Source organism: Podarcis bocagei (genome assembly GCF_964188305.1).
Source record: "Podarcis bocagei genome assembly, chromosome: 3".
NCBI lineage: Eukaryota > Metazoa > Chordata > Lepidosauria > Squamata > Lacertidae > Podarcis > Podarcis bocagei.
This window is the reverse complement of record NC_138127.1, coordinates 77,447,165-77,591,343: the sequence shown is the minus strand read 5'-3', so window position 1 is coordinate 77,591,343 and position 144,179 is coordinate 77,447,165. Positions and strand designations below refer to the sequence as shown.

The 144,179-nt window shown below is 43.6% G+C and overlaps 3 protein-coding genes and 1 long non-coding RNA gene across 7 annotated transcripts; 1 reads left to right on the top strand and 3 right to left on the bottom strand.

The window, feature by feature from the left end:
• Positions 1-45,551: 45,551 nt before the first annotated feature.
• On the top strand, positions 45,552-107,768 carry XDH (xanthine dehydrogenase). Its single transcript, XM_081186358.1, has 37 exons — positions 45,552-45,760; positions 55,891-55,948; positions 57,360-57,456; positions 60,166-60,274; positions 61,024-61,150; positions 61,852-61,913; positions 63,579-63,647; positions 65,619-65,681; positions 66,274-66,360; positions 68,107-68,248; positions 69,411-69,503; positions 70,611-70,762; positions 71,752-71,845; positions 73,114-73,223; positions 75,844-76,028; positions 77,001-77,175; positions 77,799-77,888; positions 78,237-78,406; positions 78,772-78,895; positions 80,120-80,239; positions 81,729-81,825; positions 82,813-82,937; positions 84,181-84,314; positions 90,959-91,046; positions 91,647-91,733; positions 92,490-92,681; positions 93,811-93,956; positions 94,317-94,398; positions 95,177-95,272; positions 95,999-96,127; positions 97,003-97,077; positions 98,317-98,369; positions 101,701-101,815; positions 102,665-102,730; positions 103,782-103,970; positions 104,679-104,846; positions 105,729-107,768. The coding sequence occupies exons 1-37, from the start codon at positions 45,719-45,721 to the stop codon at positions 105,777-105,779; spliced, it is 4,062 nt and encodes a 1,353-aa protein (XP_081042484.1). The 5' UTR covers positions 45,552-45,718; the 3' UTR covers positions 105,780-107,768.
• Positions 98,275-101,724, bottom strand: LOC308582933. The gene is made up of 2 exons (XR_014005946.1): positions 101,629-101,724; positions 98,275-98,641 (listed from the first exon to the last, which is right to left on the bottom strand). It is a non-coding gene; the product is annotated as an uncharacterized lncRNA (long non-coding RNA).
• Positions 107,769-109,718: 1,950 nt separating the features above from the next.
• Positions 109,719-111,830, bottom strand: LOC308582909 (carbohydrate sulfotransferase 8-like). 2 transcript variants are annotated; one of them, XM_081186493.1, is made up of 2 exons: positions 111,675-111,830; positions 109,719-110,646 (listed from the first exon to the last, which is right to left on the bottom strand). In XM_081186493.1, the coding sequence occupies exons 1-2, from the start codon at positions 111,772-111,774 to the stop codon at positions 109,835-109,837; spliced, it is 912 nt and encodes a 303-aa protein (XP_081042619.1). In that variant the 5' UTR covers positions 111,775-111,830; the 3' UTR covers positions 109,719-109,834. The 2 variants fall into 2 exon arrangements, with proteins under 2 accessions (XP_081042619.1, XP_081042620.1); XM_081186494.1 differs by having other exon boundaries at positions 109,719-110,642.
• A 1,108-nt stretch (positions 111,831-112,938) lies between these two features.
• On the bottom strand, positions 112,939-134,544 carry EHD3 (EH domain containing 3). Of its 3 annotated transcripts, XR_014005933.1 has the most exons (8): positions 133,686-134,544; positions 126,352-126,528; positions 122,388-122,485; positions 121,396-121,440; positions 119,125-119,537; positions 117,211-117,375; positions 113,747-116,214; positions 112,939-113,697 (listed from the first exon to the last, which is right to left on the bottom strand). XR_014005933.1 is itself a non-coding variant. In XM_081186438.1 (7 exons), exons 1-7 carry the CDS (start codon positions 133,910-133,912, stop codon positions 115,687-115,689), a joined length of 1,653 nt encoding a protein of 550 aa, XP_081042564.1. In that variant the 5' UTR covers positions 133,913-134,544; the 3' UTR covers positions 112,939-115,686. The 3 variants fall into 3 exon arrangements, 2 of the variants coding, with proteins under 2 accessions (XP_081042564.1, XP_081042565.1); XM_081186438.1 differs by having other exon boundaries at positions 112,939-116,214; XM_081186439.1 differs by lacking the exon at positions 121,396-121,440 and having other exon boundaries at positions 112,939-116,214; positions 133,686-134,543.
• Between the last annotated feature and the right edge of the window lie 9,635 nt (positions 134,545-144,179).

Below are 144,179 nucleotides of genomic sequence, written 5' to 3'. Positions count from 1 at the left end.
TAGCTATGAACTCTGCAGCCAAGAGACTTGTACTGATGAACTGGAAGAACAAAATTATGGTCCTCTTTAATCAATGGATTGAAGACATGACAGCACTCACAACATATGAACAGATTGCTTGTAGATGCAGACTTACTTTGGGTAAATATATTGAAATTTGGAATGTGTTTACACAGAATATAGTAGGTTATTATTAATAATATATGAATAAGCAGTGCTTTTTTCTAAAAATGTTTAGGGGTGCTCTCATTTTCCTACTCATATTGAAATGAGGCCAAACTTAGATTCACAAAATGTTTAGGGGTATGCATACTCCTGCGTCTCTCCAGAAAAAAGCACCTTGTATAAGCATATACAGTCAAACTTTGGTTCTTGAACGGCTCCATTTTTGAACATTTCGGTTCCTGAACACTGAAAACCTGGAAGTAAATGCCCCAGTTTTCGAATGTTGCTCGGAACTCGGAACGTCCAACGCGGCTTCCGCTTGAGTGCAAGAAGCTCTAGCAAACCAATCAGAAGCTGCATCTCAGTTGTTGAACGTTTTGGAAGTTGAACGGTCTTCTGGAACGGATTACGTTCGACAACCGAGGTTTGACTGTATAAGAACCATATATGTATTAACTTATATTGCACTTTTTCTTTGTTTCTTTTTCTTTCCTTTATTTTGTACAACTGAAAAAGAAAAAATAAATAAATAAGAATATATTAATCAACTCTGCATTTTTTTTAAGCACACCAGTATCCTATTGCACTAGTCTTCTTATTCATTTCCTGAACCTTTTAAACCTAACACCAAAATTTAGCAGGATGTAGGCACAAGTGTATGTGCTGAGGAAAACTCAGTGGGACTTTGAGGAAACACGTATAGGATCAGGATGCATGGTAACCAAAACAGCTATTCTGCACATAGAAGACAAGACATGAACGCATCTTGACAACTGGGGTTGGGGATGCAGCCAGGTAGAGGAGCAAGTCAAAGTGCAAGTAGATAAATATGCAGCCAGGTAGAGGAGCAAGTCAAAGTGCAAGTAGATAAATAGGTACAGCTCCGGCGGGAAGGTACACAGCGTTTCCGTGCGCTGCTCTGGTTCGCCAGAAGCGGCTTAGTCATGCTTGCCACATGACCCGGAAGCTGTACACCGGCTCCCTCGGCCAATAAAGCGAGATGAGCGCCGCAACCCCAGAGTCGGCCACGACTGGACCTAATGGTCAGGGGTCCCTTTATCTTTACCTAGAGGAGCAAGTACTGTCTCTAGGGCCACCTCCATTTTCCCTAGTCTAGAATCTAATACCAAGCAGTCATACAGAAAAGTGCCTTTAGAAAGCACCTGCGTGAGAACCCTTAGGGAATAAGGGAGGGGAAGCACAGAGGCAAGAAGAAATGGCTTTCTTGCACTGTTTCCTTTCAGCCATGGCTGTTCAATTCACTGTTTACCAACTGTAAAACTTCATATAGGATAGGCTAGTGGCTCTCAGACATTTCAAGGCCAGAGAATCCTCTCTACATCCACTTGCATGCTGAAGAACCCCTGTGCACTGCAAAGAATTCTAGGGCATTTTCTAGAAAGCACAGACTGCTTATGAAGATGATTTGCCAGGGCTTTTCTGCCTCATCATTGCTTCCTTGCAAACTGGGAGTGTGCCTTAGAACACACCCAGCGCTGCCCCAGAGCGGTGCATTGCACAAGAAGATCAGGAGTGGTGACTGAGCAGGGAGGTTTTTCTGCTTTTACGGATTTTCTCTCTGAGAAACACCTGGTGAATCTTAGAGTTCCCTAGAACAGTTTGGTTACCATTGGGATAGGCCATTGTTTTCCATTCATGTTAGTAGGAGTGTTTAATGTAGATATTATATACTAAATTTAGATACCATCCTTCCTCTTAAAGGAGACCAGGATAGCAAACATCAGGTGATAAAACAATAAAAACTTATTTAAATTTTTAAAAATAAATTCTGTACAGATGCAGACTGGAAAAGATTTCAACTTAAAAGGCTTCAACTTAGGAGGCACTGAAAAGACAGCAAAGGTGATGCCTGTCTAACATGCAAAAATAGGGAATTCCAAAGGGTAGGAGCCAGAGCACTGATTCATCCATTGTATACAATAGACCTCGTGATAAGGTGTTATCTGCAGGAGGTCCTCACCCACAGGTTACCAATTCAGTATATAATGGGTACGCCAATTGTTCAGGTATGCTAGTCCCAGGCTACACCCAAACCAGCACCTTGAACATAGCCTAGCAGCTAATTGGCAGCCAGTAAAATGCTTCCAATAGCAGCTGACCTAAGACACTTTGTTGCTTGACATGAAGGTAAATACAGTGATACCTCGGGTTACATACGCTTCAGGTTACAGACTCCGCTAACCCAGAAATAGTACCTCGGGTTAAGAACTTTGCTTCAGGATGAGAACAGAAATCGTGCTTTGGCAGCATGGCAGCAGCAGGAGGCCTCAATAGCTAAAGTGGTACTTCAGGTTAAGAACAGTTTCAGGTTAAGAACAGACCTCCAGAACGAATTAAGTTCTTAACCTGATGTACCACTGTATGGTGTACTCTCTATTCTACATGCAGAAGCCAGCCAAATGATCCTCACTGTAACACTGGTGATTGGCAGCCTCTTCCGCTGTTCTTGAGGGCAGCAGCCTAGGTCAGGGGTCGCAGGGCAGGCCATGTGGCATACATTGCTCTGTCTTCCACTACCTTGCTGCTGCTCCCCACCCACCAGCACTGGCTGTCTGAGGCAGCCATTTCACTCTGCCTATTGGTAGGGCTGGCCCTGAGCCTAGCTAATCCGGAGGCTTCATACCGCATGTGAGACACAGAGGCTGATGTTGTATACTTCGTATACACGTTTGTGCCTGAAGAGAGCGCTGAGGTTTGAGAACCACTTTGTTCAAGGTAGCTCCCCAGGCTAGGTCCCATCCTCACGCCGCAAGTTTTTTGGTTCAAATACCGAGCACCCTGGCAACATCAGACAGAGAGAGCAGTTTGCTGTTATTATAAATCAATGTATGATTAAATGTCTGCATATTCCAAACCACAGTCTTCCTAACATCCTCATTGTTCCAAGTTTGATGAGGATCCAGATGCCAAGGAAATTTTCCAAAAAACAAAATGAAAAAGGTGGAGCAGGGAGTGAGATTTGGCTCTGCTTATTGAAACCTGCAAGGAATCTAATACAGTTCCTCAACATTTTCTTTGAGGACATTTTCCATCCCTCTGCTTAATGGATCATATTTACTTTTTCCATTTTGTTCATAGCTGCTGCTATGACTATTTTCATAGTCAAGATTAGATGCAGGAGTTCTGTTTTCTCCCTTACCCTCCAACTAATCTCATAATCCTCACCCAAGTTGTCGACAGAAGCCAAGATGTAACATGTAATTTGAATACTAATTCCTGCTCTTTCTTTGCACTTTTCCTTGTGCATTTATTAGATTAGCTAAAAAATCCTGATGGCTGTTTTTAGCAACACTGGGAAATGGGGAGCCGTGAGAGTACCAAGGGCTGGCTTAGACGACGGAAAATGAAACCTTTTATCTCCACGTGTGGGTTTGAGTCTGGTCTAGGTCAGTAATAAGTCAGAAGCTACCACAATCCGACATCTGGGTGGTGATACATGTGGAAAGAGCCTGTCACAAAGAAAACTCCAGCCAAATGACAGACTGCCATTAAGCTGACGTCTTTGCTATAATTCATTTAAATAATCAAAGGCAGCCATTCCTAAGCAGAATGCCAAGAGAGTACTGCTAGTGTGCTTTGAGGAATAAGTTAAGTGAAATGAGGAAAAGTTCCTGGGATTCCAGAGTGCAAGCCCTCAAAAGAGGCTCCCCATTGCCTCTCTCTCAGCTTTGGCCTTGTTTCCTGAAGCTGCAGGTATGTAATTTTGTTGTGAGTTTGGGGCAGGTGTGAAAGGAGCATTCAACCACTTTTTATGTACAGAGGCAGCAGAATTATCCGGCCTCTTAGTGTGAGTCAGTACTAATTAGGACATACACCCTGGACAATGAGTCCACATTCGTGGGGACACTTGGCTCAGATGTCTTCAGTCTCTCTTTCTTTCTTTCTCCCTCTCTCATTCTCAATTGGAGAGCCAGTGTGGTGTAGTGGTAAAGAGTGGTAGACTCGTAATCTGGTGAACCGGGTTCACTTCCCCGCTCCTCCACATGCAGCTGCTGGGTGACCTTGGGCCAGTCATACTTCTCTGAAGTCTCTCAGCCCCACTCACCTCACAGAGTGTTTGCTGTGGGGGAGGAAGGGAAAGGAGAATGTTAGCTGCTTTGAGACTCCTTTGGGTAGTGATAAAGCGGGATATCAAATCCAGACTCTTCTTCAATGGAATCCAGTGACTGAAGCATGCAGCTGTATTGAGGCAGTACCAGGTGTTGACATTTTGTGACCCTAACAATTCTGCGCCTGGGGCAACTGCTCCTGTGTTCCCCACCTCCAATGCTACACCACTGCCTCCAGACAGGTCATCTCTTAAGGGGCCTTTGAAAATTACAAGAACCTCAACTTCCTGCCTTCTGACTGCACTAGACATCTAGCTGGACAGAACTTGGAAAGTGTCTGCAGTATGCAGTATGCAATATGCAAAGAGTTGAGAATGGCTGATGCCTTGCTCCATGCTGTATTGTAAACACAGACTGGCCAGAAGTGACTCAACATGGCAGGTGGCAGTCTAACACACTGCCTCACCTGCAGCAATATTAAGGGGAGGTTCGGTTGGCAGAGGAGATAGAGGGTGATACTGGAAGTTCTTAAAGAAATGCAAACAGGATGTCCTTGACTTGATGAGCACATTCTGTTAGCAATAGGTCCTTGCCTTGCTCAAAGGGCTTGGACTTCACAAGAAAGGCAAAAGCATTCTTTGATTTCATAACAGTAAGTAATGCTTCCTGGCTGATAATAATTTATTCCCAGTGGGAATTGTTTGCTGAATTAAGGGTGCTGTTTACATTAGATGTGGTGTTGGATTCTGGAATTAGTTGGGTGATGTAACTCACATGAGCTGGGTATTATTAAATGACTCTCACACGTTATCACTTCCTCAGTCCACCACTGTGATATTCTTATGAATCAAGCAAAAAAAATAAAAAAAAATATAGTCATGGGGCATGTGCAGAATTCCAGCTGAATGAAGCTACCTGGTTACAGGATATGGCAGAACCCTAAGCAGAAATGGGTTGCTCTCTGTAAAGGTTCCTGTGGAGGGTTCCAATGTTGAGCTTGGTGTCTGAACTCTGACTAAAAGTAGCAAGGACCCTCTGTCACTCCTCTGAAGTAAGAGGTAGTGCTGGAGCCCAATGCACTTTTCAAATCCCCCATCTCAGCTTCCTCATGCAGTCATCACTTTTGCTAGAGAAGCAGCTTTCCTCACCAACCACTGCTTGAGTTAAATCTCATTCACCTTTGTATTGATTCCATATTGGATTTCCATATACCTGAAGGAGCATCTCCACCTCCATTGTTCAGCCCAGACACTGAGGTCCAGCTCCGAGGGCCTTCTGACGGTTTCCTCACTGTGAGAAGTGAGGTTACAGGGAACCAGGCAGAGGGCCTTCTCAGTAGTGGCGTCCACCCTGTGGAATGCCCTCCTACCAGATGTCAAGGAAATAAACAACTATCTGACTTTAGAAGTCATCTGAAGGCAGCCCTGTTTGGGGAATTTTAATATCTAATGTTTTATTGTGCTTTAAATATTCTGTCGGGGTATAAATAAATTATTCTTATTCTTATTCTATGTTATTGTATGTTTTCTTTCACCACCGGACTTTTCCCTACAGAACAAGCCAAGGCTTCATTGGACCGAAAAGAAAGAAAGAAAGAAAGAAAGAAAGAAAGAAAGAAAGAAAGAAAGAAAGAAAGAAAGCACTTACGGTACATCAATAATCAGACTATCCAGAGCTTTGGTATGTAAGATCTGGATGAGGAATCTGTGCTTCCCTGCAATGTTGCTGGACTACAGCTTCTGATCATTGGTCGGGCTGGCTGGGGCTCTTGATAGCTAGAGTTCAACAACATCTGGGTGGGGGGAGCAAAACTCCTCTGTAATGCTATTAAATAGTTTGCCAGCTATATTTATATATATGCTAAAATAAGTTTCAACTAATATGATACGTGACCCCCATAACATTGTATTATTTCTTTTTACCTTTCTCTACAGTGTTCTAAAAGGCTGCAAGAGAAAGAGAAAGGCACACCAGGAGAGGGAGGGATAAGCTTCAAGCTGAATCCTCACATTTTATGCTCGAGTAGGACAGAAGTCCTTTCTTCTTGCCGCAGACCTACTCTGTGGGCATCTAACTGTGACTGTTGGAAAATAAAAGCCAGCGACCTCGTGTCATAGGATTGCCAGCAAATTCGGGGGGGGGACGGGACTGGAAGTTTGGCAACAGATGCTGGGGTCCAACTGAGCTGAACATACCACTTAATTTGGATGGGAACAAGACAGTAGGAACTGTCTTGGCCTAGAATAGTGCTCTGTCATGCCAAGTTGTACTGAGACGCATAAAGGGTCTTATAGCTCAAGAGTACTACAGCTTCCACTGACTCCTGTTACACAATGTATGCGTGGAACCAACCAGATGCCCCTTGTCTTCTGCACATAGCTGCAAATCGCCCCTTATTTGGCGGGAAAGTCCCTTTTCCCAGCACCGTGTCCCGCTGCTGTCCCTTATTGATGATGTCCCTTAAATTTCCCGGGTTTCAAAGGAAGCAGCTCCTCTCCCTCCCTCCCTGCCAGCCAGGGAGGAGGGAGGCTCCAGCTGTGTTGCTTGGCTGCGTTGCTCACCCAATAAGGACTCTAAGAACGACTGGGGGGTGGAGCTTGCATGCCTTGTGCCGATCAAATCGGCCGCGTTGCCTGCGGACTCACCTTTGCTCAGCGCTTCCCAGAGGAAAGGTGATGGTGGTTTTCCTTGCTGCATCCTTTGCCGGGTTGCTGTGCTGTGGGACCCACCACTTGAGGCTTCATTTGGCTGCTGGCTGGGCTTTCTGCCTTTGGCTTGGAGGGGCTCAGAAGCTGAACACACCTGTGCTCTGAAAATCCCTTATTTTGGCTGCTGATCCCTTATTTTCGAGGCCGCTGGTCCCTTATTTTCAAATCTGTAAGTTGACAGCTATGCTTCTGCAACCTAGACAATGCCAACCTGGACCTTTCCTGGTTCCTGAGGTGACTGTACTGTAGGAGCAGCAGGGAGGGTGAACTTTATTCACAAGTTACACCAAGCACAGATTATTCCAGTCCCTGGTCCTGCTCATCAGCCATGCACACCAGAACCTAGAGGATTCTGGGAAGGCACGGCATTTCCTTGCATAAAATAAGAGATACAGCAGGATCCTAGCAGGAGTGCATGAGAGGCAGCTTCCTGGCGCCATTGCATTCACTGAGACTGTAGATGGGGCAGTGTGAGACAGCAGTGAGGTCCGGGGAGCACTGTATTGGTGTCTGCATCTTGCAAGTGTGCACGGAAGTGCAGGCCATCATTGCTGCCAATCTACAGCTCCCTTGACCTCTCCTGTGTCTCACCCTGCCCTGTCCCCATGAAGATAGCTGCTTGCTGCCGAGAGCATGCCCCTGCTGCTCCCTCCTTATGTGCAAACCCCAATAATTACCCAGTCTCGGAGCACCAGATGGGTTCGAAAAGTGCACCTGTTGTGAGAGAGAAGGAACTTCCTTATATTTTGTGATTGCTTGCAGCAGAGGTGGAAGTTTTCTAGAATATGGATGCTGGGCTCTATGACTAAACTGACTCGTCTATCTTCCTCAACACTTGGGCAACCTACAAGAACAAGACTTACTGGATCACTCGGGATTAAACACACAGTAGGTGTTGTCACCCATGTTATGGTCTGAGTGTTTGGGGAAGCTACCACAGCTGGCGTTTCCATAAAAACTGGGGGGAAATGAAATGAATGCTAATCAAAGAAATAGCTTTAATCCAGTCTCCTTTTTGAAATGAAATCTCCACATCATGTTTATGTACCATAAAAGTCAAGGGAGTGCAGTGCCCTATTCAAACAGGGAGGAGTTCCCCGTAGGCATTTAAGCAATCTTAAATGGAACAATTGCTTTCTTTCCTCTTGAGTTTCCTCCAGGCATTTTATAAGTAAGAGCTCTATAGTTTCTGTTGACTACAGCAGGAAACCAGGGAGATGTCTGTCCAGCAAACCGAAGCCAGACTTCAACAGAAAAGCTGATTAACTCTGGGAAAACAGTAATGTAAATCTCTCCCCCTCCTCCCTGATTTAATTCCCCAGCCTTCCTCAACATGTCATTGTATTGCACCACAGCTTCAGCCTGATATTATCAGGCCCTATAGCGCACTAACCATTTTTTCATCATTAATGAAAGATTTCTGAGTTGCCAGACACAGTGCAAAGGTTTATGGGCTGATATTTCTCTGCGTCCAGAAGGCTAGCACGAGGCCTACAAACCTCTTAAACCACTTAAGCCCTTAAGTGGAGTTAAGTAATACAAGGGACATGCTCTGGCCCTCAGCAGAGAGAGGAATTTAGAGCTGGTCAAATAAGGATTCTTGGATTTATTTATTTTCCTTCTTCTTCTTTTAAAAAACCCTATTTTCTTTGTATTAATGTTTTTCAAACACCATGCATGGGTACTTCTAGGGTCACCAGACAACGGCCAAGTTAGCCAGGCTGATTGTTTTGCTTTCCGGCCAGGAAAGCAAGGGACAATGTTGTTGTTTTCCCCTCACCATTTTTTCCATGTTCTATATTTCTGTATTGCATTGTCATGCATTTGGGGGTGGGTTTGGATGATCTCCCAAAGAGTCTCACTCCTACCCCAGCCGCCCTGTGAGTCGATAGCAGCCTTTCTCAATGTGGTACCCTCCAAACGTTTATTGAACTCCAACTCCCATCAGCCGCAATCAGCATGACCAATGGCTTGGAATGCTGGGAGTTGTATTCAAAAAATCTGACAGGTTGTGGAAGGCTGGTTTATGTGTGCCCAGATCTTGCCTGGGCATGTCCCTGTGTTCACTGATGGTTATGTTATGGTTATCGGATAACTATTGTGAATGGGCCAGAAAGGTGGGAAGATGACTCATCCTTTAGTCATCTACCTGGTCAGCAGTTTTGAATTCAGATTGAGTCATTCAGAGCCAAGGGTCAGAGCTGTAGCTTTTCTTGGAAGTTCTGAAGGACCTGAGTGTCCCTACAGAAACCTAATGGGGGATCAGGATCTGTTGGAGTGCCAGTGCTGTGAGCCCTTCCATCTTCTGCTCAGACATGGAGCTTTAAAGTATGGACCTGTGCCTGGAAAGAGACAGGCAGAAGGTAAAGTAAGCCCAAATATGCAATCCTATGCCTAAATCCAACTGCTCAGTGGGGCTTACTCTTTGGAAAGTGTGGATAGGGTTGTAGCATTAGGCTATCATTCTATGCATACTTTGCTTTCAGGAAAATGTGAACATGCATAGGATTGCTCCATTAGCCTGTAATCCTATGAACATTTACTTTGGAATAAGCTCATTTGAATTCAGTAAGCATTATATCAGAGTAACTATACAGTCAAACCTTGGTTTTCAAATGTCTCAGTTGCCAAATGTTTTGGAAGCCAAATGCCAAAACCCCGAAAGTAAATTATTCTGTTTTCGAATGCGTTTCTCAATTTCCCCCATAGAACTTGCTGACAGCCCTTTGATCCTTGGTTTTAGAATGTTTTGGAAGTCAAACGGACTGCCGGAATGGATTACGTTCGAAAACCAAGGTTCCACTGCACATGGATTGCACTATTAGCAAGTTTTCAATTTTGCAATTCTCCATAATCATTAATAAATTTCAGTATGCAGTATAATAAGGATTCACTTTTTGGACACATTTTTAAAATGCCAAAGAATTCCAGGGAGGAAAGAAAAAACCCAGATGTCAAGGGAGCTAATTATTCTTGATCTTTCCCAATTAGAATATCTGTTTTTGTTTTATTGCTTTCTCTTCAAAGTAGACTACTTTATAAATCAATTCTCCATTTTGTCGACTATTTGAAACACCCCTGGTATTGAAATACCCTGGAAGCTATGAAACATCTTCCATGAATAATCTGACACTACTTACATCCTGTACACAGTTGGGAATCACCTAAATCACTCCTCTTTTAATAATGTTTGCTTTTTGTTTGCTTATTCGTTTATTCATTTATTTGATTTATAAGTGATATCTTTCCCCTCCTCACGCTTGTGAACATAGGCAGGTAACAATAGTTTGTAAAGAAAACTATAACAAAAGTTAAAATGTCACAATTTACCCAGGAGGACACCATATAGAACAGCAGGCTGCAACAGTTATCAATACCTTCCCTGACAAAATTATATCAATCAGCACCAAAACTTTCCTCAGCAACATTATAGCAGCTACATCCCATAGAATATATTCGACCAGTCCACTCTAAAAGCCTGGGAGAGTAAACATTGTTTGAATCGGCATTGAATTGCATCGGACTCCATTAATGGTCCATCAGTGCAAGGATTCCTGCTTGCACAACAAAATGTTCCCTGGCCTCGTGTTCCAGTTTTTCTAGGGGTTTCCCTAACCCTCAGGAGCAGATTTGTGGAGGTCATTGGGGCAAGTCCTTGTGCCAGTGGGATGTGTTAGTTGAATACCGCCTGTCAAAAGGTGGACAAAGATGGCAGCAATCGTGCTTCAGAATGGGACGGAGTTCCATATCTGTGGTCCTGTCACAGAAAATCTCCTACCTCAGTTTTTTCTTATTTCACTCAAATGGTAAAAGTCTCTTTTTAACGGGGATGCAACTTCTGTCAAATCAGCAAATCCTGGGAACTCTTGTTATTCTGTTCATGTGCAACCAGATGCTGGGAAAAGGATGATGTCTCATTTCCCTCAACATTCTGGTTATTTGTGCATTTCCTTTTTTCTGTCTGACTTTTTTTTTTTAAGCAAAAAGGATGTGTGAGAAAATTGAGCACTGATGGAACTGAAGCCTTTCATCATGGACTAGTCATGTCTCTGAAAGGTTCAGGTGACTGATAATAAGTGGACAGAGCTGATTTGCTTATTCTGTCTTCCTAGCTGGAATATAGCTTTATGACCAAAGTAAAAAAAACAACAACAACCTTGCTTAATAAGGATGCAATCCTGAAATCACTTATGCATGCATCTTAATTTTGGGGAGTGGTGGCGGTGGTGATTTATGAATGCAGGGTTTTAGCACAGGAAAATCCAGTGCACAGAACAGTTCAGCATGCACTGGATTATTTTCTAAATGTGCAGTGCCCACAGCCACTGGCGAAGGAAGAGGAGTGCGGGGGGAGTGCACCGGCCCTGGCAGCATGATCACGGCAGGGTGCCATCGCGGCTCCCCCCCCACGCTGGGCGCCCCACCCCTGCAAGCGGCGCGCCACACCCCCAGGACGCGTGCCAGTCCTGCCCCCGCCTGCTCTCCGCGCCCCAGTGCAGGAGCATGAAGCTCTGCCACTGCCTACAGCACTGTTTCCCAACTGGTGGTCTGCAGACCCCAGGTGATATGCATAAACTATCGGGAGGGGGGAGGGGGATTGTGGCACCAGTCACATACACCAAAAACTACTACAGTGGTACCTCGGGTTAAGAACTTAATTCGTTCCGGAGGTCCATTCTTAACCTGAAACTGTTCTTAATCTGAGGTACCACTTTACCTCAGAGCCAGTGTGGTGTAGTGGTTAAGAGCGGTAGTCTTGTAATCTGGTGAACCGGGTTCGATTCCCCACTCCTCTGCATGCAGCTGCTGGGTGACCTTGGGCCAGTCACACTTCTCTGAAGTCTCTCAGCCCCACTCACCTCACAGAGTGTTTGTTGTGGGGGAGGAAGGGAAAAGGAGAATGTTAGCCACTTTGAGACTCCTTCGGGTAGTGATAAAGCGGGATATCAAATCCAAACTCTTCTTCTTCTTCTTCTTTAGCTAATGGGGCCTCCTGTTGCTGCTACGCTGCTGTCGCGCGATTTCTGTTCTCATCCTGAAGCAAAGTTCTTAACCCAAGGTACTATTTCTGGGTTAGTGGAGTCTGTAACCTGAAGCGTATGTAACCTGAAGCGTATGTAACCCGAGGTACCACTGTATAACAAAGCAAGTATCTGCTTCACAAAAAAGCTAAAGGACTTTGGGTACTTTTGGTACTTTGTTCTACCTCCACTCTCAGAGGCAGTGGGCATCTGGATATCAGTTGCAGGTAGACAGAGTGCTGTTGTGCTCAAGACCTGCATGTAAGCTTCCTAAGGGTTTCTGGTGGACCACTGTGCGAACAGGATGTTGGACTAGATGGGATAGTGGCCTGATTCAGCAGGCTCCCCTTATGCTCTCCTGTACCTCATTTTGTAATCTGCAGAGAAGGTAAGGCAGCACAATGCCATATATACGAATGCCAAGACTCCCCATGTCAACGTTCTGAAATCTCAACTACCATTTCCATCAACTCAGTGGGAAGATAATTAACCTATCTACTATACCTGCCAACAGATGAAAATGGAAATTAAGTCGGTGAAACTAGGTCAGGTGTATTAATAACTCCCTTCATTTAGACAGCATTTCAACATTACATGCTAAAAAAAATGAAAGCCTTAGTAGCCTGATTCAATGAGCCACAATACTGGAAAATGAGGGCATAATCCAGGAAAACATTTTGACTTTTAAACACGTGCTTAACTTCCAATTGGACTGTCCAAATACTTTGGATGGGACACAACTCTGGCCCCAGTGTGCCATCTTAACATGCGACATGGTGCTGGTGTCATGAATTGATCCAGGATGGATTAATGCTGATACTACACCAGCATCAATCTCTATGGCTGCCTGCATGCACAGAGACTTGGGTAACAGTGGCTAATGAATGGGCATGGGTGAGGCAACGGCAGTGAGGCCAGGGATGCTCTGGGGCTGTGGCCCTGCAGGACCACTGTCACCAAACTAGAGCTCCCCTGTTGCTGTGTCCCCACACCCCTGTTCTGAGGAGTGCAATGCTGCTGGGATGCTGAAAGGACACCCTTGGACTCCCACCCCCAAGGAACCACCACTGGAGCTGGGTGACCATAGAACCATGGAATTGTAGAGTTGGAAGGGACCATGAGGACCATCTGGTCTAACCACCTGTGAGTCGGGAATCTTTTGACCAATGTAGGACTCAAATCCACAATCCTGAGATTAAGAGTCTCATGCTTTTCCGACTGAACTATCTCTGGTGACTGTTTCTTAACCCGTGTGCAATCTGACAAGTAAGAGTTTATTTCTGGTTTAACAACATTTAAAAAAGGACACCCCACACCCATGCTTTATTATTTCCTGCATTCATCCCCAGACCTTTTTACCATGGGAAGTGTTATTTCTGCAGCATTCCAGCGGCTGTTTCCTTGGCTCGACACAGTCACCCCCCTCCTTTACCTCTAAACTTTGCCTACATCTTCTTGGCAAATGTGGTATGACATAGTATTACACTTAATATTCATATTTCAGATGTACTTGTCGCTGTATCCCACAATCTCAGGTTGTACATTTTTTTTTAAAAAAGAAGAATGTACAAATGTAACTAAATATATAATCTCTGTTGACTCAACTCAGAGTTTGCCTGACATAATGTTTTTTGTGGTTTCATCCTCATGGAAAGTGGGAGTAAGAGCAGCTTGTGGTGTCTCATGTTTTCATGAATTCCAGAAGAGTGTTAGGCTGTTATAAGGGAAACGGTCCTTTGGCACCAAGACTGATACATGTATTATGGCTCGAGCTTATGTAGGCTTGAGCTCACATCATCAAAAGCAGCTTGCATCTGATGAAGAAGGCTCTATTCCAGTCTATTAAACCTTATGTTTCAGTCAACATCAGTCTATCACAGGCCTGTAGTAGTTCCCACCCATTGTCACCAATCTTGGGCTAGCTTCATTGGGGGGGGGGGCTTCTAGGAACATAGGAAGCTGCCTTATCATCAGACCATCTGTCCACCTTGCTCTTTATTGTCCACTCCACCTGTCAGTAGCTCTCCAGGGTTTCAGGCAGGAGCTTTTCCCAGCTGTACCTGGAGACAACAGAGATTGAAACTGGGATCTTCTGTGGAAGATTTGCGGTCCAACATAAGTGTGCATGATTTGCTAGTTAGTATATGAAGGGGTTAAGGACCACAGAGTCCTAACTGCTAGAGTAGGCTCAGTGGGGTCATGCCTCCTTATCTCTGTGAGGAAGGAAGTGGTTTTTCCCCCTCTTCCTTTCCTCACTCTCTTCTTCACGATGCAAGCCATGGAGGAGGACGTGCCTCACAATACCTCCCAGCTTCAGGCACAGGTCTGAAGTTATTTTTCTGTATTTATATCCAAGAACCTGTGTTGCTTTTGCTGGTGCAATGAATAACACATGCAGCAGATCTTGGATTATGTAAGTAAATCATTTCAAAACTTACTTTGCAGTGTGTGGTTTTATCATTGCAGAGACAGGTAGAAAAAGGTTTAACAGTGTATTTAAAGTCTTTAAGGGGTGTCTCCCATCGTAGAGTCTGTTTGGCCCCACACTTTGAATACAGGCAGTAAGCTGACTATTTCTTTGCCCCCACAGTTGGGTATCTAGAATTAAATATTACCTACGATTTAGTCCCCATCACCTTCTGTGTGCAAAGCAGATGCTGTACCACTAAGCTATGGTCATTCCCCGAGAGAGATGGCTCCAGGCTTCCACTGAAAAATTGCCACCCTTCACCTGGAAAGTACGAGGTTGTGTGGGTGGGAATCTTTTTTAGGGGTGTGGCTTTGATAAAAACTGGGCCCCTGTAGTTTCTTTACCCTGCAAAGGCCATAGCTTCCTGTCCAGGGGTCCCTTGGGGCCCCCACCTATAAAGAGTGACCACCATGCTCTACCCTCAGGGCACCACTTTACCTCTCCAGACAAGCCTGGCCTCCACTATCTCTTCCTAGCCCTGTCCCTTCTTTTACTAGTATCAGCATCATCACACTGTGGATGTCACTTCTGAGTACCGCCTGCCAGCTTGGATGTTGTACGGGACCTCTGATTTGCAGAATATTTGGAGAAAAGTCAACAAAGTGGTCTTCTGTCTCTAGATGAGCAAAAAAAGTGGGGACAGGAGATTTCCAGCCAAGAAAATGTCTTCTGAGAAACAAGTTGCTCTATGATGAGTAGAAGCAGCTTCTGAGATGGCTACAGTACAAAGGAAAGCATAAATGATTCCCTGGGTTACTGATGAACCGCTGAGTCAACAGGGATCAGCTTGAGTGTGGCAGACTTAAGGCTGGCTGTGTCTGCAGTACCTTCATTGGCCAGCTGCCCCAGTGGTGCTCAAAAGCAGCAGCTAACTAGCTTGATGGACTTGTAGCTTCCCTTTATGGCAAGCCGCCTTTTGTGGCACAGAGAATAAGATGTTGGGAGTCTCCCTGGTTACTCAGCTCACCCGTTCAAGTCTTACAGAGCCTTACTGGGAAAGATCATTTGGATGTAGTTCTGATTTAAGTCTGTGGGTTCCCCCCTGCGCCCTCCATACAGAAAAGTGTGGCTGTACTTTTAGACCTATAATTTATTACCAAGGGAAATATGTGTACAGTGTTACGTAAGAATTTGCTGCTGCCTTTTTTTTTTTTTAACTCAGCCACTTGTCTAGCTCTTGAGGCATTCAGCATTCCATTATAACAAGCACTTGTTTTTCCAAGCAGAGGGTGACAATTGTTTCTGCCTTCACTCATTCACTGGCACTCCTGACTGAAATATCCAGCTCCTGAAAAGGAAAAGCCAGCCCTGAGACTTGGTCTCAACTTTCTTCTTGGAACTGAAAAAACAACCAAGAGTCATGCAACACCTTGGACAAATCTATTGTGGCATAGGCTGCAAACCTCCCAGGGGGCTGACTTGATAAAAATGTAATGAATAAAACAAACAAAACAAATGAGCTTTGGTGCATCTGATATGTGGGCAAATGTGTACGCCACATTATATAATCTGTGGGTCTTTCAAAGCACTGCAAGACTCTTTGTGATTTCTGCTGCCGTAAGAGATTTCGTTCGGAAATGGCATCCTTTGACAATCTGTCTGAATAGAAATAAACATCAGGAGGAAAGAGCAATAAAGAAGAATGGTGTTGCGGCAGCCTGAGTCACAGCAGGTACGGGACAACCATTGCAAGCCATCATGGTTGAAAGAATCTGCCACAAAGCCAAAACCTAGAAAAGGAGCAAGTGAAATATTGCAGTGTGGAGCGCTCCTGTTCAGGGTGCCAGCCAGCCACACCCTTTCTAAGCACACTCCATTCTATTTGCCCTCCCTACTGGATTTCCATCTCTCCCCCTCCAACAGCCAGTCAGCATTCCATGCTCCCTTAGCATTCTCAGTGCTCACTGGCCAGTCCTGAAACCCATTATGGTTCCCACCCAAACCCTCCCATTCTGCCCCTGCCCCCCAAAATACCGAGTTTTCCTCAGACATGCTGATGCTTATCTCTTGTGCATGGATAGTGCCATTTTGGTTACATGCCTATGGCACTCCTTCTAACCATTAGTAGAATATCCAACCTTCCTTAATGTTCTAGGAACATCTGCAGCGCTGGTCAACCCTTTTGTAGGACAGATTCAGACAGCTGGCTTGCAGCCTCTTTGTACAGAGTTAAGGGCATGGAGTTGGACCCTTCTTCAAAGGGCTGATATTTATGGAAGACCCTGGAAATGGAATTTCACACTGTGTGAGGGTAATCAATTTCTGCACAGAACAGGTAGCCTGGAAGCAGCTACCCTTGGAAGCATCATTGATTTATTGATGACTGAATATTCCCTTCCAGTTATAATTAACATATCATGAGCAAAACAGCCAAGAGAGAAATAACCCCACCTCTTAAGAGCTGCATTTTATTATAGGGCAACCATTCACTATAGCTGTAGGTAATATGAACCATCATTACATTTAAAGAAGGGGGGGGGGAGATTCACATTTCACCACAGTGTCATATGTAACCAAGGCAGCAAAACCCAAATCTTCAACACCTGATGGTGATAATGATCTGTCGCTTGCCCTTCCCCATGAGGTGCCAGGGCAAGTTGCAACAATTTAAAAGCAAGATATTAAAAATATTTAAAATAAACTACAGTCAGGGTCAGTCCAAAAAGTATACCTCTCAGCTTTCAAAGGCCACCAGAGATATAGTGTTTAAGTCTCTTGACTGTACAGTGGTACCTTGGGTTAAGAACTTAATTCGTTCTGGAGGTCCATTTTTAACCTGAAACTGTTCTTAACCTGAGGTACCACTTTAGCTAATGGGGCCTCCCGCTGCCACCGCGTGGTTTCTGTTCTCATCCTGAAGCAAAGTTCTTAACCTGAGGTACTATTTCTGGGTTAGCAGAGTTTGTAACCTGAAGTGTCTGTAACCTGAAGCTCTGTAACCCGAGGTACCATTGTATAACCAAAAAGTATTTGGATCTGTAGACTCTGTCATATTTGGTAGACTGAGAAGTGTTGAACATACAGCTGTCCCCCAAGAGAAATATGAAAGGATACTGTCTATTCTTTATGATAAATGATTAAGTTAAAGGGAAATCCTCACAATGTTCTACTGCTCTAAAATTATGGTTACAACTTCCAAACATTCAATCCATAGAAAGGTTGTTAAAGTATGTGTGTCAGGGGGTGATGTAAGAAGGCATCATTTTCCACTCTGCCCTGTAATCATCGCATGCAGCACTGTTTCTCTTCGGCTGCAGCTCACCATATGTCAAACACTACATAATAATAATAACAGTTTTATTATTTATACCCTGCCTATCTGGCTGGGTTGCCCCAGCCACTCTGGGCAGCTTCCAATACACATAAAAACATAATAAAGCACCAAACATTAAAACCTTCCCAATAAAGGGCTGCCTTCAGATGTCTTCTAAAAGTTGTATAGTTATTTATCTCCTTGACATGTGATGGGAGGAAATTCCACTTTGTTCGTCTTGCTATCCACTGCGGATGCAGACATATAATGTCATTACATTATTCCACCCCATTGATTTCAATGCAAAGGAAACACAATGCAGATGAGGGAAAACTGTAATCAACTACATATCATCTGCAGACTGAAAGAAACTTATCAGTAAATACGAATCATATTCGCTGCATTGATTTCCATTCCATAAATGTGACAAATAAGCCCAAACAGGCAATTTCCTCTCCTGTTTTCATTAGAATTCTCTTACATCTCTAGAATTGCCTCCCATATTGCTTTGGGATAAATAGGCAGTTTTTTGTGAGTTCCATGTGATGAACGCTTCAAATGACCCTGCTATCATGTGATAAATTTATCAAGCATGTGAATAATCTGGTACCCTTACTTTCATTTGGATTGGTAAGTATTTGTTCCTCTGCAACTAGCAACTTGAAAAACAGCAATACTGTTTCATTTTTTTGATCTATTTACAAGGTGGGTGGTTGCAATGCCTGTATTAAGGACAAATTCCTTAATTTTTTTTTCTTCATTACTTTTTTGTGTATATAGAGCTTCCGCACTGTGTCTGAAGATGTGCCATGGTTGCAACAATCATGATGTGGTACATTTTGAGCATGTAAAGACAATAATGGGTCTCCAGATAACTAAATAATTTTTGTTCATTAAACATTTGCTTTTACCTATTCATAATAAAGCTGAAATACATCTGTACATTTCCAAAACCTTGATGTAGGTACCTTTAAAATACTGAAAGAAAGTAAAGATGACTTACAATGTAATAAGTACAAGCTACCTCTTGTTGTTTTGACACTTGTTATTTTATCTTTATCCCCGATGGTATAACAGACAAGAACTTAAACTAACCTGGATAAATAAATCACCATTCACTTAACAAACTGTCCATCCTATTAAGATTTGCCCTCACAAAACTTTTCCCACTGCTGATAAATTAACTAAAGCTTTAGTTGATTAATCTACCAATTTAAGTTATTATAGCTTGAAGCCTTTAATTAGGACAAGAAAAACAAAGTTCTAAACCAATTATTAATCTGTTGTTTATTTTTAATTTTTGTTCTGTTGAAATTGATAAAACTTTGCAGTGCTAGAATGTTTTGTGTCCCACACCTTGAACAATTGTTTGCTTTCTGTCTCTTGACGTTTAGTAGTTCTCATGTTAGGCCATTCGCAAATGCAATGATCTGTATGTTTCAATCTGAAAGGCAGATGCTGACGAATAAACACAAGAGCACACAGACAGCTTCTCTGTGGTGGCGATCTTTGAAATTTGTAACTGCTTTTTTACCTCAGCAGGGTATTAACGATCGGGGGATTCCCTTGAAGTTAATAATTTTTTTTATTAAGGCCCGAAAACATACATTCATACTTCTGAACAAAGTTATATGTTCATCAGTGCTTACAGCAAACACTTAAATGTGTGTGGTCTGATTAGCAATTCACATCCTATGTGCAAATGTTATTTTGATGTGGGAAAAGAAAGACAGAACTGAGTCATGAGTTGTAATTTTGAAGTCATTGCTATGCCAATAAAACAGCTGTGATTATCTATGCTTCATGGAAAGAAAGGCTCTGTGAAGCCCACTGTCACCGGTCAATGAGACAATTTGAAGATCTAGGAATATCTGGCTTGTTACTCTGGCTTGTGATCTGAATTTCAAGATCACGGCTGAGGTAAAAATCTTGCCCTTCAGGTGAATCAAACTTGGGTTTTATGCCAGGAACACTGGGTGGTAACTGGGAATGTTTACAGCTGTTGAGATAAAGGTAGCTCAGGAAGAACTTTGTGAGTTTTGTCAGGGAGGAGAAGGAGGCGTATGTAAAAACATAAGATGAGCCTGATAGATTATGCCAGCAGTTCTTCTGTTTCCACATCCTGTTCTCACAGTGGCTGAACAGATACCTGTGAGAAGCCTACAAGCTGGACATGATGAGTGCAACAGCACTCTGCCCACCTGCGATTCTCAGAGACTGGTATTCAGAGGCATGATGCCTCTGTAGTGGAAGTAGAAACCAAGCCTAGAGAGGGTTGAGCCGTAGAGACCTGTGAGATCATTGCAGTTGTTGGAAGATGCCTTGCTGACTGTGTCCCAACATATAATATAGCTGGTGGCAACATGGCGGCCAGCATTCTCCACGGTGCTACCCACTTCCTGGTAAGGGGACAAGCAATACCTAGCCAGAGAAGACTCCTCCTTGCACCAATAGGATAGAGAGGATCAGCTGATACTTTCTGTCCATCATAAAAGGTTCCAGGCCAGGCTTCCTTGCTGATATGAGCAACAAAGTGACCAGCCCTGGGTGTCTGCATGTCACCTCCATCACATTTCCCTTTACCTAACCTTATTCTCCTCTCCCTTTGTATTGCTCTGCCACAAATGCACAGGTACTGGGTCTAGCAAGGAGGTGGAAGGAAAAAAATAGTATACACAGACCTGCCATTCCAGTTTAAAACTGAAGCTCATTCTACACCAGGAAGGCCTTTGTGGTAGAGAAACTTGTCTCCTCTCCAAGATTTGTATGTTACTCACGAACACCTCTCTGTCTCTTTCTAGCATGACTTTTATGAGACTGATGGTACCAGCAGTGAAATCTAAGATTTTTACCATTACAAGAATTTTCACAGAAGGACACATGAAATTTTAGACACCCCCCCTTTCTTTTGGCTTTTTAATCAAAACTTAAAACCAAGGGGAATTATATTGTAATATTCTGTGTATAGTCAGGGCTTCCTTGATAAACCATACTGGGAACCATGCTAGGAAAAAACAAGTGACAATCCTGTGGTACCTTAAAGACCAACAAATTTCATACGGCACAAGTTTTCATTTGCCAAAGCCATGCATCTGAAGAAGTGAGCTCTGGCCCATGAAAGATTATGCCACAAGACTCTTGGTTATGATTGCTTAAGTTTGCACTGCAGGTGATCCAGAGAGTCCATATCAATCATTATCTGCTAGGAAGTTTGCCGAACAGGCAAACAGGCAGGGTACATCAAAGGAGTTCTTTAAACAATGAGGTGTGATGAGAGATTATTTGCATTTGTTGGCACATAACACTTAGCCAACTCTCATGTCTATAACTAAGGGAATTGAAGTCTATAATTTTGATACACAGCAGCATCATAAACAAACACACACTTTATAAATGTAGGGAATCCTTTTGTCACAGATGTTGAGCTAAACATATCATCACAAGCTATGACACAAAACTGGTAGTGAGCAGCAAAGTACTGTGTATGTTTTAAAAATGTTTATCTTATAGCTAGGGAAAAGATGTGTGTCTTTACTCACAGAAATCCTAAAATAAGCTTTTGAGCTGATTTTTTTAAAATAAAAAAATACATGCTGAATATTACCTTTTTCTCCAACATGGGGCATAGCTTATTTACTCAATGTTGGGTGGGCATATATGATATGATACGATAATCTTTATTGTCATTGTCCCATACAACAACAAGAAGAAGAGTTTGGATTTGATATCCTGCCTTTCACTCCCCTTCAGGAGTCTCAAAGCGGCTAACAATCTCCTTTCCCTTCCTCCCCCACAACAAACACTCTGTGAGGTGAGTGGGGCTGAGAGACTTCAAAGAAGTGTGACTGGCCCAAGGTCACCCAGCAGCTGCATGTGGAGGAGCGGAGACGCGAACCCGGTTACCCAGATTACGTGACTACCGCTCTTAACCACTACACCACATACAAAACAACGAAATTGAAAAAATCTACATCAGACATTCAAAAACCAACAGGCCTGCTATCCCAGCTTATCCCAGCCTGGTTACCCCCCTAAAAACTCTGATACCCCATAATTAAACACAATATACTCCCATACAGACTACCTTACACTGCGTTTAAAACCAAAATTGCATTTGGATAGAAACTGTTTCTCAGGCGGCTAGTCCTAGTCTTTATAACCCTGTACCTTCTTCCAGAAGGCAGAAGATGAAAGAGATCATTTCCGGGGTGCGCACTATATGGGTTAAGGTGATCCTGCAAGTAAACTGGTTGCAAGCCGTTATTACCACAATAAGAATTGTACTTCAACACAGCAAAAACTGAAGAGCCAGAGGTTTCTCACCCCAGGTTTAACCCCTTCAGGAGCTGTTGCCCAAGGAGTCAACTCTCCAGCCAATATTTCACACTATTGGGAATCTGCATTCTTCTTCTTCAGAAAGTCTGATGCTAATTCCAGTTTGCTGCTGGGATTTGAACTCAAACTGCAGTGGGAAAGGCCTCATATGCCTTTGGTGGTTTATGGTGCAGAGCTCCTCCATTCAGCCAGAGCCCAGGTCTTTATTACAACCAGATGGACAAACAGTAGTCTTGCTGCCAAGTGTATGCTCAGTCTTTCAAGAAACATTTTATCCCTGAAGTGGATTAGTGTCAGTGCTGCCAGGGGCAGATTTCAGGAGACATATCAGGAGCACAGAGACCTTCACTTGTATGCAACCTCAACAACCCAAGATGGATTTAGTTTTGGAAAAGGCCTTCTTATAAGTATATAGTTAAAAATTCCAGAAGGGTGAAGCAAACGATGGAAGAAAAGACAGCAGAGCGACTGGAGCCAAGCTGAGACTAGGAACTAGTAAAAATGTTCTGTGTAACTCACCAGCAGATGACTTGTTAAGCATTCAAGGAAGGCCATGTGGAAAATACAGCTGTGGTCTGGACTACAGCTCATTTGCATACTTCATTGGCTTGTAATAGGCGCAGTACGCTTATCATTTCCAGGAGCACAATAGATGCCAAGACATGTTTCACTTATTTTAAGATTTATATCTTCTGGAATTGTTTACCTTATTGGCAAACTCCCACTCCACCCAACACTACTTTAGATTGTCTACCCTCTGGCAAAGATGCATGTCACATCTGGGCTAGCATGTATTGTTGCAGCTAAATTAATGCCAAATACACTACGCTTGTGGGGGAGGGGAGTACAGCTGATTTCATAGCTCAGCATTTTAGGTGGGAAAGGATCACATAATCAGCTCTGGCCTCAGAGCAGCTGCTTGGGTTGGGAACCACAAAGTAATGGTTCCTATGGAGCTTGTGGACAGTGCTATTTTTCTAGAAAAAGAGGTGCTGGAACTCACCTTTGTTCTCTTAGAATGGCAATGGTGCCCACCTGAGAGGTGCCAGAACTGAGTTCCAGTGAGCTCCGGCTGGAAAAAAAGCCCTGCTTGTGGGAATGTGTGTGAAGTGAGTCTTTCCGTGTTTGCAAGTGACCACTCCAGCATGTCTTTTGTGACTCCTCTGTGTCTCCTGACTGCTTGGTAGGATGACGCAGAGGAGCCCAGTTTACTGGGCTTGCTCAAGAAGTTGTGTTGCCTTGAGGTGAAGCACAAGATGGTGCCCCTCCCATTCCATATACAAAACTTGACATAACTGGTAATTAAATCTCATTTCGGTTGGTGATGGTTTACTATCCTCTAAAGCACCTGAGGGCAGGAGGCTGGCTGGGAGGTCACAGGGCAAGCTGTGAGGCATAGACAGTGGGATTTCCTCCCAGCAACTCACGGCTACTCCCTGTCCTTCAGCACCTGCTGCACTTCACTCAGCTTAATAGTAAGGCTATCCCTGCTAGTTTTCTTGCCCTTATGAACTTTTTTGCCATGCAGTGTACTGACATGCTCAGAGAGTGTCAAGTGGACATAGTGATAAGTGGATTGCTCTGACTGCATAAGTCAGACTCGATATCTTCTTCCATCCCTCAAACCACCTACAAGCAAACTTTCACCATCCTTTAGTGAATTTTAGCACAATTGTCAAGTGTTTCCTTACCACCAGAGGGCAGACCAAAACAGGCACACAGAAAGTCTTCCTCAAATGAGATGTGTTTTATTATTATTATTATTAAAGATTTTCTTGGTTTACAAAAGCATGAGCAATGTCTCTCTTTTTCCCCCATTACATTTTTACAGATCAGTTTCATTTGTTGAGACATTAGTGTTACATTAGGAAGAAAAAGGGGGAAAGAGGTGGAGGGGGGAAAGGTGAGTGGGGCGGGGGCGGGTGGTGATATTTCTATTTTACTTAATATATGTGTGGGGTTTTGTGTCAGCGTCGCTTGTGCAGGTTCTCTGCTATTTGCTTGTGTTCCTTTGGTGGTGAGAGAGGTTGGGGTTGGACTAGGGTGTGGTTGTTCGTTTGTGATTGGCTGTGGTGAGCTTTCTTTTCATGTGTGAGTGGGGTGGGTCCCTCAGGAACCTCACCTAAATGCTGGAGAGGGCGCACCTCCACAGGCACATACCTCCACGTATGGTGGGAATGCCCCAACATTCAACTATTCTGGACAACAGCCATACAAGAAATATGTAAAATAACTAAGCAAGTACTAGAAATCACCCCAGAATTGGGCCTACTAAACATCTTCCAAGACAATAACGTCCATTTACATCACAAAGAACTCATAACCCACCTACTTTCAGCAGCCAGAAACATCATAACCAGACACAAATGAGATGTTAATCCACAGCAAGGGTCAGCAAACCTTTTCAGCAGGGGGCCGGTCCACTGTCCCTCAGACTTTGTGAGGGGCTGGACTATTTTTTTTTTGGGGGGGGGAATGAACGAATTCCTATGCTCCACAAATAACCCAGCGATGCATTTTAAATAAAAGCACACATTCTATTCACGTAAAAACACCAGGCAGGCCCCACAAATAACCCAGAGATGCATTTTAAATAAACACACACATTCTACTCACGTAAAAACAAGCTGATTCCCGGACTGTCCGCGGGCCGGATTAAGAAGGCGATTGGGCCGGATCTGGCCCCTGGGCCTTAGTTTGCCTACCCATGATCCAATGCAATAGTAGTAATTGTCACCCATAAATCTAAACAACAACAACAACAAATCTAGGAAGAAGGAGATCAGAGCAATCCAATCATGCTTGTGAACTTCGGAATCCGCCTTGAGAACAATAGCAAGAGCTATCAAGATTTGCCCTTCTGAGCAGGGCGGGGATATATTTTCAGGGATTTGAGGAGGCTGGGCAATTATACTTTTTGAAAATAGATGGGTCAGCCTAGAATCACATGGGCATGATCTCATATGCTGTTATTTCTTCCAACACCCCACCAGGTCAGAAGTAAGTGGTGCTTTGTTCAGTGGGACGAAGTAAAAATGGTGCTAAAGGATTGGGGCAGGGAGAGCCAATCACCATAGCTGGCATATTTGGAGTCATCACCAAGCCTGTGGGTTTTATAGCTATAAGATGTGATTATGTAGGAAAAGGGACTGCTAAAGTGGTCCGACTAGTGAGTCCAACCTTCCTGGCTGGAAACGATGCTGCCAGCGAGCATAAGAGAACAACAGATGAGGGGCCATCTTGTCTTGGAACTGGGCTAGGGAGAGACTCGACTCGCTCTCTACGCTGTCCCTATGTCAGTGGCGTAGCGTGGGGGGGTGCCAAGGATGCCGGCCGCACCGGGCGCAACATCTGGGGGGGCGCGAGTCCAGAGGGAAGGGACAAGTTCCTTCCTCCACCGGGCTCCCCGCAGCCACCGCCAGCCTTGCGCCCTAGCGCGCGCGCCCCCCGCCGCCGCTGCGGCTGCGCTCCACTCACTGCTTGCAGGAGGAGCAGCCGCTGCAGCAGCGCTGACGCCGCCACCGACGCCTGGCCGGCACGGGCAGCCTCCGCACCCCGACGCGCCGCCGGGCCTCGCCGCGCCCTGCGCTCCCCAAAAACCTCCGAGAGGAAGCCGGTGGGCGGGCGAGGCCCGGCTAAGCCTCTCGCCAGCGGGTTAAGGGGCTTTCGCTTTTAAAAGGATTAGCTTGGGAAGGGGGGGGGCTGCTCGCCGGCAAGCGCCTGCTCCGGGTTTCCAAAGGCGCTCGCCATCCGAGGGACACGGAGCGCTTGCAAGGAACGGGCTCCGTGGAGCAGGTTAGGAAGAGATCCCTTCCCTGGCAGGCCGCCGGCTTCGCCAGCTGTTTCCCATTCACGATCAGGAGGAACTTCAGGCTGCTTTCAGCTTTGGTAGAGGGAATCTAAGCAAGGGGATGGAGCCGGTGCCCTGAGGAAAGGCGGCAGCATTGGGTTTGTTTTTAGTTTAGAGAAAAGGCAAGCAAGAGGCGACAGGAGAGAAGCCTGCAAAACTAAGGCATGGCAAGGAGAGAGTGGACAGAGAGGAAAGTTTTTATCCCTCTCTCTGTACAATATAACTCGTGGGCATCCAGTGAAGCTGAACGTTGGAACAGTGGCGTAGCGTGGGGGGTGCCAAGGGTGCCGGCCGCACCGGGTGCAACATGGGGGGGGGGGCGCTCGCACTCGGGTGCTAAAATCCACGGGTTAGGGGGCGCAAATTACTTGCCTTGCCCCGGGTGCTGACAACCCACGCTACGCCACTGTCCTATGTTGTCGGTTTAAGGAAAAGAATAGGTGTGGAAGGAGAATTCCTGGATGCCAAGTTCCAAGTACTCTTTAGGGAGAGAACCCCAGCAGATATTTAAAATACGCATCAAAGTAAAGCATGAAAATATAGGCCATTAGACCTTTAAAATGTGCCCTTGCGGATTCCAAAACCTCTCTGTTCCCCTAGCCTAGGAAAAGACTGGTAAGTCAAAAATGGTTTAAATACAAATGTCAATTTAGAAGATAAGAAGAGCATAAGAACAATGTCCCATCTAGTCCAGCATCTTGTTCTTGCCGTGACCAACCAGGTGCTTGAGCGAAGCCCCAAGCACAAAAGCACTCTCTCCGCCTGCAACTGATATTCTTCTGGGATTGTGTGGGTGCAAAACTGGGGGTAAGGCCTATTATATATATATCTTTCCTGTCATATGCACCCTGAAGTCATGGTTCTATTCTTGATGATAACTGGACAAAGCTGGCTACAGAAAGAAAGGAACTGCATTCTCCCTTGTCTCGAGCTGTCTGCCCTCATCTTCATTTCTCATATAGTCATCGTGTTAGCAATGTAAAGAATGTGCCAACGGCTGTGGTAGTATTCAATATTTACTTAAGCTGGGAGCAACTTCCTGTGTCCACTTTTAGTCATCCACCTCCCTCTGAAGTGAAATTCTGGACATGGTTCCCATATGAAATATTCCTTCACCCCCCCTCTGCAAAGTAGTTTGTCACCAATTGCTGGCCCTGACATAAGATCCCACTGCTCCCATGGGATTCGTGAATAATTGCTGTTATGCACTGGCCAGGTCACTCCAATTTTAACAAGAACTGTGCTTCTAACTAAGGCGGCAGGCTCAAGCAGAGCATGTCATTTTCTGGAGTCAGCGGCAGGAAATGTCTCAAGCAGCTGAGGCCATCGTGTGGGTCTTGAATGAACTACAACCAACCTGCCAAATGGAGACAGCAACAGCAAATGCGTTGTGCTGAGCACACCCAGCCAAGGAGGACCAATTCAGATTTGCCTGAGAATGCAGACGTTTCTTTTTGACTCTAGATTCTGATTCGAGAAGCGTGTCAGCTGATAAGTGATAAGAGTTATCTGTCAATCCTTAAAACTAAGGTCCAAACCAGATGTTAAATACGTCTTTGCATTTAAAATACAGTAAAAAAATAAAATAAAAGTGCAAATAGTATCAGCCAGGAAGGGGAAGGGTAATATCTATAAGGATTGCAGCAGGCGGGGAATACAGTTTAACCCAGTCCTATTCTGCACTAATCCTGAGAAGTATCTCTCTCTAATGAAGTTACTTGCACTTATAGGGCAGTGCTTTGCAGATGATAGGTGTAGATCACTGACAACCTTGTGCATGTTTTTTGAAGACTGACAAGGCAACATTACAAGACTCAAAAGGCAACCAGCAGCAGAAATGAGCCCAGAGGGCTGGCAAAGTGCCATGGAAAACTTGGGCCATGGCCTAATCTATTTGTGGTATTGCCATTACGGAGTTGGGAGACATCTCCTGTAGAGCTTCGTCCTTGAGAAACAGGAATCATGAGATCAGTCCTTGGTGAAAGCAAAGGGTTCTTCCAGATGGCTGCTATTTGAAGTGGGAATCAACCACATACTGGCAAATTCAGGTTGTGCAATTGTAGTTTTACTAGCTTTTACACAACAAACCCAATTACCCCCAAAGTGGACTGTTTGCGATACGGAAAGTGACAGGAAAATGTGCAGGAAAATGTGTGTTAACCCTTGCTTGAACACAGCATCCTCAAACCTCCCTGTAAATAAATGGATCATCTGGAAGCAGCTGCAGTGGTGGAACCTTCTTGTTCCTTTTTATTAAAGCTACTTTTTTCTATCACAAAACCAGCTCAACTTGTTCTTTTGTTGTTTCCTCATCCTTCTCGGCCACCCTTTGCTTCACTGCACAGTACTTCTTCCAACCAAAACAAAGCAGCTACAAGATTACCTTCAACTTTCTTACTAGAGCATACATGCTCATTACTATAGTGCGCATGCTTATTAACAGCTTCCGTTATTGGGGGAAATTCAGTGTAAAATGATTCCTTACATAACACCTTGATGTTTACAGATCACCTTAATGACATAGCTTGCTCCAGCTTTGAGTTATTTTGCAACACAGGATATATGTGATAAAAGCTGGTTACAGCTTAGTAAACAAAGCAGAGCCATTAAAACATTAGATGAGATGACTATGGTGCAGGCTTCAAATCCCTGCTGAATAAAATATCTCCTAGGGAATTCTTGGGAAGAGTTATGAATTCTTTCAGCCTAATCTACTTTATAGGATTAGAATCATGGAATCATACAATCTTAGAGCTGGAAGGGACCCCAGGGTTCACCAAGTCCAACCCCCTGAAATGCAGGAATCTCAGCTAAAGCATTCATGACAGACGGCCATCCAACCTCTGTTTAAAAACGTCCAAGGAAGGAGAGTACACCGCCTCTCGTGGGAGTCTGTTCCACTGCTGAACAGCTCTTACTGTCAGAAAGTTTTTTTGAATGTTTAGTTGGAATCTCCTTTCTTGCAACTAAAGCCATTGGTCTGAGTCCTAGCCTCTGGAGCAGGAGAAAACAAGCATGCTCCCTCCTCCATGTAACAGCCCGTAAGATATTTGAAGATGGCTATCATATCTCCTCTCAGTCTCCTCTTTTCCAGGCTAAACATACACAGGTCCTTCAAGTGCTCCTCATAAGGCTTAGTTTCCAGACCCTTGGTCATCTTGGTTGCCCTCCTCTGCACACTTCCAGCTTGTCAACATCCATTTTAAACTGTGGTGCCCAGAATTGGACACAATATTCCAAGTGTGGTTTGACTAAGGCAGAATAGACTGGGACTATTCCTTCACTTGATCTGGACACTATACTTCTGTTGATGCAGCCTAGAATAGCATTAGCTTTTTTTGCTGCTGCATCACACTGTTGACTCATGTTAAGCTTGTGGTCCACCAAGACCCCTAGATTCTTTTCACATGTACTGCTAGTAAGCCAGGTGTTCCCCATCCTATATTTGTGCATCTGGTTCTTCTTGCCTAAGTGCAGAACCTTACATTTGTCCCTATTGAAATAGATTTTGTTAGCTTGTGCCCAGTTCTTCAATCAGTTAAGGTCATTTTGAATTCTGTTTCTGTCTTCTGCGGCATTAGCTACCCCTCCCAGTTTGGTGTCATCTCCAAATTTGATGAGCATCCCCTCAATTCCTTCTTCCAAGTCATTTATAAAGACATTGAACAACAATGGACCCAAGACAATAAAGGCCATGGGTTTAGTGGACATAAGATGAGCTTCAGGTGCATACAGAGTATCTTTCCCAAGTAACAGAAACAGGTATACGATGTAAGGCATTCTAGGAGGTAACTTGGTTTGAACTTGTTAGAGCAATATGCCACTGTTTCATTTAATGTTGTAATTTATTTCAAGTATGCTCTGTCTCAAAAGTAGTACCAGCAATGGATAGATGAGATGTCTTTAAAGTGTCTGAGTTTGAGACGTTTAACAGCCAACTTCTCTTGATTTCTCAATGGCTTCATTGCACAATGTAGGTTTCCAAGGACATTCTTTTTTAACTTTTCAGGACATCTAGTGAAACCGCAGTTGCAGTATTAGATCAGCAGAAATGGCCAGACAACCATCTCTTCCAAAGACCATGAACAACGGTTGCACGTGGCCCCGATAAACACTGCCAAAGTGCACAAATTCAGCTGACCCTGTTTTGAAAGTCTCTCCCCCTCCCTTACAAAGCTGTTTTCCCACACCAATCAATTCCTAGGTTCACTGGAGGTGTGTCCCTTGCCCTCGCAGCTGCGGCTTCTTCATGGGAATCTTGCATTGGCAGGCACTGTGCAAATAACTAACTCATCCAGAGTTTCATAACATGGCTGTTGTTCACAGTTCAGTTTGCCTGTCAGTCGCTGTCTCAAGTTACACGGTGCGGGAATTTCCTGCAAGCAGCCACTAGATGGCCGAGTGGAATTCTGTGGCCCAGGAACACACTTTTTCAGTTCTGTGGAAGATGGCATCATTCTTGTTGTTTTCGTCACAGATATAGACATTAGGGTCTAGCTAAATATGTTCATATTGTTCTTAACTTTAGTCCTTGACTGGTTGCCCCCTCAGATAAGTAGCCAGTGTGCCTCTGCCCCATTTTGAGTGGAAGAGTGGCATAGGGTGAGGGGGCATTTACCCTCTGTCCTTGCTGCAATCCTGTCCCATTCAGGGCCTCCTATGTTTGATAAATGAAATGGGGGAAAAAATATCATTGCCATCATTGGGAGCTTTCTTCCCCTGGCAAATAGCAGACCCACCTCCAATTTAGGGGTGCAAAGGGTTAAAGCCCTCTCAATATGGCCCTGATGCAGCTTGTCGTCCCCCCCACCTATTTGGTTTTTAGAGTGATGCGCATACATTTAAAACACCCTGCTCCCTGAATCTTGGGACCTGTAGTTGGTGAGGGATGCTGGGAATTTTACCTTTGTGATGGGTCAGCTACCGTCTCCAGGTTTCTGGGGGGAGGAGAGTGCTTTGAAAGTATGGTGTGTATTCACCCACCATCTCCCACTGTTCAATTCCTTGGACTCTGATGCAAACTCTGCAAGAACAATTGTATTTTATGCAGACCCTAAGGAAATGAAGGGGAGCTTTGAAAGGGTACGAATAGAAAAGGAAAGAGGGTATGTTTTATCATATGTGGTGGTCATGTGGGGTGGTAAAAGCTTTCTGGGAAATGATATATAATGAGTTGAAAAAAATGTTGAAGATAACTTTTGTTAAAAAAAACCCCAGAGGCTTTTTTGTTAGGAATTATAGGTGTGGCACTACCAAAAGAAAATAAAAGACTGTTTATGTATGCAATGACAGCAGCAAGGATGCTTCTTGCCCAGAGATGGAAAGAAGAAGAAGTACCGACCAGAGAAGAGTGGCAGACCAAGCTGATAGAATATGCAGAAATGGCAAGACTGACGGGAAAGATCAGACATCAGGAAGATCAAGTATTTTTAAAAAGACTGGAATAACTTTCTAACGTATTTGAGAGATCACTGTAAACAGCTGAAATCATTGGCAGGAATACAATGAAATTTGTAATGTGACATGGATTTTGGATACTATGGTTATATAACAGATAGATGACAGTAAAAGATGCAGGAATAAAATTTAGAATTGGAACCCATGGAGGGAAGGAAGGAGGTCTCAAGGTTCGAAAGAACCCTTTTCTTTTTGTGTGTGTGAAAATGTTATGTTTATGGTGTATAGGTTTTATGTAAAACTAATAAAAAATTACATATATAAAAGAATACAAATAGGATCACACACAACTCCTATCCATTTCAAAAGGGTTTGTGAAAAGACCCCCCCTCCGGCTGAGCTGTGCTTGACTAGGGCTTGTAGTCAGTGCCAGATTTATGTATAAGCTAAACAAGCTATAGCTTAGGGCCCTACTTTCTTGGGGGGGGGGCAAAAATTTTTAAAGAAAAAAAAATCGGGTGTACATTTCCACAATATAATATAAAAAACAAATAAACTAAAACCTGTGCAAATGGCTTTAGATACCTCTTAGGTCCATAAATTACCATATAGCATATATTCAAAACAAAAACAGCGACAATTTGTTGTTGACAAAGGACAGCTGGACCCAAAGGGCCCCATTACCTTCAGTAGCTTAGGGCCTCATCAAACCTAAATCCGGCCCTGCTTGTAGTTGCTGTGTTTAGACACTTGATGAGTCCCAGGCAGTTTTGGAAGGGGGATTGTGGTGCCCGCTCTTACTATGTGCAGAACCGCCAAGCAGGGCTAAGCATAGCACCAGTGGATTCTGCCGCAATTTTTAGACCACATTCACAACCCATATCTTTTATTATGTTCATCTTCATGGCTATGCCATGATGCAGATGGAAAAACATGCTGAAAAAAAGTGCCCCTACTAAATTCTGGTCTACACATGTTGCTGAATGAGATGATAAAATCCTGAGGAACTGGATCAACGCCCATGCTACTTGACACTGTTTCCCCCCCTTGTTGTAAGTTTCCTCGAGCATGGTATGAATTGTGAAAAGGTGGCATACAAACAAAATTATGTACATGTGTATGTACTGTATAAAGGTAAGTATCTTTGTCTTGGGAGAACTGCGATGGACAAACCTTTTAGAAAGTCAATAAAATCTCACAATGCTGCCAAGATCTTCTCATCAGATGCAAGGGGCAGGAGTGTGGAAGCAGGAAGAAGTTTAAAGGTAAATGTCCAAAGTCCATTAATACGGATTTGATATTAAAAGGCCAGTACCAAAGTTAATTGTTAAAATTCAAGGAAAGCGGTTGAACTTTGTGTCTGATACTAAAATGAAGTGGGTCGAGTTGCTTGAGCATAAAGCTTGATGGAACTTGGTAGGGCTATCAGCTATCACGCAAAATTAAGAATTTAGGTCAGAGACATGTGGTTATTAATCTGATTCAGTCTTGTTTTGATCACTGCCAATTTATTCAACAGGAATAATAAATAAATAAATAAATAAATAAGTATCATATCTGAAAAACAGAAGAGTTTATGTCTTAGTTCTTCTGCAAAGAGCAGTGCAAAATTTGTAACCACAGAGAATTTCCATAACTATAATAAATTTTATTTACACAAAAGGGCTTGATTCACAGTAAGGCTCTGTGGCTAACAGGACATTGGATATGGTATCAGATGCTTCTATGCTTTGGCACATACCACTCAGTCTCAAAAACTTGCCAGAAATTGTCCATTCTAAAAATGAATAGGAAGGGTATGACCAATAGATGAGTACACCAAAGTTAAGTTGTGGGTGAACATATCAGACGACACAGCGATTCTTCAAACAGCTCTTGTTTATTCACAGAACTGAACTGAACTGAACTGAAGGGTTCAGCCAGCCTGCTTATATAGAGCTCCACTACAACGCAACAGTAACACCTTTCTGTAACTATCCAATCACTGAACGTCACTTTCAATTCCTTATTTGCCTATGTGGACCTGAGTGAACACTATCTACAGTATTCCCCCTGCTGGCCCAGGGTGAGAACTTCAGTACATAACACAAAGGGCACAGGAAGAGTTTGGAGACATACAGAAGATTTTGGAGACATACAGAAGACTACTGCTTTTTAGCCACAGCCGAGAAGAAATCTGAATATGTCCATCAGTATCACTATGGCTTTGGGAATAGGAAATCAAAGTTAGAGGAGAAGTCTTTTCCCATTGGCAGCAGAAGCTGTGTGAATTTTGGTTGTGTACACAGTCCTGTTTACTCTGGCTCCAGTACACTTCTACCACTAATTTGTGAAGTGTTGTACGCACAATGTTCAACCACAATGCACATCTATCCTGTAGGTTCTTGAGAAATGCTGCATTTTGATGTGCTTTCCCCCAAACCAGCTTTGATCCGATTTGAAAATCCAAGCAGTATATAGACATCCACGCCCCTTGACCACCCACTGGTGTGGACACAGAGCAGGCAACTTGTTTTCCCCTACTGCAGATACTCCTGGTTAAGAAAAACAAGGGACTATTAACATATCCACTCTGCAGAGTGTGTTCTTTATTGCTATTTTCCCTTGCTTTTTTAATTTTAAGGCTCCTCCTGTCAATCCCCCCCCATGCTTAATCAATTACTTCTTCTTTCTACCACAGCTAATTTGATTTCAGGGCTCTTGCCTGTTGGTTTAATTACAGTCTACCACACCATACATTCAAAGCACCTGGCTTCCCCTAAAGCATTCTGGGAGCTGTAGTTTACCAGGCACAGAGCTACAATCCTCTCCACCCTTTACAAACTCAACTTCCCAGGATTCTTTGTGGGCAAACATATGCTCTTGAAAAGGATGGGCTGCAAAGAGGGAAGGAAGGAAATGAGTTGCAACGGTTTTAGATGGGCAGAATCTGATTTTTTTAAAAAAAAAATGTATTAAAGCACACAAAATATTTAACAGCTAGAAGAAAAGGTCCTCTATGCAGATCCCATTACTGTTTCATGCTGAGAATACGTAAGTAACTGTGAGGGGTTGGGGCCCATGCCCGCTATGTTGTAGACTGGACATAAAGACATGTACATGGAAAAGCCCTGCACTAGCACAGGTGCTCTATTGTAAATTTTGGTTGCACCATAAAATGGAAAAGCAGCAACTAGAGACTGCTGAGCCCTCCCAGTTAGATGACTTGAGAGAAACAGTTTACCAGTTTTAACTAGTTCACTAACTGTAGGCTTTACTTTAAATAATAGAAAGTAGCTTTAGATACTCATTGTAAGGCTCCAGAAGACCTGAACTGGGAAATCTGGCAGCAGATTTCTCTGTACCAGTAAAATAGTTTTGGGCAGAGAAAGTGATTGCTCTGTTCTGCTGTGTTGTCCAGCAAATGGCTAGAGAGGGGTATTGTAGCTACTGTATTTGGCCCAGGTGATAGGGAGAGCTTACTGGGGTCTGGTTAGCCTTATTTAACTGTTGCCTTGTTCTTGGTTTCTATTAACAACTTGTCATGTGGTGTATTTGCCCCAGAGACCTCTGTGCATTGCATTGTTTACCTTACCGGGACTTGCGTACTCACCATTCGTCCTTCAAACTGATATCTTGCAGAGCTGATGTTGCAGGGCTGTGACACTCCTGCTCCAATTATGTCCATATCTATTAAGATGTCTTGGAAACTGCAACTGGTCTAAAAGGTGGGTGCCAGAATAATCCCAACATCAATTACAGTGATTCCTTTTTTCCCCTGGGTTCCATTTAAAATGCTGGTGCCAACCCTGGAAGCCCTCAACAGCCTTGGGTAGGACCAGGTTCCTTTAAGGCTCAGCTTATGAACCTGCCCAAGCCCTAAGACTGACTGCAAAGAGTCTGCTCTCTCTCTCATTATTGCTGGAGGAAGAACAAGTAATAGGGCCTTTTTAATGGCAATGCCGAAACTTAGAAATGCCCTCCCTGAGTATATCCATTGGTTTCTCTTTCTGCCTTTGTTTAGGTGGCTTTGGAAAATGATCTGTTTAAACAGGCATTTATTGTGCTTAGTGATTTGCTGTCTTAAGTTCCTTTTTGTTTAATCCTACTCCTAATAATTTTTAATGGTAGGATTTATTTCTTAGGGTAGGATTAAGCAATCAATAAAACCTATCCTTTGCCTATGTATTTATTAAATGAAGAAACACTGTCAATATGTAATCTAAATCTATGATCAAGTGTATGTTTACTATGTATATTTTTCTGGCATTCAAATCTGTTACTTTGTGTTCCAGCATTTGGATATTTGAGGTTTCATCTTCATTCTTATCCCCCCTTCTCCTTTGATCACCATAGTTTACACAGATTCTATGGAATAAACTGAGATGAGATTTTTCTAAACCATTTTTAATGGCTGGTGTGGGTGCACTGATGGCCTTTGGGAAAGCCAGTAGAGATCATTTGGAAGATTATTTGTGGTTCTACCTCGCAAAGATTTTGATGTGGCCAAACAAAATGTTTCCTCTTTTTAGGAAATGATTTTATCCTTCTCAGAGCAGTTTTCACGTAAGGGCTCTTAATTAATCTTGGGGGAAATCCCAGGTACTTTAGGCAAAGACCTTTTGTGAGCAGTTTTGACAGTGAAGCCAAGCCGAGCCAAGGCATTCAGTGCCTGCCTTTCAGGCCACCCAGTTAAAGACTGTTGTTATGCTGGTGCCTGCAGATGTGTCTTTTCTATCAAAGAAGCTTGTGTCTCCCCCTTATTGGGTACAGGACCCCACAAACTGGAAGGAACTCAAGGGATCATGCAGACTGAACCCCCAACTCAAAACAATGTTTTTTTGTGGGATGGGTTACAGAGATGTTTTCCCTTTCACTTCCTCTCCTCGATGTTCCAAGAATACCTGGGGATGGCAGAAGGCTCTTTCACTTCCCCTTCAGCACACCCCAGGAAATGCAGATTGAGCAAGGCTGATGGCTTAATCCTCAACAGTCCCACCAGCGGCAAAGCGACAATCCCATCTTTCAGGGACCAAGCTGTCTCCTAGAAGTAGTTCTGTGTTGTGTCTAAGTGAGGAAAGTACTATTTCCAGGTTCCTCAAAAGAGTGCAATGACTTCAAAAGTGAACTTGCATCAACTTTCAGAACCGTGTGATTCTCACCACACGGTGACTGAAAACCTAGACCAGGCGTGTCCAAAGTCTGTTTCGGGGGCCTAATTCGGCCTGCCGGTTGGTTTAATCTGGCCCCTGTGGCAGTTTATTTCCTGGGGTAAAATCACAAAAAAGGTAAACAACTTCAATCCTAACAAAAGGTCAATAACTTTGGTTGGCCCTTTGGTCGGCCCTCACAGCCCTTCACTTCATCAAATCTGGCCCTCTTTGAAAAAATGTGGACACCACTGACCTAGACCTTGGGCCATTATAAAGAGATTTAGTGGTTCTTAATTGATTGGTGATGTGGTAATGTTGTATTGTATTATTTATGCAAATTGATTTTCTCTGGAGTTAAAGATCTGACTGGGACAAACCTTGTTATGTTGAGCTCGTATTTTGCGCAATTTGTATACGGTGTCTGTTTGATAATGTGTGGTTTGCTATGCCTAATAAAGGATATGTTTATTTAATAATAGGAAATTGGTGGCCACCTAAAGCTACAAAGGAGGAAAGAGGGGTCAGGCTTGAAGGAAGTGCAGCAATAAGATTTTGCATCTAGCGATGTGGAGCTTGCCTACCTGTCTTGCTAGGTGCTGAATGCGCATACAATATCTGAAGAGTCAAAATGTAGTGCTAGCAAATAGCTTTTGCTGTTTCATTCAGCTCCCTTGGCTCCACCCTTATTCTAATAGGAAGCAGAGCAAGTTCATCTAGAATGAGCTTCTTTGAGAGAGCTGGAATTGCTTGAGAGATGGAGAGAGCAGGATAGAACACCCACCCCACTGGCCCAGAAAGGAAGGGAAAGAATCAATTGACTTGACCTGGATGATGCTGTACCTGTCTACACCTACTGGTTTCCACTAAATGCCTTAATGGGAGCAGCTGCACGTATGCCAGGAGAACAGGACTACGTGCATCATCTTTATCTCAAATTCAGCCCCTCCCTTTCCTCCCCCATCCACTCGCTGCCTGTCATTTTCCTGTGGTGTGTACATTCCATTCTCAAGCAAGGCACAGGGATGTCTTGTGTTCCTGCATATGTGTATCCATCTTCATTTTTAAGGGCTCAAGTCCAAGAAGGGTTTTCCCCCTGTTCCATCCCTTTCCCTGGGAAAACCCACTGTTTACATCAATGAGGGACTCAGCTACGTTAGTCATAAAACAGTGTTTTGAATGCATTATAAACTTGTAACACTAGAAGGTGCTGAAGTGCAAATTTTTTTTTGCGGTTTTCCATAGCGGATTTTTTTCTTTTGTTATAACGATTTAGCTTCTGACAGATTTACATTTGTTCCAATTTAATGATATACAATCGGTTTTCCTGGGGAAAGGGGCAGGATGGGAGGAGGGAAATTTCTTGGTCCCATGCCTACAAATCACAAGTCCTGTGCCTAGAAATTGCAGCACAAACAGAAGTGTGGATGAGCCCTATCACTCAAAATGCGGCCGTTAGTGGTATTAGGTGCAAGCTCTTGGGATGGGGTGAAGGACTTTTGGCCCATGGCTCTCAGCCAGCCAGTTATTAGGTAGACAGGCAAATCAGTTTAGCTTAACTGTTTTTGGTCTCTACTTTTATTTCAAATCACGGATAACACTGTGTTAAATGCAGGCCCCATCTGCACGGTACAGTGGTACCTCGGGTTAAGTACTTAATTCATTCCAGAGGTCCGTTCTTAACCTGAAACTGTTCTTAACCTGAAGCACCACTTTAGCTAATGGAGCCTCCCGCTGCTGTTGCGCCACTGCCGCATGATTTCTGTTCTCATCCTGAAGCAAAGTTCTTAACCTGAGGTAGTATTTCTGGGTTAGCAGAGTCTGTAACCTGAAGCGTATGTAACCTGAAGCATATGTAACCCGAGGTACCACTGTACGTTTAAAGCAGTATCATAGCCTTTCTCCTGAGAGTTGCTAGGAGACCCCTAGTCCCCTACAGAGCTACAATTCTTGGAGAGATTTAACAGTCAATGCCTTTTCCCAGGGAACTCTGAAAACTGTAACTCTGTGAGTGAAGTAGGTGCCCCACAACAACTGTCAGCGCCCTTAACAAGCTGGGCTTCCCAGGGGGAAGACACGGCCACTTAAAGCGGTATGATACTGCTTTAAATGTACAGGGCAGATAGGGCCTTAGTAAGAGCTGATGTAGTAATTGGGCTGCTGGCGGATAGTTGGTAAGGAGCCTTTATTATGCTCATGCAGTGAAGTTTTCTCCAGACAGTTCAGTGGGAGACTCCACTGTGCATTCAAAGAGGATGCACAGCGAACTCTCCTTTCCTAAGCCACACAGAGCATATCTGAGTCCCTGCAGAACTTTGGACTGATCTAACTCACCTCTTCCTGCTCCTGTTGTTGTATTGAAACAGGAGTCACCAGCTCTTGAACTCCTGCCTGCAAAGTTTGTCCCTTAGTACTGAACTACCCACCTTCCCTTTGCCTCCTATGGTGCTGCACTCCCCAAAGATCCCACCCCTAATGACTTGTCTCCCTGTCCTTATGCTGTGTTGCTATTTCATGGCAGAGGAACCTCATTTAGAACCAGGAGTTGGTGACATCTTTGCTGGGAGACATATTCCTACTTGGTGAAAAGGGATTACAGAAATGGCCTGTGGGTGGCCTGAAAGGACACCTAAAAGGATTGCAAAATTTGAAAAAGCTTGGTTATGGGGAGTTGGCATCCATTAGTGATTAGGCCTCTTAATCTGGAATTTGAGTAATGTGGGTTCTACATCCTGTTTTCCCCATCTCCCCTTGTGATTCTGGGCTACCCAGAATGCAGCCACATGACTGCATGCATTGATGGTTATTAGCCATGCTGCAGCATGTGCTCAGCTCATGTGCTGTGTTTGGGGCCCATCTGTGGGTTTTAAGTAGGACCAGATGCTGTTTGGTAACAGCGGGGTGGGGGGTGGGGAGATGTGAATGCCATGATTAAATAAAAATTGAGGCCTGCTTCCGTATTGAATGGGTGTGCAGCTGCACCTTCAACCATGCTCCAAATGTCATCCTTGCATCCTTGGGACTGCGAGTAAGCAAGGTCATGTCGCCATCCTGCTTTCTCCCTATTGCTTCAGTTTCTTCTTTAGCGTGTTGATGACTGCATTGTCCTGGTTCAGAGCAATGATGTAATGACAACCACAATAAAGTTTGTGTGAAGCTGAGACAGTATAGTAATGCCACCATATCATGCAGCCTTGTAATTATATCTGCGTTATACAGGTGCACACTGTTACTGCTTGCTCAACGCAGCAGCTGGTGCTTGTGACTAAGATAGGCATTAAGTATTAACAATGGGCATTGCAAAACTGTTAAGAAATACCGTAATCAATGCTGAGAACACAGAGGGTGATGTGGGAAGAACAGAGGAAAAATGAATATAGTTTAGTAAATACTTAAACATCACTTGCATATCATTTGTGGAGAAAGCCCTGCAGTCACTACTGATCAAGTCCACCAGATTGATACATATTATGGGCATGAGACAAATGTGTGGACGTTAGCAATTTCTGCTTCCGTTTCTGTCTTTGTTGGACTGCTGACACCCCTAGTTACCTCTGAGTAAGCCTGCATTAGATTGTACTGTGAGTACCCGTCCTGATACCCTGGTCTTGAGGGTATGCAAAGGTTTAAGGCTGTTCTCTGTGCTCGTATGTTTCTTGAAGGCATTTGACTGGTGACTCCTAAGACCCTGGACCCGAGGGACCCTTGATTTAGTAAGACAGGAACCTGGGAATTGCATCACTGTCTGCCTCGCTCAGTATTGTCTACACAGACTTGCAGTGGCCCTCCCAGCCCTTCCTGGAGGAAGTTGGGGATTGAACCTGCTACCTTTGATCTAGCAAGGCTTCTTTCACATTCTTAAGGGTGTGTTTATTGGAACGCTGGCATTTCTTAGATGATCATTATATTTGAAAAAACAACTTATTGAGAAGCTGTGTGAATTGCTTTTAATTCTCAGACATTGCTGGGCAGACAGCACCACAGTCGCCATCAGAAAAAGAGGACCCATTTTTGACTGGGTATGCAAGTTTCAGCACTTGGACAGATGCCATGGTTTCAAAAAGCAAGCACTGACTGAGGCAACTCACAGTCAGCAGTGGCACCTGCCTGAGAACCTGCTGGAACGTGCCATCTTCTGCATAGACCTAATGTAAACGAAGCCCCGAGAGAGAGGAGCACAGAAGAAACCATGCAGACAAACCAGAGGGGATAGCGACTGCATTCCTAACCAGAACTTGCACCAACTTTGTTTCACTTTACACCCAACCCCCCACAAAATATTGCAAGAAATAAAACCAAGGGCAAGGACACAGTTTTGCATAATTTTGTTTCCACCCAGCAAAGAAAGTTTGAAATGTGGCTCTCATTCAAGTTGTGGCCAATGTGCAGACTTGGGAGTCAGCCCTGCTGAACTCTGGGAGTTGTCTGTGAATCAACATGCACAGGATGCGATAGGACATATATTAATAGTCACAGTAGCTTCAGTTGAGATGCTTGCACAATTGCAGTTTGACTTGAAATACAGAAGTACAAGAACAGGATTCCTCCCCCCTGCCTCTGTCCATGAATGGCGTCCGTCAACTCATCAAGAAACTCAGTTATGCCAGAGATGGTGTTTGGCACAATATTACAGATGTACAAAGCAGAAGCTCAGCAGAATAGAATTCAGGACTAACATTACCTGGGTTTGTAGAGCAGAAGAGACGCACCCTTGCCATTCACCAAGTGACCTAGGGCCACTGAGACACAACATTTCCTACCTCCTAGGAAGAACACCCATGACAAGGAAGCCAGTGTGGTATAATGGTTAGAGTGTTGGACTCAGACCTGGGAGACCAGAGTTCAGTCTCCACTCAGCTATGAAACTCTCTAGGTGGCCTTGGCCCCTCACTGTCTCTTAGCTTAGCCTACTTCACAGGGTTGTTTTAAAAATAAAACAGAGAGGGAGAGAACCATGTTCGCCACCGCTTTGGAGGAAAGGTAGGCTACAAATGTGACAACTGAAAGTAATAAAGAGGATAAGCCAGAGAAGATCCATAAACCAGAAAAAAAAAACTTCAGAGAGCTCTTTTTCCCCTGCTCACTGAAAAACCCAACAAACAGCCCCTCTCATCTGTTCCAAATGCTAGTTGCTCTAGGACTGCAGAAATTAAGGGAGCAAATTTTGATTTCTGCTACCTGTCAGGACATTGAGAGCACATGGGAGGCTGCACACCAGCCTGCCAGGAAGATCATCACAGTAAAGGGGAGACAGCTGGATGTGGTGTGGGTTCAATTCAGGTACAACAGAAAGTAATTTGTAGCACAGGAAAGAATTCTTGAGTTCACCCTGCCAGCACAGATGGAGGCAAGTAAGCGTCTGATGGTAGGAAACTGATAACACCCAAACTTCAGAGCACATTTATACAGTTCCTGAGAATCTTATCATAAGAAGATAATTACTCACTGCCTAATTTGTGAGCCTAATTTGTCTTACTGCTTCTAAGCAATCCCTACAGTTTTACAATGTGTAAGGGTTTGCCCATGCTCACTGAATTATTTCCCCTAAACATTCCTAAAAGACACATACATGGAGACATGTATATATCTTCTAGTTAAGGAAAGTTATATGTTTCCTTCAGCAAGTCAGCAAGTGAATCCTAACATTAATGCATCAACTGTAGGCTATTCTTCAAAAAATTAATTATAGCTTGATATATACATAACATGTCATCCTAACTTACAATTCTACATCCATTAAAACGCCAGTCAACCAAAACCAACACAGATTGTCAATTAGTACTCCTCTGTCTTACCCATTCTTCAATAGGGGAAAATAAACTTTGGTTATATTGGTAGCATATGACTTAGTCCTATATTGGTGGTATCCAACTTTCTTTTAATATGGTACTGTTGGTATCCAATTGGTCTTTTCCTGTTTGCTATCAAATTTATAATCTCTAATTGTTCCTAGTAGTGATGTATGGAAGTGAGAGCTGGACTATCAATAAGGCTGATCGCCGAAGAATTGATGCTTTTGAATTATGGTGCTGGAGGAGACTCTTGAGAGTCCCATGGACTGCAAGAAGATCAAACGTATCCATTCTTAAGGAAATCAGCCCTGAGTGCTCACTGGAAGGACAGATTGTGAAGCTGAGGCTCCAATACTTTGGCCACCTCATGAGAAGAGAAGAATCCCTGGAGAAGACCCTGATGTTGGGAAAGATGGAGGGCACAAGGAGAAGGGGACGACAGAGGACGAGATGGTTGGACAGTGTTCTCGAAGCTACGAACATGAGTCTGGCCAAACTGCGGGAGGCAGTGGAAGACAAGAGTGCCTGGCATGCTCTGGTCCATGGGGTCATGAAGAGTCGGACACGACTAAACAACAAATTGTTCCTAGATTTTCCTGACACTTTCCCATTTGCTTGGGTTCCTACTGTTTCTAGCTCATGGCAAAGAATATCTTGGCAATGGTCACATAGAAAATTTGCATCTGGTATTCCTTTATAACTCATTGGCCTTGTTTATAATTTAACAGGAATAGTTATGGTTCTGCCACCATCAGGATCTTTAAAATCTCCCAGACCATCTCCTGTACATTTTCCAAAAGCATTGCACTTTATTACAAGCCTACCACACATGTTAAGAGTCTCACTTTAATTCTTGACATGTCTAGCCATTTCCATCTGCTAACTTGTTGACCACCTTTTTCATGGAGTCCAGTGCCATTGGGCTGCCATCTTAGTATAATTCTCTCTATAAGATACTGCAGTTGAGTAGTTTGAACACATTTGAAACAAATGCTCATACTATGCTTGGAATCTTGCTGTTCAGATCCTCATTCCATTTTGCCATTCTTCATTCCATTTTGCCATCTATCTTTAGGTTGTTATCTTGCGTATCTTGCCAATTATTGTACTGTATACAGTTTTGATAAATACCTGGACTTGTCAGCCTCTAATAATAATGCTTCAAACATGGTCTGTTTTCTCCAAATATCTTGGCTTCTATCTAAGCTATTCAGGAACTAATTGATTTGTATGTACTTGAATCTGTCAGGTTCGAACCCTAATTTATCTCTTACTTGTCTCACTGACCTTTCCAGTCCTGAAATGTTTCCAACTTATTATCATTCCCAAACTCTAAGTTGCAAGGCTGCCCATCTCCATGAGTATTTCTATCTTGACATCCATGTACCCAGCTTATCTTGTTTATACATTCCACAATCCAGATTTATTGACCATTAATTGATAAAGAAAACATTGCCTTTATTACCTTAAATGATGGATCGAGCATTTCCCAAACATCAGTTAAACCTTTAACCTCAAATATTAGTTTTATGGTCCAAAATTAATGTATGTCTATAAAACCGACCATTCCAGCTTGTGAATTAAGCTGATATCTGTTACCCACGATTTATTCTGAACTTGCTTTGAGTTAGTGTCCTTCCTTCATAATGCCACAGATCCAGGGTACCAGAGTCTGTTAGTGAATGGTAGAAATTACCGTAATAAATGGTAGTATTTAGATAATACAGTGGTACCTTGGGTTACATACGCTTCAGGTTATATACACGTCACGTTACAGACTCCACTAACCCAGAAATAGTACCACGGCTTAAGAACTTTGCTTCAGGATGAGAGCAGAAATCTGGCTCCTGGTGGAGTACAGGATTAGGTTTAAGGTGCTGGTTTTAACCTTTAAAGCTCTATACGGCCTAGGACCCTTGTACCTACGGGGCCTCCTCTCCTGGTATGTCCCACAGAGGACCTTATGGTCTACAAACAAAAACATCTTGGAGGTCCTGGGCCAGAGGGAGGTTAGGCTGGCTTCAACCAGAGCCAGGGCTTTTTCGGCCGTGGCCCCAATTTGGTGGAACGCTCTGTCACAAGAGACTAGGGCCCTCTGGGACTTGACATCTTTCTGCAGGGCCTGCAAGATGGAGCTGTTCCACCAGGCCTTTGGCCAAGGCACAGCTTGGTAATCCTCACAGAACTCTAGCCCAATGGTTGCCATTAATTTGATTTTGAATTGATTTTAGAATGTATTGATTTTAGAACGCTGTATTACTTTTACTGTTGTTAGCCACTCTGAGCCCGGCTTTGGCTGGGGAGGGCGGGATACAAATAAAATTTTATTTATTATTATTATTAAAAGGGTATCATTGGCTACTAACCATAGTGACTGTGCTCTGCCTCCATAGTTCCTGAAGGCCACAGGTTGTGGGAGTGCTCTTGCACTCAGACTGTACTTGCAGGCTTTTTATAAAAAAATTCCTTCCAGTAGCACCTTAAAGACCAACTAAGTTAGTTCTTGGTATGAGCTTTCGTGTGCATGCACACTTCTTCAGATAGGCACCTGGTTAGCCACTCTGAGAAAAGACTGGTAGCTAGATGAGCTACTGACCTGATCCTCCAGGTTCTTCTTATGTTCATAATAGTTTTTAACAGAGTTGAAGGTCATACGATGGACCACTTTCTATCATGTTATTTTGTCCAGCTGTTGATGCTTGTCACATTTTGAAATACTGCACTGCAAAACCTACTAAACCTATAGCTGGAGAAGATAATCAGATGAGTGTGCGCTTGACAGATACTTGTGGGGTAGGCACTCCTGGATCCAGCCTTAAGCTACCTTCTAACTCAGGCTTCTCCAAACTTGGGTCCCCAGCTATTTTTTGGACTACAACTCCCATCATCCCTAGCTAGCAGGACCAGTGGTCAGGGATGATGAGAATTGTAGTCCAAAAACAGCCGGAGACCAAAGTTTGGGGAACCCTGTTCTAACTGTGCAAATCACTAGCCAAGGGGTCCCACGATCAACATGCTTTTTAAAAAAAGTTAGTAAAATCTGCTATGAAGCTATAGCTAGGTGGGTGGCATAATGGGGTGGCAGAGACAGCAGGCGTGGTGAGAATATCTATCCGGGAGCTGAAAGAGCAGGAGCACGACTTGTTGGCAAACTTTCTTGTGCCAGGTTCTGGGTGCCCTGATCTATTGGAACAGCAATGTACTTGAAGAGTGATTCAGTCTAATCTTGTGCCATAGAAAGGGGCGGTGACTTTGTTTTGTTCAGCTTCTCCTGTGCTATCATTAGGGGGGGGGGGAGAAAAGAGAAGGCACAGCCAAGTGCAGCTGGCACGCCTCCGGTGGCTCTTATATAACCTGGGCTCTCCCAGGGCACTACCGTTGGAATAAGGTGAAAGATTCTTAAGGAACTCCTTCTATTGCTTGCGCTGCCATTGCAGGGATTCAGATTGCTGTGGCCCTGGGACTGTTCGGAAAAGTGTGATCTGGGATCCTGCTCTGCTCTTGGATCAAGTTAGGAAGCTGAAGAGGATGGCTTCAGATGAGCTGGTCTTCTTTGTCAATGGCAAGAAGGTAGGGGAGACCCCTCACATTTAATTTTCTTTTATTTGTATCTCAACCCTTGGATTAACTTCACAAGTTGCAGATTGCACTTGAGAACTGTGCTCCACATGCAGCTAAACAGCCTTGAACATTTATGAAACTGAAAAACCATCATTTCTAAAACAAGCAAACTTTATTGAACTACTAAAACTTTTTTCAGCGTAGAGTAAGGGAGACACGTTAATCAAATGACCAAGTTTGCTGCTATTGCTCTCTCTCTCTCTTTGAGAAAGATAGTATCCAACTTTCTTTTAGCCAAAAAATAATAATGATCTGTAATGCTTTTCAGCCTTTTTCTTCCAGAGAATGCTTCTGTTTCATTGCTGAAATAGTTACGTTTAAAAAAAGATAGACCCCAATTCAATAAACACCCACATTTCCTAAACTTACATTGAATAAAGCAGAGTGGAAGAAGGCTACTGAAAGATGCCCAGTGAATGAAGTACATGCAAGGAAAACCATCCTGTGTTTGCTTTCTATGTCATTTTAAAAATATGACTACCTGTCGGATAACATAACTATTCTCAACACCCTCTGTCTGTAGCCTGTCCAGCCAGCAACAAGCAACTGAGTGACAGCGCTGGGCAGTTGCTGTTGGACTGATACCCTCCCTAAATTAAATTACAGAAGCAAGCACGATGATTGCTACAAACCCACAGCGATTTCCACCTCTCCGTAAAGAGATCAAATGCTAGCGATTACCAGCGAAGCAGCTGCTTGCCAGGGGTGGGGTGGCAGGTTGTTCCGTTCCTGATGCATTTGAGAGAGAGAGAAAGAGCATTGCGCCTAGTCGTTCTGTCTGACCCAGCAAGGCTATGCTTAGGTTAATTTAGCCGGAGCTGCCTGACTGTGTGGAGATTTTGCTCCGGCCACGAGACTGCAGTACACAGACTGAAACGAATCAGCACCTCCCCTCTATAAATAGTGGTATTAATCTGATTCAGCATGGTGGAATTCTGTTCCTCTGCCCGGGGCTGGAGCTGACCTTCCCGAGCAAACAGATGGTTCTATGTTGCTACTGCCCAGTGGTGTCAACCAGGGTGCACCTTTGTGTGCTGGGAGCTCCAGAGAGCTTCCATATGGGTTGCACGGTTGGGAAGGGCCAGGGGTGGAGACGGGGGTTGAATTGCATCAGCAAATCACAGAGCAAATTGACTTGTCCGTCCTGCGCTTTGTCCTTTAGTGGCAGCAAGGCTGGACCTAGGAAAGCAGAGTGCTGACATCTGACTGCCCTAATATTTGGGAGGAATCTGGCCCTCTCTGCAGTGTGTGTCCTACAAGTGTCACTGTAGAAAGCAGCAATAATGGAAGGCTTAACAGGAGTCAGCAGCTTTTCCAGAAGCCACCAGGGCACAGCTGGGACCTCATTTACACACTTGTTTCTGAGATGAATTGTGCACCTGCAACTCATAGGGTTGAAGGCTGCATATACCTTGTCCTACCCCTACCTCCCCCCACCCAGCACCTCTTGCTAAAAGGATATTGGGTGGGAAGGCAGGGCATAGGACCTCCAGCCAATGTGGTGTAGTGGTTAGAGTGTTGGGCTTGGACCTGAAGGACCAGGGTTCAAATCCCCACTCGGCCAGGAAGCTCACTGGGTGACCTTTGACCAGGCACTCACTGTCAGACCAGCCTACCTCACAGGGTTGTTATGAGGACAAAAGGGGGGGGGAGGAGAACTAGGTACATCACCTTGAGCACCTTGGAGGGAAGGTGGGATATAAATGTAAAAAATACATCTCTTAACAGCTAAATTGGATCAGGCAATGCTGGGCTAGGTGGACCTGTGGTTTGACTCAGCACAGGGCATAGGAAGCTGCTTTACACAGTTGCTCCATTGGTCAAGGTAGCTCAGTCTGCACTGGCTGGCAGCAGCTCTGCAGGGCTTTGGACAGGAGCCTTCCCCAGCCCTCCCTGGAGATGCCTGGGATTGAGCCTGAGACCTTCTGCATGCCAAGCAGATGCTCTGCTTCGGAGCCGCGGCCCTTTGTACTTGTGCCATTGCCTCCCTATGCCATTTCCACTTGGGTTAGAGCTGCTTCACACATTGTATATTTTAAACCGCATTTAGACTGACGGCAAGGGTTGTTTGGCAGTGGAACGGTCTCCCTTGGGAGGTTGTGGATTTTCCTTCCTTGGAGGTTTTTAAGCAGAGGTTGGGTGGCCATCTGTCATGGATGCTTTAGCTGAGATTCCTGCATTCCAGGGGGTTGGGCTAGATGACCCTTGGGTCCCATCCAACTCTAAGATTCTATGATTCTAAGTGCACACTTGCATTTCACAAATCCAGGAAATTGCCTAAGGTTAGTACCTCCAGATAGGCTGGTATTTTACCCATCAGCCCACCCATAAGGATAGCTTACAGTAGAACCTCGACTAAGAGTGTTGGACTCGTAATCTGGGGAACCAAGTTCGCATCCCCGCTCCTCCACATGCAGCTGCTGGGTGACCTTGGGCCAGTCACACTTCTCTGAAGTCTCTCAGCCCCACTCACCTCACAGAGTGTTTGTTGTGGGGGAGGAAGGAAAGGAGAATGTTAGCTGCTTTGAGACTTCTTAGGGTAGTGATAAAGTGGGATATCAAATCCAAACTCCTCCTCCTCCTCCTCCTCCTCCTCCTCCTCCTCCTCCTCCTCCTCCTCCTCCTCCTCCTCCTCCTCTTCTTCTTCTTCTTCTTCTTCTTCTTCTTCTTCTTCTTCTTCTTCTTCCCACAGCCCCATTCGTGAACAATCCAATTCACGACTACAGCAAACCTGGAAGTAAATACTGGGTTTGCTGCGATTCCTGCATGCGCAGAAGCAGCATCTGACGACTGCACATGCGCAGAAGCAGCTGCTGATGTCTGCACATGCGCAGAATGGCGCTGCCGCCGAATGTGCACACACAGAATGGCGCTTCTCACAGCAACCCGGATCGACTCACGAACAGACCTCCGAAATGTTTTCCATACCTGAGTAGAGTTTCCACTGTATTTAGCACTGTGCATGTGCTAAATAAAGCTGACCAAACCTGCAAGAGGTGTAGTGGTTAGAGTGATAGACCCGAGGGGCCAGGGTACTCAACCAGGAAGCTCCTTCAACCAGCCATTTACTGTCAGCCCAGCCTACCTCACAGGGTCGTTGTGAGGATAAAACAGGGAGGAGGAGACCATAACCTGGAAGCTCTGAAGATTGAGCTCTATTCCGAACCGTTTGTTCAGATCCTTGCAAACACAGCAGCAAGCAAAGGCCCGTCATTATGCAATGCTTACCGGAACAGGAGGCTTGAAGTACATATGGGCGGAGCATTGCAACACACCCTCTGGGAATGTTGACCGAGAGCCTGGAACAGAACATGATACCTTGTCCTGCAGCTGGTGAGAAAGGTTACTTCGTCTCTGTTGCCGATAGCCTGACATCGCAAAAATAACCAGTGCTGTATTGTGCTGCGTGTGACTTCAAGGCTATGGGGCCGGGCGATAAGGGACAAACGATAAGATACGGCTTTTGCAGAGGCACACAAGCTACAATGAAACTTCACCAGCCAACTCTTATTTCACAGGCAAATCTGCTGGTGTGTCTTTAAGCACCTGTTTCATTTCTGCTATGTATCGGCTGCTAAGATAACGTCCCTTGACCGCTTATGAGAGTGCAGCATGATTGTAGCTGGAAACTGTTTTCTCTTCTTCTTTTTTTAACACCTTGCTCTTGGGGAAATAGGTGTGTTTACATGTTAACCACATAAAGATAAAGAGCAGTAGCATGGGGAAGGCTTGTAAACCATTCATTTATTCATTTACACACTGCTGCCCGGACAAAATGAATTTACCTCCTAAAGCTGCTAGCGCTATCTGAGGGGAAAGCTGCTATGGGAGCTCTGAAGGGGACTTTCCTTGGGATAACAGCACCAAAAAAACTCCACCCGCTCCTATGCTGTAGCTCCAATCCTGATGCCCCTCTCCCTTGCTTCAATTTCAAAACATGTACAGGGCCAAACTATATGGTGCCTTAGGGAAGCCCCCAAGCTAGGCTCTGAGGTTAATAGCTCTTTGTTGGTTTTCTGCTCTTCCCCAGCTTGTGTTCAGTGGTATACGGCCTCTGCATATGGAGGTTCCATATAAATAATCAATCCACCATTACAGCGAATAGCTGCTGCCATCCATATATCTGTCTACATAACTCACAATTAAAGCTGAATGAGTAGGTGTCTCCATGTCTCGTGGCATATATGAGTTCTGCGTATGATTCAAAACTTGATTGAACCCAGTGACCATGAAATATACTCGGAGTCGAGAGTGGATTTCATGCTCTTTTTTCAGCTCATAGTGGTGAGGAGGAATGGAAGTTCCCCCAGAGTGTCTGCTTTATATACATTATTTACACAATGGGCCCCACGTGATTGGCTAATTCTGGGATTCTCCTGTAGGCCAATCGGGTTGCGGATTCACTTCCACCTGGAGCTGGATTGGGTGGCTCCTGTGGACCAATCAGACTGCTGCATTCTGAATCCTATTGTTCTAGGACCAATCAGACTGCTGCATTTTGGATCCTATTCAACTCAGTACATAACAGAGCAAGATTAAGAAAGGAAGGGAGAAATAAAAAAAACCCTGAAGCACTTTATCCTAAAGCGTATAATAGAACTGAGATGGCTCAGTTGGTTAGAGCATGTGGCTCTTAATGCCAGGGTTGTGGGTTCGAACCCCACATTGGGCAAAAGATTCCTGCATTGCAGGGGGTGGGACTAGATGACCCTGGTGGTCCCTTCCAACTCTACAGTTCTATGATTCTAGGGTAAAATAAGATGAAGAATTCCCATAGACCTCAGTAGAAAGGGTAATACAGGAATCATAGAAATTGTAGAGTTGGAAGGGACCACGAGGGTCATCCAGCTCAACCCCCTGCAATGCAGGAATCTTTTGCCCAACGTGGGGCTCAAACCCACAACCCTGACCTACACGAGCCACAGATTCCATAGATAAATTATGTGTTATGTTTGTCTGCCCTGAGTCTTCTGCCAATCTAGGTGATGTAAGCATTGAATAAACACTTTTCAGTCGCTTGTGCAGTGGTAGGAGCTAGGAGCACATGATCACCTTATTGCGCATGAGTAGGAAATGTGCTTAGATAATCTGTTAATAATAATCACAACAGAGACTCCATGCCCTATGGCCAGGAAGAGAAATGCAAAGGAATGTTCTCCTTCTGACTCTAAGGGCAAAGTCTTTGAAATAAAACCTAAGTGTCTAGCTAATAAGGGCAGATAAAAGTAAGCAGTGTTGCTAACAACAGAGGCTGAGCTGGCTGGGATCTTTCTGATTAAGAGTTCTCCAGAACCAGCTCTCGCCTTTAGAGGTTCTGAATGAATTAAATTAATCAGGGGTCAGCAAACTTTTTCAGCAGGGGGCTGGTCCACTGTTCCTCAGATCTTGTGGGGGGCCGGACTATATTTTTATTGGGGGAAAATGAACGAATTCCTATGCCCCACATATAACCCAGAGATGTATTTTAAATAAAAGCACACATTCTACTCATGTAAAAACACGCTGATTCCCAGACCGTCCGCGGGCCAGATTTAGAAGGCGATTGGGCCGGATCTGGCCCCCAGGCCTTAGTTTGCCTACCCATGAATTAGAAGGTAATGAGGAGTTGCGTTAAATTGTGCTCCTTGGCCGAAGCAAATTTTGGCCTCAGGAGGCTGTGTTGTGGGGACATTTGCCCTCGTTCTGACTGGTCATTATTAAGTCAATCAGACTTGAAGTCAATGCTTCCTGCACTCACTGTGCAGCCTCGTTGTGAGGGAAGAGGATCTCCCAGAGGCACAGTCACCACTAAAAGGTAAAGGGACCCCTGACCATTAGGTCCAGTCGTGGCCGACTCTGGGGTTGTGGCGCTCATCTCACTTTATTGGCTGAGAGAGCCGGTGTACAGCTTCCGGGTCATGTGGCCAGCATGACTAAGCTGCTTCTGGCGAACCAGAGGAGCACACGCAAACACCGTTTACCTTCCCGCCGGAGCGGTACCTATTTATCTACTTGCACTTTGACGTGCTTTCAAACTGCTAGGTTGTCACCACTGCCAGGTTGATAAAACAGGTGGCAGCAGCTTAAAGTTGGCAGGGCAGTTTTGTGAAACTTTCCGCCTTTCCCAAGGGATTTCAGTTTCAAAAGACAATGTGAGAAGTCGGAACAAAGAACAAAGAACAAAGAAACTGCAAATTTTTACTAAAATATACAAAATATACAAAATATAACAATGAATGCAGTCATGAGGCGGATTAGCTGCAAATTTACAGCCTAATGCAGCCAAACATCAAAACGAACAGGCTTCTAAGTGCCATAAAGACATACATTGTATACAGAAAGATGGGAGAAAATGGCCTAGGAAGCTATCCTAGATAAACCACCACTTTCAGTTTGCCACAACAGTCAGCAGGCAAATGGAACTTTCAATGGCCAAATGTGTTTCTTCAGTAGCACAGCTTGAAACATTAAGTCCTAGAATAGGCAGTGGATACTTCCCCCCCCCCCCGAAGGTGGATGGATATTCTAGTGCTGCTTTTAATCATGCCTGTAAAGCAGCTTGCATATACAACAATAGCATGCAATTCTTTCTGTTTTAGTATAATTTGTAATTTTATTAAAAAATATGGAAGGGCTTGATGGAGGCCAAGCGTTGGAAGGAAAGAAGGGGTTCTGTTTCCAAAGAGGAAAGAGATGTCAGGAATCCTGCCTAGCAAACTGCAACAGTTACGACGGTTGGGTAAATTGTTATGTGTGCAGGGCACGGAATACCTGGGCATAGCAGGAAAGGATTAAAAAAGAAGTTGTAGAGCAAGTCAAACCAAATGAGAGACAGCTGCACAAGTGGTTATTGTCTTGACACGTTTGGAAAATCAATCTCTTCATTGAGGAATTTCCTTCAGTGTTCCTTAAGAAGCTGCTTGGCACACCTTCTCTTCCTGCTAGAATTCTCAGAATGCACTGGGACAGCAACAACTTGTACATAACTGAGCACCCCGCAGAACACAAAGAAGACCCTGTGGGATCGGACCAAAGGCCCATCTGGGCCAGCATCCTTTCCTCACAGTAGCCAACCAGATGCCTGTGGGAAGCAGGAGCAAAGTACAACAGGGCTCTCTCTACCCAGCAATTGGTATTTGGAGGCTTTACTGCCTCTGGCAGTTAATGGAGCATGTCGCCATTTTGGCTACTAGCCACTGACAGCTTTGCCATTCATAGATTTTTGTCTAATCCTCTTTTAAAGCCAGACAAGTTGGTGGCCATACCTTCCTCCTGTGGGGTTGAGTTCTATTGCTATAAACCCTGTAAATTAATAAATGGTAGGATTTTGATTATTTGGAGTATTGAAGGGAAGATTGGAGGTCAGCGGAAAAATACAGGCTAAGCTTCCTTTCCAAGCCAGGGCCTCAGCTGGGATAAGAGGCATTCTTGAGGCTATGAACATGAGTTTGACCAAACTGCGGGAGGCAGTGGAAGACAGGAGTGCCTGGCGTGCTCTGGTCCATGGTGTCATGAAGAGTCGGACACGACTAAACGACTTTACAACAACAACAACATGACAAAAGGTGTTGATGGCCACTGTAAGAGGAATCTTGGGCTGGGCATATTGAGGTTGCCATGGTGAAGGGGTGTGTGAGAAAAGTGGCAGGAAAAGACTGCTTTTTAGCAAGGTGTGCGGGGAAGAAGGGAGAGAATAAAGACTGGGCTCCAGGTTAGGCAGGCTGGCTGAAGGCTGGCTGGGGGAGATGCCATTGAGTCCTGAGCTGTGGGGAACAAGCCTTGCTTGAGATGACCATGCTGTAAGATCTGGGCTGTTTCTGTGCAAACTGAAGGTGTAAAAAGGTGAATAAATCATATTTCTTAAAGCTAGGACAGTCTCCGCTGCGTCTTCAATTCTCCAAAGGACCCTGGAAGCTTTCTACTACTCGGCAGAGAGTGAGGGGTGGCACCCAACTTCTGTAACACTACGAACCATGTAGAGAAGTCCTTAGTCCGTCCTGATTCTTTCAATATTCAGCTTCACTGAATGTCCCTGAATGTACTATGAGAGAGGGAGAAAAAACATCTCTTTTCCTCGACCCCATGCATAATTTTATGGATCTCTAAAAGTAAAAAGCCCCCCCCCCCCCGGCTGCCATAATCCTCAAGACTGTATGCTTTGGAGGAAGTTGCAGCCATACCTAGCAAAGCTGGGGATTAAATCTGGGACCGCCAGCCAAACCACTGTGCTATGACCCATACATATGTGTACAACACGTGGCTTGTAGGTACAGTGGTGCCCCGCAAGACGAATGCCTCGCAAGATGGAAAACCCGCTAGACGAAAGGGTTTTCCGTTTTTGAGCTGCTTCACAAGACGATTTTCCCTATGGGCTTGCTTTGCAAGACGAAAATGTCTTGCGAGTGTTCAGATTTTTTTCGCTCCCCCCCTTTTTCTAAGCCGCTAAGCCGCTAATAGCCTTTTAGCCACTAATCCGCTAAGCCTTTAATAGCCGCTAAGCCTTTAATAGCTGCTAAACCGCTAATAGCGCTAATCCGCTAAGCCGCTAATAGGGTTGCTTCGCAAGACGAACGGATTAATTTTGTCTTGCGAGGCACCACTGTACGTACTTTGGATTAGCCTACTGAGAAAGCCAGCGAAGGTCATATGCAAGCAGCTATTGCACAAGAGCTGTTTCGTTGCAAAGAAACGGTTAATTTGGCTAAAGCCATGAGAGGAGTTGGCAAGGCCAAAAGTGTTAAGCCAAGACTGTAGGAATGGAGGGCAACTTGAGGTGCCACAAAGTCTGCTTTGCAGTAATAAAAATGTGTGCTTCCCCATGCCTGCCTTCTACATGTAGGAAGAAAACTGTGCCATTTTGATCTTGACAAAAAGTCCTGTCCTGATCCTGTGGGCTTGCGATAGCTGCAGCGGCAGGAACAAAGGCTTGTGCTGCCCCAGGTATCTGAAGTTCCATCTAGAACCTGAGAGGCAAGGTAAACAAAGAAAAAAAAAGCACTTCAGATGTTGTCAGGCAGATTTTAAGCTTTTACTGCAGGGGTCAGCAGCAGGGCATCCATGAACATCAGTTTGCTTGCCAGTACCTCCTATGGCACCCATGGAGAGGTGTCAGTCAAAATCCCCTCCAAAAATCACAATGCATGAAAGTGCCCATAGCTTAACTGCTATTATTATCAATTATTATTTTATTTTATTTCACTTATAAAGTGCCCAAAATTACCTGCCTTCCAACCACCATACATATTTTGAAAGATAAGTGGTACCTGCCCCTGTATATTTTGTACACACACAAAAGGAAAAGCAAATGGGGAGGGAAGAGGAAAGCAAGCACCGGAGTGGCTGCTCTTTCACTGGCTAATGGATAAGACAATGCTGGTCTTCCCTTTGCCTTTCCGCTAGAGAATACAGTACACATGGTAGTTAGCAAAACTTTTATAAAAACAAGTAGAGTGTGGTGCTGATAATGCTCAGGTTGCAGGTTCAATCCCCTGCATATTCCTGCATTCCAGGGGGGGGTTAGACTCAAGGTCCCTTCCAGTTTTAAAATTCCATGATTCAACAAAATAGAAAGGGGGAAAGGCACTTGGAGCTTCTAAAACAAAACAAAACACTGCATAGGACAGAAATACCACAATATAGTTAGTGTCATACTATTATTTATTCTATTTTTTTAATAAAAAATAATTTTTATTAAAGATTTCTTAGTTTACAGTCACCCAATAAGAATAGCTCTCCAGATGATGTACAAAATTAAACAGGTTGAAAATCACAATTCCCATAAAACAAGAATCTATCAAGCAGCAAATAAATAACAAACAACCTTTCCAACGAAAAGATCCGTCAAGTCAATCACCATAATACAATCGCCTAGAAAACCAAAGGGATAAATCCTACAGTGCTAAAATACCCATGCCATAACCATAGCATAATGCAGAGAGCTCTTTTGTTTGTTTGCTTGTTTAAAATGATGGTTTGGGAGATTTACTGACAATCATCAGAATTTTCTGACCTCCCAAAATACTTTCTGATGCTGGTGACTCACTGACTATAGCGCATGCATGAACACATATCTTAAGAAAATCATGTTTCTTGTCTTCCAGGTGGTGGAGAAGAATGTGGACCCGGAAACTACTTTGCTAACCTACCTTCGAAGGAAATGTATCTGATGTCAGCTGGCACATTCTGCGTGCAATTTTAAAATGGCCAAGGCATAGTTGTATAGATGGTCCTGCAGAATTTGAGCGTCACTTGAATTTAGAATTGGGCACCTGCTAATACTGTTTCTCCTGTTATTCCTACACCTACCATTCCCAGTCTCAGTGATGCTTAACGTAGTTCAAGACTGAGAGCAATAGCTTAATATGTGGAGATGGGCAGTCTCTCTGTTGTACCCCCCCTTTTTTTTGGCTTCTGTCAGATTGGTTCTGAAATTCGTTGAGCCACCTACTCCCATGACCCACAACTGAAAAACAGCTTGACCTATTTCTGAGCGAATTTGACTTCGTAAACGAGTCGGTCTCCCTCACATTGGAAGCCTCCTGTTTGCAGTAGTTGACAGGAAGCCATGGGTAGAGGGGAGGGTAGTCTCTCCCAGTCCTGTCTCTGATGCCAGGGAATGAAGTTAACTACTTTCCTCAAGGCCTCATGGTCCAGTGCATGGCAACACACCATGCCAGGTGCAGAAATATGTCCCTCCCTCTCCCCGTTTTCCTCATGGTTTGGTCCTGCTGGAATGCTGGTTTGGACCTGCTGAATATTGGTTTGGGAGGGGAGTTGGATAATCAACAGATTGGAGAGAGAATGGCTGGTTGGGTGGTTTGGAGGAAATACCTCTCTGGTTTGGATTAAAATTGAAGCAAATTCTGCAGTGCTGGGGGTTCATATGTGGTAACATAACTGATTTTTAGGGCCCAACTATTTGTTTTTTCCACAAAAAAAGGGCTGGCCTCTATTTTCATGGACAAGTGGCCATGTAGTGCTAACTAGATTAAGAATACTTTTAAGGCAAATATCATGCTTTTCTTTCATCCAAAGATAGACGCTAACATCCATAATAATCTTTGTCGGAACTGAACATCTATGAACTATGTTGGGGAAGTGATGCCTAAATCTGATGTTTCTTTAGCTGGTCATGTGTTGTTAAGAAGTAAATATAGCATGTGTTTGTAAACACAATTCTACATTTCTTTTTCACTGGCTGATCCACTCCAGCAATTAAAAAAGGATAATTCATATCTAGATATTTAAGACCATTCTTCTGTACTTTTGTATCAGCTGATACATTTATTTGCACAAGCAAAAATAAATGAATTACCAGTAACCTTGGGCCTGTAGGAAACCAGGAAACAGAAATGATTTGGTGGAAGGATGATGAAAAACCCTAGGCCGCAATATGTTTTTGTTGTGTCCTAAGAAAGTGTTGGATAGTCCTAGACAAATTGGATAACTCAATCTTTTATTTACTCTGTGCATCTGGAAACTGAGCCTGCTATAAGAAGCAGTGGCTGTAGATATATTTAAGAATTTCTTGCTCGGTTGGTATGTTTTTCCTTAACTGCCATACTGTTAGTGGGGTTATGTGGAACCAAGCTGGGCTGTGGAGAAGGTGGATGTGGTGCCTGCACTGTCATGATTTCCAAGTTCGACAGATCCCAGAAGAAAACCATGTATCCTTTGAATGGCAAGTGATGAGATGGGTGAATGGGTTTCTAATGTAGGTATCGGCAGTACGGAGGACAGATTCTCAGTGGGTGGAAAAATGTAATTGTGTAAAGCCAGTTCCTCCCATAAATTTTCAAATGTATTTGATAACTTTGTTTGCTCTGTTCCTTTGATGGGTGGCAGAAAGTTTGCCTATGATTGGGAACCTGCAGCCCTCCAGAAATTCTCGGACGCCAACTTCCATCAGCGCCAGCCAGTGTAGCCAATGGTCAGAGATAATGCGAGTTGTACTTGAGCAGTTTCTGGAGGGTCAAAGGTTCCCCATCTCTGAGCAATGGTCATCTAGGACAAAATGCAATTTATTTTAAAAATATTTGCCAGAGTAGCTGCTTGGCACTACATTCAAGCCTCATGCAGCTCCACAATATGCCAGCTGGGTCTTCCTTTATGTAATCATTTGGGCTGCAAGTATATCATCATTCATGTGGGAGTAAGCCCCACTTACTTGATGTTGGGAAAGATGGAGGGCACAAGGAGAAGGGGACGACAGAGGACGAGATGGTTGGACAGTGTTCTTGAAGCTACAAACATGAGTCTGACCAAACTGCGGGAGGCAGTGGAAGACAGAAGTGCCTGGCGTGCTCTGGTCCATGGGGTCACGAAGAGTCGGACACGACTAAACGACTAAACAACAACAACAAGCCCCACTGAGAACTTGCGTCTGAACAGACACGGTGCTTAGCATGGTGCTGTTAGTCTTCCTTTTAAAATGCTAAGAATTGGGGCTGGCTCACACAACTATCTCACTGTATAGAGTAGGGGGGACCAACCTGGTGCCTCCAGGTATGGTTTGGCTCTCAACTCCCATCAGTCACAGCCAGCATGGCCAATGATCAGGGACGATGGGAGCTGGAGTCAAGCAACTTCTGGGGGATGGCAGCTTCATCACCCCTGGCCTGTGCAATCCTTTTGGTTTCCTAGAAATGGCAAAGCACATGATTACCGTGTGTTACGGCACATCCAAATGTTTTGCCCCCTGCTGTTATCTTGATTTCCTAGCTTTAGCATCTGATAAGGGTGCTTATTAAAACTCACTGGCCTTTCCCAGATTTGTTTGCTTAGTAAGATTAATGTTTGCTTTAATGTAATGGACAGTTTTGTGCCAAAGTTCAGTATCAGTATACTGAGTGAATCTACTTTTCTCTTGGTCTCTTCTTAGCGCATCTTCCCTGCTTTGCTTCCCTTTGTCCTGTTTCTCTTCACAGCAGCACAAACTTAATTTAAATCTTTAGGAGTTCATAGCCCACCCTTTTTAATCAAACTCACCCATTTTCAGAATGTTGGCTTTAGTAGTTTGTATGGGCTTGCTTTGGAAATGATTGTTCGGCATTTTGGGGGCTGGGGACCTGGGAAACTTTATTGGGTTTCCTGTGAAATTCTGAGCATGAATTCCTTTACTGGGTTGGGAACCATGCGCTCAAATGGAACGTGGATGTATATCTGTGCGCACATCCAATGTGATACCTGCCTGTAGCGCTTGAGGAGTGTGTGTGGTATCTTCCCATCCATCTCACAACACAAGAGGCACAGCAATCACTTCCATCCTATGTCTTGAGCTTCTAGTTGCATAGAATACCTTGCAGCCCATGACTCTATCTGGGTCGGAGCCCATGTTGGATTTATATCATTAAGGCTATGTACAGTACACCTTCCTGGCTTAAAACAAGCTCCTTTCAAATCCTTGGGTGCAGCTCATCAGGCCCTGGAGATCTGAATTCCTTTACTGTAAAGTAACTTGCCACTTCTTTGCCTATCTCAGGCTGCAGCTCTCTCCTTGCATCATTTATCCTGTTATCACCAGGTTGGTCACTGCTTTCATTTTGGGTGAAGACAAAGGCAAAGTAGGTATTGAGCAGCTCCACCCCCTCTCTGTCACCCAATCACATTTCTCTATCTTATCCATGCAGAGGGCTTGCAACTGTTGATTATCATGCAACAAAGGTCTGCCTGTCCATGTCGGATCTCATTTCTTACTGCGTCAAAAAGAGAGCCTCTCTTCTTTCCAAATCTTTCACAGAATAAAACCTTTAATGTTTATTGTTTTCCCCACACAGTTTATTTTTAGTCCCACTTGCAATTGGTCATTATGGCGGTTCTTCTAAGGGGGAGGGTTGTTAGGTATATCATGTTAAAAAAGTAGAAAGTCCCCCCCCCTTTCCGTTCTGTTCCACATACCAATATGTCTGCGATTCTTTGATGTTATCTCTGTTCCTTCCGTCCAATTTTCATCATCTCAGTGGTGGAATTATTTAGCAGATAAAACACTCCTGACCTCGCTTGAAGCATGTGCGTTTACTTCTCCAATTTTTTTTTACTCTTAAGCAACACAACCAGTTTCGCTCTTGGAAGCAGCGTCGGAGAGTTCCAAAGCCTGCCTGAGGGCTTTCCGCCCAGTGCCTCTCACCCCCTCCTTCTTCCGAACTCGGGGGTGATTTATGGCAACAGTGGGCGAGGCAGCATCTCCCCATAACCCAGGGAAGGGAGACTGATTTACTCCCCATAATCAGCCTCTGATTACCTTGTGCAGGCTGGATAGATGGTATTGTCGGCCATCTTCCAAGGCGCCCCTAGTGGCCCCCCGCCCATTGGCTTTCATTAGTGTTACCAGCAAGCAATTTTACAAAGTGAACAACTTCCTTAACTCACGGCTCTAGACATTTTTCTGCAAATGCTTGTTTATTCCCTATCTGTGCTCTCCACCATGTAGCAGTAACTACCATTGAAGGCATAGGAAGCACTAAGACAAGGTTGCACCCAGTGCAGGTAAGGTGTGGCGTTGAACCTACATTCTAACAGTCCCTGGCCTTCCATATTACCTTGCCCAAGGCACAATGAATTGCTAAGCCTTATGTGTTTTGTAAGCCCTTTCCCAATCAATTCAGGCATTGTATGGCAGCCAAGGAGCTGGCTAAAGGAAAGAGGAGGATGCTCTCTAGTTGGAGAAAAGTGTATGGTTCACCAAGAGTTCATCAAGATGAAGTCATTGCACCCTTCTGCGCTATTTTGTAGTCATCTTGGGAGCAAAGCAGGAGTGTGCTTATTACATTTACTGATGGAACCAAGTTGAAAAGTTATTGCAACTATGTATTGACAAACTATGCAGGGTGAATTGGGAAGTCTCACAGGAAAAATGGACACTGCACGAAACCCATAGCAACAGTACCGAGATTGTGCTCTTGTGCACATGGGTAGGAGAATGAATGTGTTTTTTTCTTCAAAGTTTCAACTGCTGAAAGAAGAAATATTATAGTGATTATGATTAAGTACATCACTACTGGCAGTGAATCCTCAAATGAAGAATGTGTATGTTTTAGGCACGTGTTTAAGCATGGTGTTTCCATTAAGGATAAAGCACAATTACACACATACCACAGCAGATGTGGTTAGAGATTACTTAAGAAATTAGGCCTCTGAACTCTGTGCCTTCTTCGGCAAGACCTTGTTCAGTCCTGGATCAACTAAGGGGACCATTGTCATACTAAAAAGAGCCTTCTGTCCTTGCCTTCTTACAGGAAAGAATAGCCAAAAGCCATGGGTCTCAGTGTGGTTTCTGCACTCCTGGCATTGTTATGTCCATGTACACGCTCCTTCGCAATCAGCCTGAACCCAAAATGGAAGCAATTGAAGATGCTTTCCAAGGTGAAAGGTTTTTGAATCTTACTAACTTTTGTCCAACCCCCACGACACAACTTGATTTTTTGGGGAGGGGACTGCACATATGATTGGAGAAGTGATGGGCTGTTACATGTTCAACCTTACACCTTGGATATCAAGAAAAGAAAGCCAGCTGCCTTCAGCTGCTTTGCCATCCTTGGCGGTGGTGGGAATGGCCCTGTCATTGTGATTCAGCAGAGTATGTGTGCCTTTTTAAAATAAAAAGTTAACACACCCCCTCATGCATTCCAATTAGACTGTCCTTGCTGATAGAATCAGATCATTGCTAGGGATTGCTAGGGAAACTGCACAAAAGTTATTCATCTCTTTTACCATCTGGCCCTCAGATAATCCTTGGAAGGTAGAGAGCTTACAAGGCAAAATTTATTAACGAGTAATGTAGCAGCAAAGCTGGGCAAACATTTGGAAAGGAAGTTTGGCAAACAGTTCAGGTCAATTCTGTATTACCTGGAGGTTATGGTTGTGGTGCCATTTGAGATTAGAACCCCATTTTCAAAGTTATATAGAACCACAATGATACTTACTCATTTCTCTGGGGGTGAATTTTGGATATCCTCAGAAAGTTTAATGTCCTCCATGGTAGAGCAGAGCCAGAATAAATACCATTTTTTCCTTGTACATCCTTAAGTGACTCCTAACCTCTGTAACTTGATTTGGTGATTCAGGAAATCTCTGCCGCTGTACTGGATACAGGCCCATTCTGGAGGGTTACCGGACGTTTGCAAAGGTAAGAAGCCAGAGATCAAAAGCATTTCGTAGAGTTAGGCTAGCTTTTGATCAATGCCAATGGATTATACACCTAAAATAGAAAAGGTTAGTCTGCTGTGTCCAATGTTAGTCCTACTCAGAGCAGACCCATTCGTATTAATGGTTGTACATTAGTCATGTCTTTGAATTTCAGTGGGCCTACTCTGAACAGGACTAACACTGGATACAAACCAATTTGCTTTCACTTCTCCAGTGCCTCTTCCATTTTTAGCAATCTTGCCACAAATGTTGTTACAACAAAGGTAGCGAACATGGCATCCTCCAGATGTTGTGGGACTCCAAGTCCCATCCATCTGTGGTCTAGCAACATATGGAAGGCACATTCCACAATTTCTACCTCTGCTTTACAGAGCTAGCACTTCTAATGGGGGCGGAGAGGATCTGTTCTAAAGTCTGGATTTTCTGGAACAGATCATGATTCTTGGAGGAGTTCTGGTGCAAACTCTATTGAAATTAATATGGGATGTGAAAGAACACTCTGCCCTTCCATGGCTCCCATTCATTTATGTAGGACAAGAAAACATCCTTGAAGATGATATCCCATGTTGGCAAATTTATTTCAAACTGGTGTTCACTTCATTAATTTAAGTCTGTTTAGGGAAAGGGATACTCTAGAAAAGAGATGGTATGAGAAAATCTGGATTAAGGGAGGAGAAAGTGTATTTAGGCAGTGATTTGCATGATCCGCAGTTCCCTAGTGGATAATAAACACACAGATACAAGTATTTAGGTTTATGGGTTCAAATAGGCCACAACTTTATTGGTTACAGATGTGAGCAGTTTAGCTTAGACATTGGGTGAAGCCAGGCTATATCTCGACTCCTGCCCATCTGCAGGGAATCCATCTAAGAGCAAACCACCAATAGGGGGAGCCCTATGACTTAAATCAAATACGGGCATCCTGAGGGGTCCCCGTTGGGGTTGTGGCATGGCCCTAGCCCATGTCCGGGCATCAGACAGAATCCACACCCCCGGATCCCTTTAACAGGATACCCTTAATGAGGAGGGGCAGGCGGAGGCTGCAACTCCCCTCCATCCAAACAAAGGCTTACCCAGTGCCTAATCTCACAGAGTTGTGATGATTGCTATAAGGTAGGTGAAAGCCAAATGACTGGTGCCAATTTGCCGAGTGGGAAAAATTCCCACTTGGCCCCAACAATATGGCGGCTGACGTTTGTCCATAGCAAGGTTGTGTCATAGAAAAGCATAAAAAGAGGGTGGGTGGGTTGGGAGATCCGGGGAAGGGCACGAAAGGAGGGCTCCCCGTGGCCACGCCTCCCACAGTTGCTGATTGGTCAGCAGGGCCACCCATGGGCGGGGCCCCGCCCAGCACCAGTGACACAGCCTGGACAGTGACATGGAGGGCGCCAATTCCAGCCCCCCACGGATCACTGCAGGGCCCTGGATGCCTGGCTGCAACGCCGCCCACCTGGAAAAGGTGAGTGGACTTGTAACAGAAATCCATACGGACTATGGAGAATTAATGGAGGTATGGGAACCTTACTTTCCACTTTTAATGAATGAATGAGCCCTAAATCTGTATGGTTAAATGGTTTCATTAGCAAATGTGTTAAATTAATATAGCTTTGATGGAGCTTCTTTTGAAACATTTCTTTCCATCTAGGATGGGGGATGCTGTGGGAATAAAGTTAATGGTCTTGGTTGCTGCATGGCTGGAAAGCAAAATAATGTGGTAAGTTGGTTAATGGTTTAAGGTTGGGTGTCTCTTAAACCCGTCATACATTTCCAAGAGGAGAAAATTATTATTATTTTGTGTGATGTACTTTAAATCACTGCAATTAGGATATTTCATACCTGTCTTTCCCCAAATCACTATTGCAGGTTGCTGAGGGTACAGAGAATTCTGTTGAAAATTTTCCTAGCCCCCTCAAAACTACTAGGATTCTCTCGGGGAAAGGAGAATGACTATTAAAACAGGTTTTAAAGTTTGTTGGTTATATTCTGAGATTCCCATGTCAGGTTTCAGGAAATAGTAGTTACTGTAGTATTGGGATTTCAGGAGCTTTTAGACTGCAATTCTGTGCACACTTAACTTGAGACTAAGCACCACTAAACGTACCCAGATTTACTTTCAAGTAAACATGCAAATGATTATGCTCTTAATATGCTATATGATTATATATTATGCACCAACCATCACAGCTCTGACTTCACTCATTGGCTAAAAACACTGAAAGGTGGGAGCAGCCAGGCAGGGTCATCTCACAAAAATAACTTGGAAGGTTGCTTGAACATTTTGCTTCATAACTTTCTTTCTAGAAGGGTCAGAGACTTAGGGATGAATTCAGCAACGTGCACAAGCTTTTATGCTTGTCAGATGGACTGATCCCCCTTTCCTCACCTACATTCTCTTTTGGGGGTACTTCTGACCCTTCAGAGTGGAATGTGAAAGGGATCCGGGGGAAGGATGGGGAAAGCTGTGCTGTGTGTATCTTCAGCACACAGGCAGAGGTACCTGGCCTCCCCCGAGGCAATTGAGCGAGATACTGTGTTTACCTTCTGTGACCTCCCGGCAGGCTAGGTAAACAAACCCGGCGATTCTTCTCATCAGACGTGAGAAGAACACACCCTCTGCTTCTCTGCTTCTCTCTCCCTCCCTGCATTCTCCCAGGGAGGAGAAATGAGACAGACAGGAGTCCTTTCTACATGTTTTATTCCTGTCACTCAACAGTACATAGAAATGTGACTGTTCCCTTCAGACTCCATCAGAAGAGACTCAACTCCTCCCCTGTACTTCCAGCACAGGTCACATGACACTCTGAGCTAACATCCGGTGCTCAGTACAGAGAATAGGCTCCACCTTTTCTCCAGTAGTACAGCAGCAAACCACAACATCCTGTTTTGCATTCCAGCAATCTGGAGCTGGCTTTTGCATTGGTGCTTTTTCCTGACACTTCTGACCCTTCAGAGTGGAATGTGAAAGGGATCCGGGGGAAGGACGGGGAAAGCTGTGCTGTGCTGGTATCCCCTAGTAAACCTTATTAGTTGAGTCTTGGCCTTACTTTTAAAAAAGAACAAGAAAGGAAAGCCCAGAGTCTGGGGTACCTGCTGACTATGGGTCTGGCATACCAGTACCCCAGAACTTGTCTCTTGGCACTCCTGGATATAAACATAAGTCTGCAACCATGTTCACACCTGCCTGGGAGTTTGCTCTACAGTGGTACCTCGGGTTACAAACACCTCGGGCTACAAACACTTCAGGTTACAGACTCCGCTAACCCGGAAGTAGTACCTCGGGTTAAGAACTTTACCTCAGGATGAGAACAGAAATCACACAACGGCGATGCAGTGGCAGCAGGAGGCCCCAGTAGCTAAAGTGGTACCTCAGGTTAAGAACAGTTTCAGGTTAAGAACGGACCTCCAGAACGAATTATGTTCATAACCAGAGGTACCACTGTATTTAAAACACACTTATTTCAGTGCGGCTTATTCTCAAGTAAGTAGGGTAAGGACAGCTGTATTTGTTAGGATTTTCTCTGTTCGTAATCATCTGAAATAGTGTGTGTCCTTTTAAATCTTTTATGTGTCTGCCTTATATCTTAGTAGTTGCTGTTTTAAATGGAAAGAGAGAACAAATGACATTCCATCTCCATGTAAGAAAGTTCCTGATTCCCATGTTGCTCTTTCTCTCCCCTCCAAATAGGGTCAGGGTTGCTGTGGAGAAAAAGTGAATGGCTGTTGCATGAATGGAAAAGAGAACAATACTGTAAGTTCCTATTACTGTAGTTCCTCTTCTTCCATCTTCTTTTGTTGAAATAAATATATAGAATATCAAGCCATACTTAAGCAAAGTACAGATAAAGCTATACCTCTATTTTTTGGTCTTCAAATGGTGTGCCCAGCAGCCTTTGGAACATAGTGAGTGATGTCTGAGGGAGGGAGGCGAACATTGAGCTGAGCCCCTTCCTGTATCTTGTTGGGAGAACAGGTTGTGAATGGGAGTTAGCAGAAGCAGTGCACAATTTAATTCAACTGCAGTTCTTGTTAGGTCATGGAGGTCCTCTGTGGACCAAGGTGCTTCCATGCTATTGATGGAATGTGTATCTATATAGCTATTTAAACCATGTTAAGTATATTAAAAAGTTAAATGTTCATTATTAAACAAATATTGTGATTGTTTCAAGTCCTTTTCATAGCAAGGATTTTAATTATTTTTTAAAGTATCACCACGAGGATTTTACTACTGCTCTGTGTTGGGCTAGTAATATTGATATGCTTTGTATAAGACATACAAATAGTAATCTTCTTTAACAGTGAGAAAAATATATATATGCACTAACCAATGACAATTTCTTCAGGGATTGATCTCCTCAGAGCTGTTCAATCCATCTGAGTTCCAGCCTTTAGACCCCACCCAGGAACCGATATTCCCACCAGAGTTATTGGTAAGAATGTTCTCTTCTCATGACTTTCTTGTGGTGTTCCTCCTGCATGGAAGATTTACCTATCCATTGACTTCTGTGCATGGGCTGAGAACATGTTGAGATGATGCACTGTCTTGGGACAATAGACCATGAATTCACTTCAGCCTCTGTAGTTTAAGCAGTGAGTCACTTAAACACAAGTAGGGAGAGGGAGAATCAACAACCATAGGCAGGATTGAGCCACTGGTCTTTCAGCTTTGGGAAAATATAGTTGTACACAACAGAAGGGCTGTTATCTCTGGGAGTTTACAGTTCCATAGGGAAAAGCACTTCCTATGACCCAAGATATGAAGCAATGGAGAACAGAACAACTTGTTATTCCATGTTTGTGTAGACTGGAGTTGTTGCATCGGTATAGCAATCCTAGGATAGCCTTGGCACAGAGATATACAGCTTCTTAACTGCCTTTGTGTCTTGGTCTTTCCTCATGAAGTTCCTGGAGATGGACATATGATTGTCCCATATTATCATTCCAACTGGCCTGTGGGGTAGGATATTCTGAGGTAGTGAGTGGCTGAAGGCCGTCCATTGACCTTGAGCGATGGTTGTTAAGCTCTGCTGGTCCCCTGGTCATTCATTGTCCTTGCCTTGGTGGAGGACCCTTATTTGTGTCCAGATAATTGTCTTCAACCAGACACTGAGCACAGCCAGGAGAAGAGGCAAAGCTCAGTGGTAGAAGACCCCAGGTTTAGTTTCTGGCACTTCCAGGTAGGACTGGGAGAGAACCCTGTCTGAAATCTTGGAGAGCTTCTGCCAATATGTGTAGATGACACTGAGTTGGACGGACCAATGGTTTGATTCAGAACAAGGCAGCTTTCTATGTTCCTACATGACAGGTGCGGGCTACTGCCAGTTCACACCCACACCTAGGGGGTGGGACCAACCTGTGCATTCAGTATGATGTCAGTTGATTTGACAGGTGCATGGTCTAGCCCACTTTTCAAAGTTGGTCCAGCAGGGTGGTGGAGATCGAGATCAGGCCTGCCACACCATAAAGGTTCCTCAGCCCTGACCTATGAGGATAGGGACACCTGAACATGAGGCTGGCACATGCATCCCATCCAAACTTCATTCCTCCAGCTGCTCTAGGTATGCTTCTGACAAAACTCATCTAAGGGCAGTGCTATTTTTCTAGAAAAAAGAGGTGCCGGAACTCACCACGAATATATAGCTTGTTCTCTTATAATGGCAAAGGTGCCCACCTGAGAGGTGCTGGAACTGAGTTCCATGTGAGTACCGGCAGAAAAACACCTGCTTAAGGGTCAAACTACACATGACAATCACACTCCCCCCCCTCCTTAAGCAAGTTTGAAAGGTCTCACTTTCTTTATGAAGGTACATGGAATAAAAAGTGGCTGAGGTTCATAATCATAATGATCTGCCCAAAGCATTGGAAGGTTAAACTTCAATGACTTTTAGAAGGCTGTTTGCTACATGTATATTGAAGGACAAAGTTACCTTGTGGTGTTGCTTTCACCTAAGATATGGTTTTGTTTTGCCTATGAAAACTTTGCAAGGCACCCTATAAAGGTGTGACACACCAAAGCACAACAGTAACAGTTGACTACTTCTAACTTTTCTGTTTCTTGTCATAGCTTTATGGTTTCAGTCTTGCTTCGCCATAGGAAGAATCAAACAGAGCCTAGATTTCTTGCTCCTGTGCCAGTGTATTGTGATTTGAAGCTAAATCTGGTGTTGTTTCCTCAGACTCACACTGATCAGCCTCAGAAGCAACTGTGCTTCAAAGGGGAGCGAGTGATGTGGTTTCAACCCTCAAGCCTCAAGGAACTGTTGGTGCTCAAAGCTCAGTACCCAACTGCGAAGCTTGTGGTGGGGAACACTGAAGTAGGTAAGGAAAGAACTCGGTTTCTGTTTGAGTTTTTTGTCAGTACAATGCAAAGGCTAAGGGTTCGTCCACACTTTTGCTTGTTTCAGGCCCAGAAAGCATGGGTCTGAGTGGTTTGCTATTTGCCCCACTGCTTTCCCTGGGAAAAAAACCCCACTAAATCAGAGTAAATGTCAATCTATGGAAAATCTAACTGACATTTGCTCCGATTCAGCTGTAAAGAGCAGGTTTTCTCTGGAGGAAAGTGGCGGCACAAACGGAAGTATGGACAAGGCCTTAAATTGCCTGCCTGGTTAAGAATCTACCTATACCTTTCTTTAAACCATCTTAAGAGATTGCCCTGCCTTCATTGTAACAGTTGAGATTTTTAATAGTTGAGCTTTGAGGTATAATTGATGTGCTCCATCTGGAACATAGGAAACTGTCTTATACTAAGCTGTACCATTAGTCCACCTAGCTCAATCTTGTCTGACACTCACTGGCAGCAGCTCTCAAGAGTGTCAGTCCTTCCCAGCCATGCCTGGAGATGCCAGGGATTCATTCTGGAACCTTCTTCATGCAAAGCATGTAGTGCCTGAGATTGACATGAAGAATCTGAGCATGCCCCACCCTTGGCTAGGCTCCTGGCAAACTGCACCTTCCAGTGCAGATGTTGGGGCTTCCAGAATCTAATGGCAAGTTGGTTTTGTTACCCTCTGAGAGTCAGAGGTGACCTTTACATATTTGAAAACAATGCACATTTTAGGTAAGGAGTGGAAAGCAGCCAGACTAATTAAATCTCCCGAAAACCATCCTTTCTAAGTCTCTATTGTCCCCATTCTTGATGTTTACCCTCGTGGTTTCCTAATGCCATGTTAGCTAGAATCTTGTAATTTCCCGTAGAAATCAAACTGTGTGTGCTGAGGAAGTGTTTGTTAACTTTGCTAGCTGCAATGGAGAGTCCCTTTGGCCCTTGACCTTAAACTTCCATGGCAAGACAGTGCAAATGCTTTGTGGAGAGATTGTTCAGGCGAAAGCTCTAAGAGTCACTATAGATATCGTCACAGAAACAGGCTTTGGTGGGCTGGGCCTGTTAAGTAACAGCCCTGCTGTTTCATTGGTAAACCTGTTAAGTCTGGCCGGCTGCCATGTCTGCATTGACCTCATTGGATTGTGTTTCCTTGAGGTATTGAAATGCGGTTAAAGAACATGCTGTACCCTGTGATCATAGCACCAACTTGGATCCCTGAAATGAACTCTGTTCAGCACACAGAGGAGGGTAAGTAGCAACATGCTTATCGCCTCAGGAGACAGGCCGTGGGCCTGAGGAATGTGCAAGGAAAGACTTCTAAGCAATGCAAAGGATTCTGGATGTTGATTTGTCACTAATTAGGTCCACAGGCCTGTCTCCCGCCCACTACTGATCTAGTGAGTAGGTGGATCCCCTGCTCTGATATCTTCTTTGTTCCTGAGGCCAAGGTGTACCGCTTGCATTTATGTAGGCAGTTCCAAAATGAAAATAATTGTCTACTTTGCATACTATTAGTGAGCATGCTGCTGAACAAACCGCCTCATTTTTTTCTTTAAGGGAGTGAACCCCCATGTTGTAGTGTGTCTGTCTGCGCTGATAATACACCCAGCACAGCATAGATTCCGCCACTCCTTGCCTTTTTCGCAAAAAGTGGCACATCTGAAATAGTTTCCTGCCTCTGCATCCTCTAAATGTGGCAACTGGCTCAGTGGTGGCTGATGCCCATTGGGGCCGGTGGAGAAGAAGGCAGGGAGACCAGCACAGGTTGGGCACTGCCTCATATGGCCAAATTGACCAGTCTCCACTGAACTTGACATTCTGACAGCTTTAACATCCTTTAACTGTGCTTAGAGTTCCTGGTGCCCCAGGAACTCCCAAGATATAAGCTGCAAGTAATAAAATGCTTCTAAGAAGCTACAGCCTCTTGGTTTAGAGGTCTTAAAATACTAACAAGGCCCAGGGGCGAAGGAAGGTGTCATGACACCTGGGGCAGGCGTCACTACGTAGGGTGCATCGCTACATATGACGCATGCGTATATGCTCTATAGTGGTTTGCCGCTGGCGCCGCTCCAGTGCCTTACGGATGGTGCCGGGATCCTCTGCTTGAGGCTGCAGCCGCAAACGGAGGATCCACCAAAGGTGGCTGCAGCGGCACGATGGCTGCTTGCACTGCCACGAGCCCCTGCGGGGTGGCTTCTTGTCACCCCCGCAGACATGGAACCCAGGGCATACCGCCCCCACCCCCCATTGCGACGCCACTGCCAAGGCTTGCCAATGCCTCAGGGCAGCTCTTTCATCTTGAGAGACTACGTTATAGCTACCAGCCAAATCCCTCTCGTGTCTCTGCTTTTCCAGGAATTAGTTTTGGAGCCTCATGCACTCTGAGCCACATGGAAGAGGTTCTGCAGAAAGCGGTGGCTCACCTCCCTCCTTACAAATCAGAGGTGTTTCAAGCGGTCCTAGAACAACTGAGGTGGTTTGCAGGGCCTCAGATCCGAAATGTTGCTGTAAGTGTTCTCAAAACCCTTTTTCTTTTGATGTTAGCAAAGGCTGCTTTCAGGACAGTTGTTCCTTGAGAACTCATGCCAATACATTTGCACAAACTTGCACAAGATTATACGGTGCCTGTGCCTGTTGCTCATTCATCCTGACGTGTTTGCATGGAGGTTATATGATACTGACAGCTATCAGTTGCTATGCTGCAGTTTCCAGTGCAATTTTCTGTCACTTTTTTTTTTGCCAGATGACTCAGTCAGAAAAGTGGAACAATAATTGCACTGAAGTGCAGGCTAGTAATTTGTTGTTATTTGTTGTTAAAAAATAAATAAACAGCCTATCTGGAAGTGCGGAAAGACTCAAATGAGATAATAGCAGGCAGGCACGATGCGCCTTTCCTTTGAATCTTGCCTTGCTTTGCAGTTTTACTTCCAGTTTGACTCTAGGCCCTTTGCACATTACTCACATGAAGGGGCATTATAGGTGAGAAGTGCTGGAGTTGGGGAAAGGCATTGAGCAAGAGAGCTCTAGAGTAGGGCTGGGGAACCTCAAAAAAGCCCTGATGGATCAGCTCGTAGGTCCATCTGGTCCAGCAGCCTGTTTTCACAGTGGCCTGCCAGGTGCCCTGGGCAAGCCTGTGAGCAGGACCTGAATGCAGTCTCCTCACGAGTAATTCACAGCAATTGGTATCCAGACATATATTGTCTCTGATACCACGCTCTCCTCACCCCTGATTGTTGTCTGGTTCTGATGGGAGCTGAGATACAATGGCATATGGAGTATACAGTAGGCAGAGAGAGGCTCAGATTGGGTCCCGTTCCTGCAAGTGGACTGGCTTGGGCTCCAGCAGATCCCTCACTCATGTTGCTCTACCCGTGTGTTGGGTGCTGCCCCCGCCCGGATTTGATAATTCAGTAACAGTGTTTAAACGGAAAGAAGTATTCTCGCAATGTCTTTCCGGCTGCTTTCTAACCCAACCATGTTCTGTATTTGGTTTCAGGCTCTTGGGGGAAATATAATGACTGCAAGTCCAATATCTGACCTAAATCCAGTGTTTATGGCAAGTGGGAGCAAACTGACCTTGGCATCAAATGGTAAGCTTTAAGTAAGAATGGCAGATGGTGCATCACCAACCATCTTCTGGCTCACTTAGGACAATGATAACAGCCCAGGGAATTTTGTACCTCGGTTCTTTCTGGGGTGAATCAGGTAGCACTGCAGCGCCTGTTGTTTCCATCAGCTTTGGTGGACAACTCTTGGTAGCATTGCTCTAGTAGATCCTTCTTTTGCTTTGTTGATTTTGATGGTGAGTCTTTTCCAGGTCACTCTGAATGCACAGATAGTCTCTAAATGCCCTCCAGATATTTTCATTGATACCAATGTTTGAAATTTTGCAGTGTTTGGGAGTTGATATGAGGCAGTATTTTGTATTTGGCAGTATTGGTAGCTCATATGCAATGGTGTATCCAAGTGGTCAAAAAATGTTTACACTGTTCACAGATCAATGTCTGTCAAGGAACCTCTGCATTCCTGTCACAGAATCTTTGACCATTAAAGAGGATTGTTGGACCAGTTCATGGGTGCACACTCAGTTCACATGGAATAGTGTTGGGCAACTGTACTTGTGAGCTTCAGTGTGTTCCCTAACACACCCACACCACCCCTCTGTGGTTGTGCTTTGGCAAGCTGGGTTTGATCATGTATGAGAAGGTGCTCAGACAAAACCCTCTTATTAAACCTTGCAGGGTGCAACTCTCCTGTTGACAATCATCTCCTTCCCCGTTGCCTTTCACGCCAGATTACCACTGAAGCCATCACATAACCACAAACACTTAGGGTGTATACATGAAACCAACCTGCCTCTCAAATGTGGCTACCCCACCCAATATCCCTCCCTCCTTGGCTCTCACCCAGAGAGGAAAATCTATGCTAATGCAACCAAGAGAATCCCCCCCACCCCTTGCTCCTCCCTAAAGGGTGTTACTCCTTTGGGGTCTCCCCATGCTGGGGATGCCCCCTGCCACAACAGTGCCTCCTTTTAGCCTCTGACTTGATACCAATTTCTGCCTGTCCTGGGTTCATGATTTTGACTTCCCAAGTTTTGTCAGCAAGGATGTCCTGCTTAACCCATTTAGAGTGGTCTTCGGGAGACCCTAACCATGCAAAAAGATGCTGATGCCAGTCAGTACCTGACAGTACACAAGAGAAAAAGCACACACATTATGGGAATATACTTTACAGCATGACTGTAGCTGCTAGAATATATTCTTCCATTAAGTATAGCTCCATAGTAAGAATGAATGAAATGGAATATGATTTCCCTACACATTCCACCCACTATGTACTGTCTTTTTTTTTGCAGAGGGAAGGAGGACTATAAGGATGGACGAGACATTCTTCACTGGTTATAGGAAGACTAAGCTTAAACCTCAGGAAATATTGCTCTCGGTTGAGATTCCCTTCAGCAGGAAGGTGAGGTGATTGGAATACAGTATAGCATTGCTTTGAAAGCTAGGTAGAGAGCAACAGTTACTTTAATGGGAAGGCAAAATCTCTCTTGGTTCTACTGATCCATCCTTGAAGGAAAGGTGGGTATGTTATGATTCCTCAGGAATGCAGGAAGATCACAAAAATGAAAGGAAAATGAAGGAAAGACTAGTTCCTAGAAAATAACCAATATACTCCCCAGCTACTTCAAGTGAAGTGCAACCCTGGGACATTTTGAAATATGCACAAGAAGGAGTATGTATGTAACACACACACAGAGAGAAAGAGATTACCACATTATCCAGCTCCCATTGCTTCTCAGGCCCTACTTCTGGGAAAAGAGCCCATTGATTAATATTTTTTGATAGTTGCTCAGGATCAACCCTTATATTTAAAATGGTATTATTTATTCATGTATTTATTTATTTATTTGGGGGGAAGTTAGCCTAATTTTCAAGGAAATTCAAGGCAGCTAGTTAAAGGAACCAAGTTTGTTCCTCTTTTTGACTGAAGTGAAAGCATTTGTTTGGGAATAAATTGTAAGGGTTAGTTGAGGACAAGTCCCTCTTGAACTCCTCCAGCTTACAGTAGTTTTCCAGCAATGGAATTCCATTGATTTTAAGTGAGGTCATGTAATATTTATTTTAGGTTTTCTTTGTTCTCAAGGATTCAGCACTTGTTCCAATATACCGTTATTAAGTTGGCATGGAATAACTGTTTCTGTGCCACAAATGAGGGACCAGAATGAACATGTAATTCAGGGGTGAGGAACTCACATTCCTCCTCCCAACAGGCACACTCAATAGTCAGGGATGTTGGGAGTTACAGTACAACGCCTGGAGGGCCAGAGATTCCCCACCTCTACTCTAAATGGAAGGCAGGCGTATCCCCTTCCCATGCTGAGTCCTTTGCTTTCCAATATATTAATCAGAGCCAAGTGGCTTTGTTACCACCTACCTGTAGAAATGTAACTCGGTCAGAGTTGCTGTCCTGGGAAAAGATGGGCAAAGATTGTGACCGCCTCTCTCAGTGAATCAGGCTGACTTGCACTTCATGAATTTAGGTGTACATGTAAAAATAAATAAATTAAAGCATGGCTGAGATAGACTTGGATGATATGGACACACTTGTGAGAGAGCCAATCAATCAATCAATCAATCAATCAATCAATCATAAGCCTGGGTTTGCTGTCACAAAAGTCTATTCATGGATATGTAGTCAGAGTCTGTTATGTAGTGACTGTGCAGGAGTCCTGTTGTCTTTTACAATTGAACCTCCCCCCCCCCCCGCCAAGTTCACTGACTGGTCTGGTTTGGTCCTGCCCCTCTGTAATCACTGGAGGATTAAGGGAAGAAGCTGAGAAGTAAGTGCCCCAAAGCCTATCCTCTGAAATACAACAAACAGAAGAACTACATTCAGTGGAAAGTTTGAAAAACAACTACTCCATGCTCTAAAGTGATATGTCCTTGCATTATTTTTCAGGGCAGAGCAATATGGACCCCAGAGGTGCTGTGTCTCATAGTGCAAGATAGAAACTGGCACTGACTGCATGAAACCGTTGATTAGATTTCCCTTTTCCAGTGTTATATCAGCCTTGGGAGGAATCTCTTGCCTGCTTTGCAGGAACGTGCAGCAGTGTAGTTTGAGACTCAGTACAAATAGTGCAAAGGACGACCCAAACACTTATGTTTTGAATTGTTGCAGTAGGGTGGTTTAATCCAGGGATGAGGCATCTGTGGTCCTCCAGCTATTGTGAGAGTACAACTCCCCTGATCCCTGACCCTTAGGCATGCTTGCTGGGGTAGATGGGAGTTGAAGTTTCACAACATCTGTTCACAGGTTCCCCATGTCTGGTTTAACCTCCTTCCTATTTCTACAGTTCTGTGATTCTGTCTGCCAGTTAGTGAATTTTGCTTTTTAGAAATATAGCTCACAGCACCCTCTGCTGTGCATACATAAAACAACATGAAATCCTGCTCGTTTTAAGAAGTCTCATTTGGAAGTAACCCCGTCCAAGACTGCAGCCTCTTCTGCCATCTTACATGTGGTAGTGCCACTTGACTGCATGGCAAACTGGGCACGAAACACTAAATTCTGATACTGGAGGTAATGGATAGTCAGCTAGCCCGGGGCTACTTTAACCCACTCAAAACTTTGCTATCCAGACATTCCTACTTTTCTGTTCGTGACCAGTGTTCATAGAGAAGGAAGTACGTGAACAACTAGCCTTACACATTAATTTTATGTGCTGTTTAGTGAAGAGGTCTAAGTTGCAGAATGAATTTAGTGTGTGATGTTGTCTTGTGTTTTTACTATTTTTTTGTTGGGAGCCACCCAGATGGGCAGCAAACAAACAAACGAACAAATGAACAAACAAATGAACGAGCAAATGAACAAATGAATGGCTAATATTGTTGATATGCATTAACAGCTGCTTTTTTGCACTTGCTGCCCTGGGTTGAAAATGAAGTACATATTTTTGGGAACTTTCTGGTTTTTAGTTCTGGGTATAGAAATGGACTATGAACCTGTCCATTTTCTTGATCCCACCTGTGCTCAAAGAGAACAAATTGAGGCAAACATTTGTTTCCTTTTCTTCTCCTAGGGTGAATATTTCTCAGCATTCAAGCAAGCTTCAAGGCGGGAGGATGACATTGCTATAGTGACCTGTGGGATGAGAGTCCTCTTTCAAGAAGGAACTGATCAAGTGCAAGATATTAAGCTGAGCTATGGAGGAATGGCTCCCACAACTGTATTGGCTGTCAAAACTTGTCAGGAGCTCATTGGAAGGTAGGAGAATTAGACCCTGGTGTTGTGTAACAGAGGAAATTATTGTTGCACACCACCCCAATCTCCAAGTGGTGCAAGGCTCCAGGGGTTCCCAGCATTCCCAGGGTTTGCATTTTTTTCAGAATGTGGCCCAGTGGAGACTGTGGTGTCTTTATGATATATGGTTTATTGACACATATATACAACATTGAGCCTACAGTGGAGAGGTTCACAGCAAAAAGGGCCTTGCTTCATCCATCTTGCAGCCTCTGATTCAAACAGTTTCTCTATCTCTCTTTCCAGCTTGCTGCTTTTTCTTCTGGCTAACATCACTTCACTCTTCAACTCTCACATTGTCCTTCTAACTATCTGTGAGCTGTGGCTCATTTGCCATCTCACACAGACCCCCTTTTCATTATTCCCCTTCATGGCCCATCGCCTGGGTGATCACCTCATCAGGAAGCTGGTGTGGCTTATATTTCAAAGCATGCTGGATCCAGGGGTTAGAAGGGTCTTTGCATATGTCCTACCCCTTCAAGGAAAAAAAACCAACCTAATAACATCATGTACCTGCATGTGAGCCTTGGATGCCAAACCCCTTGCTGACAGTTTCTGCTACTGTGTTTTTATTTATTTTGTATTTCTTAGATTTGTATACCACCCTTCATCAAAAGATATTGGGGCAGTTCACAAGATAAAAATACAAGATAAATACAAGATAAATGTTGACACTGCTGGTTCTTTTTGCCCTTACCCCATCAGCAATGCAGATGCATTAGAGAGAAACATAGTCTAAGTTAGCAATGGGGAACCTGTTGCTATCCTTATGTTGTTAGACTACAACTCCCATCATTCCTGACCATGCTGACTAGAGTTGATGGGACCTGGAGAACTCCACATAATCTGGAGGGTTACAACTCCCCTGACCTGGCCTAAGGACTGTGGAACAAATGAAATGAGTTTTGGGTTAATTTATGGTTTATGCCCCTACAGGGAGTGGAAGGAAAAGCTCTTGCAGGAAGCCTGTCGCCTGCTGGCTGGCGAGATGAACCTGTCCCCTTCAGCCCCGGGTGGCATGGTGGACTTCCGACGGACCCTTGTCCTCAGCTTCTTCTTCAAATTCTATCTCACAGTGCTTCAGAAATTAGGCAGGGAACTCAATGGCAACGTGAGTGGTTCCATCCTCTAGCCGGGTTGAGGGTTCAGCAGGAATCCATAGTGTGTAGAGACAGATTCCATTGAGTTCTAGGGGTTCCTTTAGAAATTGGCATACGAGAAGGCTGGAATGGGGTACCTGTGGTTCTTTCAATTTTGTTGGACTCCCATCAGCCCCAGCAGGCATAGCCAATTAACAAGAATGATGGGACTGGTAGTCCAACAATACGTGGAAAGCCACAAGTTGCCCATCTCCACAATAGAGAAAATGTCTTTTGTGGTAGGTGTTTTGCACTGTAGGTTCTGGGTCCTTGAAGCTTTCTGGCATGGTCTATAGTGGGCAGTTGTCATAACAGACTAAAAGAGGAGGAGGAGGGAAAGGGGGAAATCTGGAAAGGAAAAGGGGACTTGCTCCTTACTCAAATCACTCCTCTAACAGTTAGTGATGGACCAAAACTGGAACTTTGGGTGGTTTGATTTTTTACACAAGTCACAAAGAGGGAAAGTTGCATAGGTAGTATTAGCTGTTCATAAGTTTTTGGGTGGGTTTGTTTTTAAAAATAAGAGTAATGCTCTGTGCAAAATGCAAGAGGCATATGAGTAGACTTACACTGGATTTCAAATATGTTTTTACAGAATAATCTTGCTGATACGGTCCCTGCTAGGTATGCCAGCGCCACTCAATTATTTCACAAGGATCCTGTTAAAAATGTACAGTTTTTCCAGGTGAGTAAGAGGAACCAAATGAGCATGACTTCCAGTTCCCAGCTCTATAAAATGTGCTACTCTTTGTCTCAGTTCCCCAGGTCTCATTGATCAAGAACTTATTCCCATTCTTACTTTGGCCTTCTTTCCTCTTATTTATTTGTGTAAATGAGCACTTCTTCCTGCATAGAACAAGCTCTCCATGAGGCTGAATGTGATGATGATGATTGCTCTAAGCATCCTCATGGCCCCACTGCCAGTACTGGAATTTTAGACTTTGGAGAAGATACTATATTTGCCAGCAATATTAGCATCAACAATTGACTACTAGTCCTGGGCATGTATGACCAGCCTTTGGTTTTGTTACAGGAAGTGCCTCCTGGACAGTCCGTTGAAGACATGGTGGGGAGACCCCTTGTGCATCTTTCAGCTGCCAAGCAAGCAAGTGGGGAGGCAGTCTATTGTGATGACATTCCTCACTACGAGAATGAGCTGTACCTAACACTAGTTACCAGCACCAAAGCCCATGCCAAGATTGTGTACGTATTGCTTCTGCAACAGATGTATTTCCTTACACTAGTGATAGCCGAGTGCCCACCACTCTGGCAGTTAGAGGATCACTTCAGAGGCACCAGGCACCTCTGTCTCCTCCACTCTCAAGAATATTACAAAACAACAACAACATGTAGCCAGTTTCCATCACTGAGAGTAGCTTGCAAGATGATGGGCTGGAAGAGTCAAACTGTGCTATGACTCCAGTCTGCCACATGGCAGCTGGGCAACTTAGGCTTTGGAACTTTGGCCAAACTTTCTCTAGGGAATCCTTTCTTCAGAGACTGCTTATGTGAGCTGTGGGGCTAGATAACATAGAGTAATGCTTCTCTGTGCTGTTATGTTTCCTCAGTTCTATTGACACCACAGAGGCCCAGAATGTCCCTGGTTTTGTCTGTTTTGTCTCCGCTAAGGATGTTCCAGGGAGTAACGTCACTGGGATTGCTAATGATGAAACCGTCTTTGCAAAGGACACTGTATGTAGTTACCTTTCCCCCTTCCTTTTGTAAAATGTGCAAAACTGTACCTAAGGCAAGAGTGGCTAACCTGCAGACTCTGGGCCAGGTTTGGCCTGCCAGCCCCAACTGCTTTCTAAGATCTCCTGATCTGTAAATAAAGCGCAAAGTACCACAAATCTCCTCCTCCTTCTCCTCGGATATTGATATTGTATCTTTAAACAGCAACAACGCCCCTCTCCAAACAATACCCCGGACCAAGAGTCTGTTCAGCCACCTCAGCTTTTGTAGTTGGAGTCAGTCAGGGCCTTGCTTTCCCATGCCAGTGGAAAAGGCCTGCAAGGCAGGGAGCAGGTCTTCCAGGACTTGCAGCCAAGACTGGAGATAAGATAGGAGACACACAGAGAGTACCCTGAATCTCCACTTCAAGTCAGCATTTCAGACTGCATTAACTGCTGAGTTGGTGGGGGGATGCTGGTTTTTTTTTACCCTTGAAGAGGAGGCAGAGGTCTTTCTCTCCAAGCTTAGTGCTATAATGCTTGAGATCAGGAGATAAAATCCATCTGCCTGTTCTTTAGAAAGGATATTCCCAAATATTTGCTTGTTTCCTACCTAAAGGCTTCCAGTACCTTTTCACCCCGTACTCCCCTTCAGAAATTAATAGAAGAAATTCTGTAGTGAATTAGTAGATTTATGCATGTTCAAAAAAAGAAAAGAAAAGAAAAAATTGAAGGGAACCTCTACTAATGAAGGAGGATACGTGGGACAAGGGCTGGAATTAAAATAATTGCACAGATAACCTGCAAACTAATTGCAAGATGTTGATGCCTCCCTGATGAAGTATTAACAGTTATTCATGTCAGGAACTTGTTAGTAGAATTCTAAGCATGGGAATGAATGGCAGAAAATAGGATAAGGCACAAACTTGCTGTACTTGAAATGATAATCAAGGGGAATCGAGCTGGTGCAGACATATTGTGCAAGGCTTCCATCTTGTCTACTCTTATGTGAAAAACAAGTACTCCCACTTGAACTCAGTGGGTCACTTCTGATTGTGTGCATTGAAGTTTTACCTCCTACTGTTATTTAACTGCATATCTTAATTCAAAATCCTGCCCCACCCCCTTTAAATGAATATTCATTTCAAAGATACTGTGTCCAAAATTAAACGCCACAGCACAAAGAACAAAACAGAACTGAGATTCCCAGAAGTCAGTGAATAAACTGAAGTCTTTTGACTTGTAGGTCACATGCATTGGCCACATCATTGGTGGAATATTGGCAGACACACAAGAACATTCCCGAAGAGCTGCCAAAGCAGTGAAGATCACATATGAAGACCTTACGCCGATTGTCACCATTGAGGTAAGGTGACACTAATGCAATCCCCTTCTGTTGGGTTGAAGTAACCGACAGACGAGTAGCAAGTGTCATGTGGGAGGCATCTCTTGAGCAAGTCTCGAGGAGTCCCTTTTATTGAATATTACAGCAATTGCCACGTATGTGCTTATTGCTGATTGGTTAACACAAGTACAAAGCAAAGGTTACATATAGGCATTAATCACCAATAGATTAAAGGCTGGGAAAGGGAGCACAGAACTAGACAGGCATGAAAACCTCCTAATTAAATTATAACTAGTGATTGAATATCAAGACTTAAACTATTACTAATGATTGATATTGCATGACATGACACAACATAACAATCGCGTTCCGTAGATGTGGTCAACAATGCGTTAAGAACAGGTCAGGGTACTGAACTCAATGTAACTGATCAGAACATTCTCAGACTCATGTGCAGAGGCAAAAACTTCCCAGCACCCTTCTAAATGATTAGTCGAGATTTTTTTAAAAATCCTTTGGAGGCAGCTATTTGAGTTTTTACTACTATGATTCTGATATGGATGGGTGAAAATAGAAAGAGAGAATTAAGACATAGAATATTCCTTTTATTTAATAATTTATTTAGATCCATACAACTACTGTCTCTGTGCTATATGTGTATAGCCTGTGTTCTGTCCATAGGGGGCAGTCTTTTTCTGCTCTTGGGCCCCTTCTGACATACAGATGTTGGCCCCTATTCCATTGTGTTGTCCTACATGCATAAAGCCCATTCCTTATAGGCCGGAGCCATACAACCTGTATCCCTGAGCTGATGGTCCTAGATTGTCTCCTATCCAAGTGTTGGCTGGACCCAGACTTGCTTAGCTCCAGCAGGGACACCGCTTGTGATTTTATCCAGTTTATATCCAATGCTGGGCAGGTGGACTTCTGCACAGTATCTAGAGGTCCACTTCCTCTTCTCCATCTTGCAACCCACCATACACCCTCAAAACCTGCCCTGGAGGTCCTGCAAACCTCTGGAGAAGATTTTGAGGGCATGCTAGAGGCTGCACTGTGGAAGTGAGTAAAGGAAAGTCCTGTCATGTGAGTGGAAGTCTGTTGCACTTATTTCAGCAGCAGGGTTAGATACTGATGTTAATCCCAATGAATAGGAGATCCAAGTAGCATGACTGCATCCAATAAAGAGATGGATCTTGAAGCTCTGGGAGTTGTGAAGAACGGAATTGGGTTGTGTGCTGCTTTTTTCACCCCTCAACACTTACACTGCTTCACCAAAGTGTTTTTTCTTCCACACAACTGTCAAAAATAGAGGATCTCTGTTCTGTATTGCCCCTAATCCCAGATGCAAAATAGGTGAGGTTATGTTTTAGAAGTGACCCAACCATGGCTAAGTTATGCAGCACTTTATCAAGCAGAATGGAAAGGCAGAGATTCGAGGGCATCTATACACAGCAAGCCAAGCTGTCTGTTGCACTTCCAAATATCCATCATTTTCCTGTAATTTTCCCAGGAAGCCATTGAAAAACAGTCCTTCTTTGAGCTTGTGAGGAAGATTGAGAAAGGGAACATCCAGAAAGGATTTGAAGAGGCTGATCATATTGTAGAAGGTGAGATCCCTTTTTCTTCTTTGTAAGGTTATGTGCATCTAAGAAAATCATTAATGTTATGCAATCTTCACATGAATCATACTAGCGTAACAAGCTTGAGATTCCAATTCTGGAAAAATGGTTAGAAATGGGAGAACCATCAGTAGAACACATTGGTTTGGTCCACGGTTTAGCCCAAGCTCTTCCCATTTCCCAGAATTGGGTGAAACTTGGCAACATTTCCTTGAGCAAACTGGTTGGTTGGAGGATCCCAACTTGTCTGAGGGCTCCTCCAGGTTTTATCCTGATTTGCTTGCACAAAGCTTATCTCATGGAGGTTGGAGTGTATCTGATCTTCAGATATCTATGTGGGGAAGTTCTGTGACAAGGAGTTTTCATTCTGCTTGAAGAGTGTTTATACATCTCCCCATTATCATTCGTTCATTCCACACTTTTCAATTCATCCCCCCATCAACTTCTTAACTGCAAAAAGTCCATTTCTTCTTAAAAGTAGTTTTGTTGCTTGAATTGTGTGCAAATCTAAATGTCCTGGTATGCGCTTGAAACCCACCCACCGACAAAATACCGACAGTTGGCTGTTGACTGCTCTGGCTAAGAGCACAATGGAGTGGTCTCTACTCTGGGAGGTGTGGCTTGTTTGAGGGCTCTTGTGATGGGAGACTGTAGACTGTTGCATGCCACCCCGATCTCTGAGCGGTGTGAAAGTCCAAGGAATCCAGTTTCTTCCTGTTAAGAAGAAATTAAAGAGAAGAGGGAAGGAAGAGAGATTGTTTGGGAACTGGGAGAAGTTCCGCAGGTGGTGCTGTAGGTGGCAGCAAGGTGATGAAGGCAAGAGATAGACACAGGATCTTCATTTCCTCCTGAGCTCTTAGATTTTGAGCACTCAAAAGAAGAAATTTGGTGGCTGGAAGGCTCATTTAAGTCCCAAACAATCCTTTGGATTTAGATAGTTACTACATTGGGAGGTTTCTTCTTTCCCCCTTCCAGGTGAGATATATATTGGTGGACAGGAGCATTTTTATCTGGAGTCTCACTGTACTATTGCTGTGCCAAAGAGAGAAGATGGAGAAATGGAGCTCTTTGTATCTACTCAGAACCTAACAAAGACACAGGTGAGGCAATCCCTTGTGAAAGCGTTAAGCTGGCGAATGAAGCCGTGAAATTGAAGTACAAAACCTGTGCGATATTGCTGAACAAAAACCCACCTGGTTTGCATAAGTGCTTTGCGATTATGTTTGTCTCCTTTTATAAATACTGGATGCTTATGAAGAAGCCACAGGGCAGTGCTGGAGTAAAGGCATCCTGTGGTTTTTGTGGAGTACCATCTTTTGTTGTTCTGTGATTTGAGGTTGCCCAGAGTGTGACATTCAGTCTCCTTGGCCAGCTTGGTTAGCAGGAATTTATGGCCTGGCCTTCTATGAATTTGTGTGATTTCAGTTTATTTGCGGCACACCCATTTCCACCTCAGAAGTATTCTACCTAAGATGTGGAGCCATCTGCTGGTTGGGACAAACTACACATGATGTTAAACTCATATTTGCATCTAACATGCAGGCTTTAAAAGCGCATTAGCATCAGTGCAGGATGGGCTGAAAATTAATGGAATCAGAGAAACAGAATGTAACATTTCCCTCCTCCACTATAGACCTTTGTACCAGTGAGGAATCCACCAATACAGATGTTAATTTCAGTAGAGGAATTCTCCTCAGCCTATGTTTTACTTGAATATTAGCTGCTGAGAATCATTAGTGGGGAGAGTGCTATTGCATTTGGGTCCCTTCCATGGGCGTCTGGCTTGGCTGCTTTGAGAACAGGTGTTGGACTAGATTCCCAGGGCTCTTCTCATGTTTTTAGGACAGCAGCCGGGGAAATAAAACATTTAAAATAAATTTCTCCCAGCCTGCCTGCCTGCCCTGAAACCACAACTTGTCAGCACCTCCCCTGATGATGCTATTTGCATTTGAAAAACAAAAACAAAACTCTGCATGCTAGATTTGCACCTTCAAAAAGCTGCATGTTTGTGGAGAAATGGAGGCATTTATATTTTATTCTTCAAAGCTACCAGTCCTTCTTTCCCACTCAACTTTGTAAAAAGTCCTATGTAAATAAATGGACACCAAAGAGACCTGGACTTCGTGCTTCTTTGTGCTATTAATTACAGGTGAGCCAGTAAGCTAGCCAAAGATGTTTCAGAGCAGTACTAGAAGTTCCAGTGAGACGCTCATTAATTGGTGACACTGTATTGTAGTGTATATATAAATGTCTTTTCAAGAGTAGGATTGCTCTTGTGTCTTGTTCTCAGTGACTCTATTGTTGCCTGTAGGCTGATGTGGTTTTTTTGTTTTTTGGTACCAGGAATTTGTTGCCAATGCCTTAGGGGTCCCGTCAAATCGAATTGTGGTCCGAGTCAAGAGAATGGGAGGAGGATTTGGCGGCAAAGAGACAAGAAACACCATTGTCTCTACAGTTGTAGCAGTGGCTGCAGATAAGTAAGTTGTGACGAATGGCCACATTGGGATAACCTGAAGTTGAATATTAGGATAACTCTTGGTTGTTTATAAGAGGATCAAGATAATGGACTTGTTTCAGAGCCTCATCAATAGGAGTATAGCATCTAGATCAAGGGACGTAATAGTGACACTGTATTCTGCTCTGGTAAGACCTCACCTGGAGTACTGTGTCCAGTTCTGGGCACCACAATTCAAGAAGGACACTGACAAACTGGAACGTGTCCAGAGGAGGGCAACCAAAATGGTCAAAGGCCTGGAAACGATGCCTTATGAGGAACGGCTAAGGGAGCTGGGCATGTTTAGCCTGGAGAAGAGGAGGTTAAGGGGTGATATGATAGCCATGTTCAAATATATAAAAGGATGTCATATAGAGGAGGGAGAAAGGTTGTTTTCTGCTGCTCCAGAGAAGCGGACACGGAGCAATGGATCCAAACTACAAGAAAGAAGATTCCACCTAAACATTAGGAAGAACTTCCTGACAGTAAGAGCTGTTCGACAGTGGAATTTGCTGCCAAGGAGTGTGGTGGAGTCTCCTTCTTTGGAGGTCTTTAAGCAGAGGCTTGACAGCCATATGTCAGGAGTGCTCTGATGGTGTTTCCTGCTTGGCAGGGGGTTGGACTCGATGGCCCTTGTGGTCTCTTCCAACTCTATGATTCTATGATTCTATGATTCAGATCTAGAACATCTGCATTTACTTTGGCAGGATGGTTACCCTGCTCCTTTCACCACTTAGGAGTTCATAACTCAGTGATTCTGAGAACATCGCATAAGAACCTAAGAAGAGCCACTGGATCAGGCCAATGGCCCGTCTAGTCCAGCATCCTGCTCTCAGTGGCCACCCAGTTGTCTATGGGAAGCCCACAAGCAGGATTCAAGCACAATAGCACCCTCCGCTCCTGAGGTTTCCAGCAATTGTTATTCAGAAGCATTACCACCTCTGACTGCGCAGACAGAGCAATAGCCATCATAGCTAGCAGGCACTGATATACTTTTCCTCCATTAATTCATCTAATCCTCTTTTAAAGCCACCCTAGATGATACTGGAGAAGACCTCTGTTTTCTGTCATGCATATAGCCTCCTATTTGACAGGGGTCTTCCGCATGAATGCTCAAAGGCAAGGGAAGTTTGTGAAAATTTTTCCATTCCTTTGTGTGAGAGAGAAACAGTGTGAACTAGACATCCACATAACTGAGCATCTTTATTTGTGTTGCTCTAGGCATGATGGGGGACTACTCTTCTCCAGCATGGGGAAGAGCAGCAGCCTCCACTGCTGTGAAGGAACATGATGGAAACCAGTTTACGGTGTGATTTGACTTTTGACTTGTTTGCTGTTGATTATAAATGTGGTGAGGTATTGTAAATGGTCAGCCCACCCACATCTTGTATCTTTAGAGAAGGTCACTAGTTTAACAAGGACTAAGTTTTGCAGCCACTAGACTCCTGGATCAACAGGCTAAAGGGATTCCCCCTCCCCAACACAGCTTTGATATTCAGAACTATTTATATCTTCCCTGGGATAGCCTGCGCCTCTCCCTACTCCACAACAGAACATGTTTTTCTGAGTTTTAGATGTTAGCCCCAGTTCAAAAGCAGGCCTTCGATGTGGTTGAAACTAAATTCAGAAACAAAGATTTTCCCCTTTTTTGTTCGTGAGCTTTTTTTGCTCTTTGGGGGGGGGGGTTGGTCCTTTTTTATATATCTCCTTTTTGTTAAATTTGTGAAATTTAAATAAGACTTTTAATAAAAGACTTCGGTTTTTAAAAAAATGAAATAAAATGAAATAATGAAATAAAATGAAATACTATACTATACTGCACTGCACTGCACTGCACTGTAAGGGTGAAGGACCAGCATTGGCTGGTACAATTGGGAGGTGAAGGAGTAAGTGCAGAATCCTATTGGAGGTGGCATGGGGTTGGGGTGGGGTGTAGTGACTTCAAAGCTGTTGTGGGGCAGGGGAGCAGAGCTGGACACTAATAGGTCACTGACGGACAAATCAGAAAAACTCAAGACCAAATGGAGCAAACAGCACGCGGACCTAGTGGTGGGAGAAAAAAAATCCTTAAATAAGAGACACGGGGGAATGATTAATGGACTTCAATGTCTGTACACTAATGCGCAAAGCATGGGAAATAAACAAGATGAGCTTGAGCTCTTGGTACAGCAAACTAAATATGACATAATAGGCATCACTGAAACCTGGTGGGATAAGTCCCACGATTGGAATGTAATAATGGGGGGATACAATCTATTTCAGAGAAACAGACCAGACAAGAAAGGAGGAGGAGTGGCGTTATATGTCAGGGATGTGTATACCTGTGAAGAGATCCAAGATTTAGAACCTCAAAGCCAATGTGAGAGCATTTGGGTCAAAATTAAGGGAGAGAAGAATAACAGAGACCTCATTGTGGGAGTTTACTATAGATCCCCAAGCCAAACGGAGGACATAGATGATGCCTTCCTGGAACAGATGGCCAAGCATGCAAAAGGAAGGGAGATAGTAGTAATGGGGGACTTCAATTACCCGGATATTTGTTGGACGTCAAACTCAGCCAAGAGCATAAGGTCAAACAGATTCCTCACTGGCCTTGCAGACAACTTCATTGTCCAGAAAGTGGGAGAAGCAACAAGAGGAACAGCCATTTTAGATCTGGTCCTAACCAATGTTGATGACCTGGTTAGTGGGGTAGAAGTGGAAGGATCATTAGGCGCGAGTGATCATGCTCTTCTGAAGTTTACTATACAGCGGAAAGGAGCAGCCAAGCATACTAGGACTCAATTTCTTGACTTTAAGAAAGCCGACTTCATAAAACTTAGGGAAGTGCTGGGTGAGATCCCATGGACAGCAATACTAAAAGGAAAGGGAGTTCATGATGGCTGGGAGTTTGTTAAGAGGGAGATAGTAAAAGCACAACGTCAGGCAATACCAATGAGACGGAAACATGGAAGGTGCCTAAAGAAGCCAGGGTGGCTATCTAAAGAACTTTTAACTGAATTAAGATTAAAAAAGGATGTGTACAAAAAATGGAAAAGGGGGGAAACCACCAAAGAGGAATTCAAACAAATAGCCAGCACGTGTAGACACAAAGTCAGAAAAGCTAAAGCACAGAATGAACTCAGGCTTGCTAGAGAGGTTAAAAGCAACAAAAAAGGCTTTTATGGGTATGTTCGTAGCAAAAGGAAGAACAAAGAAACAGTGGGGTCACTCAGAGGAGAAGATGGTGAAATGCAAACAGGGGACACAGAAAGGGCTGAACTCCTCAATGCCTTCTTTGCCTCAGTCTTCTCCGATAAAGAAAACAATGCCCGACCTGAAGAATTTGGAGCAAATGATTCTGCAAAGGAAACACAGCCCAGAATAACTAAGGAGACAGTACAAGAATATTTGGCTAGTTTAGATGTATTCAAGTCTCCAGGGCCAGATGAACTGCATCCAAGAGTATTAAAAGAACTGGCAGATGTGATCTCAGAACCACTGGCAGTCATCTTCGAGAAATCCTGGAGAACAGGCGAAGTCCCGGCAGACTGGAGGAGGGCAAATGTTGTCCCTATTTTCAAAAAGGGGAAAAGAGAGGGCCCAAATAATTACCGCCCAGTCAGTCTGACATCAATAGCAGGGAAGATTCTGGAGCAGATCATTAAGCAAACAGTCTGTGAGCACCTAGAAAGGAATGCTGTGATCACCAATAGTCAGCATGGATTTCTGAAAAATAAGTCATGTCAGACTAACCTGATCTCGTTTTTTGACAGAATTACAAGCCTGGTAGATGAAGGGAACTCAGTGGATATAGCCTACCTTGATTTCAGTAAGGCATTTGACAAGGTGCCCCATGATATTCTTGTAAAGAAGCTGGTAAAATGCGGTCTTGACTCTGCTACCACTCAGTGGATTTGTAACTGGCTGACTGACCGAACCCAAAGGGTGCTCATCAATGGTTCCTCTTCATCCTGGAGAAGAGTGACTAGTGGGGTGCCACAGGGTTCTGTCTTGGGCCCGGTCTTATTTAACATCTTTATCAACGACTTGGATGATGGACTCAAGGGCATCCTGATCAAATTTGCAGATGACACCAAACTGGGAGGGGTGGCTAACATCCCAGAGGACAGGATCACACTTCAAAACGACCTTGACAGATTAGAGAACTGGGCAAAAACAAACAAAATGAATTTTAACAGGGAGAAATGTAAAGTATTGCACTTGGGCAAAAAAAATGAGAGGCACAAATACAAGATGGGTGACACCTGGCTTGAGAGCAGTACATGTGAAAAGGATCTAGGAGTCTTGGTTGACCACAAACTTGACATGAGCCAACAGTGTGACGCGGCAGCTAAAAAAGCCAATGCAATTCTGGGCTGCATCAATAGGAGTATAGCATCTAGATCAAGGGAAGTAATAGTGCCACTGTATTCTGCTCTGGTCAGACCACACCTGGAGTACTGTGTCCAGTTCTGGGCACCACAATTCAAGAAGGACACTGACAAACTGGAACGTGTCCAGAGGAGGGCAACCAAAATGGTCAAAGGCCTGGAAACGATGCCTTATGAGGAACGGCTAAGGGAGCTGGGCATGTTTAGCCTGGAGAAGAGGAGGTTAAGGGGTGATATGATAGTCATGTTCAAATATATAAAAGGATGTCACATAGAGGAGGGAGAAAGGTTGTTTTCTGCTGCTCCAGAGAAGCGGACACGGAGCAATGGATCCAAACTACAAGAAAGAAGATTCCACCTAAACATTAGGAAGAACTTCCTGACAGTAAGAGCTGTTCGACAGTGGAATTTGCTGCCAAGGAGTGTGGTGGAGTCTCCTACTTTGGAGGTCTTTAAGCAGAGGCTTGACAACCATATGTCAGGAGTGCTCTGATGGTGTTTCCTGCTTGGCAGGGGGTTGGACTCGATGGCCCTTGTGGTCTCTTCCAACTCTATGATTCTATGATTCTAAGCCAAATTTAACTTGATCTAGCATGTTCATCTTCAGGAGACTCTAGGAAAAGTAGATGAAAAGTATCTTCATGGTTCATTGCAAAAGAAGAATTCTTCCTTCTAAGGCAAGCAAAAAACAAAAACAAGCTTAATTATTAAAGTGAGACTGTTAATTTTCAACACAGTTAGTTCTGCCAACAGACTAATTCTGCATCACAGAAGCTACCAGAACCACCTGGAACCCACTGGATTCCTGTAAGTTCAATGGTGGACAGAGCAGCTGTGGTCCTCCAGATGTTATTGGACTAAACTCCCACCATCCCTGAACATTGGCCACGCTGGGCCAATGGACATCTCAAATTTGTGTTTTCAGGATCAACACTGTTATTTTGACTGTAGCCTGTTTTAACTGTTTTTAATCTAAATATTAAACTGTTGTAATCTGCCCTGGGTCATGCCGATGAGGAGCAGGTAATAAATTTAATAATGACAATGACAATAGGATTTGGAGTTCAACATCTGGGAGACCATAGTTTTCCACCACTGATGCAGGACCTCTGGATTTCAAAACAGGCTCTGGAAGGTGGGGGGGGGATCCAACCTTCTAGTTAGAACTATAGAATAAGATAATTAGTATTGGGTACTGTAGGCAGAGAAAAGGGCAGAGCCTTTAAAAGCAAGTCCTACAATAATTTATTTTAAAGTGGCAACTCCAATTCAGTGGTATTGCCCAAATTCAGAAATTCTGGAAATGGATCAGTGAGTAAGATTCATGAAATAACAGGGATTTGGGAGGCTATAGCACTATTTCCCGTGCCTTTGAAATAACTTGGAACAGGACAGGAAATTGCCATTTGCTGATGGAAGCAAAGTGATTGATTAAAAACACTGGGAATTGAAAGATCTACCATTAATTAAAATATGGAGAAATAAACGTTAGGATGTTTTCAGCTGTCCACAGTAGACTTATTGGATAAAGAGGAAGGATGATAAAATACACAGGATTCCTCAGTGAATTTTTCAATATTGGAGCAGACACACTGGAAATATTAATTACAGCTTTGTCAATGAGACACTGCACAAATTGATGAACTGGGCACCAGGCAAGAACATTTTAAAAATTTTCCCAGGCCTTCTAACTTATGTTGTAGCTTCGTATTGCTTTAGCCCTGTGACATTTAAATTTCTCTGCCTTTTAGTTTTGATTCATTAAGGCTGCCCTCCTGTGTGCATTTATCTGGGAATAAGCTACATTGAACACAGTATAATTTACCTCTGAATAAATATGCCTAGGATTGTGTTGTTAGTGCTGCAAAATCTTTCCTCCTTTACTCCGTTTCAAAGTCATTTTTTATAGTGATGCTTTTTAATCAGTTACCTTGTCTCACCTGCATTTTATTAACTTATCGTAAGTTACTTTTTGTTTTTTAAATCCCTGTAAGTTATTCAAATTCGGTTTTTGGGATGGCCTCTAAATTGTACATATGTATGTATGAAAATCTTAGTCATGCTGGCCACATGACCTGGAAGCTGTACACTGGCTCCCTTGGCCAATAAAGCAAGATGAGCGCCACAACCCCAGAGTCGGCCACGACTGGACCTAATGGTCAGGGGTCCCTTTACCTTTACCGATGTATGAAAATAAATTGTGTCAATTATATGACACAGGCTCATTCTCAGCCTGATTTTGGTGCCCTTACAGGACTGGTCGCCCAGTAAGATGCATGCTGGATCGAGATGAAGATATGCTGATTTCTGGTGGAAGACATCCCTTTTTGGGGCAGTATAAGGTAAATTGAAATGTTGGCTGTTGTTGTTGTTTTAAGAGAAGTAGGCCATCTTGGGAAGGTCACATTAAAAAATGTAAGGGGATCTTTAGGTCCAATGGATTGTTCATTCCTACACAACAGGGATGTTCAACTTTTTTTCAGCTGACGGCCATAGTCACCCATTGCCAATCCTGTGGGGGCTGCATGTCAAAGATGGGTGTGGCCAAAGCCGCGCTTTGGTTTCTGAACGTTTTGGTAGTCGAGCGGACTTCCGGAACGGATTCTGTTCGACTTCCAAGGTACGACTGTATGTGGAATGCTGCAGATAGGAAGAAGAACACCACTAAACAGGGCTGCTGGAATCTACCAATAGCTATCTTTTAGACTTTGGGTTTATGGAGCATGAGGTATAAGACTGTAGCTCAGTGGCAGAGCACATGTTTCGCATACATCAAATAAATCCTGCATCAATAAATCCTGAAGAGCCACTGCCACTCAGTGTAGATGGTAGTGAGCTAGATAGACCAAAGGGTCTGACAGCTTCCTAGATTTGTTTCTTCCTAAAACATCTGTAATTGTAACAGGTGAATTCTGTATTCCTCCATCCTTTGTTTCTTCCAGGTTGGCTTTAAGAAGAATGGAAGGATTACTAGTCTAGATGTGACATATTACAGCAATGGAGGGAATTCTGTTGATCTTTCTCATGGCGTGAGTCAAGGATACATTCTGCTCTGTTTCATTTCTGATTCTAAGAGGGAGAAAAAGTAGTTTGGAGTGACTGGTTGAGAAGCATACCCAAGCCTCTGTATGTGTGTACACACACACACACACACACACACACACACACACACACACACACTCTGCACCTACCTCCTTCAGTCAGAATGGTCCCATCCTGAAATTGTGCTTCATTAAACAAAGATCAGTTGTCCCCAAGCCTTCTCTAATGGGGACAGTTTTAATGTTTGATGCAACATCTTGACCACTACTTAACCTGCAATTTCAGTTAGGGATTTAAATAGAAAGATGACAGTATTGTTGTAAAAATTCAGTGCTCCCAATAGTTATTTATTTATTGTGTCTATACTGTACTACATCTTTGCCTCCAAGGGGCTAATAGGTCTACCTATTCTTTAATTAGTTGCCACAACCACCCTGTGTGATAGGCTAGGCTGAGAGGCAGTGACTGACTCAAGGTCACCCACTGAACTTCATGGCCAAGTGGAGATTTGAAATTTCATCTCCCAGGTTCTAGTCTAATCACTGCACCACGCAATATATGAGGATGAGCATACATTTGCTGCAGTTGGTGTGTGGGTGAAAAAAACATGTAAATGATAACTTGTTAGTTAGTGCAACTTATGATTGTAGAGTCAGAAGAACAAAGGCATTGTTCGTAGATTAAGTCTTTCTTTTAAAGTTCATAAGTCTATTTTTGACCTGCTTTTTATTGGTGGTCACCAGGTTATGGACAGAGCATTGTTTCACATGGACAACTCGTACAACATTCCAAACATCAGAGGCATAGGCAAAGTCTGCAGAACCAACTTGTCCTCCAACACAGCATTCCGTGGGTTTGGGGGTCCCCAGGGAATGATGGTTACCGAGTGCTGGATGAGCGACATTGCCATGAAGTGTGGGCTGCCAGCAGAAGAGGTATGTGCAGTGCTGGATTTAGGTTTTGATGAGGCCCTAAGCTACTGAAGGTAAGGGGGCCCTTTATATGTCCAGCTGTCCTTTGTCAACAACAAATTGTCACTGTTTTTTGTGTTGAATATATGCTATATGGTAATTTATGTACCTAATAGATATCTAAAGCCATTTGCACGTGTTGCCATGTAACCAACCAGTCCATGCAGAATGTAGGCACCCTATATATAGAAATGAGCAAACCGGTGATATTTTAGGGAGCCGGCTAGCCCATTACTTAGCATAGGAGCCTACACAACACAAAACATTGTTGCTATATGTAAGTTTTATTTTATTTGTTTTTTATCATATATTTTGGAAATGTACATCCAGGGTTTTCCCCCCTTTAATTTTTTTGGGGGCCTCCAAAAGAGTGGGGCCCTAAGCTATAGCTTGTTTAGCTTATACTGTATGTAAATCAGGCACTGGATATGTGCTCTTAGAGGAAAAGGCTGGACATTTCCATAAACCCTGCATGCTTCGGCCAAAGGATGTTAAAGAAATAAGATGTCACCAGTTTGGTACCCATGAGCAGCTTTACATTGGGTAATGTAATCTCAGCGTTGACACTGATTGTTAGAGTCCTTTATGGGTTGGATATCTAAATGATATTACATATCAAGGGTGTTGTGTGTCATTCCTTTATACTCCAGTGGGAAGTGGTCGTTAGCCTCCTTCAGCGCAACACTTCACCCAGCCGGAAGAGTGAAAGAGAGAAAGAGAACAAATGGGTGAAGTGGAGAGAGGATGGGTGTCTGTGCGTTTCTGCTTTTTATGAATGGATGCATGTGTATGTTCATGTGGATGGATGGATGTGTGTGTTTGTGAGATGGATGAAGTGTGTGTGTGGGATGTCCCTCTGTCTACTTTTTGGTTTGGCTGTACTGAGCACCACTGCTGTGTAGCCCCCTTCTCTAAAAAGAATGCAACCCTTGACCCTGAAATGGCTGCCCACTACAGAATTTTTGGAGAGCTGACCTCCATGTTTAGGAAGGCGTGTTTAGGATCAAGATACCCAGCATTCCACATTCTGTTAAAGTCATTCTTCCAAAAGACTCGTTGGTGACCTTGACCATGTGGGTTTTGCTTTGGAAAGGTTCGAAAACTCAATCTCTATAATGAAGGAGACCTGACTCACTTCAATCAGAAGCTAGAAGGATTCACCTTGCGAAGATGTTGGGACGAGTGCCTTGCAAATTCAGACTATCACTCCAGAAGGAAACTTATTGATGAGTTTAACCAGTAGGTATCTTGCTTTTCAGAGTGATATCAAATATACTTAAATATTCTATAAAGGCCTAATTAGTAAGCCTGGAATTAAAGTCTGAATCAAATTTCTCCCCCATCCATACAAATCATCTTTGCAGAAGGTGTAATCATTTTGGGAAAACATCAACCCATTGTGTTTTAAAAGAGAAGCTCAAAATCAATGAAAAGTGCAATGTTGATTTGTTGATTTCAGTTCCCTTCCTGGACCCATTCCTATGAAGTCTTGTTCTGATGCAAAATTGTGTAGGAAAAGAGATCATGCCAGAGAAAGCAGTTTAGGGATGGGTGCATGCTGCAAGGGAACAAGAGTCTGACATCACTCTGTTTCCCCAGGAAGAATCGCTGGAAGAAGAGAGGCATGGCCATTATTCCAACCAAGTTTGGGATCAGCTTCACAGTTCCCTTTCTGAATCAGGTTGGCAAGCACCCTTAACTTTTACAGCTGGGCAGCAAGGTTCTGTGGCAAAATGCTTCTTCAACATTCTCCAGTAATGGGAATGTTTGAAGCGATACATCCAAGGCACATTTTAGTTCCAATCTTGTGTTAGATCATGACACTGTCCCAGCCTTGGTTATGTTGTATGTCATCCACCAGTCCGCCTTCATTCTTGTGCATCCTTTGTGACTCTTGTTTTGCTAATGTTGTGGGGGGGGGATACCAGCCCCCACCCTAGTCAGTGAATACATGGGCTGAAGAGAAATGAAGTAGTGTTTTCTTAAGTATTGAATCCATCAAAAGTTAATTTTTAGGCTTATTGGATCATATCTGTCTTCTCTCTCTCTCTCTCTCTCTCTCTCTCTCTCTCTCTCTCTCTCACACACACACACACACACACACACACACACACACACACACACGTCTATCCAAAGTAGCATTCAATCTCTTGTTCGAATAGAGCAAGTATTTGCCCTTGCACAGTGGAACTCCGCCCCCCTTCCAAATCTGCTCTGGGGTTTCTTGCAACCCTCCAGAGCAGAATTGAGGAGGGCACAGGGCATGCACAGAGGGAGGAGAAGCGGAAGCAGTACAGTAGCATAAATGTAAATCCTTGTGCCAATGGAACAAAGGCCTTGGATACTGCCTGAAGCGAGGAATGTTGATTTGTATGTAGACGATGCCTGTGAAGTGTGCTTCAGAGAGCTCCTGTGTCAAAACAGTCTTTGACAGCCTGTCTCTCCGATTTCTGTTGTAGGCTGGTGCCCTGGTACATGTGTACACGGATGGTTCAGTGCTGCTCACGCATGGTGGGACTGAGATGGGCCAGGGCCTCCATACCAAGATGATCCAGGTAAACTATGAATGCATTAATTGTCTGGTGCTGTTTTGATTAACATTATCCATTAAGCAGCCCTGCTTAGGGAAGTTTTTAATGTTTGATGTTTTATTCTATTTTTAATCTATTGGGAGCCGCCCAGAGTGGCTAGGGAAACCCAGCTGGATGGGTGGGGTAATAATAATAATAATAATAATAATAATAATAATAATAATAATAATAATAATATATTATCCATTAAATGTATTAAAAATGTACTGCAGCATTCGTTTTCAGAATGTTATCTTACAGATGTTGCAATTTCACCCCACATCCATTCTAATTTAAATGTGGATATGTAGGATGAAATCCAAAGAATGGGTTCTTGTGGGAAGAATTTAATAATAAACAAACTTTTACTCAGAGCAGTCATGGCCTTTAATGTCTACCCTGAGTAAGAGTTGATTAACTACAACCCTTACTTTCTCACAAGGTATGGAGGATGTGTAGCAGGATTACAAAGCAGCATTCTTCAGAAGCGTAGCAACTTTCCTATGTGTTTTGATTTTACTTGCAAATATAAATTAAGATGGATCAGGAAAATATCCCACAGTTGCACAACAGGACAGAATACAGGACTATTCAAAAGTCTTTGGAGCTTTGTGGACTTGGAATAAGAAGAACTGTTTCAAGTCCTATGAATTTCATCAGTGGTGATGACAACTGTGGTGAAGTTCATGTTTGGGCATTGTCTCTCTGCAGGTTGCCAGCAGGACTCTTGGAATTCCCACCTCCAAGATCTACATCAGTGAGACAAGCACCAACACAGTGCCAAATGCATCTCCAACAGCTGCTTCTGTTAGTGCTGATATCAATGGGATGGCCGTCTTGGTAAGGGATAGAACTCAACACACTGCTCTACAAGGGATGATACCGATTCTGTCTGCAGTGCACTTCATTTTCACCCCAGAAAGAATCTGTCTCGTTGCCTCTATGAAGATAGGCCTTGTGGGAGGCCTCTAGCAGACTTTGCTTTAGGAGGAAAGCACACTATCAGCATGTGTGCTGCTTAAAAGTTCCCAGTGTGATGACTTTAACAGTAAAGGAGCCAACTACAGTGGTACCTCCGGTTACAGACGCTTCAGGTTACAAACTCCGCTAACCCAGAAATATTACCTCAGGTTAAGAACTTTGCTTCAGGATGAGAACAGAAATTGTGCTCTGGCGGCGCAGCAGCAGCAGGAGGCCCCATTAGCTAAAGTGGTGCTTCAGGTTAAGAACAGTTTCAGGTTAAGAACGGACCTCCGGAACGAACTAAGTACTTAACCCGAGGTACCACTGTATGTGTATTCTCTGGTGATGTGGCGAATGTTAGGTTGTTTCCAAATTGAACAATGGTATTAACTTAGGAAATACGTTAATGCTACATCGGAAGCTCTCATCTACTGGGTCAAACCACTGGTGCGTCTAACTCAGTGTTGTTGACATTGATGAGCAGCAGCTCTCTGGGACTTCAGGCGATAATTGGTCCCAGGCATCTCTGGGGATGCTGTGGATTGAACCTTGGACCTTGCCCATTTCTAGCCAGAGCCTTCCGTTAAAAGCATAATTAGTCAAAAGAGTACAGGACGTTCTGAAGCCTGTGATATGTGGACACCTGTTGTCACATCTAGATTGATGAAAATGAGAATACCTGGTGGCAATTTGCTGTGATATCAAAAGATGCATTCTGTTTGCTTTGAATTGTTTTTCTTTCTTTCTTTTAGAATGCTTGCCAGACCATCCTGAAGAGATTGGAGCCAATCAAACTTGCTAAGCCAAAAGGTTCCTGGGAAGACTGGGTATGTTTGTGTCTGCTGCAGTTTGGAAGCATGGTGTGGATTTGCTATCATTAGGAAAATCTCAATTATCTATTAATTCATTGTGGCGTGACAGGGGGTAAAGGAGCTAGTAGAGAACTGGCTGATATTCTTGCAACTCTTCCAGCAGTTCTGTAAGCCCCAAACAAGTATGACTTCAACAAGAGAAACTTGGGGTTCTATATACCCAAGGTGGTGATGCAATTGATACACCTCTGAATTGTGATGGTTTGTGAATCTTAAGCAGCTTCCCCTCCTTGCTCCTTCCTTTAGCTTGGTCCCTGTCCCAATTTATCTCATCATCTTGTGCCTACACCATCCTACACTGACTTTCTGTGTTGCGGCTTCAACGGGTTGTTGCTGGCACTCTGTTCTGCAGTGACCTCTGCTATAGGTTGGGGTGTTTTCTTTACACACACACACACACACCAGAAAACAGTCCGTCCATAGAGCCAGTGTGGTGTAGTGGTTAAGAGCGGTGGACTCGTAATCTGGTGAACCGGGTTCGATTCCCCGCTCCTCCACATGCAGCTGCTGGGTGACCTTGGGCTAGTCACACTTTTCTGAAGCCTCTCAGCCCCACTCACCTCACAGAGTGTTTGTTGTGGGGGAGGAAGGGACAGGAGAAGGTTAGCTGCTTTGAGACTCCTTCGGGTAGTGATAAAGCGGGATATCAAATCCAAACTCCTCCTCCTCCTCCTCCTTCTTCTTCATATGAGTTGGTGAGCATAATTTTGATGTGATTAGTTCTTGTGATCTATTTTATTTGGGGCTTTAGTTTTTCTGTTGTAAATTGTATTTAGTGTTTTGTGATTGATGTAAATCCCTCCATGAACTTGAGTGGCATTTCTGATGTTGATTTATATGACGATGATAACAGATGATGATGATGGACTAGGCTTCTGAAAGTTGCCCTTAGATTTTTTTCTCTTTATGATTTGGAATGAAGATATCTCTCAAGAGTGGAATCTGTTTAACAGCTCCATTTGTGCACTATTTCACAAAGTTGGGCTTGATGGGTCTAGAGGTGTTAAATGTAAGGTTTGATGATAGTGGTGCTCCCCTTTTTGCATATGGATAGAGTGCACTCATTTGTATTTTGTTAAAAAACACACACCCATTGCTAGCTTTTCCAGAATGCATTGTAGCTATTCTAGTTCAGCAGAACTAACTAAAAAAAAACAAACCCCAGACACAAAGAACTCTGTGTGTTTTCATTAGGTGTCAACAGCCTACTGTGATTGTGTGAGTTTGTCGGCTACAGGATTTTACAGGTGAGTCGGAACAGGACCCAAGTGGGATTCCAAGTAATGCTTCTAAATGTTATTGAGTGCTCTTTATCTCTACTAGTCCGATACTTCAACTAATTTCATGAAGTGTGCATATAATAAAAATATATGATCTAGTAATCAAAGGCATGCAGATCTCCAAACTTTGGCTCATCATGATTACTGGTCTGATCCTCAAAACTCCCCGAATTCTTGTTGAGTCCAGTAACTTACATTTTTGCTCATCGTGAAGTGATTCAGTGGGGTAAGAAAAAGAACTTTCTGGGATCATGGGAAGATGCTTCTGTCGTGCTGATACCAAAACAAGGACAAGACCAGATGCTAATTAAAAACTATAGGCCCATATCACTGCTGAATAGTGATTACAAAATATTTGCTGGCATTCTAGCCAACAGATTGAAAAAATTATTAAACGAAACTATACACAAAGATCAAGCTGGCTTTCTGCCAGGTAGATACATACACAGCAACAGATTTACTAGAATACCTAGAGGAAAGATCAGACAAAAAGGCTGCTTTAATATCAACAGATGCGGAAAAGGCATTTGACCAAGTGTCGTGGGACTTCATGAAAAGGGTCATAAAGGAAATGAAACTGGGGGAAGATTATATTAAAGCTATAGGAAATAAAAATAATGAAATAACAGAAGAATTTTGTATAGAGAGGGGGTCAAGACAAGGTTGCCCCTTATCACCACTACTATTTATTATGGTACTGGAATTATTGATGAATGCCATAAGAAATGATAATAAAATAAAAGGTATCTCATTAGGGAAAAAGAAATATAAGATCAAAGCATTTGCGGACGACCTGATTCTGACTGTTGAAAACCCCAAAGAAAGTACAGTGGTGCCTCGCAAGACGAAATTAATTCGTTCCGCAAGTCTCTTCGTCTTGCGGTTTTTTCGTCTTGCGATGCACGGTTTCCCATAGGAATGCATTGAAAATCAATTAATGCGTTCCTAGGGAAACCGCCTTCAGACCAGGTCCGGGGACAGTCTGTCCCCGGACCTCTTCTGAAGGCTGGGGGGGGGGACAAGGGCTTTTCTTCCCACCCCCAGCATTTTAAAAAACCCTGGGACAGCGGAGGACTTCTCCGCTGTCCGGGCGATCTTAAAATGCTGGCGGGCGGCATTTTAAAATCGCCCCGGGACAGCGGAGGACTTCTCCGCTGTCCGGGGCGATTTAAAAGCCCCTGGGAAGGCAGGCAGGGGGGACAAAGACTTTCGCCCCCCGCCCGCCTTCAGAAGGTGTTCCCGCCCCCCCCCGCCCGGCTTCGCAGCAGCGCTACGAAGCCCGGCGGCTGGGGCAGGTGTTCCCCCCCCCGCCCGGCTTCGCAGCAGCGCTACGAAGCCAGGCGGCTGGGGCAGGTGTTCCCCCCCGGCCCGGCTTCGCAGCAGCGCTACGAAGCCCGGCGGCGATCTTCCCCCCTGCCCCTTGCTTCAAAAGAGAAGACCCACTGTCCCCGGGGCAAGCTTCGTTTTGCGAAGCAAGCCCATAGGGAAATTCGTCTTGCGAGGCAACTCGAAAACGAAAAAACCTTTCGTTTTGCGAGTTTTTCGTCTCGTGAGGCGTTCGTCTTGCGGGGTACCACTGTATAATACAGATAATTGAAAGAATATTAGAATTTGAGAAAGTAGCCGGCTTTAAGTTGAACAAGAATAAAACTAACATGATAGTAAAAAGTATGACCAAGCACGAAAAGGAAGAACTACAGGAGATATCAGGATTAACAATTGTAAATAAGACCAAGTATTTGGGAATTTAGCTGACGAATAATAATAGTAATCTATTCAAAGATAATTACACAAACACCTGGAAGGGAATCAAAAGAGATTTAGAAATCTGGAATAAGTTAAGATTATCACCTGTTGGCAGAATATCGGTGGTTAAAATGAACGTATTGCCGAAAATGATGTATCTATTCCAAATGATACCGAGAATTGGAGGAGTGGGAAGTCTTAGATTATGGCAAAAAGAGATATCCAAATTCATATGGCAGTATAAAAAATCAAGAATTAAACACAAACTTCTATTAGATAAAAAACATAGAGGTGGACTGGCGCTACCTGACCTAAATTTATATTACGACACTGTCTGTCTAAATTGGCTAAAAGAGTGGATTGTATTAAAAGATAGTGATTTGTTAGATCTAGAACGATTTAACAGTCATTATGGTTGGCATACGTATTTAGCTTATGAAAAAGGGAAAGTACACAGGGGATTTATGAACCATGTCATTAGGAAATCATGTTTCTGAAACGAACCTTCATTATTAGAAAAAGTGTTATTACAAAACCAAACCAAGGTAATATCAAAAATGTATGATACATTATTGGAGTGGGAGGTCAAATACGAACAGGTCAAGGAGGTAATGATCAAGTGGGCTTTAGATATTGGGAAAACTGTTAACTTAACAGCATGGGAAGAATTATGGAGAAAGAACTGGAAATTTACAGCCTGTGAAGTATTGAGGGAAAATCTAATCAAGATCTTTTATAGATGGTACTTAACACCTACCAAAATAGCTAAAATGTATAAGACAAAAACAAATCTGTGCTGGAGGTGTGGTAAAACAGAGGGGACACTTATACATGTTTGGTGGGACCTGTGAAAAAATCAAAAGCTTCTGGAACATAGTATATGACAAGCTTAAAAAAATGTTTACGTATAACTTTATAAAAAAATACAGAAGCTTTTCTACTAGGGATAACGGACGCAGGTATAGCAAGAGAAGATCAGAAAATATTCCTCCATGCCACAGGAGTGGCAAGGATCCTAATTGCTAAAAACTGGAAAAAAGAAATTGTGCCAACAAAAATGGAATGGCAAGACAAACTGTTAGAGTATATTGAACTGGCTAGATTAACAGAGGCAATTAGAGATCACACTAGACAAGAATTTCAAAAAGCATGGGGAAAATGCAGAGAATATTTCACAGAACAGTGCCCTAAAATTCATACCTGGACTTGTTTTGATTAATGTCTGCAGGAGACTTTGTGGATATTTAAGTTATAATTAGAAAAATCTTAATAATTATTCATAAAGGAAACAGCTTATAAGAAGTAAATAAGGATGCCAGAAATAGGATAAAGGAAGTCTTTTATTTGGTTGTTTGTATTGTTGTATATTATGCTTGTTGTTTGTTACGTTTGTGTCTGATGGGGGTGGATTTCTGTGTTGGGGTGGTGGGTTTGTGTTATGTTGTAAATAAAATTTCCAATAATTTTTTTTTTTAAAGACCTTTCTTTTAGTCAAGTGATGAGTAAAATTCCTGCAGATTTCATTTTTTCCTTCTTTCTTGCCACCCTTAAGAATTCCAGACCTTGGGTATGACTATGAGAAAAATGAAGGAAAGCCCTTCTGCTACTTCTCTTATGGTGTGGCTTGTTCTGAGGTTGAGATTGACTGTCTGACAGGTGACCATAAGGTAAGTAGGCTAGGCAGATTTGTCAAAAGTATTTCTTTGTTCTGGTGGACTGGGAAAGTACCTAATAACCTGAGTATATTTGATAAGGAAGTTTATTTCCAGCTCTGGTTTTCGTTGAGTGAAATACCTGACTTCTCTGTGTATATCAGGGATGGGTCACCTGTGGCCAACCAGAGGCAGTTGAACTCCAACTCCCATCAGCCCCAGCCAGCATGGCCAGGGATGATGGGAGATATAGTCTGAACTTCTGGAGGAAACACATATAATTGGGCAATTATATACTTCACAGTGATTATGTTCTGAGAATGGTTTCCACACAAGCCACTAGCTATGAAGACTTATGCCCAAGTTTCAAAGGCTCCAGATATTTGACTTCCATCCAAGAGCCAACACCTTTTTGCTGAAGAACTCTTCACATCTATTTCCCCACTCTTTGCATTAATCGTGTAACTTAGGCCACCTCTCTTAGCTCAGGCTAGGTTATTAAATAGCGGCTTCTCCCAGACAACATGGCACATTCCTGGCTGAGCTGAGAGTTCATCTCTTCCAAGTCAAAGCTCAGGCTCAGAGCTACTATGTGACAATTCAGGTTCAAGTGAGACTTGGGGAAAAGGCACATCTTAGTGGTAGAGCATCTGCTATGCCTGGAGCAGGTCCTGTACTGAATCCTTAGCTTCTCCAGGTAGAGCTGACGAAAAACTCCTGCCTGAAAAGCTGGAGAACAGATTAAACAGTACTGAACTAGATGGGCCAATGGCCTGACTCTAAGGTAGCCTCTTGATGTTCATATGTTCCCCTTTTAATTCATTGCATAAAGTTTACTCAGCCTTTGCTTTTGCCGATATTTAGAATGTCCGCACAGACATCGTGATGGATGTTGGCACCAGCTTGAACCCGGCTATAGATATAGGACAGGTAAGCAATACAACACGATCCTGTTGTGGCGCTGTAGCATGTCTGCATGCTAGCTGGATTATTAAATTGGTCAATGAGCAGCAACAGGCCTGATAAACAGCAGCATGAACTGTTGTGGCAGGAGAGATGGTTAATTGCTAATTTATTATTAGCTTGTTTTTGCTCATCAAGATTTTGGCAAATGATTCATTTCTGCACAATGAAACGGGAAAAATAGATCTAGTGTTCACTGCACTGTTCCCAAGCTTTTGTTTTGCATTCTCCAAGTCAGTTACTCTAGAGTAATTCTATTTACTTCAATAGCCCTATTGCAGCAAATAGTCAAAGGAGTCTTGTTTTAGAGAGACTAAACCTCATATTTTCGGGTTCATTTTTCATTTTAACCTGTATACCGACCAGAACCCTTAAAACTAGATATACTAGCCTAAACTTGAGGCTTCCTGTACTAGCAACTAAATACTGAAATTGGGCAGATACAGATAAATTTGTTTATGAATCATCACTCATGATGACCATATGCCACAAGGTCATTCTGCTATTATTCCATAAATATTTGGACTACCAATATTTATTACTAATACCAGCAGTGGCAGCACTCCTGCCACTCCTGCATGATGTTCATTTAGCATCAAGCATGGCCTAGCCAATGAGAAAAATTAACTGAAAAGTTCCACATGGCTATGGGATGAAAACTGCCTTACTCATTTTGGAGGACTCCTACTTCTCAATTCAGTTCTGATTGGGGCTTCCCCAGGAGATATCAGTGGCCTTGGGTGGCATTCAAATATGTTTTACTCAGAGTAGACTAGTTGAAATTAATGAGCATGACTGAGTTAGGTCCATTTATTCCAGTGGGTCTTCTCTAAGTAAAATTTAGTTGAATACCACACCATGAGTGCTCTCTGCCAGCTTTGGTTGGAGTGGGATGGTCTTGCTGTAGTGATTTGGTCATGTCCAAACAAGACTACTGTAATGTGCTGTTTGGGGCTGACTTTTGAGGCTGACTTTTTATTTTGTGTTTGATTTGATTTTTGTGTGTTTACATTTACAGATAGAAGGAGCCTTTGTCCAAGGAGTTGGGCTTTTTACCTTGGAGGAGCTGCGTTATTCCCCAGAAGGCAACCTGTACACCCGTGGGCCTGGAATGTACAAAATCCCTGCATTCGGTGACATCCCGACAGAGTTTCACGTGTCTCTTCTCCGGGACTGTCCAAACAGCAAAGCCATCTATTCATCCAAGGTACAGTACCATCTGAAGTTGCAGGTTTTCCCACAGACATTGCACATTTTGACACAAAATAAACAGCAGTGATGGAATGAGGAATGCTATTTTGCCTTATATTTCTTAGAGCAGGGGCTCCCAAACTCTGATCCATGAGATTCATTCAACTGGTCCATGGCATATCTGGGTTTGTTTCTGGGATACAACCCATGTACTAAAGAGACCAAAGAACTATAATAATGTGGCTTGATCTTTACTCAATATTGCCTTCTTCTGGACCTACCAGGTTCAATCCCTGGCATCTCCATATAAGGCAGGGAGAGAATGCTTCCTGAAACCCTGGAGAGCCAATGGCAGTCAGTGTAGGCCATGGACCAATGCTGTGAGGTGGTCTAAGGCAGCTTACTATGTTCCTAGTACAGTGGTACCTCGGGTTGCGAACACCTTGGGTTACAAACACCTTGGGTTACAGATTACTAACCCGGAAGTAGTACCTCAGGTTAAGAACTTTACCTCAGGATGAGAACAGAAATTGTGTGGTGGCAGCGCGAGGCCCCACCCCATTAGCTAAAGTGGTACCTCAGGTTAAGAATGGTTTCAGGTTAAGAACAGCCCTCCGGAACAAATTAAGTTCGTAACCAGAGGTACTGGCCATGGGTACTGCATACTGTGAGCTGTGAATTAGTAGTGGCTGGAGCAACGCTTAATGCTATTCAATCTCTCTAGGCTGTCGGTGAACCTCCCTTGTTCCTGTCAGCCTCCGTGTTTTATGCCATGAAAGATGCCATCGTCTCTGCCAGGGAAGAATCGGGACTGAAGGAGCCATTCCGACTAGACAGCCCAGCCACCCCAGAGAGAATACGCAATGGTTGTGTGGATAACTTCACCAAACTGGTAGGTTAACTGGCCTCCTTTCTCACGATTTCATCTTCTGTAATGAAATTCAGTAACCATTCCTTGGTTGTCCGCAGCTTTCATTTCAGTGGGTTCCCCTAACACTAATTAATGAATGCTTCATTAATTCAAGTGTGCCATACAATTGTGTTGCTTATTGCATTCCTTAACAATAACCCCATGAGGTAAGTCAAAATTATTATTAGGAACAGGGGACATATTTGATTCAGTTGGCATTTAAAGGCAAACTTACTTAATTTACAGTTTCCAAAACAATGGGTGAACAGAAATGTAGCCATCCGTTGAATGCCTCCCAACTTGCACTTTGCCAAATTTTGCAGAGAAGTTCTGCAGCCAAACAATGTGTACAAAAATTCACGTGGGACTGAACCAGATATGCCTACATCCTTATCATGTAGTCAGTTCTTCTAGAAAAAGAGATGCTGGAACTTACTATGAACGCCTCCCTTGTTATCTTAGAATGGCAATGGTGCCCACCTGAAAGGTGCCAGAACTGAGTTCTGGTGAGTTCTGGCTGAGAAAGAGCTCTGCATGTAGGAAATGCCAGTCAGCCAAATTAAGTGCTCAGCTTGGCAATCTTGTTCTGTTTGGCTACCCCTGATTTACACAATGTGGTTGTCCTCTAGCTGTTGTTGGATACCCAACTCTCATCAGTCCCAGTGTGGTGAAGGGACAGGGATTATGGGAGTTGTAGTCCATCAGCCCCTGGTGTAGAAGATAAGTAAATCTGAAAATGGTTACATTCTGTAGTTGCCCAGCAAAGGCCATGCCAACTTTGGGACATGGTCTAGACATTTCAGATGAAGACAACTGTTTATCATCCTTCTCTTTCAATTATTTCACTCTTATTTTTTTATCCAGTGTCCATCTGCTGAGCCGGGCACCTTTAAGCCGTGGTCTGTGAGAGTATGAATGAAGTAACCTCTAGGAACCATCTCCACTCATCAAGCTGGTTTCACCTCAGGGGACCAAAAGGAAGCAATGACTCACTGCTGAAAACAGATCTGTGTTCCTGCACCTGCCCTGCAGATTCATGAAGCTTTATAATTTAATAGCTGAATCGTCCATTGCCTAAGGAAAGGGTTCCTGTTGGTGGAATACAGCTGGCGTGAAATGTAACAAAGAGGGGGGAAATGTATGGTTTTGCTCTCTGTGAAATCTGAAATCCTTACGTAGTTCATTTAAGCTCATGGCAAAGATCAGCGAAACTCATTTGCTAATACGTTCACTTTTACAGTGTAATCATGACATTCAATGAAATGCTAATTTGAATTGATTATGATGCATCCATTCCCCCCTTTTCAGTTTTCCATCCTTCCTCTTTTGGATGTATGATTGCAAGCAACAATGAGGGCAGGACCCCATTGCATCCTCTCTCTGAATCATAAGGATGTGGGAAGTTCATTAACATTTAATTAATGAGATCCCAGCCTCCACTCCCACCTTCTACTTTGCTTTTGTATGCTGAGGATATGAGATAACACTGGAAGCAAATGCACAAGGGTTGGCTAATGTCATGATCCTCAGTATAGTTACTGAGTAGGTAGATATGTTGATTTCAGTGCCACTTACTCCAAGTGTGATTGGAGCTGATGTTTAAGAGTTAGGGGGAAATAGCTATTACCTAGGTGGTTATGAATTATGGAGAGCCAGTTTGCATCCCATAATTAAGAGGACCAGGTCCAAAAGTGGCCAGGATTCCTGTATCTTTTATTGACTGTGCAGAACAGATGACAAGCTATGCCTGATGAAATCCTCTCTTCTATGCAACTATTAGAAGAGCAGAAGTCTTGCCCGGTTTGTGCATCCGGCCACCTCACTTATGGTGTATTCCCGTGTATTCCCCTCATTTGGTTTTGCTGAAGGTAGACCAGGGTAAATCTGTTAGGTTGCAAAAATATGAATGTGTTGAGGCTCACAAGGGACTGCTTTCGCACATTACTTGGCCATACAGAGGGGTTATGAAAAACACTCCATCAGAAAGATATTTAGCTAGGCTTTCCTTTATATTCTCCATGAGCTATGATGCTTTGTGCAGCAGGCACTAAATCCCATTTGCTAGCCGTTTGCAAATCTCCTAGAGTTACTATTCTATCATTCTGCAAACTTGTCGTCAAAGTTTCAGGTGAACCCCTCCGAGTGAACTGAAGCAAATTGTACAGTTATATCTGAAATTTCATGCAGATTGCTGTGATCAGTTGACAAAAGAATAGTCCTCAAACAATGGCACAATGCAGAGAGTCTTGCCAGTTGGACAGGTTTGCTCCGAGATTAACCTGTGTTTCCCAAAGGTGTATCAGTTCATAACAGAGCTGTTTGAATGAAAAGTCTGCACTCCATTTTCCCAGGCCGCACAATGTTGTATTTCCTATGCTAAACACCTCCTTTTCATATCAAAACAAAACAACCTTATGGGAACTAGCTCTCAGAGAGAATTAAACATGAACTTATCCACGAAATGTTCAGGAATCAGTGCATTGCATCGTTCAAGGAAATGGATTTGCATCATGCCTTTGGGATAGAGTTGTCTTGTTGACATTGGATGTGCAATTTGAAAGCAGAGTGCTTTCTGGAACTTCTGAGACAGAAGCATACTCAACATTCATGGATGCTTCATTTTCTTGATTGCCGCTAGTAAATGGTGTTCTCACAATGTAAGAAAATAGCCTGCCAGAAGCAAATATGTGCATGAGCCAATGACAATTGAAACACTTGCTGCTTTTCTAAGGGTTTGCTTAGTATGCTAATATGCCCATCTTGACTTAGGGGCATTAAATGCTCTTCTGGAACTGTTTAATAATTATGAGCTGACACTATTGCCATTTACCAAAATGACTCCTAGCTGTTGATAGAGAACAATTTCTGTTCTGTTGAAATAAACAGATCAATCATGTCTCCCGCGCTGGTGTTAACTCTCCTGACTTTTGTGGTTTGTGTAATACTTGTGGAGTGGGCATATTCAGAGTCCATCCCCAGTGCAATAATTCTGTACTGCAGCTTAAAGTGTGACTTTCTCTCATCCAAAAAGATCCATCCTTGACATTTGCTCTCATAAACCAACCCATGGCTTTTCTACAGGTTTCTGACCTATAAAAGGTTCTTTTTAACAGTACCTTTTGTAGGACAAAGGCTGAGGTTTCTCTCCCTAGTCTCCATAATATCTTGCCAAGCATAGAAGCAAACTGAAAACCTGTAGTACGATATTCTGGAAAATATGAAGCAATAGCAATAGTAACGCTGACCTACAATTGTTAGTCCACGGTAATAACGATAAGTTACCAGGAAGCACGTAGTTTTGCTGAAACTGAGGACTTTATAGAATCTTTTAAATGAACTCTCTCATGAATTAGTGTCTTTGTGATCTGAACGTATAAGAAACACTGCTTGAAATGAACTATTTGGGTGTGGGGGGGATAAATGTGATTTGAAAAGCACTTTGTAAGTTTGCTAAATTACTCACTAGGAAAATACTGTCATTATTATGGGGGCTCTACACTGTGGATGGCTGTGCCACAAAATGTTGATACGGAGGGTAGAAGATTTTCTTGCCCTTTGCATTGGCATTCCCTAGCTTAAACGCAGTCATTTATAACACCACCCAATTTATAACATGAGAAGAATGTCAAGCATGTACACATATGGGAGGGAAAAAAAGGGGGCACATATCAAAATGAGGCAGACAGGAGGCCAAATCTGCTCCCGACTCCTGATTACCGTACCTCAGAATTGATCCTTATTGCTTCCTGCATCACTCCATCGTGGGTCCTGGTCACTTATAAAGCAGGGATAGAGAACCTGATTTAAGTCCCTGCTCTTAAGTCACTACTACTAATTGGATGGTTTAGTTCCATTCCATTTAGTCGAAGGCCTTTACTAGGAACTGCAGGGGAGCACAGTGCTGTTGTGCTCATGTCCTGGTTTCGGGCTTCCCACAGGCATCTGGCTGGCCACTGTGAGAACAGAATGCAGGACTAGATGAGTCATTGGCCTCATCCAGCAGGCCTGTCTTATGTTGCCTCCCACATGCTGTTAGACAAGCTCCCAACAGCCCCATCAAGCATGGCCCAATGGTTGGGGATGATAGGAGTTGTTATCCAGCAACCTTTTAAGGGCTGCAGATTCCTTTCTCATGCTCTAGGGCAGTGTTCCCCAACCTTGGGCCTCCAGCTGTTTTTGGACTACAACTCCCATCATCCCTCGCTAGCAAGACCAGTGGTCAAGGATGATGGGAATTGTAGTCCAAAAAACAGCTGGAGGCCCAAGGTTGGGGAACACTGCTCTAGGGCATGTAATAGCAGTTCAATTGCTATGGAAGCAATTACCTAGAGTGGGGTGGACTCTTCCCCACTAGAGGTCTTGAAGCAAAGGCTACACAGCCAGTTGGGGGTGTTTCAGCTCTGGCTTTCCTGCATCCAGCAGAGAGTTGGCCTATATGGTTTACTGGACATCTCACATTGATGGTTCTATGCCAGAATCTTGGAGCAGAATATCGTGCGCCATGTGTGGGAAGAACATGTGCACAAAAACAGTTCCAAAAACTAGTGCTTTAAACTCCCATAGCGTTTCTCTGTTGGGAGCCACCCAGAGTGGCTGGGGAGACCCAGCTGGATGGGTGGTGTATAAATCATCATCATCATCATCATCATCATCATCATCATCATCATCAAAGTATTCCAAAAACAACCATGAACTTACTGCCCTTTAAGCACTGATTAAAAAAGGAATACAGTGTTACCAAAACCAAAGTGTTCCAAAAGCAAGGTTTTCGGCGTTTGAGAACCAAGGCATTTGAGAACCAAGGTGTTTTGGAACCAAGGTACTACTGTATGGAAGGAGGGGTTCGCAAAAGAGTAATGTAGATCCCCATTCTGTATACAAAAGAGGCTATCACTAGACCAGCTAATTTCTACTGCATTTGTCCTTGATCACAGTAAAGGCCTTTCTCTGTTCCTCCAGCCAAAACAACCCTAACCACTTCCTGGAATGCAAGTGAGGTTCCAGAGCAAACTGCGGGGAAAGCGAAATGCATGATAGTCAAACCGAAAAAAGTGGCACAGACCTTTCCTCTCCCTGAGGGACAGTTGGCTGAGCATCTGCTCTTCTAGCCAGCGATAGGTCCACCGGATTTTGGAGTCTATGAACTCGGGGATCCGGATATTCTCCGGAAGCCCAGCCCGGAGCATTAAATGGCGCACCTCGTTGTCAAGGAACCCAAACATTATTACGTAGTCATATCGCACGAGGCACGGTCTGCACAGACTGACCGACGGTGTCCACTCCATGCTGCGATTCCTGGACCCGCTGTATAAGATGTACTGAACGAACTCCTTGAAGTTTAGGCCGTCTGCCATCCCATGCATGTAAGCGGAGATAAGTCTCTGGAAAGGCTCCCTGACAAACATCACTTTGGTGTAGGACTGCATTATAGCCTCCATGGAGGTCCGGTTATACTCACTCAGTGCCTTTTGGCTGCCAAACTGCTGGTGGTGAGGAATTGGCAGCTGCAGGCTAACATTTTTCTCCAGAAGCATCTCCAACAGCCGCTCCCAGCCTTCCACCCCAGTGGCTGGGGTTTTGCAATACAGGAAGTGCAGTTTGTGGTCCACCATAATTGAAGACAGGGCCTGGGAAGCTTCCTGTTGGGTAGGTGGGAGTCGGGTGATTTTACCTCTTTCGCTGCAGAAGGACCTCAGCGCCTTTTTCCTGAGCTGCTGAATATGCAGGAGACTGTCAAATGTCTGTGGGACATCTTCGTCCGCATCCTCCATGGCCAATCTGCCTGCAAAATAGGATTGGAGGAGGGAGGGGAGTTTGTCTGTGCAAGGGGAAGGGTGCTAAGGACTGTGGACCCGGGATTAAATTATTCTCACTGGCTTGCACGGCAGCAGAATTACTATTCAGTTGTTTTATTGCCTATTACTAATCAAAATGGAGTCCCCTTGGATGTGCTTTGTTTTTTAGATGCCATGCATGAATCTGTCAAATGCTTTCAAATTATTTTTCAGTTATCTTATTGCATTTATATCCCATCTTTCCCTCCAAGGAGCTTGAGGTGGTGTACCTGGTTCTCCCGTCCCCATTTTATCCTCACAACAACCCTGTGAGGTAAGATAGGTGGAGAGGCAGTGACTGGCCCAATGTCACCCAGTGAGCCTCATGATTGAATGAGGATTCAAGCACTGGTCTCCCAGTTCCTAGTCTGGTACAATAACCACTATACTACATTGGCTCTCCAGTCAAAGTGAATGTTAAATAGAAGAGTAAAAGCAAATATAATTTACTTAAGTAAACAGGACCAAGGAATGGGCATTTATGAATATCTCACCATATGAGATACAGTGGTACCTCGGGTTAAGTACTTAATTCGTTCCGGAGGTCCGTTCTTAACCTGAAACTGTTCTTAACCTGAAGCATCACTTTAGCTAATGGGGCCTCCTGCTGCCACCGCGCCGCCGGAGCACGATTTCTGTTCTCATCCTGAAGCAAAGTTCTTAACCTGAAGCACTATTTCTGGGTTAGCGGAGTCTGTAACTTGAAGCGTATGTAACCTGAAGCGTATGTAACCCAAGGTACCACTGTATTTTACAGAACTACCACAATTACTGCAGCAAAAGGCTACAGAAGTGCGAAAAACTTCCTCTGTCAGAATCCTTCATTCTAAATAATTATTAAAAGTACAACCCCTGTCCTCTAGTATGCTTGATGACTGAACTCAGAGGCACTTGGCAGAACGAGAATACATTGCTGGACTGCATTGGGCTATAATTGTTTCTCAGATTGTCTTCTTATGGTGGCGGTGAATCCTACCTTGGTTCTGTGCTGTGTTTCTCCAGAGAAGGTGGCTCCACCACAAGAGGGAAATGAAACCCAGAGAAGCTAAGGTGAGGAGTCGAGCGAGGAAGCGCATGATCTTGTCTGCGCTATCAAAGTGAACGGCTGCTAATGGAAGCAGAGGAAGCAACCTGAAGCGATGTCAGCAGGAGTCCCCTTGAGTGTTTACTCTAGGATGAAGCAACTGTGAGGGTCAGGTTAAAGTACTGTTTGTACATTCGTGGGCATTGCCTGCTTATCTGACTCTCAGGGAAACTGGGACTGATCAAAGAGCCCCAAATCATAGTTGTGCTTCCAACATACATAAGGATTATACAACATGGGAAACAACAAACAGCTTCAGGTGTCTGTGGGGAATGGCCAAGGCTGGCATCTTAATCTAAATGGAGCCATTTATCCCCTTAATACATGGTTGTAAATAAAGCCTATGAATATCCTAACTAGACATTTGGGATGCTTTGGGGGAAACCACACGCTTTAAATAGATGTGAATGGCTCTCCGATTGCTTTCTTCTGCAGAATATTTGTTATTGTTTCTAATAAAGCATTTGTAGCCACCCTTCAGGGTTAATACCTTTGTAAGGCGGCTTAAACTATCTTTAATGCAACATTTTGATAACCCCAGCTAAAAAGAAGGAAGATGCTTCAATTACTTTCATTTCCCCACTGCACCCTTCTATTTCCATCAAAGGGTGCTCAAACCATGATACTTTTTAAAAGCTGTGGATGCCCAAGCATCAAAAATTGTGGATTGTCTAAAAGAGGTATTGCCCATTTCCTCTCCTACAGGCATGTCTATGTGTATTTTTAAACATAGCTTCAGTATGTGAAGATTTTGATGGAAACAAGTCTTACATTCAAGAACAAGGAAAGGAAAGGAAAGGAAAGGAAAGGAAAGGAAAGGAAAGGAAAGGAAAGGAAAGGAAAGGAAAGGAAAGGAAAGGAAAGGAAAGGCTTGGCTTGCCTGCTGAAATTACCTTCAGAAGACACTGAGCTTCATACTTTCTGGCTAAAAACGGAAGATCCACCAAAGAGGCTTACATGGAAAGGTGGAATTCACTGATTTTATAGGCAAAATCAGGGGCGTTCTGGCTAGCCTGCAGACTTTTGCAGTTTAGTAGCATGGCACAGAGTGGGGAATGGGGATTGTCCCAAATTTATCCAGTTCACACTTTAGAGCTACCACTTAGGCACTGCCGAAAAAGAGGACACAGATCTGTATAAAAACTGCAACTGCTAATTTATAGGGCACAGATACAGATTTATTTCTCAGTTCAAATACAGAGTACATCTCACCAAGGTGGAGAATAAGACTGTGATCAGGATGAATGCATAAACATAAGTCGTGATAAATGCATTGCAATAAGGTTGTTTTTACACACTGAATATTTATTGTTAATTTTATTATAGTTATATAGCCAACTATCAACACATCTCCCCTGGGTGGCTTACAGGACAAAGCCTAAAATACAATATTGACATACAATGCAATCAATGAAAACAATAAAACGCAGCAAATAACTTTCATTCTTGTCAGAGAGAAATGCAATCATTCAACAAACAGCTGGATTTTTATCCACACAGGCTGCAAAACACAGGCTGAAAAATCAAAGCCCAGGTTTTAGTTGCTTTACAAAGCTAGTTGTTTAAAGTCCCGGGTGAATAAGTTTCACTTGACAATGGAAAGACCATAGAGAAGGCACCAGCAAGAGGGTCCTCTGCTTAGTAGCCCCCACCTCATCTCAATTGGGGAGGCACACAAAGCAGGGGCTTTGAAGAGAATCTTGTTTGTCTATAGAATATTAGTGCAGGTATAAAATAAGTTATTTTGTTCTGTCTTCATCCACCTTCTCAGCATCAACAAAACCCACATAGACTCGAACCTCTACCCAGACACCAGCTAAATAATGGGGTGGAGAAAAAGGAATGATTTGAAATAAGGCTGAGAAAGAGCAGCAGAAAATACCTTGGCTATTCTGTCTGGACAAGGTTCAGAATACTTATCCTAGGGTTAAGTCAAAGATGAAGGTTGCAGGTGGGAAGAGGACAGAACAGAAGAGGCCTGCTGGGTCAGATGAAAGCTCTATGCAATGCAGCATTCAGTACAGTGACCAACCAAATACCTATGGGAAGCCCACAAGCAACAGCAAGATCACTGTCCTCTGACTGATGTGCAGATGGGTGTTCTGGGGACAGATGTCTTACATCGGCTGAACAGACAATGAAAGAGTAGAGATTTTTCATTTCTGTTGTAAGATCAATATCTGCGATGGAATGTAAACACACTAAATGATATTAGTCCAAAACCATGCTTGACCATAATTCAAAGTGATGTCAAATGCACTGTCCTGCTTTAGGGATAGGAAATGCGAGGAAGAGTTGCTCCCCTTGTCAAAAACCTTGATCCCCTGCCTCTGATCTTGCCATCATTTCCTTGCAAGGGATCACTTGAACTCCTAACCTCTCACTCTTTTTACCCCATTCTCCCAGCTGCACCACTGTTCTCAGACTAAAGTCACAGAAGTACTGCGGCACAGACTTACAAACTGGCACCCCATTAACTAGAAAAGGATTTAAGGCTCTTGGTTCGAAACCAACGTTTCCAAAGCACTGGAATGATGTGGCATTTTCAGTGCAGGTTTCTCACCAAGAACCTATAAGAAAATGCAGGTGCCTAGGGAGGTGATTTTCCTGTGGACTGGTTCTCCAGAGATATTCTGCAGACAAATGTGTACAGCAGTCACGAAATTAAAAGACGCCTGCTCCTTGGGAGAAAGGCGATGGCAAACCTAGACAGCATCTTAAAAAGCAGAGATGTCACCTTGCCAACAAAGGTCCGTATAGTTAAAGCCATGGTTTTCCTAGTAGTGATGTATGGAAGTGAGAGCTGGACCATCAAGAAGGCTGATTGCCGAAGAATTGATGCTTTTGAATTATGGTGCTGGAGGAGACTCTTGAGAGTCCCATGGACTGCAAGAAGATCAAACATATCCATTCTTAAGGAAATCAGCCCTGAGTGCTCACTGGAAGGACAGATCCTGAAGCTGAGGCTCCAATACTTTGGCCACATCATGAGAAGAGAAGACTCCCTGGAAAAGACCCTAATGTTGGAAAAGATGGAGGGCACAAGGAGAAGGGGACAACAGAGGACGAGATGGTTGGACAGTGTTCTCGAAGCTACAAACATGAGACTGACCAAACTGCGGGATGCAGTGGAAGACAGGAGTGCCTGGCGTGCTCTGGTCCATGGGGTCACGAAGAGTCGGACACGACTAAACGACTAAACAACAACAAGCCCGCAACATACATGCATTTAATCTGTGCACATTCAGCTTTAAGTGGTTGGCAAAACAAAACAAAACAAAAAATTAAAAAGGGCATAGAAAGGGGGCAGGTATCTGGGGGGGGGAGACTTTGGCAATTCCACTTGCCATTGAACCCACTATGTCTTGACTATACACGCTTTTGGCTTTCCAGAAAGAAACCCCCTTGTAAACTGTAGGCTTCCTGTACTCAATAAAAATTTTTAAAGGCACAACAGACAGGAAGGCTGAACAGAAAGTAAAGACTATTTCACAAAAATACTTAAGATCTAGGTAAGTTTTAAGCACAACTCCCATCCAGAGTTTTGGGGTCTATCAGGGATTAGAATGCTTTTCTAAAGCATCAGGGATATATGCAACAGGAATTTCAGACATTGCTTGACTGAACAGTGACAGAAACTATCACAAAGCTCTCCAGATCCCAGCCAACTTTGCACCTTCAATCTGTATCAGTTCTTATCAACAAATACATGGAAGCCTGGAAGATAGCAGGACAGAGCTAGTTGCATCTCATCATGAGAAAGTACTGGGGCTTTGCTTCACATCAGTTTCCTCTTCACATCTGAAAACAGTTCTAAGCCAAAAGGTGACCTAGCATCACTGCAGGCACAACTTTGGTACATTCCCTTCCCTTCTCTGTTCCCCATTTTCTTTCTGGTGGCTTCTCACCCAGCTAGATTCCTCTTAGATGGGGGGATGAGATGGGATGGGAGATTCCCAGGAAGCTCATGACCTTCCAGCTTCACTTTTATAAGATGATTCGCCAAAGCAAATTCCTCATCGTCCAGCATCCCATCCTCATCGATATCAGAGAGTTTCCATATCTTGCCCAGCACTGAGTTAGGCAGCTTGGACTTCACCATCTCCCTTTTGGCATTGGCCCCCGTTATTTTCCCATCAACGGGCGATAGCGTGTAGAAGATCTCGTCGTACAGGGGCTTATCTTTGGCCACCACCCAATCTGCGTCATCAATTCCTTCTCCTGCCCCTTCCCCATAGCCATGTCCAAATGGGCCATGGAGGGTGCCTTCAAAGGCTCCCCCTTTCACCATCTGAGCAGGCCTCCGGGACTCCTCCTGACGCACCAGGACCATGAGCTGAGCGATGTCATTGGTCAGCATATCCTCTACTGCATCCAGCAACTTGGTCTTTAGGGGCTGGAACTTGCTGAAATCCTGAGCTTGAAGCTGCTCCTGAAAAGAACGTCACAAACAGAAAAGAGGGGCGGTGAGGACTGTTTTATTGTTCAGTGTACCATTCAACATAAGAGGAGTGGTTACAGCAACCCAGACAGATCCCCTCTTCATTTGCTACCAGCTGCTTATTGAATACTTTCATATTTCAGTCAGCCGTATGGTGTGTGTTTCAAAATGCTACTGACCTTGGCTTTTTACAGCTTTTGATTCTAACGTCGTGATCCTTTCAATTTTGTTTGCTGATCGCTATTTATAGATCTGTGCTCATTTCTATTTTTATACTGCTTCAGTGTTTGCAATCGTCTATTCTGTAAGCCACTGTGAATAACTTTGTGGGAAAGTGGAGGAAAAGTAATAAACTAAACCAAGCCTATTGCTATTGTTAGCCTCACACTATATAAATCTGCCTACTTAGAAGACACCTCATGCTTTTGACAAAGTGAGATTTGGCCAGCGAAAGCTTTTCCTGCATTGTGTGTGCTGTCTTTTGGGTGCCATGGGGCACTTATGTTTTGACTACGACAGACTGTCATTCTGGCTTTTAGAAGCACAGCAGCTCTTCCCCCTCACAATAATATTCTAAACGAAAAACTAGGTTGTCTTTCAGGTTAAAACATTCCTTTTGAACCAAAATGTCCCAACAGAGCAGAGGTTGGTGAAACCAGCCTCCGATGCGGGCACACCAAAATCACCTATCAAACTACGGAGTGTATGACATATCTCTGTGTGGCGATGCGCCACTGTGATCGTGGCAAGATCAAACATGAAAGTAGCTTCCAGCCCTTCTTGCACTGTGGCTCAAAGGTGATTTTTTTGGGGTGTGTATGTGTGTACATGTGCCAATACAGCTCCTTTCCAAGGGTGCAAGGGACCCTAGGTATGCCTCTGCAACAGACGCAGCAGCAGTGTTTATCTTTGCTCCAAACCTATTCTGTGCAATTGAAATGGAGCAGATTCTGCCATGATTCTTGGATTATTGTTTCTGGCCCTCACCTGCATCTTCTTCAGATTAGGAAAGTCTCCTGGTGAAATCTGATGCTCCTGTACGATCCGTCCATAGATCTCCCTCAAATTGTTCACGAGTTCTTTCTTCTTATTGTCTTTGCCAAACACTGATGGCATTTCCTTCTTAAGTGAGCTAATGATGTACGCATGAACCTAAGGGCATTTCAGAGGGTGGATACATATTTTATGCATTTGCAACAAGGGGATCACCAGAACACAGCTAACATAATGTACCCTCCCAACGGATCATCTGCGCTTCATTCTCATTTTCTTCTCCCTTCTTTTTCCTTTCCTACAGCATTTCATAGTTACAAATTGCTTTATAGTTTTTCTGCCTCATTCATTCTCACTATGACTCTGAGGGTTGTTTGGGCTGAGAGGCTGTGATGTGCCCATCAAGTATGTATCAACAATCAACAATGACCAACTAGCCAACCAACCATTGTGAGAGCTGCCATGAAATCGTTGATACTGTTGGAGATAGATGTGGTGGTCTGGATTCAAACCTCCATTCTGCTGTGGAAATGCATTGGGTCTGTCAGTCACACTTTCTCAGATTCTGAACGTGAAGAAAACCCACCCCATGTAAGATCCCCATGGCAATTTTGTAGGATCACCCAACATCTTGCCTCCGTTTGTGGTACTTCTCTGTGGCTCAGACAGGGATAAACTGCCCTCGAGGATAAAATTGAGGCCCCTGAGATTTCTCACTTTCAAATCTAGAATTTTGCATAGGATCCCAGTCTGATCTTTATTCACTTTTCATTGGGTACTACTACAGCAGTATTATTACTATTGCTACAAGGGAAGACCAATAACTCCCCCCCCAGGGTATTAAGTGGACATTGTGCCTGCATTGCTTGTGCATCTCATGCCATGCTTTGAACTGACCTAATCTAGTTACGGCCAGGATCTAGCTCCACTATAAATCCACCCTATGGGCATATTTTGTCATCCACACTTGCGCAATAATGGCATGCAGAGGATTTATAGATTTCGATTTCTGTGCAATTTTGGGACTGATTTCTTCCTTGCTAATTCCTCCATGACGGCGATGAACTTACTGCCAGCCTCCCTATAGAAAACTTCCTTCTGTGTCCAAATACCAAACTACCTCAAGAAATCAAAAAGAATTACAGATCTCAATTTTGACCACATAGGTGGGAAACTGTTTTAACTGCTATAACAAGTCTCTGGATCTTAGACTGAGGCTCATACAACAAAAAATAATATTTAGAATATGCTGGACCCCATTACGTTTGTTTAAAAAAGGGCTATCTAAGGTATCTAACTGTTGGAGATACAATAGGGACAATGCTTCTCTGAAACATATGTTTTTTCACTGTCCTATATTGAAAGATTTTTGGCAGAAGGTAACTGAAACCATCAACAGAACTGTATGGAACAGCCTTACATTTACAGAGCAAAATATCCTCTTGAATTATATACCCAGCACATGGAACCTTACAAAAGGACAATACCACAGCACAAAGACACATACTGATGAATTGGGGAAATAAAAATGCAGCTCCCTTCTACAATTGGATTGAAGACATATAAACTCACAGCATATAAACAACTCACATATAACCGCAGACTTGCCATGGACAAATTCAATGATATTTGGAATCCATTCTTACAATACTGTAATAGGTTAAGATCTGGTGAAGTACAACAACAACCTTGTAAAATATACAGTTTTGGGTTCCCCCCTCCCCCCTTTGTTTCCCCTTCTGCATGGGTTCTGTTTCTCTTTTTCATTTTCTCTTTTTTGTTTGCGTCTCACCATGTCTGGTGCACATATAGTTATGTACCTTTTGAACTTTCAGTAAAGATGTTTTAAAATAATAATAAAAGAAATCAAAAAGTAAAACCTGGCCAGAGCCACTTGGAGAGACTCACCTTGGCTAGCCGTGCCCGTTTAATGAGATCATTCAGTTTCCGAAGAGCAGCATTGCGGGGCAAACTTTGGATATCTTTGAAGAGGTCTTGCTCCTCTGCCTCAAAAAGCTTGCGGTTATCTGGGATGAGCAACTGGTGTGACCAGAAGGAACCGATATAGACTCTGACTACCTCAGGCGTGTTGACAATCTTCCCCAGAGACCACATAAGAGCGCCATAAACCCTCATAAGCTGCTGGGTCTCGATCTGGTCTGCTTTGTTGAGCACGACCCTCATTTTGTCTTCATGGTTCTTCAGGGCTTTGATGACTTCCGAGAACTCGTCCGAGATGTCTAGCTTATGGGCGTCGAAGAGGAGAATGATGCGGTCCACCCGCTCGGCAAACCACTCAAGGACAGCAGCAAAGTCATAACCTTTTGGGAAAAGAAGACGTCCCCATAAGAACAGAGACAAGGCCGTATGGCAGGGGCACCTTCTGCAGTCTGAGGGCCACATTCCTTTCTGAGCAGCTCTCTGGGGGCCACATTCAGTTATTTAATATAATCTTGCAAGGTGGTGCAGATCTGGTAACATGGTTTACAGCTAGAATCATAGTTATTCCAACACCTGGGGAAAGATAGGCAAATGGTGGGCGCTAAGTGGTCCAACATTTTGCTTAGATCATAGAATTGTAGAGTTGGGGGTCATCTAGTCCAACCCTGTGCAATGCAGCAATCTTTTGCCTAACATGGGGCTCAAACCCGTAACCCTGAGATTAAGAATCTCATGCTCTACTGGCTGAGCTATCCCAGGGTCTTAGCCAAGACCAGAGGCTCTTCACTTCTATTTTGGCAGCTAGGCTGAACGGGATAAAGTGGTGCCTCGAAAGACGAAAAGAATCCGTTCTGTGAGTCTCTTCGTCTAGCGGTTTTTTCGTCTTGCGAAGCAAGCCCATTGACGGATTAGCGGATTAGCGCTATTAGCGGCTTATCGGCTTATCGGATCAGCTGATAAGCGGCATAGCGGCTTAGAAAAAGGGGGGGGGAGGAAAAAAACCTGCAGGAACTCGCAAGACATTTTCGTCTTGCGAAGCAAGCCCATAGGAGATTCGTTTTGCGAAGCACCTCCAAAATGGAAAACTCTTTCGTCTAGTGAGTTTTCCGTCTTGCGAGGCATTCGTCTTGCGGGGCACCACTGTAATTTCTCTTCTTTAAGCCCCCTTAACAAACTATTGTTCTCAGAATTCTTTTGGGGGGGGGGAGCTACACACTTTAAACATATACTGTGGATGTGACCATAGCCCAAGGCTACATTTTAAAGGTCCTAGCATCACGTTTTAAATTAGCAGTTAGAAACAAGCTCTCCAGTGCTGTGATAGTAAGAAGCTGCAAGTGAGTTGCTGCTGTTAAAAGTATGGCTTGATCTAGGAGTGTGGCACAAGTGTGGCGACAGTTGCCTAGGTTACACTAGGCCAGAAGGCCTGACCGTTTCCCCTCACTTCCTGTTAACATACCAGGAAGCCTTAATCTGCACATGCTGGCGTTGCCTCTGTCATGTAAGCCACTCAGTATCGGAAGCTGATGATTCCAAATTTGGTGAAAAGTCTTTATTTGATTTCATCATTAAATTTATATCCCACCTTTCCTGAAAGGAGCTCAAGGTGGCAATACATGGTCCCCCTCCCCATTTAATCCTCACAACAATCCTGTGAGCTAAGTTAAACTAAGAGTCCGTGACTGGCCCCAGGTCACCCAGTGAGCTTCAAGGCTGTGTAGGGATTTGAAGTCTGGTCTCCCAGGTTCTAGTCCAATACTCTATGCACTAAGCCACGCTGGCTCTCTACTTCAGCCAAGTCTTGTGACTAAAGTCTCTGCTTTCATTTAATGCACAATCAAGTTTTCAGATCCCATTAAGGAAAGTATCTCAGCAGGCCAAAATTCTCAAGAGCAATCTAAATGTGCAATTAAGCATGCTTGAATTGCTATTAAACAATCACAGGGTGTTGTGGGGCCAATGAAGTTGAAGAATTCCACCATTTTAGTTAGGCCTGGACCATTTGGCGATTTTACCTTCTAGATCGACCCTACGTTTTCTTTGACTAGACTGAAGCCAAACCCACAATCCCAAATATTTAGTAACGGCAACCCTGTTTAAAAGACTCCGATGCAGTGCGTATGGTGAGGATTAGTTTGCTACATGCCTGAATAGCTCATTGCTCTTTTCAAAGCATTTAGCTTTATGAACAAAATAGCCAAGGCTATAGAAAGCAGGTGGCTGCTCTGATGTAAATACCTCCATATGAGCATCTGTGCAGACTGCTATAACCCATTTCTTTGGCTGGAGGAAAATGAAATCAGACACTTGTTAAATGAAGAAACCTGGACTATGGAAATCTGGATAACAAACAGCCCATCTAGAGGATGCTTGAAGGAATAATGGCCTAAGCAAACAGGCCTGGTGTCCCAAAAGGACAACAGCTATTTCCTCATAGCTCATAGAACTGTAGAGTTGGAAAGGACCACAAGAGTAATCAAATCCTGATAAAAGCTGATTTCTAGTTGAGGAAATATTTGTGCAGAAATTTATAGAAAATATTTTATTTCTGGATATTTTTTTTAACATGGTAAACAAACTCAGGAGAACTGAAAGAAGAAAATGATATAAATCAAACAAAATAATAATTACAAACACTTACTTTAAGCTTGTAACATACAATGGACACATTCATTGAAGTTAATTGGTGCAGACTACTGGGCCTGAGAGGGAAGCATCTCAAGTTTGAGTGATCTCCCATTTTGAAAAAACATGCCTACACAGAGAAGTGAAGTATAAGGTTCCAGGTGTTGTTGGACTACAACTCCCATCATCCCCATCTAGCTTGGCCAATGGTCAAGGATGATGGGAGTTGTAGTCCAGCAACATCTAAGGGCACCACATTGTCTACCCCGAGTGAGGTTAAGACTCTTTCCCCTCAACAGCGCATGACTTTTCTCTGTGTTGAGGATTTTTCATATTGTGGAAAGCATTCAAAACATGAGCTATTCTGCACCTTCTGCTGCAGTGGTGCAGTAAATTTTACCTAGGAGATGCAGAAAGTCTGTCCCGTTTTCCCCTCTGAGATCCATTTTAAAGCTTTCTAGAACAAATCAGTGATCAAATAAAGAGTATTGTAAGGCCGCCATCTTGACTTGTGCATTTTGAAACAAGTCATAAACTGAAACCAAAAGAACTGCACCTATGTTAATCCGCCCCCTCCAAAATAAGAAGTTGCACCTTTACCTCACCTCGGCTTATTCTTTGTTTCTCCCCTGAAAGGATCCCTGGTGTATCAATAATACTGATACTCTCCAATACAGGATTTGGTAGCTGAGCACACATAAATCTAAGGAGAGAGGTGAAGGGAGGGGAAAAACACAATAAAACGTTACAGCAAGTACAATAATTGGGCGGAGTGGGGAAGATAACAGATTTTAACAATGTGAATTTTAACGATGACTGCTTAGATGCCTACTTTGGCATTTCATGGCATATAAACACACACACACGGTAAATAAATAAAAAACGAGTGTCTACCTGCCAAATATTTTTTGGAAGCTGGACATTTTATATAAGATGCCTGTCAAAATCCAGACAAAACCAAGCGCTTGCTGATTGGGGATCAGCTCTTTATTCACAACCCTACATTTTTGAGGTATGAAACGTCTTCAGCAGGTAATGGAATGCTTATTCATGCAAAATGTTGCATGTCAGTCTTCAGATTTATGTGCAAATACAAGGGCAGAAGAGGGTCCACTGGTCCAGGCAGGAGCTGCCAAAGCTGACAGTCAGAAAAAGAGATCAGTCTATGCCACCCAGATTATAGAATGCTAAGCACGAGTTCCCATTATTTAACATGCAGAGAAAAAGATAATGAAGATTCTTTAGCAGGTCACCACAATATGAAAATATATCAAGATTTTAAAATTTAGTATGATGATTAAAAAACAACAACCAGAGCTAGAGAAAAAAAAAGGTAGGATTTCTGGAATAAGAATCTGGTAAGTGTTTGGGATATGAAGCTTCATATGCACATACTGCTACATTAAAAGATATAAATAGTAGGAGTGACTAGTATAATTTACATCGTGTTTCAAGCACGTATGTGTATTTCCAGCGCAATCCTTGGTGAGGTATTCAAGTTCTCCACTCTAGCTATTTGAATCATATTAAACATAAATCTCTTTGCATGAACAAACAAAGCATCTTCTTTCAAAACCCATCTTCCCACATCAAGTGGCATGCAGTCCTGTTCATCGCCTACCTTCATTCTACCACAATTATATGCACCACCCCAATCTATTCATTACTGACGAATCAGCAGAAAAGCAGTACTAAAATTTCAACACTGAAGCATAACACTATCCTTTGATTGAGGGATGTGGGTGGCGCTGTGGTCTAAACCACTGAGTGTCTTGGGCTTGCTAATCGGAAGGTCGGCGGTTCGAATCCCCGTGACGGAGTGAGCTCCCGTTGCTCTTTCCCAGCTCCTGCCAACCTAGCAGTTCGAAAGCATGCCAGTGCAAGTAGATAGATCAGTACCGCTGTGGTGGGAAGGTAAATGGCATTTCCGTGCACTCTGGTTTCCGTCATGGTCCTCCGTGCGTCAGTAGTGGTTTATTCATGCTGGCCACATGACCCGGAAAGCTGTCTGTGGATAAATGCCTGCTCCCTCGGCCTGAAGTGAGATGAGCGCCGCAACCCCATAGTCACCTTTGACTGGACTTAACCATCCAGGGGTCCTTCACCTTTACCTTTTACCAGTGTGGTTAGTGGTTAAGAGTGTGGTGTAGTGGTTAAGAGAAGTAGACCCGTAATCTGGGGAACCGGGTTCGTGTCTCTGCTCCTCCACATGCAGCTGCTGGGTGACCTTGGGCTGGTCACATTTCTCTGAAGTCTCTCAGCCTCACTCACCTCACAGAGTGTTTGTTGTGGGGGAGGAAGGGAAAGGAGAATGTTAGCCGCTTTGAGACTCCTTTGGGTAGTGATAAAGTGGGATATCAAATCCAAACTCTTCTTCTTCTCTTCTTATCCCTTGATCTGCAGTGGGCTTACTTCAATCATCTGCACAACTGGGTGAACAGAAACAGGAACCCGCGGAGGGTACTGTACATTCAGAAGGTAGAACAGATGTGAGAGCGGCTGAGTCACGGGGAAAGGAAAGAGGGCCATGCATGTCTGAAGGAGCATGTTGCCAGTTGCCATCCTCAACTGGGTGCCCTCCAGCTGCTATTGGACTACAACTCGCAGCAGCCCCAGTCAGTGTGCTCAGTGATTATGGATGAAGGAGAGGTGCGAGTCCCACAATCTCTGGTGAGATTGGAGGAGGGCGAGTTATTATTATGATATATTTATTTGTACCCTACCCTCTCCCCCTGACAAGACTAAGGCCAAAAATAAGAACTGCTAGAAACTTTTTTTTTGGGGGGGGGAAGAAACAATAATTAGAAAACAAGTAAGCATTGATAGAATTAAAACTGTGTGTGTGTGTGTGTGTGTGTGATCTATTACAAACCATATAAATAATTACAATAAAAACAGCATAGCACCAGTTACAGCTACAGCTGCTGCCTGCATCCAAAGACTTTTGTTCTTCCATTATGTTCCGCTCTGTCAGGCAAGAAGGAACAAGAACTTTCAAGAACAACGTGCAGAGATTTCTGGGGAACAGGAAAAACATTTTAGCCATTTCTAATCTGGCTGCTTGTTCCGCATACCATACATCTTAAAGAACTGGGTGGGAGGGGGAGGGAACTCGTTAAATCATCCAGAATCCACTGTCTGCCAGAGGTTCTTCCTTCTTCCTAAACCACTAGAGTAATGCATATCTCTAGAGTATTCAAGTCATGACTCACGTTGTACAGTTTAACCCATTTCCCCAGCAAAGAGCAGGACGAACTGGGTGAGTGGCAGAAACTTTGCAGAATACCAGCTTCATTGCAGCATGGTCATTTGTTGACTTTGACGATAAGAAGAACCAAAGGACCATTTAGACCAGCATCCAGATAGCACATAATTCTAATTAGCGTACTTTTCTCTGTATAAGACTTGGTTTTGTTTGCTAAAAAGTTGGGGTCGTCTTATACCTGGATAGTGCATAGGGTGGACGTTTGATTGGTTGCTGCCGTGGCTGTCAGCGGCTATTGGGCATGTAATTGGTTGCTGCGTCAATTGTTGGCACTGATTGGCTGACGCTGTGGCAACTGGGCGGACGATTAGCAGCTTCTGCCGGCGAGGAGACAGTAGGTGAAATTTGTGTCACGTGCGGGGTGTGCGATTTTTTGGCAACCCCCTTAACGAAAACTCAACAACCCTGGGTAATTCCCCCCCACCCCATTTTTTAAAATCTGAGTCCCCCCAAAATAGGGAGCGTCTTATTCATGGGGGCATCTTATACATGGAAAAGTGACAATAAGAATTCCCCCACTCTGTTATTGTCGTTTCTCTCATTCACTTTGGCCTTTGTCTCACCCCTTCAGAATTCTTTAACTACGAAGAGTTTAAAATTAATCTCCAGAACCAAATCACACAGTTTGCCACAGCTTTCAGCCCCCTCTCTGTTTTTTCTTTTCCTGCTCCCATTTCAATCTCCACTGACAAAAACACAGCAAGCTAGCAATTCTGATGCAGAAATTGCATTATGCGACTTGTGCGGCATTTTACCAATAGCGCACACAGTGACATCAATGCTGTTTAGTTTTGTTTTTTGGTTGCTGTCGTATTTAATAATGCATACGAGCTCAGAGGCAAACGAACAGTAAGCTGCAGCAAAGAGCAGACTGCTATATAAACTCTGAAAATCAAAAAACTGACTAGTGGAAAACTCCTGCTATATTGGCTCCACACTGAAGACAGGGTTAGGTATTAAATCCAGCAAGAAATTTGCATTTTGTATTGTTTATATATTGTATTGTTTTCTCTTTTGCTTTTTTCTCTTTTTTTCTTTCTTCTTTTCTCTTTTTTCTCTTTGTAAGGTATAAAAGCAATAAATATTATTTTTAAAAATAATAATAAAAAATAAATAAATCCAGCAAGAAAATTGGAAGAGGATTTCTGAAGTATACTTAGAAGTAGATAGATTACAGGTTACTTCAGAGACTGGGGTCCCCGGGTACAGATTTTTATCCACAACACCCAAATTTGATCCAATTCAAGCCCAATATCTTTCTGTCATGGCAGTAGCATTGCAAAGCATCTTGATATCATACTAACCTGTTCAAGAAGGCATTGCCAAAGGCATTAAGTTTCCTGAAGGGCTTTTTGGGATCCACTACCAATGCATTTCCAGGAATGATGCCCTCCGTATCGCCCTGCATCACAGCAATGAAGGAGTCAGTTGTAGGTTCTGGCCCAATCCTCATCCCAGGGAAATCTTGTTCAAGAAGGTACCTAGAAATAAACAAGAAGCACAGGATGTGTCATTGGTTCAGCTTAGATGTGGAGATATAGAATGCTCAGAGGCTTGTTAGTGGTTGCAGGTGTGGAGCTAGATTCTTTCAAAATTGTTGCACAGTACCAGATTTGTGATATTAAAACGATTTCATTTTGTTATAGGGTTGGGGGGACGTGTGTCAATCCGCTGGATATCCGTTGGTCCCTTCCAGGGCTGCGATTTTGTATCAAGGGAAACTTAGCATCTAGTAGAAGGGGCTGCGGAACCAGGAAGACCAGTTTCTTTTCCCACCTCACCTGGTTGGATGGAAAATATTAGGCCAAAGGGGGACTGTGTGGGAGACAGTTTTTGGCTGATGCTGGAAGCTGGAGACACAGAGGCTTGTCCTGCTCTGTGCTAGACCCAAAAGTATGACTTGGGTTTCTCCCTGGGAACCTAAGGGAGAGGCAAGATCTATCAGATGTTCATACACTCCTAGAGTATAAAGGGACACGAGGGTCGTCTAGTCCAACCCTCTGCAATGAGGGAATCTTTTGCCCAACGTGGGGCTCAAACCCACAACCTTGAGATGAAGAGTCTCCTGCTCTGCCAACTGAGCTATTGTGCTGTGGATCTGCAAAGCCTCTTGTGTTTGGAGGGTCAGGGGAGTTAACTTCCAAAAATAATAAAAGCCTTTCAGTATATTTCCTGCCAAAAGGCAACCATAAACCATAAATTACACAACACTTTCCCTATCACTCACTTCTGTGTCTTCCTGAAGACACTCAGAGGAACAGGGTGGGGAACGGCTTATCGTATATAAGCAATCTCCATACATCACAAGCAAGCATGTGATATATGGAGGCAGGCAGCAGCTGCGTGGACAGCCTGTCTGCTGGCTCCAGTCATGAGGCAAACTGAACATGATCATTCTTTTGCAGACAGCAGAAAATCCAGGGGGAGCAGGATGTGGATCCAGACAGCTAGGAATATCACAAAGCAAGCGACAGTCGGATGCAGGCTCTGCCAAACCTCTGGAGAAAGGAAGGCCCAGAGCCATTTCAACAGCAAAGGTTCAGCATCACAGCAAGCCTCCCTAAAAGAACCATCTTCTCCACCCTCAGCAGTTTTTAGCAAGTTTGCAGACTGCTGCCTGGAAGTGCTTTCTATTGTGAGCTATTTGTCTCCTGGAAGAGAATTAAAAAAGAAGCAGGGAGTAAGGTCAAGATAAGAGCCTTTGGAAATCTTAAGGACAGCTCAACTGGAGAAATATCCACACTTATTTCCAGCACCAACCACTTATGCTTCGCATTAATCAGAAGAGGGGTCTGGGAATCTGGTGGTCTGCCTTCTGGACCAACCGAGAAGGTCAGGTCTCCACTGGGAGGGCAACCTCAGGCTTTAAGAGCCCTTGGGTTTGAAAGCATCTCTCATTTTTTTGCCAATTTCCCCCCAGCACGTTTGATACAGCCATTCAAAGCAGGCAATGTTAGTCTAATTTCTTGGCAGATGCTAAATAATCCAGAGTCCCTGAGATCATTAGTACTGTAGGATACTGTCCCCTCATTCAAATGTTTTCACATATAAGGGGGAAAGGAGCATGTCTCTGAAAATATAACATTCAGTGAGGCACGTAGACTCAAATTTCCAAGAATTTAAAAAAAATTGCTTATTATAAATAATTTCTTTAACCTATGTGGACATATACAGCCTAAAATCTACAGGTAGAATTCAGCATCACACCATTACAAATATTTTGTTTGCAAGGTGGACTTATTTCCCTGTGCACAGGGTTTCCACAGGGCTGGTTACGTGAATGAATCCTGCTGAATATCATGAAATAAGGATGGCTAGGATATTTGCATTGTTGATGTTAGTTGGCAATGTTTGCATTTTGTTTCCTCTTTGTTATATTTACATTTTTTTAAAAAAAAATAGTGGGCAGTGATGGATGGATATATAAAAATATTAATGGGGTGATGTGCTCCAGGAAATATGCTGGCTTGACGAAACAGAAGGAGGTGTTGCCACTGCTGTGCTTAGTAACAACTTCTTTTCAAGTTGTTCATTAAGGAAAAGCACTAAATTATGAGAAGATTCAACACTGTCCGGGAGCATCAGAGTTGATTCCACTTCTGCAATGATGGCTATTGCTTTAGAAACCAATGCTCACGGTTCAGTGAATACCACAAGCTCAGAAGGAAATCTGCATATCTGAGCCACTGAGTGGACATGTCTCTCCTTACCTCTTGTCCACTGCATGTCCAAGCGTGTGGAGGGTTGTGTCTTCCCTGCAAATCATGAGTATGACGGCAAAGCATTTCTTTGTGGCATGTACATAAATGTAACAATTTGTGCAGGCGAATCAGCCCACAGTCAAATTAGCCAGAACACAGTCCAATCTAGACGTGGTGTTGTTGATGTTGTTTGGTCTTGTATAGTTATAGTTTGCAGGGTGTGGGGCAGAGATGGATCAGGACTGTGGTGCGCGGGGTGTGTGGCTTTAATCCTTTGCCTCTGCTACATGCCCAGTGTGAATAATCTCCCCTAGCCCATATCCTACTATTTACAACGAGCAGAAAGGATTAAAAAAAAAAATCAGCAATGGGTGCTTTCTTCCCATTGCAAATAACATCCCCCACCTGTCTTGCACAGTGCTAATCTGGGTCCACACAGACGGAATCTCTCTGGAGTGTGTGTCTGTAAGGGGGGGTGGGGTACACGCAAGACTGAAATGATGTGAACAGCATCACATCCAGTCTGGCTCTGACTGGGACTTTTCAGAAGAATCTGATGTTGCATGAACTACAGAAGGAAAACAGAGAGCCAGTTAGGTCAAATGGCAGCAAAACCTAGCCAGCAACATTTGCCCAAGGAGAGCCGAGGAAATGGTGCAAGAAGAATTCAGCAGAACAAGGATTTTATTATATTCAGAGTGAGGAAGAAGAGAGACAAGGAAGTTGTTGTGAGCAACAGACTGTGCCAGGACATCAAACAACACATCAGTGAAGCATGATGCATTCACTACTGGTGGAAGAATCACATGCTGGCAAGTTGATATTCTTCTCTGTGTTGCTTAAAGAGCAGTGGTGCCTTCAATATTCAGCCTGGTCAAGTGAAACAGAAGCACCTTGGCAACTTTTTCAGTTAGACTATTGCAGTATGTTCTAAGTGGGGCTGCTCTTGAAGACAGCTCAGAAACTTCAGCATTAACTTCCCACCAATAGCATCCTAGTCTTATGTAGATTGAGCTTGGGTTTGTTGGCTCTCATCCAGTCCGTTACTGAGGCTAGGCTGACTGAGAAGAGAAGTAGAGTTGTGTGTCATCAGCATATTGATGGCAACACACTCCGTTGACCCCACTCAACGGTTTCATGTAGATATTAAACAACATAAGGAATAAAACTGAACTCTGTGGAACTCCCTTTTTGAAGATGTCTTTGGGCCAACCATTATCCCCCCCCCCACAAGCACAACATCCTGAAACCATCCAAGTAGGAGTAGACTCACAGCAATGGTGGCCTCTACTCCCAACTCAGACAGTTTCCACAGAAAGATACCATGGTTGATGGAATCATGAGGCTGAGAGATTGTAGAGAATCTTCTGACGTAGGTAATCATATGGGGCAACCAAGGCAGTTTTTGTGTCAAAACCAGCATGAACCCTGGTACTACTGGTTGATATAGACCTAAAATATCCATCTTGTTCAAGGCTGTCTGGAGTTGATCCACCCACTCAAGGGCAATGTTCAGGAAGGGGAACAAGCAGGCCTATATTTCTGGGTCCAAAGAGGATTTCTTAAGCAGTAGTATCACTGCTGTAACTTTCAGGTGGCCTGGGACCAGGGCTTTTTTCGGTCAGAACTCGACAGAACTCAGTTCCGGCACCTCTCAGGTGGGCACCGTCACCATTCTAAGAGAACAAGGGAGGTGTTCGTGGTGAAAAAAATATATCAAGAAAAATAGCACAGCCTGGGACACTTCTCTCAGAGAGATTAATTACCTCCCTGCCAGATGTTATCAGCCATGAGGGCCAAGGGTTGAGAACACACAATGCCTGCATCCATCCAAGAACCTTGACCACAGCCTCCAGTCTTAACAAGGGAAATGCACCAATTAACACCTGACCAGGCAGTACTCTGGACAGCCCTGCGTGAACTTGTTGGTTTAATTTGGCCTGCTCTGTTCACATTTTTTATTTCTATAGATACTTCACAGGCCAGAACCTGAGCTGGTTTTTGTGGTCATTTCTTCTCTGCTGAGACCTGTAGTTCAATGACAGGTGTGTGTGTGTGTGTGTGTCTAGATATCTCTAACAGCACGTTTGCAGCACGTTCTCTAAACTCCAACTCCCAGGATACTTTGAATGAAACCATGACAGCCATACTGGTTTTGTGCTATTTTATGCTTTATACCATTTTCAGTATTGCAGAGGGTTGGGCAATCCTTTCCAAGTCTACAGTTCTATGATTCTAGGGTAGATATGCCCAGTGAAAGGAATGGCACAATGAAAACAAAACAAAACTTGTGGGTTATATTGAGCCATAGAATTGTAGAGCAAGAGTTTCAACTGAATCATACACAACAGATGGACATTAATTTCTGCTTAAAAATCTCCAAGGAAGAAGAGCACATCGCCTCCAAGGCGGAAAGAGTGGTTAAGCTGCAAATAAAAGGAGAAGGTTTTTTAACACAGCCCACATGGGCAGCCAACACTGCAGTAGTCAGTTTGTGTTTATTTTATTAATAACATTGATATTAGGCAGGTGCCTTGGTTGTACTGCTTTTGACGTCTGCTAAAACCCTTTTCTGCTTAAGCGAGCTTACCCAGGCATGCAATTTCATTAGGTGCATTTGTTTTTAAAACCTATTGATTTCATATATACTTGGATAATTTTATGATGTCTGAAGGATTGTATCCAGCAAAATTGGCCCATTAGTGCAGGGATTTCCACCTGCGCAATAGGACATTTCCTCTCCCCCCCCAAAGGGTTCTGGAGGGTTAGGGGAACCCTCAAAACAGACTCAGGGAACATGCGGGGAGAAGAAGTCTAATCACACAGGAAGAAATCCTTGTGTTAATAGGATAACTTTCTTTGGATACAACCCAGTATTTTAAAAGTCTACTTTATGGTTATTTTCAATGGAATAGTTAATACAATTTTTATGTAAGCCACTTGCGATTTCTGTTTTGATTAAGTGGTATAGAAATCTTGCTAAATAAATAAAAAGGAAATTTGTTATGAATGAGGTTAGTGGACTCAAACCAAAGCTATCTTCTTCTTCTTCTTCTTCTTCTTCTTCTTCTTCTTCTTCTTCTTTGGTAATCACTTCTAGCCGAGTAAGCAGGGATGACAATATACAGAGTACTGTGACTCTACTGTCCCTTCTCGCCTTCTCATTCCCCTGCAAACAATATATAAAGGCTACTGCGTTTAACTACAGTTTGGATCATGCTCATTAGCAGATAGCAATGCACTTAAATTTCAAAGGAAGGTGCAACTGGAGAGTTCAGCTCCAGCAGGCAGTTTGCACACTTTGGAACTCAGAGAAGACAGGCTGGGGTGAGAAAATGAGTACACAGCAGGAAGGATTTTAAGGGAGAGCTGGCAAAAGAGACCATCTCTTGGATCTGCAAAGAAAACGCAGTTGGATTCCCCTGGAACCAGACAGATATACTCCATTGACCTTAAGCACAGCAGGCCTCTTTTTCCTTTTCAGTTTCCAAACCTGTCTAAGAATACCAAAAACCAGCTTTCCCAGCCATGCCTCTGCCACCTCATCCACCGGTTGTGACGCTGACAGTTTTGTTTGACCCTTCGTCTTGATCTAAAGCAGATAGCTCAAGATGTCGGGAGGAAGGCTGAAGACTAAACTGAGGCTCTTCAGCCAATTGTCTTTAGATGCAGCTTAAAGCATTATGGTTTCACGGATAGCCACTAAAGGTTTGTAATCTGTCGGGCCCAAATTTAATCTGGGACTGGATAGCTCAGTTGGTTAGAGCGTGGTGCTGATCATGCCAAGGTTGCTGGTTCACTGCAGGGGATTAGGCTAGAAAGATGATCCTCAGGGTCCCTTCCAACTCTAAACTTCTATGATTTTATATCATGCATCTTTTAATTGCATCTCTAAAGCCCTGCTTAACATTCTGAAGGACTTTAAAGGAGACCATTATGTGCCTGCTATTCCGTTTGGAATAAAAGCAGAAGACAGTGATGAAAGATCAACCATGTACAATCCATTTTGGTACTTACCCCCCAGGTAAAACAGTTTCACATCAGAATAGGCTACATTGATAACAAGGAAGACTGCTGCTAACTAAGCTCCAGAGACAGCACAACCTCATTACAGAATAGGAAGGAATGGGTGGGTCTGAAGCAATGACATGGAAGAGCAAAAGAAGTGCCCGTTTGCATCATCTCACCTCTTCCTCACCTTTCCCCTAGACTAAAAAGTCCCAAATGCTGCAACCTTTCCCCCCATCACCTTGATCATCTGTGTTGCTCTTTTCCGAACCTTTCCCCCCAGTTATATGCAAAAGGTAACAAATGTACAACAGTGAGTTTCTGTCAAAAACAAAATTAGCACAACTTGTTTCCCAGTGGTGATATGATCATTTGAATAGCCTTTCATTCTTGCATGGATTAATTCATTCATGTTTGCATAGAGGTCTTCTACATTTCACCAGGAGACTATTTACAGAGCTGCTGGAGGGGCTTCCAGACTGCTGCTATTTCCGGGCTAGATTCAGTCACACACCTGCAAATTCAGGTAGTGCAATGATAGTTGATTGGCAGGTCTTGCACAGCAAACCTGCTCCCCCCCCCAAAAAAAAAACTGGACTGTTTGCAATAAGGAAAGTGATGGGAAAAGGCATAGGAAAAGCGTGGGATAACCATTCCTTGAACCCAGCACCCTCTAACCTCCCTGCAAACAAATCATTGCCTGGAAGCTGACATGTGAGATTTTCCTTTGAGCCATTGTTTTTGGAGTGTGATCAAAGCACAAGCCGGAAGAATAATAACCTTCAAAGTCACAAGCCAGAAACAAAGAACACAATTAGCAGCTAAATATTTATCCTGAAAGATGAACATAGGGATATTTCATGCATGCATGCACTTCTAACAATACACCCTAGTGTACACCTGGAAGGTAAAGAGCTGCCACGTTTTACCTTATGAAGGTGGTCTTCCCGGTGGAATACTGCCCAACAAGAAGGACCATAGGCTTGTTGTCAAAGTCCGCATCTTCCAAGGCAGGTGAATGAAAGGCGTGGAATTTGTAGCATTCTTCCAGAGGGAGAAGCTTGGTTTTGTACAGTTTTTTAAGACCTCCACTCACAGTCTGATACACCTCCGGGTCCTTCCTTCGCCCATCTTCATTACCCAGCCAGCTGAACATTTTTGTAATTTAGCAAGAAATGCTACCAATTGTTCCTGTCCTGTCTGATCTGCATTAAATGGAAGAAGAAGGTCATTAAAAAAATCAAATCAAATAGATAGCTCTCTAGTGGAAATCTCCAAGGTGCAGAGCTAAATCGATTGCCAGTATTCTTTCCTCCTTATCACTTCATTGCTTGGCCTAGGAGCAATTTTATGATTGATGAAAATAAGCTCAGAAAGGGGGGTGCTTTGATAAATCAATTGAGTTCTGAGCTCCTCTTTTCTGCAGGCTTTCCAGTTGAAGGGCGAGGGCTGATGAGCTAATCTGCAAAGAATAAATTCTTCTGCCGCAGGACCAGCCAGCAGCAATAGCAGCCAGCAGCCTCTCTTGCAAAACAGCTGGCTGTTTAAATGGAAATCGACCGGGAAGCAGAGAACCCGCCGCTGGAAGTGGAGAGCGACGGCAGCGGCCCTCATCGGTTGCGCAGACTTGTCACCTCCACCTCTGCATTTTAATAGCTCTATGACCGCTCTCCCGGAAAGACTTGCCGCTCAGCCGCCAGCAAAAATTCACCGTAGAGATAGAAAGCTATAGAACGCAGCACCGCAGTGGGTGGCGGACTCAGCTACACCCAACGCCAGCCTAGCCAAAGCTTCCTCAGAGGTGCCTGCAAAGCCGAAGGCGCGGAGCTGGAGAACGCATTGCGCCACCTAGAGGGCAGAACGAGGATTTGAGCGAGGATTTTAGAAGTCTCTTAAGAAAATACCGCAGGCAGATAGTCTGTCTAAGGGCGCTTCTAGTGATTATACTGTACACCCCAAATAACTGTTCAAGGCAGGCAAAAGAAATGACATCTTTACAAACCAACCACATAACCTGTGGAACTCACTGCCACAAGGTGTGACTTGGCGGCCTTTAAAAGGGATTTCTCAAACCAAAGGAGAATTAAAGGGCATCAACGGCTACGAGTCAGGAGGAAATGCATGCTAACTCCGGGATAGCTCCGCATAGCTGAAGTGTGGATCTCACTCCCACAGAAGCCAGCCAGAGCCACCAACTTGGATAGCTTTAAAAGAGAATTATGCAAAATCATGGGGGTTAAGGGATCAGTGGTTACTCTGGAACTCCCTGCCTAGAGAAGTTAGACTGGCTCCCTCCTTGTTGTCTTTCTTCTGGCAGGTGAATACTTTTTTGTTCCAACAGGCTTTGGGGAACTGTCTGCTTTTAATGAAAAGGCTAGTGCCTGGCTGTTCTTCTTGCAATTATCTGTTATGTTTTTTTTATAGATTATAGATAAAATCCTATCAATCTTTAACTGTTTTAATGATTGTTTTCCTATATGATTTGGCTGTTTTTATTTTTTTATTTGTAAGTTGCCTTGAGTCCCTGTCAGGGAAAAAGGTGAGGCATAAGTAAATATATAAATTCAGGGTTTGCTTGTTTTTTAAACCAGAACTTGCTGGAACTCAGTTCTGGCACCTCTCAGGTGGGCGCCATTGCCATTCTAAGAGAACGAGGGAGGCGTTCATGGTGAATTCCGCCACCTCTTTTTCTAGAAAAATATCACTGTATATAATAATTATTATTATTCAGCTGGAGGCAGTGATATCAGTTGCTGGAAACCACAGAGTGTTTAGGGACTGCTTTGCACATATCTGGAGTCCTCTGCCATGGATTCGGCGATTGGGGGGGGGGCAGTCTGCTGTATAAAATGTTGAATTGTTTTCTAGCATTTAAAACTATTTTCTGTAATGTTTCCAGAATGCTTTCTAAACTTAATTTCTTAGTGGCATTCTGCATTTCATTGACGTGCGTTGTACATGTGGCTGGGATCACTGTCATGAGTAATGCAGTTTTAGTCCTTGCTTTGTTTTTGTGACATACGTGGGAGAATGGATTGTGCAAGGACAAGGTGAGCAAAGTGTTTGCCCCAGACTGTTACTAATTTTCGTTGTGCCTTGGTCCAAATGCATAGGCTCTGACCCTTTGCAGCTCTACACACAAAACTTTATCCGTTGGCCCTGCTGGGCCTCACTCCAGGTCAGGGAAGAAACTTCGCATTTAAAGGCAAAGTTACCTTTTCTGAATTCTGCAATGCGCTTCTCCTGCCAAGTAGTGTATATAAAAAAATACGCATATGCCAGGAGGAAGTGTGCAAATTAATGCATATACGATTGAAAATAACATTCAAAAACACATTTCTTTAAGGAAAATTGCTTTGGAAAAAAAGGTGTATATTAGAACAAATTCCATACAAAAGTATATTAGGAAAAAATTATTCTGCTAGCACAAGGACTTTTAGCTGCACAACGGAACTTCCTTGCTCTCTTTTCTTCCTGCATGTCCCATAATGCCCCAGAGCATTAGAGGAAATCCTGGAACAGATTTAGGGTTCATGGGGAGGCACGCAAGGAAAGAAAAGGGTGGAGTAGTTCTATGGTGCAGCTGAATGGCTTTGTGATAGGGTTGCCATAATTCACAAAGTTGTTTTTCCTAATCTGGACACAAAAGTCCTGTGCGTTTGGACCAAGGCACGATGAACTATTTTTGGAGCAAAGTTGTTGCACTTTTTTTAGATTTGCCCAAATTTGTTGAGCTTTCTGGACAAAATCACAAAAAAAGAAATCTTTGAAAATCGCCAAAAATGACAGTGCCAACAATATGTCTGGATTTTCCTGGACTTTTTGTTTTTTTTTAAGCAATTTCTGCCTGGACACTGTTTCTCGACATATATATGGCAAGCCTACTTGTGATAGCCATACTTAATGGAAAAAAATAGAAACGCTGAGAAACCAAAATGGAGGGATTCACCCACCCCTCCTGCTGGGTGCGTAACTCTGCCTTATGACCCTCGCTGGGCTCTACCCCCAGAGCCACCCAAGTCCCTCAGTAGGTGGCAACTGAGTGATTGTTGCTATTTTTCTCCTTTCACAACATTCTGTCTCTATATTATTCATCTGTACGTGTTTTTCAGCATGTTTCATACTGTACTGTGCTTATATTAATAGACAGCCTTTGGTATCTATTATTTATTGAAGGAATTTATATATTACTTTATTATTTGCATTTCCTAGCCATGCACATAAAACAGTCTACCGAAGATGGGTGGGACAGTAAAACAATAAAAAATGATCATAAAACCAAGCACAACCTTGACAATGTCTGCTGGACTATGAGCCTGAAGTTCAAGGAAGGGACCTGTCTAATCCCAATTAGGGGGAAGGTCCACAGGTTTGGGCCCATGACACTGACTGCACAGCTTCCATTAGTTAGAAGTCATGTATCTGAACCATGGGGGGCTACCAACTAGTGTTAGAAACAGAAATGAAATATAGGAGCTAAATGGCACCTTAAACCTAGGTTATGGGTGCAACAAAGGAATGTCTAGGCATGTTTTTTAATAACAAGAATACAAAGCTGAAAGTAAATGAACTTCAGCTAAAATATTACGTTCATTTTTCACAGGGTCTAGTCCTTCCCCTGCCCACCCCACTAATATTCCTAAGAGGGGCTCATCTCCAGTCTTCAAAGAGTAGCTGGAAGCGGGGAGACAGAAAAAGGTCCTCCTTTCCTTCCACTCTGCAGTTTTAATCTGAAATCTTAGGCACAGTACTGCACCCAGAGCTCAGAAACTGCTCATGCTAATGAAATTCCCTGTCGCATAATGCACCTAGAACAATGGGGGTTTCGAACATTGCTACCAACAGAAAGTCCCCCACAAATCTCAGTAATTTGGCAGGAATATAAGAGATCGGGTGGTCCTTAAGATATCCTGGACTCGTGTTGCTTGTTGTTGTTGTTTAGTTGTGTCCGACTCTTCGTGACCCCATGGACCAGAGCACACCAGGCACTCCTGTCTTCCACTGCCTCCCGCAGTTTGGTCAAACTCATGTTTGTAGCTTCGAGAACACTGTCCAACCATCTCGTCCTCTGTCACCCCCTTCTCCTTGTGCCCTCAATCTTTCCCCACATCAGGGTCTTTTCCAGGGAGTTTTCTCTTCTCACGAGGTGGCCAAAGTATTGGAGCCTCAGCTTCAGGATCTGTCCTTCCAGTGAGCACTCAGGGCTGATTTCCTTAAGAATGTTGCTTAGGGCTAGTAAATTACCAGTAATACAAGAAGATTGAACATGGCCTGGTAACATATGGGCAGCCAGTGCCAACTTTTGAGCACCAGAGTTATGTGGGGGGTGGTTACGTACCGATCAATGCTCTAAATGCAGCCTTTTGCAGGAGCTGGACTGAACCAGGTGCAAGGATAGCCTTCATAGAGTGCGTTGCAATAACCAAGTCTTGAGGTCACCTCAGTGCAGCTAGGCTATCCCTGTCTTTGTTGCACTAGCCATAGCTGGTAAAAGCCACCCCTAGCCACTGAGACTACCTGAGCCTCAAGTGACAAAGTGGACCCCAAAATTATACACCTGTTGTTTCAGAGGGAGATCAACTTCATCTAGGACAAGCAGAGGATCAATCTCCTGGACACTGGAGGAACCCTCCCATGGCGCCTCCATCTCCCCAGGGTTCAAGCTCAGCTTACTAGGTCTTATCCGTTCCACAACTGCATCTAGATGTCATTCCTGACCATGCTCAGCCTCACCTGACTCAAATATTATGGAGAAATAGAGCTGGACATCATCAGCATATCTCCTCATAAACCACAATGTCTCCTAACACAGACAGTGAGGTTTATGCAGAAGTGTATTCCCTCCAAACCTGAGAGTGACTAACTGCTTACTCATTATCTGCTTGAAGAAAGAGACTCACTACCTTTACCAGTGCCTCAAAATTAGTCACCTAAGAGGAAGTAGATAAATTTTATAAAAATATTTTCTTGTGTTTGTAATAGTAAATTTGGTTTAATGTCTACAAACTTGGCATGTTAATAGGGTTGCCGTGTTTTGAAGAGCAGAAAAAAAGAACACTGTGACTCCATTCAAAGCAAATAAATGCAAATTGTCTCAAATTCTACCCCTGAAAAAGATGACGTGTGCTGGAAAAAGAGGACACATAGCAAAAAAATTAAATATTATTCCTACTACTACTGTATTTCTACATATCATTTTTGGGCAAGCTTTCACAAGGCAGCTTACAATACATATAAAAGTTTAAAGCAATGTAGCAATGATTTTTTAAATACAGCATCCAATAAAACTGTATATCAGGGATGGGAAAAGTAATTAAATCAACAAAAAGCCTGGCAGAATAAGGCAATTGAGAGAACTATGCAAAGTTCTTGGGATGGTATATTGGACCCAGCACTGAAAGAGCCCTCTCCCTGGTACTACTACTACTACTACTACTACTAATAATAATAATAATTTATTATTTATACCCCGCCCATCTGGCTGAGTTTCCCCAGCCACTCTGGGCGGCTCCCAATCAAGTGTTAAAAACAGTACAGCGTTACATATTAAAAACTTCCCTGAACAGAGCTGCCTTCAGATGTCTTTTAAAGATAGGATAGCTGCTTATTTCCTTCACATCTGAAGGGAGGGCGTTCCACAGGGCGGGCGCCACTACCGAGAAGGCCCTCTGTCTGGTTCCCCGTAGCCTCACTTCTCGCAATGAGGGAACCGCCAGAAGGCCCTCGGCGCTGGATACCAATCTGATTGCTTTTAATGGGAGCTAGAGCAGCCTTTCCCAACTTTGGGTCCTCAGATATTGTTGGACTACAGTTCCGATCACCCTGACCATTGGGTCATGCTTGATGGGGGCTGTAAATCAGTTGCTTAGAGTGTGGTGCTGCTAACGCCAAGGTTGCAGGTTCAATTCCTGTATGGGACAGCTGCATATCCCTGCATTGCAGGGGGTTGGACTAAATGATCTTCGGGATCCCTTCCAACTCTGTGGTACTATGACCCATAGTTTGGGGAAGGCTAGGACACCTGAAGCCAGTTGTAGGACCCATGTAGTTTTCCATGGGCTGTAGTCAGTGCAATGAAACCAATTAAATTTAACCAAATGAATTCAGCAAGAGAAGCTATTTGTTTTACTTGACCAACGATTTTTGGAAATGCTGGAACCTCGGTTTTCCATTTGCAACTTATTCTTACCCGCTGCAAGATTTCTCTCTCCACACAGAGTAGTGTAACCCCCCCCCAAAAAAAGTAATGCATATTAAACAAAATGTCTAAGAAGAATTAAAAGAAGATTAAAGAAGAACTTTATTTGGGAATCAGGGTTGTCAACTCCAAATACCCTAAATGCAAACAAATGAAAAGTGGATTCAGGGCATTTCCATCAGAAAGTAGGCTGGTGAAGATTAAGGATGGCCATAAGGAACAGAAAAAGGGTCTCCTGCCCCGTAAATAGTAGTGCAGAAGAAAGAATTCCAGGAGGTGTCATTTGCATGATAAATTACATATGCTGAAATTCCTTCTATACAGCTACTGAAGGTGCAAGAGACCTGCTGTCCTTTACATCTGGGCTATGGAGAGTTCATTAAAAAATAATAATGAAAGGAGAAAATGTTCCAGCCAACAGCAGTTCCAGCATAGATTAGAAGCCTTACAAAGGCATATTTCTGTGTGATCTAAATAGATAGATCAAAGTAATTGGTAGCCATATTGCCCTCACAGAAGTAATGATTTTATTGCACTGATTAAACTGCAGAATGAGAATGCAGTAATCCCCTACACGGAAAGCATTTGGGGCTTTTTAGTTTAGAGAAAAAGCAAGCAGGAGGTGATACAAGTTTATAAAATTCTACATGGCATGGAGAGAGTAGATAGAGAAAAGTCCCGTCCCCCCCCAATTCGCGAACATCCACTGTAGCTGAATGTTGAAAGATTCAGGATAGATAAAGTACAGTGGTACCTCGGGTTAAGTACTTAATTCGTTCTGGAGGTCCGTTCTTAACCTGAAACTGTTCTTAACCTGAGACACCACTTTAGCTAATGGGGCCTCCTGCTGCTGCCGCGCCACCGGAGCACGATTTCTGTTCTCACCCTGAAGCAAAGTTCTTAACCTGAAGCACTATTTCTGGGTTAGCGGAGTCTGTAACCTGAAGCGTATGTAACCTGAAGCGTATGTAACCCCAGGTACCACTGTAATAACAATTTCTTTACACAGTGCAGGATGCTTCAAAGGAGAACTGGGCAGATTCATGGAGGATGATCCTATCAATGCCTAGCCATGATGGAGACTTTGCTTGGCCTCCATGGTTGGAAGTTGTATATTTCTGAATACCACGTTCGTATTTTTATGTGCAGGGTCTTGGCCTCAGCTGATGTGCAGATATGTGGCAACTGTCACAACCTAGCTGACTTCCTCGCATGAAAACCAAACTCTAGTTTTTTGTGTACTAGTCCCAAGTTAAATAAGCCCATCCATCATGCTGTGGCAGGAGGCGTTTCTCTCCACAGAGTCACCTGTTTACACTTTAAGGTTTGGAGAGAAAAACAAGCCATAAACAGAGAAGGAAGTGCTCTTTCTTTTGGGCAACAGCTGTGTCATTTTCTGTCAAGCTGCCAGGTCCTTCCAGGTAAGTCATGTGATTGACGTCGAAAATGCCTACTGTTGCAACACTTTCAGCAAACCCATTCCGTTAACATTTACCTTCCTTGAACTTTTGCTTGGTAGGTGGAGATTACCTGTTAGATTTGCATAAGCAGGATGTACGTACACATAAATGTTTAGATGAGAGAAATCGTCGGAGCTTTACTGCCAGTGAGGGCGAAAGATAAGGTGCTACTTGAGACTGAGACTGCTACTCTGCTAGGATTTATTACTAATCTCTTGTGAACAGAAGAAAATACTTGGAATAAGGTAAGATGTTTCAATGTTCTTTTGTGCTACAAAAACCAGAAGTCTAGAAATTGGAGCTGCGTTGCTTTTGATAGTTTAGATTTAAAGATGCCTAGGGCCCAATCCACAGCCCAGTGGAACTGAAATGGTTAAATTTAAACAGATTACTGTCCAATTGAAGTTGCCCATCAGCTTAATACAGAAACCTATTTGATCACCGGGTATATATTTCCATCCTATTATCATTATTGGCATCTTAAATGCCAATTATATTTTATTACATACAGTCTGGTGGCTGGCTTCCTGGGCTTTTATACTAAACAAAGTGATGGAAAAACTTGCTGGGATCCCCAATCTCTTTAAAATTTGGCAAATCAATGAGATGTGTGTTTCTGTTGAGAGATGGTCAGGACGAAACACTGGAGGAAGTGGATTTAACACTTTCCCCTGCAGCTATTAGGAAATAATAATAATAATAATAATAATAATAATAATAATAATAATAATAATAATAATAATAATAATAATTTATTATTTATACCCCGCCCATCTGGCTGGGCCTCCCCAGCCACTCTGGGCGGCTTCCATAAAAACCAAAAATACAATAAAATATCACACGTTAAAAACTTCCCTGAACAGGGCTGCCTTAAGATGTCTCCTGAATGTCAGGTAGTTGTTTATCGCTTTGACATCTGGTGGGAGGGTGTTCCACAGGGCGGGCGCCACTACCGAGAAGGCCCTCTGCCTGGTTCCCTGTAGCTTTGCTTCTCGCAATGAGGGAACCGCCAGAAGGCCCTCGGCGCTGGACCTCAGCGTCCGGGCAGAATGATGGGGGTGGAGACGCTCCTTCAGGTATACTGGACCGAGGCCGTTTAGGGCTTTAAAGGTCAGCACCAACACTTTGAATTGTGCTCGGAAACGTACTGGGAGCCAGTGCAGGTCTATATATCCACGTAAGCTCCCCTAATGGAACAAATACCTTGCGGGAAAGTAAGCATTATGGGGGAAGGCTGGGCATGGATTTCCTTTGTCTCAAAATTTGGCCCCTAGCTTGGGTATGAAGGATGTAAGCACCTTCCAACCTGTGTTTAGATCTCATTTGATTGACAGATCTTGTATATCCTTGTATATTTCCCTAATTTGTTTTAATGACAGATATGCTGCATACTTTCTTCTTTTGATTATCTAGTTTAATTTGGTTTGCAGCGTTCTCCCTGGTATTCAGACCATAGCTGTCAACTTTTCCCTTTTCTTGCGAGGAAGCATATTCGGAATAAGGGAATTTCCCTTAAAAAAAGGGAAACATTGACAGCTATGATTCGGACCCTTCTTGATTTTGTAACTGTGCTGGATCATGTCATTTGTTTTCACACGTGACAGTTGTATATTTTATACCCGCCCCCCCCCCCGCCCCCCAAACCCACTACTCAACATAGTGTTTTTTTAACAGTGCAGTCTTAGTGAACAGAATAACAAAATGTTTGAAATGGCCGGATTAATGTTAGGGGGTTTCTTTCAGAAATTATTTTGTATGTAGAATATCCAAGAAATGAAACAAAATGACACTGACATGTAAAAACTCCGGCTTCTACTTTCAGTTCTTGCATTATTTCAGTAGCTGTTACATTTGTGTTTCACTGGCAGTTTCCTATTGGGGAGGGGCAGGTCTGAGTGTAAAGAAAAGTTGTTATAAGGACAAAGTAAGAGAAGTGAGTGGAAAAGAGAGGACATATTTACCACCTCAGAAATTAGATAGGAGAATGCACAGTGCAGTGGTATCTTGAGTTAAAACTTAATTCATTCTGGAGGTCCATTTTGAACCTGAACCTGTTCTTAACCTGAGGTACCACTTTAGCTAATGGGGCCTCCTGCTGCCACCACACCACCGCCTCACGATTTCTGTTACCATCCTGAGGTAAAATTCTTAACCCGAGGCACAATTTCTGCGTTAGCGGAGACTGTAACCTGAAGCGTCTGTAACCCAAGGTACCACTGTAACTGCTTTTAAAATGTTTTTAATAGTAACTACCTTTATATGTTTTTAATTGCAATTAGTTTTAGAATATTTTAACAGTTTTAGAATGCTTTTGATGTCTTTGTTTTTAAATTGTGCATCTGTTTGCTGCACTGGGCTCCTTGGGGAGGAAGGGTGTGGTATTAATAATAATAGTAATAATAATAATAACAAATCTGTTATAATATGGAATTCTAAGGCCTGGGGGCATTTATTTACTTACTTACTTACTTACTTACTTACTTACTTACTTACTTAAGCAATTTATATACCTCTTAGCCACAATAGTCTCAAAGCAGTTTAGAAGGATACGATACAGATTGTTTTTGCTTTCTTTGTGTTTAAATTGTGCATTTGTTTGCCACCCTGGGTTCCTTGTAGAGGAAAGGTGGGGTTTAAGTTCAATTATAAAGAAATGAATAAATAACCTGTTACAATAGCCTATATGGGATCTGAAGGCCTGGAGACATTTGTTTGTTTGTTTGTTTACTTAAACAATTTACATTGCTATCTACAATAGTCTCCAA

Excerpts from the sequence above, each read along its gene's own strand:
- XDH (XM_081186358.1), top strand. The coding sequence starts at position 45,719 with ATGGCTTCAGATGAGCTGGTCTTCTTTGTCAATGGCAAGAAG. Across the intron at positions 55,949-57,359 it reads AACCTACCTTCGAAGGAAAT|TGGGGTTATGTGGAACCAAG; the intron begins GTATCTGATGTC and ends CCATACTGTTAG. Across the intron at positions 66,361-68,106 it reads TATTCCCACCAGAGTTATTG|ACTCACACTGATCAGCCTCA; the intron begins GTAAGAATGTTC and ends TTGTTTCCTCAG.
- LOC308582909 (XM_081186493.1), bottom strand. The coding sequence starts at position 111,774 with ATGCGCTTCCTCGCTCGACTCCTCACCTTAGCTTCTCTGGGTTTCATT. Across the intron at positions 110,647-111,674 it reads AAACACAGCACAGAACCAAG|GCAGATTGGCCATGGAGGAT; the intron begins GTAGGATTCACC and ends CCTATTTTGCAG.
- EHD3 (XM_081186438.1), bottom strand. The coding sequence starts at position 133,912 with ATGTTCAGCTGGCTGGGTAATGAAGATGGGCGAAGGAAGGACCCGGAG. Across the intron at positions 126,529-133,685 it reads GGGAAGACCACCTTCATAAG|GTACCTTCTTGAACAAGATT; the intron begins GTAAAACGTGGC and ends GTTTATTTCTAG. Across the intron at positions 122,486-126,351 it reads GGCAATGCCTTCTTGAACAG|ATTTATGTGTGCTCAGCTAC; the intron begins GTTAGTATGATA and ends CTCTCTCCTTAG.